This window comes from Festucalex cinctus, chromosome 6, assembly GCF_051991245.1.
Source record: "Festucalex cinctus isolate MCC-2025b chromosome 6, RoL_Fcin_1.0, whole genome shotgun sequence".
In the NCBI taxonomy this organism is placed as follows: domain Eukaryota; kingdom Metazoa; phylum Chordata; class Actinopteri; order Syngnathiformes; family Syngnathidae; genus Festucalex; species Festucalex cinctus.
In genome coordinates, this window is record NC_135416.1 from 17680354 (window position 1) to 17824532 (window position 144179).

The following is a 144179-nucleotide window of genomic DNA, read 5'->3' on the forward strand; positions in this document are numbered from 1 at the left end:
GTTCGTTAAAATAAGACCCCAATGAAATGGCCAAAAAAATGGCAACACGTTCCAAAATAAATCAAAATGGTGGACTTCCTGTTAGGTTTAGCATATGGTTCAAAAAGAGTTTTTTGTAGGTCATAGCCTGTTACATATGTGTACCAATTTTCGTAGCTCTAGATTAAACGTACCACCGGCAATGCTTCGTTAAGTAAGAATTTTTAAACTCTAAATTTGATGCGCCGCCGCCGTCATATAGTATATCAAAAACTTTTCATTTTTCACAATGATGTTGTCCCAGGTGTTGAGATGGTACATCCCAAGTTTGAAGTCAATCGGGTTTACCGTGTAGGAGAAGCGGGCAAAAGTATGACCCCTGTAAATGTGCAAAAATTGGCAAAAATTGGACATTTAAATACTCATACCTCACTTTCTGTCTACTTTAGGGTACACACTTCAAAGAGGTTTTTGTTCATTGGGATGTGCTACAGGTGCCACACAATTTTCATAGCCGTCGGACAATCGTAGCGGGACAGGGATCCGTTTAACCTATGTAGGTGGCGCTACAGAGCCATTTTTCTGTTATCATGTATGGCGACTTTAAAATATCAAATTTTTCGCCAGGCCCGATCTGCGTGTAAAGTTTGGTGAGTTTTCGTTCATGTTTAGTGCCTCAAAAATGTGGTTGTTTGCGGAAAAGAATAATAACAAAGAAAAAGAAGAAGAAGAATAACTAGAGCTGCGAGCAGCTATAAAGGGCCCTCGCAACCCGGGCCACGTTGGGGTATATGCAAGTCGGGGGACTTGCACGTTGGGGTACTGTTAAATAGACAAGGACCATGGAAAATAGAAATGCATTTGCCGTGCCTTGTGTGTAAAAAGGTGCAGTAAAAGGCCAAAAATGATGCACAATTCCCAAAATAAATTCAAAAGTGTGGACTTTCTGATGTGTGTGCAAAGTTTCATGAAAAGTCGCTCGTTTGATATTCAAAACCAGCATCTGTTCATTTGAAAACATTGCATGGCACAGAGATGGTGTGTGATCAAATAAAAAGCTTTTTGATGACTCTTAATGTGGTGTCGCTGTGCAACACATATGTATTCATGACATAGTGAAGTATTGTGACAGTTTTGTAGGGTCCAGCAAACAGTAAATGTGTGACAGTTATTCAAGAAAAAATGTAGCTTTGAAGCAGGCTAACCAATGACATCATCTAAAGGGGAAAAAAGCACATGAGCAAGCATAGGTATAAGTAGAGGAGAAAAAGAGATGAAAGAAGTGCGAGAGATGGAACAGGAGAGGAATGCAGCTGTTTATGTATAGCTGTTGTAACAGGACAGATTAAATAACACTTTAACCTGGGGTTAACAGCGCCCTAGGACAGATAAACTCTTTAGTGTAAAAGTTTTCTGGGACAGATGAATCCCTTGGGGTCAAAGAGTTTGGGTTAGCACATAGTCTGTCTTAGGATAATGTAACCTCCATGGATGAATTAGTCCTAGGACGCTTTGACCTGCGGGCTAAAACTTCAGGGGGGTTAACCTGTCCTGTTATATTGTGATCATCGTCTTCGTGCATGTCCTCAGTGGCTTCTTCTGTCTGTGTGGCAGCATTTGATACATCTGTAGAACAAAAAAGAATGAAGAATCATGTTAGATCTGTGAAGTTTGGTTGTCTTAGGTGTAGTTTACAGAACAGTCGTGTGCATATTTTTAGCATGGTAGTGTCTTAATACAAATGCATATTATGTAATGCACTGTATATGGATATTACAGACGTAATATTTGACGGTGATCTTATATTCATAGTTTTTGCCCGTTAATAAATAATATAGCTAGTAAGTAATAAGACACGCAAAAATGGTATAGTTGAATCATCTGGGTCAAAAAGCAATGTTTTAGGATTGTGTGATGAAATGATGAATAAAAGTAAGGATACGACAGGTACATAAATGGTTATGTAAGTGTAACGTGTTGGTGCAAAACGTTGTGGTCGTGTTGCATGTTACTCAATGGCTGTGTGTGTCAAAACGAGTTTATTTGAAAGAATATACAAATATATACACACGGACATATATATTTATACAGTATAACAGTACCGCATGTATTGGTTTTAAGGAAAGAGTTGAAAAGCAGTGTTCAGAAAAAAGCATAAGACGCACAAAGTACCATTTCACTACATGTAATAAGTTGTCAAGTAGACATGTGAATTAAGTGGTTAAGATAGTGGCTACTGTGCAAGTAAGCTTCAATTGTCTCTAAAAGGTTAGCATATGTGTTCTACATGATATCAATGGCTAGACGTGCTCGTGGAGAAACATTACAAACAGAAAAACACACTAAAGGTGCCTTTAACAAACCTGTTAATAAATGAGAACTTAATACATATATGTATGGCATACTGTATATGATTGAGAAAGTTGTCCTGTTTAGTTTATGTATTGTATACTTACGGAAAAAAGTTGGCAATCTTTGCGTATGGAGATGATTAGAGGGTCTTTATCAAAAGAGAATTTGCTTGGTGATTTGTTCATGTTCTGTAGAAAAGCAAAGGAGTAGAAATAAATACAGTATCATACTTCATAAACATACAAGAAATTTGTAGCTGTATTAACCATTGTTGGTATTTGAAGTGATAATTTAGGAATAGAAGTGTAGTGATTGCAGAATTTATAGAGTGCTTACCTTGTATGACTTTGTAGATGGAAATGTCTTTTGTTGAAAGAGCTCTTTGTTGTCTACTATATATGCAAGGACAAGCATAAGTAGGTGTGGTTATGAAGTACTTGACCATTGAAATAAAGCAGTGGTATCAAATGTATGGACCGTGGTTTGGCTCAGGCCTGCAAAGGGGTTTAATGTGGCACAAGAGATAATCTTGTAAGGTACAAAAAATAATAATAATATAATAGGTATGCCTCTGAGTTTTCACAAATCTAGGTCAAGTCAAGTCATCTTTAGTTATTTCGCGCTTGAATCATCCAATCGGAAATGCTCCATAAAAAATGTATAGAGGGTGCGATTTATTGCAAATTGCACAAGAAATCTCTAAAAATTCATGTTAATGACAAGTCTGATGTGTGTGCAAAGTTTCACGAGTTTTCACACATGTATAGATAAAAAAAAAACAAAGCAGCACTTTACTTGGCAACCAATGCATCGCTATAGCAGCAGCGTGCGACAAAATAAAAAACTTTCGATAAATTTGCATCTTAAACATCTTAAGATGAAACACACCAAGTTTGAACACGGTCGGATGAATTTTGTAGGAGGAGTTAAAATATGACCCCTAAAAAAGGCCACAAAAAAAGGCTACAAATCCCATCATAAATCAAAATGGCGGACTTCCTGTTTGGTTTAGCACATGGTTCCAAGAGACTTTTTTGTACATCGTGGGCTCTTATGTATGCCTCTAAATTATCATAGCGCTAGGTGAAACGTACAACCGGGAATGCTTCGTTAAAGAGGAGTTTTTTAGCTCAAAATGTGATGCCCGGCCCCTACGGGACTTCCTGTTGGGTTTAGCACATGGCACCAAGAGACTTTTTTGTACATCGTGGGCTGTTACATTTGTCTCCAAATTTTCGTAGCTCTAGCTGCTTCGTACAACTGGGAATGCTTCATTAAGAAGGAATTTTTTCCTTTGCAAACTGTGCATGCCACGGCAACAGCGTGCGACAAAATAAAAAGCTTTCAATAACTTTTCATCTTCAACATCTTAAGATGAATCACACCAAGTTTGGAGATGATCGGATAAACTCTGTAGGAGGAGTTCGTTAAAATAAGACCCCTATGAAATGGCCCAAAAAATGGCAACACGTTCCAAAGTAAATCAAAATGGCGGACTTCCTGTTCGGTTTAGCATATGGTTCAAAAAGAGTTTTTTGTACCTTGAGGGCTGTTACATATGTCTTCAAATATTGGTAACTCGAGGTGAAATGTACAGCCGGGAATGCTTCATTAAGTTAGAATTTTGAAACACAAAATTTGATGCCTCGCCTCTGGCGGACTTCCTGTTAGGTTTAGCATATGGCACCAACAGGCTTTTTTGTAGATCATAGTCTGTTACATATGTGTACCAATTTTCGTAGCTCTAGATTAAACGTACCACCGGCAATGCTTCGTTAAGTAAGAATTTTGAAACTGTAAATTTGATGCCCCGCCACCGTCATATAGTATGTCAAAAACTTTAGATTTTTTACCATGATGTTGTCCCAGGTGTTGAGATGGTACATCCCAAGTTTGAAGTCAATCGGGTTAACCGTGTAGGAGAAGCGGGCAAAAGTATGACCCCTGTAAATGTGCAAAAATGGGCCAAAATTGGACATTCAAATACTCATACCTCACTTCCTGTCTATTTTAGGGTACACATATCAAAGAGGTTTTTGTTCATCTGGATGTGCTACAGGTGCCACACAATTTTCGTAGCCATAGGACAATCGTAGCGGGACAGGGATCCGTTAAACCTATGTAGGTGGCGCTACAGAGCCATTTTTCTGTTATCATGTATGGCGACTTTAAAATATCAAATTTTTCGCCAGACCCGATCTGTGTGTAAAGTTTGGTGAGTTTTCGTTCATGTTTAGTGCCTCAAAAATGTGGTTGTTTGCGGAAAAGAATAATAACAAAGAAAAAGAAGAAGAAGAAGAAGAAGAATAACTAGAGCTGCGAGCAGCTATAAAGGGCCCTCGCAACCCGGGCCACGTTGGGGTATATGCAAGTCGGGGGACTTGCACGTTGGGGTACTGTTAAATAGACAAGGACCATGGAAAATAGAAATGCATTTGCCGTGCCTTGTGTGTAAAAAGGTGCAGTAAAAGGCCAAAAATGATGCACAATTCCCAAAATAAATTCAAAAGTGTGGACTTTCTGATGTGTGTGCAAAGTTTCATGAAAAGTCGCTCGTTTGATATTCAAAACCAGCATCTGTTCATTTGAAAACATTGCATGGCACAGAGATGGTGTGTGATCAAATAAAAAGCTTTTTGATGACTCTTAATGTGGTGTCGCTGTGCAACACATATGTATTCATGACATAGTGAAGTATTGTGACAGTTTTGTAGGGTCCAGCAAACAGTAAATGTGTGACAGTTATTCAAGAAAAAATGTAGCTTTGAAGCAGGCTAACCAATGACATCATCTAAAGGGGAAAAAAGCACATGAGCAAGCATAGGTATAAGTAGAGGAGAAAAAGAGATGAAAGAAGTGCGAGAGATGGAACAGGAGAGGAATGCAGCTGTTTATGTATAGCTGTTGTAACAGGACAGATTAAATAACACTTTAACCTGGGGTTAACAGCGCCCTAGGACAGATAAACTCTTTAGTGTAAAAGTTTTCTGGGACAGATGAATCCCTTGGGGTCAAAGAGTTTGGGTTAGCACATAGTCTGTCTTAGGATAATGTAACCTCCATGGATGAATTAGTCCTAGGACGCTTTGACCTGCGGGCTAAAACTTCAGGGGGGTTAACCTGTCCTGTTATATTGTGATCATCGTCTTCGTGCATGTCCTCAGTGGCTTCTTCTGTCTCTGTGGCAGCATTTGATACATCTGTAGAACAAAAAAGAATGAAGAATCATGTTAGATCTGTGAAGTTTGGTTGTCTTAGGTGTAGTTTACAGAACAGTCGTGTGCATATTTTTAGCATGGTAGTGTCTTAATACAAATGCATATTATGTAATGCACTGTATATGGATATTACAGACGTAATATTTGACGGTGATCTTATATTCATAGTTTTTGCCCGTTAATAAATAATATAGCTAGTAAGTAATAAGACACGCAAAAATGGTATAGTTGAATCATCTGGGTCAAAAAGCAATGTTTTAGGATTGTGTGATGAAATGATGAATAAAAGTAAGGATACGACAGGTACATAAATGGTTATGTAAGTGTAACGTGTTGGTGCAAAACGTTGTGGTCGTGTTGCATGTTACTCAATGGCTGTGTGTGTCAAAACGAGTTTATTTGAAAGAATATACAAATATATACACACGGACATATATATTTATACAGTATAACAGTACCGCATGTATTGGTTTTAAGGAAAGAGTTGAAAAGCAGTGTTCAGAAAAAAGCATAAGACGCACAAAGTACCATTTCACTACATGTAATAAGTTGTCAAGTAGACATGTGAATTAAGTGGTTAAGATAGTGGCTACTGTGCAAGTAAGCTTCAATTGTCTCTAAAAGGTTAGCATATGTGTTCTACATGATATCAATGGCTAGACGTGCTCGTGGAGAAACATTACAAACAGAAAAACACACTAAAGGTGCCTTTAACAAACCTGTTAATAAATGAGAACTTAATACATATATGTATGGCATACTGTATATGATTGAGAAAGTTGTCCTGTTTAGTTTATGTATTGTATACTTACGGAAAAAAGTTGGCAATCTTTGCGTATGGAGATGATTAGAGGGTCTTTATCAAAAGAGAATTTGCTTGGTGATTTGTTCATGTTCTGTAGAAAAGCAAAGGAGTAGAAATAAATACAGTATCATACTTCATAAACATACAAGAAATTTGTAGCTGTATTAACCATTGTTGGTATTTGAAGTGATAATTTAGGAATAGAAGTGTAGTGATTGCAGAATTTATAGAGTGCTTACCTTGTATGACTTTGTAGATGGAAATGTCTTTTGTTGAAAGAGCTCTTTGTTGTCTACTATATATGCAAGGACAAGCATAAGTAGGTGTGGTTATGAAGTACTTGACCATTGAAATAAAGCAGTGGTATCAAATGTATGGACCGTGGTTTGGCTCAGGCCTGCAAAGGGGTTTAATGTGGCACAAGAGATAATCTTGTAAGGTACAAAAAATAATAATAATATAATAGGTATGCCTCTGAGTTTTCACAAATCTAGGTCAAGTCAAGTCATCTTTAGTTATTTCGCGCTTGAATCATCCAATCGGAAATGCTCCATAAAAAATGTATAGAGGGTGCGATTTATTGCAAATTGCACAAGAAATCTCTAAAAATTCATGTTAATGACAAGTCTGATGTGTGTGCAAAGTTTCACGAGTTTTCACACATGTATAGATAAAAAAAAAACAAAGCAGCACTTTACTTGGCAACCAATGCATCGCTATAGCAGCAGCGTGCGACAAAATAAAAAACTTTCGATAAATTTGCATCTTAAACATCTTAAGATGAAACACACCAAGTTTGAACACGGTCGGATGAATTTTGTAGGAGGAGTTAAAATATGACCCCTAAAAAAGGCCACAAAAAAAGGCTACAAATCCCATCATAAATCAAAATGGCGGACTTCCTGTTTGGTTTAGCACATGGTTCCAAGAGACTTTTTTGTACATCGTGGGCTCTTATGTATGCCTCTAAATTATCATAGCGCTAGGTGAAACGTACAACCGGGAATGCTTCGTTAAAGAGGAGTTTTTTAGCTCAAAATGTGATGCCCGGCCCCTACGGGACTTCCTGTTGGGTTTAGCACATGGCACCAGGAGCCTTTTTTGTACATTGTGGGCTGTTACATTTGTCTCCAAATTTTCGTAGCTCTAGCTGCTTCGTACAACTGGGAATGCTTCATTAAGAAGGAATTTTTTCCTTTGCAAACTGTGCATGCCACGGCAACAGCGTGCGACAAAATAAAAAGCTTTCAATAACTTTTCATCTTCAACATCTTAAGATGAATCACACCAAGTTTGGAGATGATCGGATAAACTCTGTAGGAGGAGTTCGTTAAAATAAGACCCCTATGAAATGGCCCAAAAAATGGCAACACGTTCCAAAGTAAATCAAAATGGCGGACTTCCTGTTCGGTTTAGCATATGGTTCAAAAAGAGTTTTTTGTACCTTGAGGGCTGTTACATATGTCTTCAAATATTGGTAACTCTAGGTGAAATGTACAGCCGGGAATGCTTCATTAAGTTAGAATTTTGAAACACAAAATTTGATGCCTCGCCTCTGGCGGACTTCCTGTTAGGTTTAGCATATGGCACCAACAGGCTTTTTTGTAGATCATAGTCTGTTACATATGTGTACCAATTTTCGTAGCTCTAGATTAAACGTACCACCGGCAATGCTTCGTTAAGTAAGAATTTTGAAACTGTAAATTTGATGCCCCGCCACCGTCATATAGTATGTCAAAAACTTTAGATTTTTTACCATGATGTTGTCCCAGGTGTTGAGATGGTACAGCCCAAGTTTGAAGTCAATCGGGTTAACCGTGTAGGAGAAGCGGGCAAAAGTATGACCCCTGTAAATGTGCAAAAATGGGCCAAAATTGGACATTCAAATACTCATACCTCACTTCCTGTCTATTTTAGGGTACACATATCAAAGAGGTTTTTGTTCATCTGGATGTGCTACAGGTGCCACACAATTTTCGTAGCCATAGGACAATCGTAGCGGGACAGGGATCCGTTAAACCTATGTAGGTGGCGCTACAGAGCCATTTTTCTGTTATCATGTATGGCGACTTTAAAATATCAAATTTTTCGCCAGACCCGATCTGCGTGTAAAGTTTGGTGAGTTTTCGTTCATGTTTAGTGCCTCAAAAATGTGGTTGTTTGCGGAAAAGAATAATAACAAAGAAAAAGAAGAAGAAGAAGAATAATAACTAGAGCTGCGAGCAGCTATAAAGGGCCCTCGCAACTCGTGCCACGTTGGGGTATTTGCACGTCGGGGTACTGGCACGTTAGGGTACTGTTTCATAAGAAACTGTCTAAATTGTAATTGTTTTTGCCATGCTTTGTGGTTTTGTTCACATTGCTATTAAATACTTTGTCTAGGTATTTGGCTGATAGGTATGCCTCCCAATATTCACACATCTAGCTGAATCATATAAAAAACATTTTTCTTTTCAAACAATGCATCGCTACAGCGAAGGCGTGCGACAAAATAAAAAATGTCAATAACTTTTCATCTTAAATATCTTAAGATGAAAAGCGCCAAAGAATATATGACGCCTATAAAAGGCCCCAAAAATGGCATCAAATACCAAAGTTAATCAAAATGTCAGACTTCCTGTTTGGTTTAGCATATGGCTTTAGAAACTTTTTTGTAAGTCTTAGGCTGATAGGTATCCAAATTTTTTCACATCTAGCTGAATCATACATTTCCAAAAGCTTCATAAAAATTTTTGAGATGGCGCTATTGAGCCATTTATTGAAAATTAAATAAATTTAAATAAATTAAAAATAAAATGTTCATTTTTTATGGCAAGTTTGATGTGTGTGCAAAGTTTCATGAGTTTTCGCATGTTTAGACAAAAAAAAAAAAAAAAAGCAGCATTTTACTTGGCAAACAATGCACCGCTATGGCAACGGCGTGCGACAAAATAAAACACTTTCGATAACTTTGCATCTTAAACATCTTAAGATGAAGCACACCAAGTTTGAAGACAGTCGGATAAATTTTGTAGGAGTTCGTTAAAGTATGACCCCTAATAAAGTCCACAAAAAATGGCTACAAATCCCAACGTAAATCAAAATGGCGGACTTCCTGTTTGGTTTAGCAGATGGTTCCAAGAGACTTTTTTGTACATCGTGGGCTCTTATGTATGCCTCTAAATTATCATAGTGCTAGGTGAAACGTACAACCGGGAATGCTTCGTTAAAGAGGAGTTTTTTAGCTCAAAATGTGATGCCCGGCCCCTACGGTACTTCCTGTTGGGTTTAGCACATGGCACCAAGAGACTTTTTTGTACATCGTGGGCTGTTATATTTGTCTCCAAATTTTCGTAGCTCTAGCTGCTTCGTACAACTGGGAATGCTTCATTAAGAAGGAATTTTTTCCTTTGCAAACTGTGCATGCCACGGCAACAGCGTGCGACAAAATAAAAAGCTTTCAATAACTTTTCATCTTCAACATCTTAAGATGAATCACACCAAGTTTGGAGATGATCGGATAAACTCTGTAGGAGGAGTTCGTTAAAATAAGACCCCTATGAAATGGCCCAAAAAATGGCAACACGTTCCAAAGTAAATCAAAATGGCGGACTTCCTGTTCGGTTTAGCATATGGTTCAAAAAGAGTTTTTTGTACCTTGAGGGCTGTTACATATGTCTTCAAATTTTGGTAACTCTCTGTGAAATGTACAGCCGGGAATGCTTCATTAAGTTAGAATTTTGAAACACAATATTTGATGCCTCGCCTCGGGCGGACTTCCTGTTAGGTTTAGCATATGGCACCAACAGGCTTTTTTGTAGATCATAGTCTGTTACATATGTGTACCAATTTTCGTAGCTCTAGATTAAACGTACCACCGGCAATGCTTCGTTAAGTAAGAATTTTGAAACTGTAAATTTGATGCCCCGCCACCGTCATATAGTATGTCAAAAACTTTAGATTTTTTACCATGATGTTGTCCCAGGTGTTGAGATGGTACAGCCCAAGTTTGAAGTCAATCGGGTTAACCGTGTAGGAGAAGCGGGCAAAAGTATGACCTCTGTAAAAGTGTAAAAATTGGCAAAAATTGGACATTTAAATACTCATACCTCACTTCCTGTCTATTTTAGGGTACACATATCAAAGAGGTTTTTGTTCATCTGGATGTGCTACAGGTGCCACACAATTTTCATAGCCATAGGACAATCGTAGCGGGACAGGGATCCGTTAAACCTATGTAGGTGGCGCTACAGAGCCATTTTTCTGTTATCATGTATGGCGACTTTAAAATATCAAATTTTTCGCCAGGCCCGATCTGCGTGTAAAGTTTGGTGAGTTTTCGTTCATGTTTAGTGCCTCACAAATGTGGTTGTTTGCGGAAAAGAATAATAACAAAGAAAAAGAAGAAGAAGTAGAAGAACTAGAGCTGCGAGCAGCTATAAAGATCCCTCGCAACCCGGGCCACGTTGGGGTATTTGCACGTCGGGGTACTGGCATGTTGGGGTACTGTCAAATAGGAAACCATCTAAATTGTAAACGTTTTTGCCATGCTTTGTGTTTTTAAAGTTTCATGGAAAGGCCAAAAACGATGCACAATTAACAAAATAAAATCAAAATGGATTGGCACATGGCTATATAGAATACTTTTTGAATATATTCGGCATGCCTGCCAAAATTCACACATCTAGCTGAATCATATAATCGGAAAGACTTCATAAAAATGTCTAGAGGGCGCTATTGAGCCATTTATTACAAATTGCACAACAAATCTCTAAATAAAATATTCATGTTCCAGACAGGTCTGGTGTGTGTGCAAAGTTTTGTGAGTTTTCACCCATATTTAGACTCTCAAAAAAGCATTTTTCTTCACAAACAATGCATGGCTACAGCAAAGGCGTGTGACAAAATAAAAAAATTCAATAACTTTTCATCTTAAATATCTTAAGATGAAACACGCCAAAGAATGAAGACGATCTGATAAGTTCTGTTGAAAATATGACCCCTATAAAAGGCCCCAAAATATGGCTACAAATACCAAAGTAAATCAAAATTGCAGACTTCCTTTTTGATTCAGCATATGGCTTTAGGAACCTTTTTGTAAGTCTTAGGCTGATAGGTATCCCAATTTTTACAAATCTAGCTGAATCATAAAACACAAAACATTTGCAAAAGCTTCATAAGAATGTCTAGAGGGCGCTATTGAACCATTTATTGCAAATTGAATAAGAAATCTCTAAAATATTCATGCTGATGACAAGCCTGATGTGTGTGTAAAGTTTCATGAGTTTTTGCACATGTTTAGACCAAAACAAAAAAGCAGCATTTTACTTGGCAAACAATGCATCGCCATGACAACGGCGTGCGACAAAATAAATAACTTTCGATAACTTTGCATCTTAAACATCTTAAGATGAAGCACACCAAGTTTAAAGACAGTCGGATAAATTTTGTAGGAGGAGTTCGTTAAAATATGACCCCTAAAAAAGGCCACAAAAAATGGCTACAAATCCCAACGTAAATCAAAATGGTGGACTTCCTGATTGGTTTAGCATATGGCTCCAAGAGACTTTTTTGTACATCCTGAGCTCTTATGTTTGCCTGCAAATTATCATAGCTTTAGGTGAAACGTACAACCGGGAATGCTTTGTCTGTTTAATCAAAACGCAAAATATGGTGTGCAATTCCAATGCATTGCTATGGCAACAGCGTGTGACAAAATAAAAAACTTTCGATTACTTTGCATCTTAAACATCTTAAGATGAAACATACCAAGTTTGAAGACAGTCGGATAAATTTTGTAGGAGGGGTTCGTTAAAATATGACCCCTGAAAAAGGCCACAAAAAATGGCAACAAATCCCATCATAAATCAAAATGGCGGACTTCCTGTTTGGTTTAGCACATGGTTCCAAGAGACTTTTTTGTACATCGTGGGCTCTTATGTATGCCTGCAAATTATCATAGCGCTAGGTGAAACGTACAACCGGGAATGCTTCGTTAAAGAGGAATTTTTTAGCTCAAAATGTGATGCCCGGCCCCTGGGGGACTTCCTGTTGCGTTTAGCACATGGCACCAAGAGACATTTTTGTACATCCTGGGCTGTTACATATGTCTACAATTTTTCGTCGCTCTAGCTGCTTCGTACAACTGGGAATGCTTCATTAAGAAGGATTTTTTTCCTTTGCAAAAAGTGCATGCCACGATAACAGCGTGTGACGAAATAAAAAACTTTCAATAACTTTTCATTTTCAACATCTTAAGATGAATCACACCAAGTTTGAAGATGATCGGATAAACTCTGTAGGAGCAGTTTGTTAAAATATGACTCCTATGAAATGGCCAAAAAAAAATGGCAACACATTCCAAAGTAAATCAAAATGGCGGACGTCCTGTTAGGTTTAGCATATGGTTCAAAAAGAGTTTTTTGTACCTCGAGGGCTGTTATATACCTCTACAAATTTTGGTAACTCTAGGTGAAACGTACAGCCGGGTATGCTTTGTTAAAGAGGAGTTTTTTAGCTCAAAATGTGATGCCCGGCCCCTGGGGGACTTCCTGTTGGGTTTAGCACAGGGCACCAAGAGACTTTTTTGTACATCTTGGGCTGTTACATATGTCTACAAATTTTCGTAGCTCTAGCTGCTTCGTACAACTGGCAATGCTTCTTTAAGGATACTTTTTTTCCTTTGCAAACAGTGCATGCCATGACAACAGCGTGCGACGAAATACAAAGCTTTCAATAACTTTTCATCTTCAACATCTTAAGATGAATCACACCAAGTTTGAAGATGATCGGATAAACACTGTAGGAGGAGTTCGTTAAAATAAGACCCCAATGAAATGGCCAAAAAAATGGCAACACGTTCCAAAATAAATCAAAATGGTGGACTTCCTGTTAGGTTTAGCATATGGTTCAAAAAGAGTTTTTTGTAGGTCATAGTCTGTTACATATGTGTACCAATTTTCGTAGCTCTAGATTAAACGTACAACCGGCAATGCCTCGTGAAGTAAGAATTTTTAAACTCTAAATTTGATGCGCCGCCGCTGTCATATAGTATATCAAAAACTTTTCATTTTTCACAATGATGTTGTCCCAGGTGTTGAGATGGTACATCCCAAGTTTGAAGTCAATCGGGTTAACCGTGTAGGAGAAGCGGGCAAAAGTATGACCCCTGTAAATATGCAAAACTGGGCCAAAATTGGACATTTAAATACTCATACCTCACTTTCTGTCTATTTTAGGGTACACACTTCAAAGAGGTTTTTGTTCATTGGGATGTGCTACAGGTGCCACACAATTTTCATAGCCGTCGGACAATCGTAGCAGGACAGGGATCCGTTTAACCTATGTAGGGGGCGCTAAGGAGCCATTTTTCTGTTATCATGTATGGCGACTTTAAAATATCAAATTTTTCGCCAGGCCTGATGTGCGTGTAAAGTTTGGTGAGTTTTCGGTCACGTTTAGTGTCTCAAAAATGCGATTGTTTGCGGAGAAGAATAATAATAAGAATAATAATAAGAAGAATTCCTACAAAAACAATAGGGCCTCGCAGCGGCACCGCCGCCGCCGCTGCTCGGGCCCTAATAAGAATTCCTTCAGGAACAATAGGGACCTCGCAGCGGTCGCTGCTCGGGCCCTAATAATAAGAATTCCTTCAGGAACAATAGGGACCTCGCAGCGGTCGCTGCTCGGGCCCTAATAATAAGAATTCCTTCAGGAACAATAGGGACCTCGCAGCGGTCGCTGCTCGGGCCCTAATAAGAATAATAATAATAAGAAGAATTCCTACAAAAACAATAGGGCCTCGCAGCGGCACCGCCGCCGCCGCTGCTCGGGCCCTAATAAGAAGAATTCCTACAAAAACAATAGGGCCTCGCAGCGGCACCGCCGCCGCCGCTGCTCGGGCCCTAATAATAATAAGAATTCCTACAAAAACAATAGGGCCTCGCAGCGGCACCGCCGCCGCCGCTGCTCGGGCCCTAATAATAAGAAGAATTCCTACAAAAACAATAGGGCCTCGCAGCGGCACCGCCGCCGCCGCTGCTCGGGCCCTAATAAGAATTCCTTCAGGAACAATAGGGACCTCGCAGCGGTCGCTGCTCGGGCCCTAATAATAAGAATTCCTTCAGGAACAATAGGGACCTCGCAGCGGTCGCTGCTCGGGCCCTAATAAGAATTCCTTGAAAAACAATAGGGACCTCGCAGCGGTCGCTGCTCGGGCCCTAATAATGTACAAAGCAATCCCCAATGTTGGTTTTTGCCACACTGTCAAATATGTGGCGATTACAGATTTAACTTTTTAAAACGTCATCACATTTCTACAGAATATATTAACCATAATTGTAGATATAAGCAGCACAGTTCTTGAGTGGTTAGCGCATCTGCCTCAGAGTTTCTGAGGTTAGGGTTTTGAATCTGGGCTCCAGCCTTCATGTGTGAGTTTATATATCCGTCCTGTGCTTGTGTGAGTTTATTCTGGGAACTCTGGCTTCCTCCCACATTTGAAAAACAGAACGTTATCTTAATTGAATAAATGTCTGAAGTTGTGAATGTGAGTGTGAATGCTTGTTTCTCAATATGTGCCCAGCAATTGGCAGCTCATCCGTGACAGAAAATGGATGGATGGTTGGATAAAATGTACTTTTTTTTGGCATTTTGGCTCAGTCTTATGTTCAATAAGCTATTATTTAGCAGTGAAAGCTAATATATTTTCCATTGGCGTACAGTACCTTATTCACCCATCCACCTAACGGCCCAATAAGCCATTCATCATTTGACACTTCACCACTTGAAAAATTGAATTTTCTAGCTACCCTGTCAGTCATTCTTACAGTGACTCAAACTACGGTGTAAATACGTTTACTAAAGGTTGTATTGATATAAATATTTAAAAACAAAACTGTTATTAAAGATTAAACACACATGTACTGAACTGAAATGTTAAATACAATTAAACTACTCAGTGATTCTTAGTGAACAAAAGCACAAGGCTGCTGGTCGCATTTTTACGACATTTTGAATATCACCGTGCTAGGCCATTTACTATTGCGCTACTTTATGAGTAACTGATTTGCAGGTGAGATCTGATTGAATAGTGTTGAACAAAGTGGTTCGATCAAACCCCAGCGGTTCGGTGAGTCATTCTCAGGGTTTCGGCGGAGGTCAAGACACACAACCGACTCATATCATGATGACGATAAATGATGATACCCCCTGCTTGGCCATCATTGGCTGCACGTGATCACACTACATTGTTTGGCCTATCTGTGCTGCAGGGAATTTCGTATACTCATTAGTCGACTTTTGACTGTTGTGATGGTATGTGGTGTGATTTCTTTATCATTGTAATCCCTTCATACTATGTCGAGCAAAAAAAAGAAAGTGGTCGCCGACGTACATGTGCGATATGAATTCACATGTACACTATAATGGAACGTATACGGCGTTCCACAGAGGTCAATTCTGGGGCCTTGCTGTTTTCATTGTAGCTGCTGCCCCTGGGTTCTATCTTAAAAAAATAAAATAAAATAAAAACTAAAAACAGTGGTGGTTGTTTTAAAGTTCTCTATAAATATAGACTTTGATGAAAGTCTGCGTTCAACTGCATGATTTACAATGTCAAGTTGAGCAATGCTTGTCCAAAACAATTAGTAATCTAGCAAAACTAAAGCAAACACTTTTAACTACAAGGGAAATACAAGAACAAAATAATTTTGAATTCAAGGTGAAGAAAGCCAGATTCAATGAAAAGGCTACTTGCCCTGTACATTTTTTTCCACCAGTGAACCCTATATTACCATAATTTCTGGAGTATTTTTTCCCCATGTTTTGAACTTTCGGCTTTTAACGTGCCACAGTTTATTTATGACTGGTGTTCAGGGTAAATAAACGTTTTTGAAAAATCCATCCATGTGACCTTTTTCTTTGCAAATATTTCATGTTAAAACATGGAGATCTGCGGCTAATAATACAACATAGCTAATACATGTGCAAAATTCTTTTTATGGCTAAAAATAGCTGTTGCGGCTTTTTAACTCATTTGCTCCCAATAACGTGTAAATACGTTTTTTTTTTTATGTTGTAAGTGTCCCAAAGATGTATTTATACGGTTTTTTTGTTTTTTTCAAGTGTTCCCTTGCTATAACACAGTTCACTTTCCGTGGTCTCACTGTATCGCAGATTTTTTTTGGTGCAATTTTGGATGCTACTTTTTTTTTTAATACAGTAATGTACCTATTATTTTATAAAATCTATGAAGGTTTGAACATTAATAATGTTTAAACAAGAGAGAAATGTGAGAATATGTAAATGAGCATATGTAAATGACATAATGTATACAATAAAATGGAAATGATGAGAAAAGAGCCTTAAAACATTTATTATAAATGTAAAACATAAAACTAACTACTTCGCGGATTTCATTTATTGCTGGCATTTCTTGCAACCTAACCAGCGGAAAACGAGGGAACACTGTAATTGTCAAAAACACTTGAATGCATCACAGTTGGAAATAGCTGTGGACTGAAGCTGATGGTTTACTTCTGTTTTCTTTACAAAATGATAAGGATATCTCTCTCGCTCTCATTTTCCAATCATTTCTCCACTCGCTGCTGTAAAATATCTTCCTAAAATTATGTCAAAAAAGTGAGAGAAAATGAAGGGATGTTTACGATGGCAGGTGCTATATTTGAAGAATTGAGTGTGTGCCTGTTGCTGGGGTACAGGTGTTAGAATAGTGTCAGAGTAAACAGTCTCAATCTGATACCGGCTGATTGGCCAATTAGGGCGTGTTTCCCTGTGACACGCAGCAGTCAATTTACGCTCCGTTTTTCACCGCCTCTCACAATCGCTCTTTTGCTTCGCTCATCCTTAAGTGCTTCCGTCTTTACCACTATCCAATCTGTCTCTTCCAGTATCTTGTCTCCTTTTTCTTCCTCCCTTTTAATGTGTTCTCTCTCATCCCTTGTCCACATCCAACCTTCATTCACCCCACCCCCAGAACCTTTAACCTCGACTTGCCACAGCATTATGAGGTGTTTACATGTGACCCATTTAAACTGTAAACTGTGTTGTTGCACAAGCATCATGAATAATGAATATGATTAATATTGATACTATAGCATTAGGCTATCTGCGATGGATTGTGTGCACAGCTGAACAAAGACAGGCACAGTTGGTCACATTAAACTAGCAATTAAATTTAATAGTAAGTAGAAGCTTATATGTTGTCATTAAATACAAGTATAGCTTAAAGCACTTCCTTAAACACTTAAATGCAGCAATATAGACACAATTAATTATACCAATGCTAACTCAAAGGACAAATTATCCAGAGCCAAGTGGTTCTTTCCTCCCTCGTGATGAAGGCTTTGGAAATCATCACATCTACAGAACCATTGATATACACTCTTCAGTTTGCTTACCATAAAGACGTGAACAGTGATAAAATACTGTCTAACATAAGCACAGTAGACAAGCAACCCCACAGCTAGGCTGCTATTTGCGGACCTCGCTTCTGCTTTCAATGTGCTACAGCACAACTGGCAGAGAAACATAACTTTTTCACCTCAATTATCAGCTCATACAGCGCTGGGGATCATAGACGTTCTGATGAACGGATCACAGAAAATTTGCCAACCTAACCTTCACCTGTACTGGCTCCCTCCACGGTTTCGTCCTCACCTCACCACCGCTCTTCATCTTCGACAACAATACCAGCAGTACCACCCATCGAGACGTGTCATCTGGTCAAGTATTCGGATGACACACTTCTCCTGTCAATGCACGCAGATCAGTGCTTCTTGGGTTTGTGGAGTGTTGTGATAACTCCCACATGGATTTAAATGTTAGGAAACCATAGGGTGGTGGTGTTGCTGATGGTGAATTTCTTCAATAAGTTGAGGTAACTGGTTGGATCAGATGGCCACACAATACAAATGGAAGCTGAGGTTAGTGGATTTAAGTACATCATCTACAAGTGCATTTAACTCTTTGACTGCCAAAGACGTTTCATGATGATTAGTAAAATTCCAATGAATGGAATGCGATCTTTCATTGAGTAGCCACACTGTATATGTAATAAAGGCAAACAATATTCTTTTTGCCTTGAAAGATGAGTTAAAATGCTCAAAAGCGGCTGGCACTGTGGATTTTTTTGTTTTGTTTTTATAACGCCTGGCAGTCAAAGAGTTAAATAGGTAAAAATTTTAAATATCATACTTCATTTATTTCTAGTGTTGTTCCGATACCGATAGTGGTATCGGCAGAGGCGCCGATACTGCATTAAAACAGTGGTATCGGTATCGGTGAGTACTCACAAGTAACATGCCGATACCATGCTAATATAGGATTTTGAATGCATCTTGTGTTTTGCTTGTGCACGTCATTCACTGATATGTGACATGCTTACTGCATGCTGATCTAAGATATCCTATTGGTCCTTGAATGCTCCGAACCAATGGCAGGACAGCTTTTTCATGTTGAGGAAAAAAAACCTTAGGTATCGGTATGGTATTGGTATCGGCCGATACTGGGTATCGGAATCGGTATCGGGGGCCAAAAAACGGTATCGGAAAAACACTATTTATTTCAGTTTAAAAATAAATCATACATATTCAAAACCTTCCTCTTGTGTTAAGTCTGGTTTATACTTGTGCGTTTGCTCTTGCGTTAATGACCGGCATACATCACGTGATGTATTAATGAGAAGTGTGCCGTAGCTCGTGGCTGGGTGCTGCGCACACGTCTCCAATTCTTGTATGCCGTAGATGGCGGGTCGTAACATCGCTCGTGATTGGCCCGTTTGATTTTTCTAACCCTGGATAGTTTCTGTGAAGGCAACTGTGTTTGTTAGCGAAGACGGCATATATCCACTTCCCGCCCGGGAGACCACGTTTGTGTGTGATTGTATGGATGTGTGTGTATAACGAGAGGAAAACAAAAAAAAAATAAAACAAACAGTGTTCGCTAAGCACGGGGCTGTTGTTTTGGCGAGTTACAGCCGACAGTAACCATTGCAAATTAGCATTGAATAATTGCCATGGAAATTATTGACAGAAAGAACACCTCTCCAAAACCTGACGTCTTATTTTGCAACAGAAAAATGAATTTTGAAATGTTGTTCGCCATTTTTAAAATGCTGATTCCATGAAGTATCGTGAAGGTGTTTAATTTGTGTGGATTATTCCACACCTAACTTTTCATTTGTGTGCACGTTTTAACAGTTGTAAGCTCGATTAGATGCTGTTGCTGTGTCCAACTGTTTGTGCTTGCATTGATTGAATCATGACCTTAGAATTTCATCTAACATGGGATCAAAAATGCAACCTGATGATTCCTTGCAAAATTCTCTCCAAGGCTGGTAAATTTCACCCTTGCCTCTGTTGAAACCTGAGACTGGAACCTGTGGAGGACTAGCGGTAGCCACCTATAAAAAGACAGGCTTCATGCTAGTCTTGCCCTTTTGCTTCTTTTTCTAAGGCTTAAAGGATCACAGGGCTGTGCCGACAAAGGCACTCTGAAACCGAAACAAAACGAGACCTCGCCAGCCAGCATATCGACTCCCGAAGGATTGTCTCACGATCCGAGCCATGAGGTCTCTGCACATCCTGATGAACACTCTATCCCTTCTGAACCTTGTCTTCAACGAACTGGCTTGCTGAACCTCCAAACCAGGAACATCTCTCCACGTCTTGGGCCAAACTCAGACTCAGTAAGTGAAACTTTGTAAACATTAACCAGATTGTACAAGTTGGTGCATCCAATTGGGTTAAGCAATTAGATTAAATTTGTTATGATGTATTACTGTGTTTGGGTTTTTGGAACATTGTCTGATCTGCTTAAAAAACAAATCAATCAATCAATCAATCAGTCAATCAATGTAACGAGGTTATCATCTGTTATCCTGATGAAATGATCAAAAATAGATGTGGCGCTGCGCAGGCTCAGCTCAAAATTAATTTAAATATTTAACTTAAGTCTCCTTCAATTAATGAGTCAATTTATTATTAATTTAATAATTGAAAATTTTTAATTTAATAATTAATTGAACCGATTTACCCTACAACATGTATAAATGACCTGTGACGGTGCCTACTCATTAATATTGCTTTCACAAATTTTAGCAATGTGCGCAAACCAGGCACATAAAAAAAGTAAGCACAAATGGTAGAATTATGGACATCAATGCTTAGTTGTGTCCACTTTCGACCATATCTGTCAGTCTCTGGTGTCTTTTGATACTTAGGCACAAAGGGCTGCCACGCACAGGGCTGCATATTGGAGAAAGTGGAGCAGTGATGCATTTGATTCATCAGCAGTACACAATCCTCCAAAATTTTACACTTCCACATATGCCAGTGGAATGTGCACTGCCTGACATAGAGGCTCACAGGTGTTCAAACATACAAAAAGAAACACAATTATCTGACATGCACAGCCTTGTTGTACGCGCATTGACACACACATACAGTGTATCTGCATCTTTGTTGCCACTGGAACGATTGTCTCCCCTCTGTGTTTTGAGTACTTTGATAGTGTTCCCAAGCCTGGATTCATCTGACCTGCTTTGATGCCGGTGTCTAGTTTTACTGTCATCTCCCTTCTCTCCATCACTCTTGGAATATCAAGACGAAAACAACAAATGCTGCTTGGAACAACAGACACCTTATTTTCCTTTTTTTGCCCCTCACATTAGTCTCTGGTCTACGTGCCAAACAATTATAATTCTATTTTCTTAAATGTTAAACTTACAAATGTATAGCTTTTAGAATTATGAAGATGAACAATGACTGTTTCTTTCCTGCTTCTTCTATTCCTAAATAAATAAACAGCAAATAATGGCTTATTATGCCATCCCTATTTGTTTTCTTATTGATAATGGAAGCAAAATCTAGTGACTGAATATATAATAGAGTGAAAAATTACTGGGAAAAAAATAAATATAATTCTAAGATCACTTATTTATGACAACAAGGATGGCTTTATCCAACAATACGTCATGTCAGGTCATGTTTTAGATCACGTGTCGCGATCCGGTCCTCAGGGGCCAGAGCACTGCATGTTTTCTCAGCTTCTCTACTCCAAAGCACCTGATTCAAGGATCAGGATAATTATCAGGCTCCTGCAGAGCTTGCTGATGATTAAATATGAATCAGCTGTGTTGAGAATGGGAGGCCTCGAAAACCTGTAGGGCTGCGACCCTCGAGGGATTCAGTTTGACACCACTGTTGAAGGGAACAAACATTTCAAATTTCTGAATGAAATTGAAGAGAGGAGGTAAAGCCATCTTGGACTGCTTACTTGTAATTGGCTGATAAGATTTTCAGAGATTTTAGTGTTTTTTTTTCCTCCCCAATTTATAATTATACATAGTTTGCATGTGCTCTTCTGCCTCCTTGTTGTCCTTGGGTGTTTCTGTGTGTCTACAGTACATACTGTACATGTATGTTCTGGTTCATCAGAGTAACATTTTCTCATTTCAACCGTCATTCCCCAATTAGTTCTAGAAAGTGATGAGCTGTGAAAGAAAGCAACGTGGATGGAATTCAACATGCAATACAGCAAGATGATTAATAGAGTAATAGCTACATATGAGAGTTTACCAGAAACTGGGCCAAAAAGAGCAAGAAACTATTATTAAGGAAGTCTATACAGTGCGTGTTTTACACAGAATGTATTTTAACACAAATGTTACTGTGGTTCCTCACTGTTTTCACTCATTTGATTGAAGTTAGTTCAGAAATATATTTGGAAAAGCTAACCCTTGATGGGCATCATGGTAGTCTCTCAACACATTACATGAATATTAACACATTTTTTTTTTAGTTCCTCTTTTGGCTCTTTTACAAATGATCATTTTATGTTGCTTAAGCTTTTTACCAATAATGCCATATCGGAGCCTCATTATGTTGTTGTAATGCACCAGAGGTATCTGTCGTCTCAAGTGGCAGGATGTGGTAGCCATTTTGCATTGTAAAATCGATGGTGTTATTTCTCAGGTATGCATGAGTTTGTGAATTTATGTGCTTTTATCTGTATTTAAGTGTGAAGGGCAGGCAACATGTATATTATGCAACTCACTTGGTTGCTATAAAATTGTTTGTGTCTTTATCACTATGCAAAAGTGTATTTCAGTGGGCCACACATATTAACATATTATTTGTCATTGGGAGTTTTCATATTGGTCATTTTATTTCATACATGAGCTTTCTGGATGTTTTTAATGTTTATTTGAGCTTTGCTGGTTTCATGGCAGCTGTACGGCCATGCAGCACAGGGACGCTTGAATAGTCATTGCAAATAGTACAAACCCCAATTCCAAATTCCAGTGAAGTAGGGATATTGTGTAATATTAATAAAAACATAATTCAGAGATTTGCAAATCCTTTTCAATTTGCATTGATAAATTAAAACGCTGAATGAATGTCACAGACGATAATAACACTTTGATTAATAGACGACTATGAACTGCTCATATGTGTGGTGAACGTAAGTGCGTCCTGCAATTAAATATGCAGGATGCACATCGGCAAGTGTTATAGGAGACACATCCAGAGGCCCTGCATGTGTGTGTGTGTGTATCTCTCTCTCTCTCTCTCTCTCTCTCTCTCTCTCTCTCTCTCTCTCTCTCTCTCTCTCTCAGTCTCACAGTCTCACAGTCTCACACACAGAACACACACACACACACAGACACACACACAGTTGGCGCTTTCAGCGATAATAACTCAGCTGAAGTCTTGGCTCTCTTTATGAAAAGAATCTGGCTGCAGGATTCCAATCACATCGGGGGATTTTTAGAAAGATTAGAGCCACAATAGTTTTAATTGTGACCCGGAGCTTCGGGTTAATGACACTGATGCATGCCAATGGCAGTTTGTCATAAACTGGTTTGCAGCGTGTGATGTAATCAGATAGTATGGTCTGCATTTTTCTGCCCCTTGGAGCAAATACCGTATATTGTGAAGCATTAATATACATTTTTACCTCCATGAAGAAAAAGAGAAAGATAATTGGTGTATTTCCCCTTTAGCAACTAGAACAGATTCACCATTTTTCAACAGCTTTTTGGACCATTTTTTATGGGAACAGCTGCCCATTCATCCAGCATTTGTTGAGGTCAGAGGTTACTGGTATTGGAAGACAAGGCATGGCTCACAGTATCTCTTCTAGTTAATCCCAAAGTTGTGTGATGGGGTTGAGGTCACTGCTCTCAAGTTCTTCCACAGCAAAGTCATTCGATTATGTCAGTATGGAACATGCTTGGTGCACCAGGCCTTTCTGAAAATTTGCTAGAAGCATAGAATTGACTAAAATGCCATTATTTTGAAAACCACATCAGCAGTAAGTGCTTCTTTTTGTTGGGAGAAAAGTGTAGTACTTCCATCATCATTTGGGCAAATGAGAGGCTGAGCGCTCCCCGGTGCATCTTGAAATTTGGTAACAGAAAGTAGACTGCATTCGGCATAAAAAAAAAAAAAAAAAAAAAAAAGGGCACATCTCAGTCAATTTTAGCATCTTTGTGAATTTGGTAGACATGATATGTCTACGTACTGCTACAACCCTGGCACATCTCGCAATTTGGTGACAAAAAGTCGACTTGTTTTTAGACTGGCAAAAGCATGACTAAATGGTGGCGCAGGTGGTGTAATGCAATTTAGTGGATTTGATTAAGGCGTATACGCAGACAGATTTGGCACTGCGCAGACATGTGTGGCGGATATCATAGTATTTCATTCATAAATATTGAAAACATCATATGGTTCACTCCCTCTGAATCACCGTAAAAATCAATTCATTGAATAAATTAATATCATTATCATCTTAGAAATATTTTAATAACCATGATCGTGCGTAACAACTGAGGTAGAGTGTGGGGTCACACATAGAAGCACGATCAGGAGTGCAAGGTGGTCTCCAATTGCTCACGTTAAATGTGCGGCCGCCTACATGATCCACAAGGGGAGCTCATGCAGTACCTGCATAAACACACTTTACATGCACCGATCTCATCCCTCGGATCCCAGCGAGTTAATTTGCTTCTGCAATGTCGAGAATGTGTGCGCGGCCACCGCCCTGGTTTTAATGGGTATGAGTGGAGCCGCTTTGATTGGCGGAGACTCAGCTGTGATCCATCCCACAACGGTGCACAATGTCGCAATCGCCCCCTTAAGCCCAATTCTACCCGTGCAAAGACTAAGGGAAATAAGAAGAGAAAGAAAACTCCACATATGTGCAGTTAGACCGCAAGTTTTATGCTAAACTTGCACTCGGCACTGAAATAGGGCCCTTGCTTTTCAAATTTTGCAAAGAGAAAAATGTAGTTAGAAACATACAGTAAATAGCCAGTAAAAAATGTATTATAATGATCATTACAGTACTGAGTGTAGTATTCTCCAAATCAAATGTAAAAGACGAAGTAATTTTCTGCCACAGGAAATCTGATCAATTTGGGTTGTACTGCTTCTCTCATTGTCATCCCATGAACAAGGACACGGTGTACTGTCGGCTACAATACTTGCCCAAATTTCATCCGTGATGATTGTTCTTGGTTTTCCTTGGCCTCTTCCTCATCCCTGCAGTCCTTTTCTAACCGCCTCTTATACAACCTCCTCAGCCTCTCTGAATGTTTCTTTTTAATTGAAGATGGAAGCACATGTGCCACCTGAGCACCCTGAACTGGATTTTATCCTGCCCAATTGGTTTGCTCACATCATTCAATACAGAATTCATGTGTTCAATTTTGAGTTGTTTTGTGTAAAAGATGATAGTAAGTAGTTACTGTTTTGCAACCTTGTTTCAGAAGAAAATAAAAAACTTTCTCTCAATCCTTTCAAGAGCCACCTTCTTTTTTCTTTTCTTTTTTTCCCCTAAAAAAAGCTACCTTCTCTTTTAACCTAAAACCATACTTAACCATGATCCTCTGTGCAGAGAAGAAGCTTGACTTGCAGGTTTGTTTAGATTTTAGAGTGTTTTATTAAGAGATATAAGTGAAGCTGAAATTTTTCCTCCTTGTGGCTATTTTAAACTGGGACCAGAACTAATCCTTGACAAGATAATGTGAGTATTGTATACATTAAGAGCTCTTTGCGAGCACAAGCAATGAAGGGCTAAAATTCCTGATGACTTTTCACCCCGTATGGCGATCTTGTTCCACGTTCATGAATAACATTATCACTCCCCGCCTTGATAATATTCAGTTTCAATTTTTTAAAAATGTAACATCCATTTTGTATGTCAACATACAGTATAATGAAATGTTCAATAATAAGATGACAATTATGTACAACAATGTATAGTTTATTTTTTTTAATGTGTCATGGGCATGGGGCCGAAATTTTATATTTTTTCTATGCTATTGGTCAGTCCACATGTGTGGGAGTTATTTTTGCAAATTATTGACTTATCTAACGTGTTAAAAATAGTTTGCTCTCTTTGACGATGCAATGTCAACGGTTGATCAAACCTTCCATTATTTTTTAGGGTTCCTGAAAAGTGTCAATTTTGGAAATATGATTTTTTGGCACAACACCAGTGATATGTTACCATCTTCACTAAGAGTGTTCTCTGAACTACCGTTATGTATATTTAATTAGAATAACAAGAAGTTATGTGTGTTTGTGAGCGAGGGGTACTTCAGTGGGTGGAGGATTAGCGAGGGTAAATGAGGCCAAGACTTCAGAGTCGACCAAGCACAAGGTCATAAAGCATTATTTTCTATATTTGGTGTGAGGATTTCAGGTCCTGTGATGCGGTACAGACACTCAGGGCAGATGAAAAAAATGGTTCCACTCAGTTTGGTAAACAGTTGGTCATAACTAACACTGAACACCGAGGTCACTGCATCATCGCACTTGGTAGATGGTGGATGTTTTACCGATTTTTTTTTTTTTTTTTTTTTCATTTTAGCGTGCATCGGGTCACTTTGCACAAAGCCAGTGGTTATCAGACTGGCAATTTATCATCAGCATGCACAATTTTAGTCATGTTTTTAGTGAGATAAATTCCTTGTTTGTAAAATGAGTAACCACACTGTGCCAGCACACGATCCCAGGAAATACCCACTTGTTTATTTTCGCAAGAAAAAGAAGGTAAATTGCTGTGTTTAAAAGGGTTCCATGAGACTGCACGATGAGGAGGGGAAGGAAATAGAGGAGAGACAGGGAGTGAGACAAGGCAGACATTTGTACGCCTAATAGCATCTTGGCTGTAATGAGCAAAGTTGGTGCACACTTTCTGAGGATGATCATGATTATTGTCAAAGAAGGGAAGAAATAATAACCCACATCAGGCTATAAATACAGAATGGAATGTGACGAGGTGCTCATGTCAGTTCCAATAATGATTACCACACAAGACAAGATCAATAAACAGCCATGTATCCGTCACAAATTGACTATGGTGATATATATATATATATATATATATATATATATATATATATATATATATATATATACATGATGATGTAAAACAGACTGGTAGTGACTTAGTCACATGGATAGGCAGATTCATCCTTTAAATGACCTGGTAAGATACGTTAATGTGACAGGATCATTATGTTCTGGACTGAAGGCATTAGTAATTATAGTAGAAAAAAAATGTGCTATTGACTCACATGTATATTCATAAAGATTGTAGACGGTAGACAGCAGTTTTTGAAACTGAAAACCTCTCAGTGGGTGGCTAATTGTTTGTAAATCAACACAATGAGTTAAATTCCTATCCTAAATCTTTATGCTGTTACTGCTCTTGCCAGAAGATGGCAGTAATGTCTTTCCTCACAGAGCAAGTTGAGTGGCTCCAGATTCATGAAACATTTTGGCATCAAAATCTAAAGGTCTGAGTCACAGGCGCATATTTCATAATGTGTGCTTCAAACATAATGTTTTTTTTCTACCCAATTTTCTTGTGCTTCTGTTCTCTATTTCACCTATGTCACTCAAAACAGTCATTACATTCGCCATCTATTGAGCTAAAATTATAGGACTATAATTAAAATTTGTCACATCTAAGGTTGTGTCTGTGTGCTGAAGATGTTTCATTTTTATTTCAAAGGTTATGTCAGTTCCAATAATGATTACCACACAAGACAAGATCAATAAACAGCCATGACCTGGTAAGATACGTTAATGTGACAGGATCATTATGTTCTGGACTGAAGGCATTAGTAATTATAGTAGAAAAAAAATGTGCTATTGACTCACATGTATATTCATAAAGATTGTAGACGGTAGACAGCAGTTTTTGAAACTGAAAACCTCTCAGTGGGTGGCTGGGTGGGTGAACAAGACAATACTGTGCAAAATGTGATTCTGGGGTAGACGGGCAAATGTTTAAAAACTCACCATAGCAACAACACACAGTAGTGGAGAGAAATCACATAACACAAGATCAAACACGGTGACACAGACTTTATATTTATTATATTCAATTGTTGGAAGATACATGCTAACAAATGTATTATTTCTGATGGTTTGCACTTAAAGTCATTAGCCCTAATCCAGTTTTGTAATCTTTCTTTCATGCTGTTATATTAATGTCACCATGACGTCTTGGCCTCTGTACCAGATAAACTGAAGTGGGTGACACAAATGAAAATGGGTTAAATCCTGTAACACTCTTCAAATGTTAAGCCTTGCTCTCAGCATAATTGCATACACTTTGTCAAGATTTGTTAATTTGCTGTTAGTGGTGAGGGGGACTTGCCAAGCCAGTACTTTGTATCAACAAGCCATTTTAGTGCTGATATTGTCATTTAAAATGATTACAATGACAATGACCTCCATCCAAAAGCTGCTTTATGAATGTGGACCTGTGTGGAGCTTTAAAAGCCGTAGAAGAACTATTGGAGAGTTAATCTCATAAAGCCAACAGATTACTGAAAATTCTTTGAGAGTCAAGGCAGTGGGCCATTAGCCCAAAGTGCCTCATTGGGCTCGATATTTCTTTCCAAATATATTTCTTTTTAATCTCGATGATGTTCCAATTCTTTCTTGGCGTTCTACTTATATTCAATATACATAATGGCTCCACAGATATACACTATATACTGTCGGCCATGTGTGTGTGCGTGTTGGCCTCGTTTCGCCTGCCTGTGCATGTTGCAGCCTACGTGAGAGCAAGACCCTCGGATAAACAGGAAGGAATATTTCATTATCAAATGTCTCTCTCGGTCTGCTCGTGGTTACACAAGCTAAAGCAGGCTTTATGAACCCTTGTCACACTGCTCCTTTCCATTTCACTCAGATTACATGTGGAAGCTGGGGATGGCACACAGGCACTGCGTTGGATGCAAGAGAGGAACGAATATGATAAGGGGAGAACTGAAGACTGACTATGAGCGGGTGGGGCGTTACATGTATTAAATCCTGTTCTCTTCCACTGATGTCAGAGGCAGATGCCTATTTGACATTTCGCCCACTAGCCGAGCAGTTAGGTGTACAAAACAGAACGACGACACACACCGATGTAGCCCTTGGTGACTAGCTGTATCGATTAGAGTAGGAAGTTACACAGTTATTTCTGCAGGTCTGTCACCAACATCTGTCCCCGTATGGCTGTCGGAGATTACAACCAGCGGGAAGCAAAGTATAAGAACATTATAAACAATATCATCAAACACACACCGAGAGGAACATTCAACATTCGCTTATTTTTATTCTTGTTTATTTGTGCCACTTCTACCTGTTCACGGTCACGGATGAGTAGTAAATACATTTTTATTTACACAACACTTTTCACAGAGACGAGTTACAAAGTGACTCACATAGATAAAATGCAGTCATAAAAATTGTACATTCACAATCACAACATTTTAGTTACTAAAAATCACGTAAATCAAGTTAGAATAACACCAATCAAAGCAATCAAGCACCACTGAAATGTGTTTGTCAATGTTTTGGAAAAATGCCCACTGACTCTGCGAAAGAAAGTGAATTCCACATTTTTGGGGACTGCAAGGCTCTAGCACAGGGATTGGCAATTGACGGCCCACGGCCACACTGTCAGTCAGTGAAAAAAAATAAAAAATAAAAAAAAAACGAACAAAACAATCTTTCAAAACAAAAGAAAGAAAAAAAAAATCTGTGAATATGCAAATTTGTGGGCGCTGGAGTGTAAATATTTATTGACATTGTCGTTTTAAATTGTAATCTCACCATTCACCACTAGATGGCAGACATGACGTTACTGTTTATACTGCGCTATACTGCAAAATGAATAGCCTTAATTTCAATGTATGTTGTTTAAATAATTCTAATTCATAAATAATTTTAGTAATTTTAATAAGGTACATCTTTTTTCTTCACTTTGTAAATGTCTAGTTGTTCTTTCGTTCATGTTTTTTGATTGTGTGTAGCAAATTGAGGGGCTGCTGGCGCCTATCTCAGCTGGCTCTGGGCAGTAGGCGGGGGACACCCTGGACTGGTTGCCAACCAATCGCAGGGCACACAGAGACGAACAACCATCCACACTCACACGCACACCTAGGGACAATTCGGAGCGCCCAATTAACCTGCCATGCATGTCTTTGGAATGTGGGAGGAGACCGGAGTACCCGGAGAAGACCCACGCGGGCACGGGGAGAACATGCAAACTCCACCCAGGAAGGTCCGAGCCTGGACTCGAACCGGAGACTATATATATATATATATATATATATATATATATATATATATATATATATATATATATATATATATATATATATATATATATATATACATATATATATATACATATACATACACATATATATATATATATATATATATACATATACATACACATATATATATATATATATATATATATATACATATACATACACACATATATATATATATATATACATATATATACATATACATACACATATATATATATATATACATATATATACATATACATACACATATATATATATATATACATATATATACATATACATACACATATATATATATATACATATATATACATATACATACACATATATATACATATATATACACATATATATACATATATATACATATACATACACATATATATACATATACATACACATATACATATACATACACATATATATATATATATATATATATATATATATATATATATATATATATATATATATATATATATATATATATATACATATACATACATACATATACATACATACATATACATACATACATATACATACATATATATATATATATATATATATATATATATACATACATATATATATATATATATACATATATATGCATATATATACATATATACATATGATTATTATGTTGGTTTTTTGGAGTGGGGGTGGGGTGGGAGGGGCACACAGTGAGTTCTTGCACTTAATATTGATTTGCTGTTCCGAAGTTTATACCATCCTTGATTGAGAAAAATGAAAAATGAAATATAGATACACATATTTGCATGAATTGTGTCCATATCTAAAAGGTATTTTTTGTCATACATCTGCTTATAAAGTAAGTGTTCTTATGTGGCCCCCAAAGTAGCACTGATGAAAACATTAAGGTATCCATTCCTGCTCTAGCACCTTTGCTTTTTAATCCCTCAACGGACAGTAAGTAAAAGGCAGTCAGCAGTGACCTAACAGGACAATAAAATGAAACCAAATCCATCAAGTATGGATGACCATTGAGGAATCAATGACTTTTAGAATTTTGGAATGAATCCCAAAATAAACAGGGAACTGAGACAAGAGTGGGCAAGCACAAGAGAGTGGGAGTGATATGGCTGAATCGATGAATGGACTGGACCTAGACAAAAACCTAGCAGGCATTCTGAACAAATTGGATTTGGTCCAATTAAACTATATTTGAGAAAGGTGGCACGTGTATTATAACGGGTAAAACATAAGCAAGAATAACCATTCCTATTTGTTAAACTAGGGAACACATTTTTACAAAGTACTGTACAGTAATACTAAATAATTTCAACACCAAACTGTCAGGGTCAGTAATAAATAGTATACAATCCTTCAGTTTCTGCCGTTTGATTGAAGCGAGTTGCGAGCCATGCAGCCCATTAATTGCAGTCAGGAAATCATATAGTACACTTCTCTTCTTCTCTCTATCTATTAGGGTTAAAAGACAAACCAAGCTGAAGGTCATGTGCATACAAGTGGTGAGAGATACCTTACAATTTGGACACATACTGAATTTATACTTTCACATCTATGGACTATTTAGAGTCTTCAGTTAAACTAACTAATGCTGCTTTTGACAGTGGGAAGAAAGTGGAGTACGGAGAGTAAACCGACGAAAAACAAAATATACACAGAGAGGTCTGAGCTGAGATTTGATACCCAGAACCACCTTCAGTCTGTGATGCAGACCTGCTAACCACCTCTTCCACTGTGTACCGAGGCAAGAGTGTCAAACTCAATAGCACAGCATGCCAAAACTCAAACCACAATGGATTATGGGTTTAACAGAACAAGCATTTACTGAACAGATTAAAACTAAATGTTTTTATTAACATAAATATGATTTAAAAACTGACAGGATACATTGTGTTTCCAAAATGAATTAACTTAAACTTGATATGATTTATCCTGTGCATTTTTTTTAAAGTACCGTATTTTCCGCACTTTAAGGCGCACTTAAAATCCTTCAATTTTTTCAAAAGCTGACCATGCGCCTTACAATCCAGTGCGCCTTATATATGGATCAATATTGAGCCGCAACAGGTCTCGCTGTCAAGACGCTATCGGTGACCCTGCACGATCGGTGACGCGCATGCGCGGAAGATCCCGCCATCTTGGATCACTGGCTAATACTAATACTTGACCTCAGAGAAAATAATAAAACAGCTGTTTATTCATTTTGGGAGTGAATGGAGTTGTCAGAAAGCTGGTTTGTAATCTATTAATACAGTACACATTCAAAAACTGAATATGCTGCAAAAAGAGAAAATGTGACAAAAACTGGTGCTTTTCAGTACGGAAATCAAAATTTTACATTTTCTTTGCCCTTATGCCACTTTGTCAGTGTGAATGCTTGACATCTTTACTTTGATTCACAGAATGGATTGCAGGTGTTCATCAGTGAGGCAACTCATATGTGATGTTTTGTTAATTTTGACTGCAGAGAACAGCTGCTTCTTCCGATTTGTGATACCCACGTAACAGCGTTGGAGCCACATTTTAGAGCTACAGAATGTATGCGGGTTTGAAGTGTGTGTGTCAATGGCGCTTCACATCACGCCATAAAAAAAGCATTATTATTATTATTATTATTATTATTATTATTATTATTATTATTTATTTTTTAGAAAGATTTAACTCTACATTCGAACTGCATCAATATTTTCATGTTTGTTGAAAATAGGCCACTCGATTTAGTTCACCAACTTCAAACATTGCTGGCCATCTATTTCCGACCTCTGTAATGGCTTCTGAAGAATTGCTTGTCATCTGTAATGAAAAGATACCTGACCTCTTCAAGATAGCAATTTTCCTTGATCACTACTGCCTCATTCTTTTTCTTTACCTCACTAAAGAGAGCAACTTTTTCCACTTCTCGTCTTTCATAGGTTTTGCCTGTTGCCTGATTTTTTTTTTCTTCACCTGTGCATTTCCATATGCGAATGGGCTTGTGTCAATCACAACACAATCATAATAAGTAGGAGGTGTGTCACATAATTTTTTTTGCATTTGATAGCATGTGCTATACACATTGCGTTGCTTGGCAACCTGGTGAGGTTTCACTTGCTTTGAATCACCTCCTAATCATTCCGTTATGTGCATATTTTTATTAAATTGCTTGGTATTTGATTTATTAAAACGTGAATGGAAAAAAAACCCCGTTTTTCTTTACAGTATGCTTAAAGAAGCATTGTGGAGCCTCTGCAGCCTCTGTGTAAATTCCTGCATGGTGCCACTCCACCCCTTCCCACTCAAGAAACTGTGGCATGTTCGGGGCAGACGCTCCACACTGAAGGGAAGATACAAGCTTATAGACGCAATCTTTGTTAAAAAGTCAGGGCTCTTTGTACTCATCTGGACATTAGTGGAGCATGCATAAGCTAGAAAAAGCTTTAATATTACATTTTTAAACTGCACAATGCACCTTTAATTTTACATTTAGTCTGACTTATTTTGCAAATGATCTTAGTGGAAATTATGTCTCAAGAACACTCAACGATCCTGACATTAGGGCCACCTGAATCACGCCTCTTTGATGGTTGTGCAAAAATTTCCAGGTTACAAATGGTGAGTGTGTCAGAAGCCTAGAATCGGTGACAAAGGGCAGGACCAAGACCAGGACAAAAACCACACTGCTCCTCCCGAATCTGAGATTTGACTTCCTGACGGACGCCTTGCCTTCTCTGTCTGCTTCCTTATGACGATGGAAATGAAAAGGTCTTCCAAGTATTCTCATTCACAATGTCTTGAGTCGAGGTCAACAGCACACCATCCCCCACTATACACAGTGTTGATGGTGCACTGCACTGCTTCTCCCCCCCAAGACGCTGGATAGTAGACCCAGAATTTCCTCAAAGCCGTCCAGAAGCTGTTCTCCATAACTTCCCTGAACTCCTCACGCCTGAGTTTTTTTTTTATTAGTAACCACCAAAGCTGAATTCTGCTTGTCCAGCCAGTACCTATCACCAGAGCCCCGAGTCCTACAGGCCAAAAAGGCCCAATAGAACTGCTTCAGCTTGACTGCATCCCTTACTGCTGGTGTCCACCAACAAGTTTGAGCATTGCCGCACCACTGGCACCAAGCACCTTGCGGCCACAGTTCTGGTCGGACAGCTCATCGATGGTGGCACGGAACAATGTCCATTCAGACTCAGTGTCCCGTGTCCCCTGAAGTTCTGCCGGATACAGATTTAAAACAGTTCAATTGTAAAGCGCTTTGGGTACAATATGGTGTAGTTAAAGCGCTATATAAAAAGCAGTCCAGTCCAGTAATTTCATAATAATTCATAAAACTGAGTTAAAAATTTAAAAAGATGTACTGTAAAAAACGAGCGTGATATTGACTTGTGTTGAGGTCATTTTTCTGCCACTAGATAATAATAATAATAATAATAATAATAAGAAGAATTTATTTAATTGATCAGCGCCTTTCAAGACACCCAAGAACACTTTACAGGGCAAACAAAACTAAGACACTTAAAAACAAAACCAAAGACAACTACAAAAACAAGAGGGACCTTGCAGCAGTAGCTGCTAAAAATTGGGCATAATTATTTATTTATTTATTTTAAAGGCATAAAATCAACGTAATAGGAATGGCAAACTGGCAGGAAACATTTAGGTGGGGTAGGCAATCCAGAATAGGTGAATTTTGAGTTTTGATTTGAAGGTGGAGGGAGAGTCACAGTTTCTGAAGTCCAGGGGCAGCGTGTTCCAGAGCTGGGGGGCAGAGCGACTGAACTCTACCCCCCATGGTGCTGAGGTGATCTGGGGGCACGGACAGATGAATGGAGGAAGAGGATCTGAGCGAATGAGTGGGAATGGTCACTTGCAGGAGATCAGACAGGTAGGGAGGGGCAAGGTTGTGGATGGCCATGTAAGTAAATAAGAGAAGTTTATAGCTGATGTGATATTTCACAAGGAGCCATTGGAGGTGCTGGAGGACAGGGGTAATGCGGCAGTAAGCGGGGGTCCGTGTAATGATGCGGGTGGCTAAGTTTCGGACCAGTTGGATCTTATTGAGAGTCGTTTGATGGAGGCCAAAAGGAGGGAATTGTAATAATCCAAACGGAAGGGAGGAACGAGGCTGTGTACAAGAATGGTGGTGGTGTGGGGGGTGAGGGAGGGGCGGAGTCCGTTGATGTTATGGAGGTGGAAGTGTTGATGTGCGAATGAAAAGAGAGTGAGCTGCTGAGGATGACACCCAGACTCTTTACCTGAGGAGACTGGTAGACGTGTATGGTCAGGAAGAACTGTTGACTTTGGAGAGGTTGGATTTGGTGCCAAGAAGGACGACTTCAGTTTTATTGCAGTATAGTTTGAGGAAGTTTGTGGTAAACCAGCTTCTTAATTCAGACAGGCAAGAGGTGACGGAAAGGAGTGGGAGTGTGGAGTTGGGTTTGCAAGAGATGTAGAGCTGGGTGTCTTCCGCAAAGCAGAGGAAGTGGACAATGTATTTGGGGAAGACGTTGCCATGGGGCAGGTGATAAATGATGAAAAGGAGGGGCCCAAGGACAGAACCCTGTGGCACACCTATGGTGACTGGGGAAGGTTTTGAAGAAAAGGTTTTGAGTTGGACAAACTGGGTGCGGCCATTTTCACTGAAGCAAACCCTTCACTCCCGGCTGTTTTACTGGATTTTGACTGATTTTGTAAGGCCCCCAAAATATTGTATTATAATGCTATAAAAACATGGATCCTACCAAAAGAAAGATTAGAGTCTCTCCTTTCAGGAAAAAAAATATTTCTATCTGTTTCCGTTTTGCAACAATTAGTGTCAGAATATTGCTAACTTTCAACAGTATTCACAAAACTGTTTAAAACTGTGGGGAAAACAGCTTGTTCCAACATGGCCCTGGTTGATCTCTTATACTCTGTTGTCACCTGCTGGCCGTTTTTGTAATAATTACCATTGTTTCAACCCTTCTCTTCAGTTCAGAGGCTGCATCAAAGCCTTCTGTATGCTGTAAAAAAAAAAACAGTGTCTTTGGGACACGTGATATTTAAAATAGAACATATTTATACATTTTTGGGAGCAGATGAGTTAAGGTGGTATGACGGGGCGGAAACCAGACTGGAAAAGCTTGTAGAGTGAGTGGAGAGATAGATGGCATAGTTGCACTTGTAAGACATTGGTGACAACTCGGTATGTTTTTTTTTTTCATATTAAGAGCTATCTAATCTTGAAAATGAAGTAACTTGTGAAATTATGCATTTTTAAAATTGCAAAATACAACTTGACCCCAGTCTTCTCAAATATATGCATTACTATTACATTTATTACTGCGAAATTCTGTTGTGGTCGTGTCGTGTGTTGCGACTGGAATTTCCCCAGTACAGGCTTTCCACACGTTTAAAACATTAGTGGTCTTAAAGGAACTTCAAATTAACGCACTAATTTTGACACCCATATTCAAAAACTCTGAGCCTTGTTGGTTAACATATGTATACATTGTAATACACCACCAGTAGCTGATGAAACATCATGCTTCATGTTTCATGGGAATGAAGTAATCGGTGTACTCAAGAATGCATTACAAGATTTACGGTAATGATAGGATTATGAATGGCTGCGTACAAAAAAAGAGGGAAAGACTGAACAAAAAGGGAAATGCATACACAAGGCTAGTGAAGTGTGACGGATTAGAGAATAAAAGCAGGCTGTCGTCCGTTAGCTTGCTGTCTTTTAAAAGATGGCCCTCATCAGAGGTGGTGAAGAGATTAACACTAACTCACACATTAAGTGACCGCTGATCAATAATTGCTCTGAAGTGAACTATCGATTGAACTTTGTATACTGTGTGCATCCACATTGCACCAGTAAGTTATTACGCGTGTACATTAAGTGTATTTCATCACAGTAGAGTGCGTTTGTGGCCTCACATTTTCAAGTTAAAGAGTTAAATGCCGGAGTGGAGTGCCAGTGACAGAAATACACTGATGTGGGAGGAAAATTTATCACTAGCCTCCCTCCTTCTCTTCACTCTCCCCTCACTCTTGCTCATCTCAGGCACCCTGATGGGCCAAGGTCATCCAATTACCCTTCAATGACCAAGACACGCCACACCACACACACAAAGGCCGGCCTATATTAGCTCATGTGTGTCTGAGTGCAGGGCAGTGGACAGCAGCCTGGCAAGCTAGATTCATGGTGAATATGTCAGCCATCAGGCCGGGCCTTTCAAACAATGCTTCACAATGTGCTTGACAGCCCTGAAAAACAGCCTGGTGCTTGGAAACTGCCAGCCCATCATCTCCACTCCCTCATCTGGGCTCTCTCCGACTCTCTCTCTCGCTCTATTTGTGCACTTATCGCTCGGCATCACTCTCTCCATATCTCATGTTCACTCCTAATTCACCCTCAAGCTCACGTTTTTCTGTCACACACATGCTCTCTACAAGTCTTTATTTCCATTCTCTCCATCCACAATACTGACCGGCCTCTCTCTTTTCGTACTTTGACAATGCTGACCAATTTCATTTTTCAATAGATTTTCTGTATACATGCACATGCATATGCTGTGAATGAACACCAAATAACCAGATGCCCCTTATTAGGAGCAGGTCACACACTATTTTAGTACATAACAGGCACTGACAGAGACATATATTGCACACACACCCGCACGCACTTATGTACATTATGGTATTATCTGGACGGCTGGTGATATATCTTGGTGGGACACCAGGCCATAAAACTGCAGGGATGCAGTGCAGTCCCCTTCTATTCGGCAGAGTGCCTTTCCCGCACCTCCTTTTTCTTCTCTCTCTCCTGCTAGTCACATGCAATAACAGACAGTCCTGATTCACAGCATTCAATTTACACAGGCTCATAAGAACAAGTGATGGGCTCTTGGAGATTGGAGGACTATAGGTATAGGGTTGTGTGTGTGTGCAATCAAGAGGCAAAAAAGTGCTGATAGAGAAAAATGAAAGTGCCCCCAATATGTTAATTTTTATACTTATTATAATCACTCAGAGGATTTTCAAGTCACATGCCATATGTTTTTGTTGCAGGAACCATATCACACACATGCAGGTATACAGAGATAGATTTCAGTGGAAAGTGATGCACAGTTGAGTGAACTTTGCGCTAAGGTAGGGCTAGTGCCTTGCTCAAGTGCATCTTGGGCATCAGGTCGGACTAGGAGAATAGTATCTCTTGTTATCAATTTAATTTTTTAACACATTCACTGCCATAGACGGCTTTAGACGTCAAAGATTCATTTTTTTCCTGCACACGCAATAAAACAAAAAGCTTTTTCGTTATGCATCAACTTGGTATTAAAGCAACAACAGTAAATTGCAGCGTTTACTACACAGTTAAAAAAAAAAATCAACTTTTGTGTAGTCTCCAAGAATATTCAAAACTTGCGGACATCCAACTTTAACACATTCACTGCCTTAGACGGTTTTAGACGTCAAAGATTTTTTATTTTTTTTTGTCCTGGACTGGCAGTGAATGAGTTAATGACTCAAGCCTTGATTTTCCAGTACTTGCAGACCATATTGGTATGAACATATTAGTATTTGCATAGTAGCAGCATTCCCTGTTTATTTAAATGATTGGACCTAGGAAGTATTTCTGTTCATATTCATTCATTAGTTGTGTTGTCTCACTCCATGGTTGCATGCTTGGGCTTCTTTGAGTTAGCCATTTTGTGTATTGTGGGTTCATGGTTTGATGTGTCAACAGGGGGGTTGAAAACAATACAGAGAACAGATCGACCCCAATCCCATTCCCCATATGAATATGTATTATTCCAAAAGCCCTGATCCATATCTACATGCTGTAACTTTCAACATTAAATCCTGATCTCTTTTCCTCTCTTTGCACAACCCAATACAAAGTTAGATAATCTTTGACAGAAGAACATATCTACTGTACATCTGAGAATTATTTTAGAAATTATTTCACCTTTTAACTAAACACTTTCTTTCTATGCTGTAAAAAAACATTTACTTTAGATCAAGGTCAAACGTGTTCAGCATCACATTTGATTAATTAAAAGGATAGAAGCATAAAAAAATGAGTCATGGTTTTACTGTAGCGATCCCTATTGCTAAGCATATAAACAGGTACCAGCAGAATAAAACTGGCTTCTTAGTAAACTTAGCAAAATCACATCTCTAGACACTTTTTATATGATATTGCTCCCCTGCCTATGGGCATTATGATGATGTGCATGGTGGGAGGTGTGAAAAAAAATTGCCTTGCTTTTAGAACATAGCCCACTTGAATTCATAAACATCTACTTAAATGACCACCTACTTAGAATTTTGAATGAAGTGAGCTGTGATTCGGACATTTTATTGAAATGTTTGCATTGAACACAAACGTTCTATAAGATTGGAATCACAGAAGTTCTGGATAGGTGTATATGGTACCCATTTTTTATTTTCTAATAATCAATATGTATCTCGGCTTAATAAAAGTGTTTATTTATTGGGAGAAGTTAGTACAAGTTATTATGATCGGGACCATTCAACGGGTCATGTGCATTGCCACATGACCTGCAGAATGACCGTGGCCATTTGCTGGGTTAGCGTACAATAAGGATGGATGCACTGGTGAGTCAAGCTGACATTTGTGCATGCTCATAACACATGATCTGCATTGTGCACGCATCATCCCTATTGTCCCTCAGGCTGACAGCGATGTGGCACACCAGAGTGCAATGAGGAGATATTTAACATTCACACTCCAGCCTGAGTGTGAGTTTCAAATGGTCACTGACACCCAGTGTTGGTGATTCATATTCACAAGTACATTTGTACAGCAAAGGTAAAGGTCTCTGACACGTGCTCGATCATTGAGATTCATTAGGTGCATGGTGCTGAAGCCATAGACATGTCAATAGATGGACATAGGAGGAAGTGAGGCACCAGGAGAGACAGAGCGGAGATTAGGCTGTCTTCACTGTCATCTCTTATTTGAAGAGGGATACCCATGGGAACTCAGACCTCTGAGTTGCAAATGGACAGGACACACACACACACACACACACACCCCTACAAGTCCGCACACTGTGGTGGTGGTAACGTTAGTTGAGACACTGGCCGTGTCCGAATATGCACCCTACTCCCTATATAGTGCCCTACTGAGGGGTCATTCCATTTTGTAGTGGTGTCCGAATGTCTAGGGCAGGGGTGTCCAAACTTTTTCATTTGAGGGCCACATACAGAAAATCCGAAGGACACAAGGGCCACATCATGTTATGAAGAGAGATTGTGTTTAGTCCATTATTTGTGCTTTTGCATATTTAAAAAAATGCTACTGTATATAAAACAATCTATTTGTAATATGGCAGTAGGGTTATTATAGTTTTGGAATTTTTCATTTTAGTTAGTTTTTATTAGTTGTCAGGGTGGTTCTGTTAGTTTTTATTAGTTTAGTTCTTTAAAAAAAAAAGCTTAGTTTAGTTTACTTTGTTAGTTTCAGTTTATTTATTTATTTATTTTAAATATGTATTACTTGTGCGCAATATTTAAAAAACACCGTGGGATCAATGTCATCTTTTGGTGCTTTTCTATTCACTTCTGTGTGACATACTTTCAAACGTCATTATTACGGTTGATACCAAAATAAATCTACTAAAAATCACATTTCAAATCATCCCCAAAAGCTCATGCATTCAATTAATGACCAAAGACTAAACGAAGGACATGTTTGCTATAATTGTAGTTTGAGTTAGTTTTGTAAACATAAAATGTAGTTTCAGTTAGTTTTTGTTTTTTTAAAAAGCTTTTTCATTTTTTTTTTATTTTGGTAACAATTTTTTAATTTTTTTAATTTAGTTTTTTCTTTAGTTTTAGTGAACTAAAATAACCTTTTAATGGCACCTGTTTTTTGATACCCTCCCTTCTTACTTTGACCATCTCCAAACATTTTTCTTTTGTTTATTTGATTTGAACTGTGTCAAATGCCATTTTTTTAGCATATGTCGCGGGCCACTGAAAAATGGGCCCCGGGCCGTAGTTTGCACACCACTGGTCTAGGGAATGAAAATGTAGGGCACTCAAAGTTACCCACAATGCACTCTGAAAAGTAGTGAACATCGATGTTCACACAATTGGGTTGATACACCACAATGCATTGCAAGTATGAAAGAAAACATGGCGTGAGTGACAGCGCATGAGTTTTAGTTGAAAATATTTACAACAAAGGAACTAAAGTACAGTTTTAAAACATTTTCATTCACAATAAATAGTCTGAGATTTACACGCCAGTGTGTCGTAAGAGTTACGGCAGCCACGTGATATGTGACGTAGAGAAAGTAGTGAGCTGGCAGTCTGACTGGTGGGTCGGAAGTTTGGAACACAATAGTAGGCCATGGAGCCATTTTGGGTCTATCGCGGACAGGGAACAAAAATAAAAGTGTGTCTTTTGATAATATAATTCTTTTCAACTCAGTGCTGCAAATTGTGAATGACAGACCAATCCTCATGTGGCAGTGACAATACAGTGCTATTCTATTCCACTCTATAAATTCAGACTGTTAAAACTGTTACGGTTGCAGTGATCTGCAGTCTTCATTTCCGAAAAAGAAGACAAATCTGTCTCTTTCCTATAAAGAAGAGATCAGTGCCAAGATATACATTTTTGTGCGTTGTCAAGTTCATCCTCAGTTTCTTAATAAGGTGTGCCGAAAGGTAGCCTAGCAAGCCACACCCACTTTCTTTCAGTAGGTTTGGACAGGCTTCCATTGACTGCTGTTCGGCCTGGTTCAAAGCAAATCATGCAATCAAATTTGTTTATTTGCTGCGACGTATCCTTCTTGAGAAACGTCACACTTTGGTGGCAGAAGTTATCCTCATATAACATTCAAAATGGTGCATGGGAGAAACAATACTTCCCACGATCCCCATCACTCATTACTGTACCGCACGATCAGTGGGGGTGCTGTATTAAAATTCTATTTAGGATGATAAATGCTAATAATCAGTTCAATGAATAGATTTCTACAATGATTCAGAGGGATTGTTCCACACTGTTGTCAAATTTGACAGCGTAGAATTAAGTTGTGCTTGCACAATTATTGAGATGCGCCTACTTTTACGCTAAGCGCACATGCGGCAGTCTACGAAAATAGTGGCCAAAGAGTCATGAAAACCTGAGCAACTGACAGCACCGAAAGCATGTACTTCAAATGATGACGTGTTTACGTCATTATTATATGACTGGATGACTAATGCCGCTTAATCGCCGTCGCAAGAAGTGAAGCCAAGGGCGGCCATCTCACATTGCCACTCGCTAAGGCCGCCTAACTTGAATGCATGGATTTCTCTGTGGGACTTTCACGTTATTTTCTGCATCTACAGCAAAATGCCACCATGTATGACATGCGGTTGCATTAACACATTTTGACCGGAAGCGCATTACCGTGTTTATGCCATTAGAGCCGGGAGCGCTCTAGTGCTCTTCCACCTTTACACCCGGGAAAGCGGATACGTCCTTTTGTTTTATTTTGACAAATTATCGGTTTCTTAGATGTTGAAATGCATCAGAATATACATGCGAGGGTGACGTGGGCCTCGTAGCATGTCCTGATATTTTATTAGAGCATTTATGGCTGACGCAGATTCACGGGAGTTATGAAATAAATGACTTGAACCAGTGTCACCAGTATTAATACGTTGGTAGACAATGAGGATGTTGAACGTTTTTATGCCTTTGTAACTGAATAGAGGAGAAATAATTACCACTCGATTCTCAAGGTTATTACAACTGGGCTCCAGTGTTGAAGGTAAATACACCCACCCGCAGATATGACACAGTTTGTAAATACTGAAGGTTTATAATAATAATAGTTTGTGTGAATGCCACAGGTGTAAGCTCTGAAATGTTTTTGGAATGAGACCTGAGATATCAAATTATTTAGTAGGTACTGACAATATTGTTGAATTTCCACGGAAACTTCAGGTTTTCGGGGGTGGTTCTAAAGTCACCCATAGTTTTTAGTTTAGAGGCATGTTTTGGCAGGCGCTTTAACCCTCAATGGGTTAATAAGACTGGGAATAGCGCCATATTTGTGTGCCAAGCGTGGCAAGTACACTAGGTCAAAATATTTAGGAAGCACTCACAAGTCGCTTTTCTAATGACACGCCTGCTCTTTGCTGATTGGTTCTTTCCACTACTTGTTTGGTCAGCTTTGCCCCACCTCAGAAATGTGCTTGATTGCGACTGTGACCAGACCAGACCAGCGATCAGTCCAGGGTAGCTGAAAGGCACTTTAAACATAAGTAATTCTATTTGAAAATATGTCATATGTTTTCAAAGGGTACTGATTAAAAATACATGTTTTTTATTGTTCCCATCTTCTGTAAAAGTGGGTTGTTACCAACAGTAGGAAAATATGAGTCCCAGGGTGACAACCGTTGAGAATCAATGGTCTGCACAATGCATACATACCCCGATACAAAATATTTTCAGCTGTCTTATGAGGCTATTGAGCTGCTCATCCCAGCAAACTGTCCTTGCATCATTTCCTGCATTAATGTGTACAGATAGAAAATATTTTACACACATCTCAGTGATCTTGTTAATAACAGAAGATGGTTCTAGACGAGTGATTCCAAATGGAATAGAACTTAACAAGATTAGACGAACACGTGATTCAACAATGTGGTGTTGCAATGTTTATGTTCAAAACAAACTTAATGTGTCAAAAATATGGTCTGCGGTCCACAATTGGCCCACCAATGGGTTCAATTGGGCCAAAGTAACGCGGTGATTGATTGGTTGGCATGTTCAAATAAGGTTTGGGTTATTTGATGACTCAATACTCCCCCTCTCAGACAGTGAAAATAAATATGGTGGATGTATTACAAACGCTACTACGTAAATTATTGAATGACAAGGTGAGTTTGAGGAGCACTAGTCAAAGTTAGTTAGCTAATTAGACTATGCTAATGTTACTTGTTGTCCTTCATAGTGCACATAAAAGATCAAAACATTAACTGCCTAGTAGGGAAGAGCAGCATTTACTGAACCCTTTTAAGGTAGATACGTTTTTTGGACAAACTGATGTATGTGTATATTTTCTGGGATCTTGTGCCTCCCTACAAACGCATAACAGTTTTGATGATATAGATTGTCAAAATAAGTTGTCTTGTGGCACAACGTACCTACCCTATGCATGGAGTAAGTTGAGAACAGGACCGGGCAAAGTTGTGCCTTCTCCCTTTTTTCCCTTCCTATTCCCAAGCCTTCCCTCCTTACATCTGTCAAACTTTCCTCTACATCACCCTTCCTTTTTCTTTCTCGCCCACTCTCCATACTCCTTCCTTTCATCTACTCATCCTTTCTCTCCACCAATTTCACAACTTCCTCCTTTACATTCAGTTAGTCCAGGTTGCAGAAAGATACAAAGAGACTTTCCCTCTCTCACATCCTTGGCTGCTTGTTCAAGGGCATCAATAGGGGCTGAACCCTTGTGCATTTTGCTCACATACACACTAGGCATAATGTTCAGGTCAATTCCCATTATTTATGCCCTTATGTGACATAGGATTTTTTTTTTTTTTGTCTATGTCAAGAGCACAATTATGATTGTTTTTCTCCAAATCTGACCCAGACAACCTTGTATGTGGATAGATATCCGATGCAATTGCAGTTTTGTACGCTTAGGTCGTGCTCGTCCATCCTACAGTATATGTCATCAAAAGCAGACAAACATTACAATTGTTCGACAAAACCCAAAAAGATATGGTGGCGAAAGGAGCACAAAACATCAGCTGTAAAAATATGAAATGTTAAATATATGGGGTGGCTAATCAGTTCAAGCACAAAATTCTTGAAAATCTACAAATCTGTCAGAAGGAAGGGCTACATTTACTTCCATGCACTCTGTCACATGACCTTTTGTTTTGTGCAAAAGCGTGTGAAGTATAGCATATACATAGCATAGTCACAACATTTTAAAATGTTTTGTTCATGGACCTAGTGCACTCCTGCTGGACAGTCGATGTAGTGTGACAAAACACAATGATACAAACTCTGTTGGAGGTTACTTTTACATTATTCCAATAAAATAGATGGGGCTCGACTCGCCCCTGACCATATGGCTCGACTTACCCCGTGGTCACCATATTGAATTTATTAAACCCCCAAGGCTAATATTGTGCACTTTTATGCTAACTATAATACTCACTTTTGTTGCCCATAGAGTAGATATCCCAATTGAAGTATAAAACAAATTTAAAACTATATGTGCTTTGGCATTTACACAACCATCATGAACATTACTTACTACTTAACCCCTTCAGATCTGCTGGGCATTTTTAGTTAATTAATTAATCAATTAATTAATTAATGTATTTATTTATTTTATTTATTTATTCATTCATTCTTTCTGATTTTGATTCTTTTCCCTCATACAAACAACATGGATTTTTTTAATTTTATTTTTTATTTTTTCGCGGCGGTTATCTCATGTTTTTTTTTTTTGCTATAGTGGACGCCGGGATAATATGGCTGTAATGTGTTGTAAACTTATACCAAGCTTATTTGTAACATTTTCAATATGAAATGAACATCATGCAAATCAACTTGTGATTGTGATTGGTTAGCTAGGATCCAAATATGAACCAGAAGTGTTGACATCATTCAAATTCGGAGTTTTATTGGTTTAGACACGTAAATGTGTCATGTCAACTGTAATAATCTATAGGTGTGAAGGGGTTTTCAGTCACATATTGAGCATGTTCAATCTAAAGTATCAAAAAATATTGCCATCATTAGCAAGGCCAAGGACAGGTTAGATCATAAATCACTCCACACACTACACTGTTCCCTAGATTTCCCATATTTACAATATTGTGCTGAGGTTTGGGGAAACAACATCATTGATCATTTAACAAAAAAAGGAGACGTAAGAACCATCCAGCTAATATGGAACACACTAATTCATTTTTTAAATTAAAAAATAAAAAAAATAAAAAAAATGTTGTAAAACCATATAAATGTATGAGTATGAGTGAGGAATTCAAAAAATTTCCAAACATGAATCATTTCAAGATGGGATGTAAATATTGGATATAGGGAAGGGTGAATGGATGTACAGTGTGAATTTATAAAATTATGTATATAGATAAAAACATGGGTATGAGGTGCGGACACAAGTGTATGTGCAAAGTTTATATGTGATGTGTTCTGAATATTTCTTTTGGGTATGTACAGTATGTATAAATGTATTTTGGTCTGCACATTTGAATATTTATGTTTGCTAATGTGCAGCTAGGGCTAGGATTTAAATACGTTTGATTTCTTCCTTCTTCTTTTCGGACTACCAATACCTTTGGAATATTTATATTGTAGATTTTTTTAATACATTTTTTTATACCTGCATTTTCAAAATAAACTTCAAATAAATAAACTTCGCTAAGTGGATTTTTTTTTTTTGGACATACTTGATGTCGAACCACTCCATGAGGCTTTTACCTTCACAGATTCAGTAACATGCTCCATTAAGAGAGAGAGAAAAATGGTTTCTTTGAAACAGGGATGGATGGATGGATGGACGGACGGACGGACGGACATACTTTTAAATAAAATGTAGACCATGAAATTGGGTTAGTATAAGTTTACGGCTTGTTGGTTATGATGTGTTTGATCTACTTGCAATCATTTTATTATTTTAAAAATGTTTTGCCTTAATTATGGCATTGTTAAATTTTCTTTTTTTTTTTTTTTTTTATTTTATTTTTTTTTTTTTTTGCCCTATGTGTATATTTACAAAGTGTATAGTGCAAGCTAGTGAAGTGAGTAAGAGGAGCGACCAGCGGGGCCTCACCCAACCCAACCCGGCGGGTGTAGGTGGCACGCCCGCCCCCCAGCACCCCCACCCCCACCCGCCCCCCACCTCATCCACCCGGCACCACAATGGGCGGACAGCCAGCGCAGCAGGGCTACCGGACAGCCCACCGGCCACCGGAGCCCGCCCGGTGCGCCAGGAGTTATACCGGAGTGGGGCAGGCCCCAAACCCTCGCCCGGCCCCCGGAGCCCGACACCCGTTGCCCAACGCCCGGGCCGGGGAGGGAGCCCCAGGCCCAGGGAGAGGGAGGGGGAGGGGCCGCAGGGCAGACAGGGAAGGGGGGGGGGGGGGGGGGGGAGCGGGGAGAAGACGACAAGAATGCGAAAGGGCGGCTGCAGGGCAGGAGGCGGGTGGGGGGAGGAGGAGGGAGGGCGACAAGGGAAAAGGGACCGGGAGGCAGAGGAGGATGGGCGGGAGGAGGCGAGGAGGGAGAGGCGACGGGGGGGAGGAAGGGGGAGGGGAGAGGGAACCACGGGGCACACCGGAGGCCCACCCACCCCGAACCGCGCCGCCGGGCACGGAGCAGCGGACCGCGCCGGGACGGCACCGCCCCGGGCACCAGGGGAAGCACCCCAACACCGCACCCCACAGGGGGCCCAGGGAGCGGCCAAGACGCAACCGCCACCGAGCAGACAACCGGGGGGGGGGGGGGGGGTTGGGGGGGTTTGGGGGCAGAACCACCCCCGCCCGACCACAGGGGACGGCGTCAAGAAAGTTGACTAATTAGCATGCAGTAACACCAAGTGTTGATGCTTAGTGCCCACTAGAAATAAATCTTAAGGAGTTAGTGAGTAAAGTGTCGTACAGTGTGGTATGCTCGAGCCCACTAGCAGCAACTAGGTTCCTGACTATATAAAAATAAAAACAATCAGATACAAAATACCAAATACAGAAGCAGCGAAAACAGAAGTTGTAACGATGTGGTGGCTCTCGTTAACAGGCATAATCTTGGCAGGATTAAGTTGCCAAATTGAGATTAAAATATTCTATGTACATAGACCATATTTGTTTAAATCTTGATACTTGATTTTTATTTAAGGCAGAGATTTTTTCCATTGAGATATAATTTATTAGTAAGTTTAACCAGTGGTCGATATTTAGAGATTGTTTATTTTTCCAATTGACAAGGATTATTTTTTTAGCAATAGTAAGGGCTATAAATATAGATTGAGATTGTTTACATGGTAGCTCAGTTATTGTTAAGTCACCTAGTAAACACAATCTTGGAGATACAGGAAGCCTACAGTTTAATATATCAGCGAGCTTTTCCAAGATTTTAGTCCAGAAATGCAGCACTGGAGTACATGACCATAAAGCATGAAGATAAGTATCGGCAGTGTTTTGTGAGCACTGGAGACAAATGTCGGAGTCAGAGAGTCCCATTTTTTTCATCATATATTGTGTAATATATGTTCTATGAAGTATCTTATATTGGATAAGTTGCAAATTTGTCTGTTTGGTCATTTTAAATACATTTTCACAGATTTGGGTCCAAAAGTCTGGTTCCGGAACTATAGACAAGTCTTTTTCCCATTTTAAAGTCGGTAAATACGTTTTATTTGTGTATAAAAATAACTTATATATTTTTGATATTTTCTTTATTGTTGTTGGAGAAAGCTTTATAATATCTTTAGCTAAGACAGGCAGTTGGAGCGTATCCTGAAGTGTTGGGATTTGTTTCTTAACCATATTTTTAACTTGCAGATAATGTAAGAAATTTCCCTTTTTTATTTCATATTTCTGGACCAAGTTTGTATACGATATAAACTTATTATCTGAGAAAAGATGATGAAGGTGTGTAATTCCTTTCTGCTCCCATAGGCTTAAATGGAACGACTGATTATTAAGTTGAAAGTCGGGGTTATGCCAAATGGGAGAGAGCCCACAGGGCGCCAATTGGGAGTTTGTAATTTCTAATGCCTTCCACCAGGCAGTCAGGGTGGCGGCTATCATTGGGTTTTTAAAACAATTATGTCGTCTTATTGATTTTGTAATAAAGAGTAAATCTGACAGTCTAAGATTATTACAATCCTTCTGCTCCAATTCCAACCAACAGTTAGTATCTCTATTGGGTTGTGTCCATAGCACAAGATATTGTAGTTGATTAGCTAAATAATAGTACATAAAGTTTGGTGCCTCTAAACCTCCTTTAGATTTACTTTCCTGAAGAGTAGATAGACTAATTTTGGCTTTTTTTTTATTCCAATAGAATTTTATGATAGCAGAGTCCAGCGATTGGAACCAGTTAGACGTAGGTTTAAATGGAATCATTGAAAATAAATAATTAATCTTTGGTAAAACTTTCATTTTTATAGTAGCTATCCGTCCTATTAAAGAGATCGGAAGATTATTCCAGCGCTCCAGGTCACTACGGATACTATCCAATAATGGTGAAAAATTTAAAGAAGTTAATTCAGTTAACTTAGGTGAAATTTTAACACCTAAGTATTTTAAATTACCTGTAGGAAAGGAGTAGTGTGGATCCTGACTTGTAGGATTCCATGAATTTTCTGTAATAGGTAATAATGTTGATTTTGTCCAGTTAATAGAGTAATCTGATAAGTGAGAGAATTTAGTTATTAATTTAAATGCTTCCCCTAGCGAGATAGCAGGTTCTTCTAAATAGAGTAATATATCATCGGCATATAGATTAATTTTATGTTCTATTGTCCCGGAGTGGATTCCTTGGATCCGTCCATCCTGACGTATAGCTAATGCAAGCGGCTCAATAAATATAGCAAATAATAAAGGAGAAATTGGGCACCCTTGTCTTGTTCCCCTTTGTAAAGTAAAACTCTGTGATGTAATCTCATTAGTAGTAACTGTAGCTTTAGGAGAATCATATAATATTGAGACCCATTGAATGAATGACTCCCCGAAGCCGAATTTATTTAAGACAGCAAAGAGGAAGGACCAGTTAACTTTATCGAATGCTTTTTCTGCATCCAGCGAAATAACAACTGCCTTTTTATCATACCGCTGTGACATACTAATCAAGTTAAAGAGTCTCCTAATATTATTAGTAGAATGACGACCTTTAATAAAACCTGTTTGATCACTATGAATAATTGTCGAGATTACCGTCTCTAATCGAGATGCCAAGGCCTTAGCGATAATTTTAATATCGGTATTAATTAGTGATATCGGTCGGTAACTTGACGGGAGGGTAGGGTCTTTTTCTGGCTTTAATAAAAGTTTAATTGCTGCTATATTCATATCTTGACGTATATCACCTTTACTTTTAATTTCAGTTACTACTCTTAGAAATAATGGAGCAAACATTAACCAGAAATGTTTAAAAAATATAGCCGGAAAGCCGTCTGGACCAGGTGCTCTGCCATTAGGCATACTGTCTAAAGCACGATACAACTCATCTATAGTAAGCGGGGTATCGAGAATATCTTTATGTTCAATAGATAACTGAGGTATATTTAAGCTGTTTAGGAATTCCTCAATATATTCAGGGTTAGGTCTATTAATTTCTGTGTATAGATTTCGATAATAGTTATAAAAAATATGGTTAATTTCTTCTGGTGATTGTGTGCATTCACCATTTATATCTTTAATAGCCGTTATAAGAGATTTTTCCCGATTCCGTTGAAGTTGATTTGCCAGGAATTTACCTGATTTATTATTATGTTCAAAATTATTATATCTCAACTGTTGTATTATAAACTCTGTCTTTTTAGATAACATGTTATCTAACTGTATTTTTATATTCTGTAGGCATTGTTAAATTTTCTAAACTCGCCCTGTGGAGCAATTAGTGGGATGGTCGCTGTGGCATGTTGTGGCTGATGTGGTAATGAGCAATAACATCGGCTACTAATTCAAGTGCGTGACTCATGAGAATGAATATTGTGGGAAAACGTCCAAACTCTTCTTTGGCCACTTACTTACAGGGCAGTGAGAGAAATATGTCACACTTAGTTGTCAAATATTTATTTATTTTGAGTTATTTTGTTTCAAGGTCGAGCTCGATTTAAAAAAAAATAAAAAAAAATGAAGAAACTCCGCTGCAAACAGATGGAACATTATTTTTCTTTTACCTGATAGTGGGTGAGTTACACTTTCAATAGTAATATTTTTTAAACTTATTTTCCAACATTGACCAGTCTGTGTTAGCCTGATTCTGTTTATATAAAACATATTCATTGCACTAAACCTGAATGTTGCTGGTGTGTTAGTTGATCACCTCCGGCAACACAGCAAGCTGAAAATCACAGGATCACCACAATAACTAAAGACACTGCAGAGAGGTTCATCAGAAGAGACCGATCGTAATTCAAGTGAGAGAGCGAGCATGTGTGATCCTTGGCTGAAGGTCGTCCAGCTGTCATTTCTTCTCAGCTCGCATGGGTCTGTGATTTCCACCTTAACAGCTGCCCTACATCCATTGATGGCCTTTACCTTCTTCCTTTTTAGCTCTGCCATTTTTTTTTTTTAAACTCTTATGGTAATCAGGAGGGCCCTACTGTGCACCGTTAATCTCTCCCTCCCTCTCACCCATCCTGACCATTTCACCTGATCCCATAAGCTCCGTTTTCACTTGATCTTTCCCCAACGGCTACACTTTAATGATCATTCTCTTTGCGGTTTCTGCTCCCAGTGCCTTCTTTTTTTAGACTTCGTTTTCTCTTCGAACCCTCATCTAATTTGTTACGCAATGGAAATTAGGTTCTCAATTCTCACTGCATGCTGGTCTTTTTTTCCTTTCCCCTTGTTTGTTCCACTCACCCTGGGTTCACACCCTCTACTGTGACACATTTGAATATTTTTTGGTCACATGCTAAAGAGGAGGAGGCTGGGGTTGGCAGCAGAGTGCGAGGGGCCCGCATTGATTTAAAGCTAAAGCTGTCTGTTTTTTTAGTGAGCTATGAAAGTGACGATGGGCAAAGCATTATAAATAAACAGCTGGAGGACAGTTGGAGTAATGTATAGTGGGGGCCAAACCTCATGTAATGTGGACATTTTTTTGAGTATTTTTTTCCCCTCCGCTATCCATTCCATACCCCTAAAAACTCACTTCATAAACATGTTGCAGAACATCCCTGACCAGATGTATGACAAAAATGCCATTTTAAACAAGGACAAAAGAATCTAATTTAATACTATTGTATATTTCTCCTGCATGTCATCCGAAATCCCATAATCATTAGGCTGGCTCACTGACCTGTGAGAACACAGTGCAACATAGGGCAGTGAAGTTCATACCCGGTGCATCATGGGTAAGCTACACCATCCGTCACAACAGCAGCTTGCCCAATTAAGCCACCATACACGTTTGTAACACTAAGCAGCATCATCAAGTGTTTCCATGTTTTTGGAGGACAACAATTTAGTAACTCCTAATGCATTTCAAACGAACTGTCGACTGTTCATGTGGAGAGAAAAAATAAAAAATACACTGTTTACTTTTGAGATAAGTGTTATAGTGGTGACTTAGGTTGAAATCTTTCATGGCTGATAATGTCTCTGAGCAAACAAGGCTTGTGTTTACATTTAGTGTACAAAAAATATGCTTCCTATTTTACCTGAAGGACATTCTTTACTTAATTTGGTCCTGGCTTCTAGCAGGAGCCACTCTCACTTCTCTGATTCAAAAGTATATGTGGTGTCTGAGGAGCTCTTGAGCAATTCTTGCCATGTAGTTGTGAACAAAAAAAAACTGCTCAACTGAGACAAACTTTTCTTAGTGGAAGATTATTTGTTCCCCATTCACTTAAACAAACCAGAACACCTTTTTGCCTGTTATACAAGACCTGACAGAAGCGCAATGTTTGTGTGTACTATTTTTACCACCTCTGACAGCATGTGGTTAATGTTGTTTTCATCTTGTGTGAGGTCTTGGAGACGTCCACCTATATGGAAAACTAACACATGGACGTTTCACGTTTTTCTTTGATTGAGAAGGAAAATATTTCCTCAAAAAAAAAAGTCTTAAATAGCACACAATATATTATTGATGCTTCCTTCCATTGTCATAAAGGTTAGTATAAATAATCTATGATCATCTACAAATCAAATGAGTGAAGGAAAGGAAAAAACTGTATGCGTGACCTTTCCTCTAATCAACAATTTCTCGCTGTCTGCATTCATTTTCACTCACCCATTTTTGTTGCATCCTCCACTGACCTCAGTTGAAAAACCAGAACGCCACCGAAGACTCCCTTAACGTCCATTTACCTACTCAAAAACACATTTTGTGAAGATTCGTGTTGATCTATGGAATTAGACAAAAAGTCAGGAAAACCTGCTGGAGCATGAACCTAGCAGGCAGCCAGATACGTTTGCCTCTGAGACTAATGAGCACCATTTCTGTTGTTTTTCAGGAATGTATTGATGTGGACTTTTTTTCATTTCGTTATTCTTTGTGAAGCTACCATTGTTTTGACTTTTGGTGTGGACGTCAGAAACTGTCAGTTGGGTTTTCATCGGCTGTTTTATTATCTAATTTGGTTTGTTTTTCACCTGATCTGATTCAAGTTCATATCTGATCAATGCTTTTGTGTCTCTCAAGAAAAACAAGTCAAGTCAAGTCCAATCATCTTTATTTATATTGAGCTTTCAAACAGACAAGCAACTACAAAGCATGTTAAAGTATATGTTTTGAGCGTGGTCGTATTTATTGGAGGACTGTCTCTATAGAACATATACTGTAGTTCAGGGGTGTCAAACTCGTATTAGCTCAGGGGCCGCACGGAGGAAAATATATTACTAAGTGGGCCGAATCGGTAAGAGAATGGTATATAACTTAAAAAAATTGCCGTTAATTATACACAGATTTTTTTTAGATTTTTGGGCGAGTCCTAAATTACGGAGCTCATCTGTAATCTGTTCTTTAAAGGGATATTTTACTTATTTAGCCATTTTTGGCAGTCAAATAATATTTAGCCTATAATAAATTTGATATTTTCATTATTTTTCACGTACAATTAGTACCTTTAAAAACACATTTTGCAACATGCTGTCGACTGAAAATGACAACACAAGGGCTCAGGTAACCAATCACAGCTCAGCTTGTGAATGACCAAACCTAGAAAACAGCTGAGCTGTGATTGGTTACCTGAGCCCTTGTGACGTCATTTTCAGTCGACAGAAAGTTGAAAAATGTGTTTTTAAAGGTACTAATTGTACGTGAAAAATAATTAAAGTATCAATTTTAGACAAAATATCAACTTTTTATTGCTATAATGGGATAAATAACTGAAGTATCCCTTTAAAAAAAAAAAAAAACATGAATGCAAATGAAATGCGGCAACACTTTGCCTGTATGAGTTACGGACGTGTTAAAGCTACCTGTTTTGCATATATATTGTTCCCAGAATGCATTGTGTGGCGCTGTTAGTAAAATTAATCCTTGTCATATGTATTTGTGTTACCAGTAATTGAATTTGTGTCATATTTAGCACGTTTATGTTGGTCTATGATTTAAAAAAAAATAAAAAAAAATTACTTCCAGGCGATTCTGTGTACAAGTTACTCATCCGAGGACCGCTTACAAAATGAAATTACAAATTTATATATTTTATATATTTGATTGTGGCTGGCTGATTAATTGGTCCGACATTACGATGTTTTTTTTTTTTTTTAACTTTACAAAGTCGTCTCGCGGGCCGGATTAAATCCCTTTGCGGGCCTGATCCGGCCCGCGGGCCGTATATTTGATCCCCTTGCTGTATGTCAATTGACACTTAAGAGTATGTTTGTTTGAACATTCATGTACCAAAATCTCACAAAATTACTAAATGAACACAAGAATCTCATGATGAATGATGTTTTATAGTATTCAATTAAATTTATGTCAAATATTTGTGAAAGGATTGATCCACTGGGCAAAATGATGTATGTGGGTATCATGTGTTGAGGCCAAGGCTTTAGGTTGGGACCCATGTAATTCATAACAGCCACATGAGCTATGTTGCAATGTGTGTGTCTGCGTGTGCGCGCAAGAATATTTGTGTGATCCATAACACGGCACCCGCTCAGCTATGAGGGAACTCATTAGACTCCTGTCTTCTTGCCTGCTGGTTGGAAAAATACCTGGCATCTGGGAGTTTATATTCCCTCTACTTTACAACTCTTTCTCTCTTTGGCTTTATTGCTTCCACACTCAGTGCCACAAAAACTAACAACAATCACCAATCAATCGCATACACCCACCTAGCGTTCCTTCCCCTAACTATCATTTGTCTGCTCATTCTCCTACACTACACATTGTATCTCATATTCAGTCACCATATGTTCATGCCATAGCAATAGCATAGCGTGCTATAGTTTTTGTTTTTTTTCCTTTCCAAAAACCGTGCAGCCCTAATACGTACATTGTTGCTACCATTAAAAGACAGAAAGTACTTGCCAGATATTGTAGGCCTCTTCACAAACAACCTTGCTGACTAGTTTTCCTCACATAGTTTTTTTTTTTTTTTAAAGGGACATTCAAAATGTTATGCCATATTTTTGCGTCTTGATGACTGTTTGTACTGTGTTCCATAGTATATTGCATCTACTGCTTTGGGAATCATTTTGTTCCCTTCTCCTGAGAAACACCTTTTAATAATGTGCAATGTTTCTTCTGATTCTTTAGGATATATCTATGGACCATGACTTTTGAAGCGTTCAATCAAGAGAAGCACTCATTATTATTATTATTATTATTATTATTATTATTATTATTATTATTATCAGTAGTAGTAGTGGTCGCTGCTGCTGCTGTAGTAGTAATAGTAGTATTAATACCTCAGTTTGTTCTTCAATATTCATCCAGTTTATAGTACACGAAAATTGTTCTGAAATAATTTAGGTCCCTTTAAATGTAAAGTGAGGACTTGTTTATACTAGGGGAAACCCTTCACTATGGACTTCACAAGCCCAAGGAGACCATGGCATATCTACACAGGAAAGCCGCATCTGAGATTTTAAACCCAGAACCTCAAAACTGTGAGGCAGACATTCTAACTCTATATTAACTAGGGTTGTCAAAGTTAAAGCGTTAATAGATTAATTAATCACAGAAAAATGTTGCATTAATCACGTATTAATCGCATAATAATCGCACTTTTTAAACACATTTTTTTCGAGTGCACTCGAGCCTTGAACGTAACGGCGGATGGTTACATTGAAGGTTGTGCAGGTCAGTGATGAGGTCAATGCACGGCATTTCCTACGCCTGTTGTTCCAAAATGAGCGGGGTGACTCCAGTTGGTGTGCTCGGTGGTAAATTTTGCTTTAAAAAACACCCGGACGGGACTTTAGATAAAACAAAAGTAATTTGTGTTTAATTAATAAATAATTGCTGAATTGCACTCAATTGATATGATGCTGTTATGTTTTGAGCAATACAAGCATGCATGCAATTGCGTACATGCATTTAATCAATGTTTGCAAATGACATTCACGTAATAAAATGCTTAATGTGAAAATATTACGGTATTTTGTATTTATTTTATATTATGCGAATATGCAAGTAATTTAGCATGATTAATCCTGATTAATCAAACTTAAAAAGCGTGATTAATCAGATTAAAAATTGTAATCGTTTGACAGCACTAATATTAACCCAACGTGCTGCCCCAAGAGACCAACTCAACCAAAAATTCAATGCACCAAAATAAAAAAATAAATAAAAAAAAGCAAAAAAATAAAAAAAAAACATATGCTGCATCTTACAAAGTAAACAATCTATGAAGTCAGACCTACAAGTTTCATAGACTTTGTGATCATATTCCCTACTATTCTTAAATTATACGACAAAAGTGGCTGAAAAGAGCAATTAGTGGAGATATGTACCGCATTTTCCGCACTACAAGGCGCACCGCATTATAAGGCACACCTTCAATGAATGACATATTTTAAAACTTTTTCCATATATAAGGCGCTACAGTAGAGGCTGGGGTTATACTATGCATCCATTAGATGGTGCTGCGCTAAAGGGAATGTCAACAAAACAGTCAGATAGGTCAGTCAAACTTTATTAGTAGATTACAAACCAGCTTTCTGACAACTCCATTCACTCCCAAAATGAATAAACAGCTGTTTTATTATTTTCGCTGAGGTAAAGTATTAGTATTAGCTAGCGATCCAAGATGGCGGGATCTTCTGCGCATGCGCGTCACCGATCGTGCAGGGTCACCGATAGCGTCTTGACAGCGAGACCTGTTGCGGCTCAATATTGATCCATATATAAGGCGCACTGGATTATAAGGCGCATGGTCAGCTTTTGACAAGAATGAAGGCTTTTAGATGGGCCTTATAGTGCAGAAAATACAGTACTTAATATCAAGTAAGCAATAAATAGTTCAGTTACATACTTTGTTATTTAGATACATATGCTGCAAGACGGGCGGCACGGTAGTCGAGTGGTTAGCACATCCGCTTCCCAGTTCTGAGGTCTCCGGTTCGAGTCCAGGCTCGGACCTTCCTGGGTGGAGTTTGCATGTTCTCCCCGTGCCCGCGTGGGTCTTCTCCGGGTACTCCGGTCTCCTCCCACATTCCAAAGACATGCATGGCAGGTTAATTGGGCGCTCCGAATTGTCCCTAGGTGTGCGTGTGAGTGTGGATGGTTGTTCATCTCTGTGTGCCCTGCGATTGGTTGGCAACCAGTCCAGGGTGTCCCCCGCCTACTGCCCAGAGCCAGCTGAGATAGGCGCCAGCAGCCCCCGCGACCCTTGTGAGGAATAAGCGGTCAAGAAAATGGATGGATGGATGGATGGATGCTGCAAGACATTTGATAAATTGGATGGGAGAATATATCAGCAAACTTCAGCATGAGAATGTGACCCTCTCTTCAAAATAAATTAGCCTCCTTGAGCCAAGAGTCACTTAACCTTCAGTATTTATTTCAGTTATTGTGGAAATCAAATAAATAATAAATCCTTTGAGTTAAAGGCAAAAATTTAGAATGGAACACATTCCTTTTCTTCAGGATGGAATAGAAATTCATTTATTATGTGAATAAACCACGAGAGCGCTGTCTCAATCGTGTTATTGAACTTAACACTGCGTTTTGTAGACAAAAATATGTCATAATGTCACAAATTCTAGCTATTTCCATTTTAACAAGTTTTATTTTTTCTTAAATGTAGTATGTCAGCAAATGCACATGACTCTCCAACAAGAGTCTAATAAGCGATTCAGAAAATGGATGGAGGAAATAAGACTGAATTACATTCAGCTATTATGTATGTACAGAATGCTCATCAGTCGTTTTTACTATTAGAACTATTCACCGGTATATTGAATACTGCATGGGTGTTAAAATGTTGACATGCAATCAGTGGATTAAAGAGAAATGCATTATGGGAAAACAGTGAAGCAAAGGAGACACTTTGTGCTAATGGCCAACTGACTTTACTTTCAATAATCAAGGTTTTATGAGATTTATCATTCAATAATACTTCCTCAGCTTTTAACAACTCCTCACAGGGTCACATTTATTAAACAGCTTTCACAGACAGTTGTCGTTTCACAGTTATCACTTCAATAGACAATAAAAGCTAGATTAAAACAGACATTCACTTCGAGTTAATTAAATATGATAATTAAAAGGAATATACAGTATATACCCATCCATCCATTTTTTGAACCTCTTCTCCCTATTCGGTTGTGGGCATGATGGAGCCTCTCCAGCTATATTCCAACTTCATATGCGTGTGTTTTACCTAAGATGAATTCTCGCGGTATTTGTGAATTCCCAAACTCCGGAAAATACATTTTGCGCTGAGCCCGTTGAATTCCACCAATCTGAAACACTGATGGTTCGGATCAGTCACAGAGCAACATTGTGATTGAGGCGGGATATGCAGCTGTGATGAAACCAGAACGCCCTGACGTGGGAGGAAACAAACCAACCTAACATGGATGAATGGACGCTGCAATTAATTATGGGGTCCCAAATTGTGGTTGCTTCAACAAGCTAATGTTCACTAGAACATTCGGGGAATGAAAAGTTTTAATAGAGGTTACAAAATGTTTGACATATTTGAAATGTATTACATTAAACAAGATCAGAAGTGATGACAGATGGATGCATCACAAATAAATATGGACCCATATGGAGCAGTGAGCCACACAAACAGCATAGTAAGTAGCAACCAAAGTTAGCAAACTTACCATTCTAATTGGAGAATTAGATGTAAAACTTGAAACAAATAGCGATGCCAGCGTAGAGCTTATTTGACTGCCACAGATGAACAACTTTTGAATGCATGTCCACTCCACGAGACCATCAGCAGTAGCTGAATGTTATGTCAGCTGACGGCGGGAGGGTGAATTTCTCCGTGAGCACTAAAAATCAACACCCTACCTTCACCCAATCAAAGAGAAGCAACTGCACATGTCAAACTTTTAATGAGAGTCTATGGGAAAATATCTTTGCAACCAAACCAGAAGTTGCATCATAAAATGCAACAACAGATATAAATCAAACATTTTTAGTCATCATTTACTGTATCACTTATCTAAAATAGGTATCAACATATTAGTAAATAATTTTATTGTAATAATTCTTTTTAGGGCGGCACGGTAGTCGAGTGGTTAGCACGTCCGCTTCCCAGTTCTGAGGTCTCCGGTTCGAGTCCAGGCTCGGACCTTCCTGGGTGGAGTTTGCATGTTCTCCCCGTGCCCGTGTGGGTCTTCTCCGGGTACTCCGGTCTCCTCCCACATTCCAAAGACATGCATGGCAGGTTAATTGGGCGCTCCAAATTGTCCCTAGGTGTGCGTGTGAGTGTGGATGGTTGTTCGTCTCCGTGTGCCCTGCGATTGGTTGGCAACCAGTCCAGGGTGTCCCCCGCCTACTGCCCAGAGCCAGCTGAGATAGGCGCCAGCAGCCCCCGCGACCCTTGTGAGGAATAAGCGGTCAAGAAAATGGATGGATGGATGGATAATTCTTTTTAATTTCCTCTATTTAATATTCATGGTGACTCAGCTGAACAGTAGGGTCAGATTACATTCGTGTACAATACCTTGGCAGACACAAACAAGAAGTCGTGGGTCAAAAACATGTCGGTGTTGGTTATGTCGGACAATCATGTTTGTCATCCCCAGCTGGTTCCAGTTGTAGCGTATGTGATCAGAACGGAATCCAAAGATTATGGTTTCAAATTTTGCCTGACCCTCCACTCTGTAAAATCATCAAAGGCAGTGGGGGTTAAAATTATGTTAGCAATATAATAAATAAAACGTCTAAGAACATTTATTTGTCCAACATTAGAGAAATGTATACAAGAAAAGAAAATTTAAAAGTACATTGTGCAAAATGGAAACCTGAAATATTTGCATTTGTTTTTTGTGTGAACTGTCATTTCAACCTATGTTGACGTACGCCAGTATTGTTAATGGCTTATAATAACACACAATAGTCACAATTTCAAAATTCATGTCATCTTTTAACATTTTTGCAATAATCATGGTCGGTTGTCGGTGGGCTTCTCTACCACCAGGCTTAGCAAGTTTCCTGGAGGAAACCCTCACTCCGTGTGCAGTGTTATAAGGCACATTTACACAGTAAAACACCAAAACCTCAAAGCAGCTTTGACAGTGCAATTTAATTTAATTTTCAAGTTTCGAATCTGATTGAACATTCTGCATAGTATATCTTAAAGGTGTATTTAAGGATCTTCGCGAAAAGTAGAAGCCAAATGTCCGTTTGTCACTTAAAAAAAAAATAAAAAATAAAAAATGTGCACGCGGAAGACGATTCTACCAGCTCTCCCGCTTGTCCGGGTGAAATGCCTACACTGTAAAAATAGAGGGATATTTACTTGAAAAAGCCTAATAAAGTTTGGTGCATTCAGAAATTGTAAGTACATTTTACAAGGAGTTTAGGAACTTGACTAGGGATGGGTACCTTGCACATTTGAACCGGTACTGTTCCAATTCTCGGTATTTCACAATTACTTTTTAATGTATAAAACGTGACAAACAACAAAAATATCATATTTAAACAAATGAGCCACAAAGGAATTGTAAAAATAAGGTATATCATTTTAAAATTACCAAAGTATAATTAATACACATTAATATTGCAAAAAAAAATGTGAAGCAAAGTTGTGTGCAACACTAGGAATGAAGTTGAACACTAACAGTAAATATATAAATTAATAATTGATGTTACCTTTGTTTCTTGTGCAGTTGTTTTTCAAGAATGTAAAGCTTGCCTCATGATGAGAAAAAAAAACAGTTGAAAGAGGACATGACGTGAAGAAAGAGAATAATTGGGTTCATATTAATCATTTGAATGTAGGCCTACCCGAAGTGTCTGTAATGCTCGCTACATTTTGGCCACAAGCTTTTGTTCCAAATTACAATGTATATTTACCATAAAGGTAAAGTAATGTACCTTCCAGCATGATTCAATTCGGTGGGGGAAAAAGACCTCTCTCGTTCGTCGTCGGTGTAGTGCATCCGTGAAAGGCGGGTGACGGCACGACACACCCACACTCCCCGTACAGTGAGTGAAGACAGCGCTGGCACCCCCCTCTTGCCGTGAACTGATTGAACGTGTTGAACCGTGGACATTGATTGCCATCCTGCACCCGGTGCGCAGGCTCTCATACTTCATAAACTGTATTTTCTTTGGCTTGGCGCCGCAAAAATATCGCTCCATTCCAAACCAGGAAAAAGAAATGTATAATTAGCTAGCAAACACTCACACAAACAAACATGGTCTCCCCGGCGGGGAGGCGAACCCACACAAACCAGCACCGAAGGCAAGTGACAGTTCCACTCCTCCAACGGGAAACCAAGGAAATGTATTACTAGCGGGTGAAAACCAGCCAGAGTGGGTGACGTCAGTACGCTGGACGTACAATGTTGCGTTCAAGTGCGCCATGGAAAATTGTCAACTCTTCAACTCCTGCACAGTCACAACTTAGAATGACATGCTTCAGAACCGAAACAAGGCACCGTTTGGTTTTACGTGAATCGGTGCTCGGAAGTACCGACCCAAATCAGTCCATACTACTAAAAGTACCGTCTTCGGCCCCCATGCCCAAACTTGACTAGATTTTTTTAAATTAAGCTCGGGAACATGCAAGCTCACCTTCATCAGTCTCTGCAGCCGGCCCCGCCTCATAGACGGATGTCTATGAAGCCCTTAGTCTTGCTGCTCTTAGTCATTGTTAAAGTATGCTGTGAGATCGGTGGAGCTACAAAACACTCAAAGTGTGCATGTGCAGCTAGGAACGAGCACGCACAACGTCGTTATGGCAGATTGATTGACGGGCTCGAGAACCAATCGTTAAGATGATCCACCCGGAAGACACAGCGACAAAAGTTCATTGAATACACTTTTAAAATTGCCCCATTTCCCCAAAACAGATCCTTGAAGAAATTACATATGGAGAGGAATCAATCTAGTCCCCCTAAAAAGAGAACTCATAAACATTAGAGTCAGTGCAGTGATCGAATAAAAGCCAATTGCTGTTTTAGGGGCTCGGGTGTAGGTACAGTTTGTCATAACACGGTGCCAAATGTTTGTTTGGGTGTTATGAGTGGTGTTGCCTCATTAGATTTTAATGGTGGTTTCAGTGTTAAGCTTGGGCTCAGGGATAGCTGTCACCTACGAAGGTAATTTCACACAATGATGGATTGACGGAAAGCACTGTTTACGCTCCTCACCGCATTGCCTCGGGTGTGTGGGGATGAGGTGGCACCTGAAAGTGTGACTATCCGCCTGTTTTCTGTATTTGACAGTGAAGATGCGTGCACTGATGTGGATCAGTGTGTAGGTGAAGGCACTCTGCCAGGCATTTCTATCAACAGTTTCATTCTTATCTTCGCAGCCTCACATAAACAGAGCTGCACATCAGTATGCAAGAAGGAATCTTTGCAGTTGAAAAAAAAAAAAAAAACGGAACAGCTAGGAAAGAGGCAAGATTTGTGTGCATGCTCAAGCATAAGTGTTTGTTTGCATTTTAAAGTACTGGCTTAGCGAGCAGGCTGTCACCTTCTGTGGCATATGGTGCATGCAGGTGATGAGCCAGACTCCAGCACCGGGCGTTCTCCTGTATGATTGTGCAAGTGTGCGTCTCCCTCTTTTTAACTCAGTTGACCATCTGTGCCTCTTTCTTCAAAGAGTCCCTTGTGCTCCGCGCTGTTGACAAATTAATTATTTAACGACTTTTCCAATTGTTTCATCCTCTGTGGTGGGACAGTCACAAACTTCAGGAAACAATCAGTCAGAATCCATCTTCCCTCCGGACCAATTTCCCTGCTCACCTCATTCTTGACATATTGTAACACTCATTTACCACTATTGTCCACTCTTCTAATGCCCCATTCTTTTAACTGTAATGACTGAATGCTTAATTTTGTGCCTTTCTTCACCCCCACTTTAAGGCCTATCATTCTCGTTACGGCCAAATAAAGTCAATTGTCCTCCTAAGCCCAATGGCAGGTAGTGAAGCCACTTGAGGATTCTAACAGGGTTGATTAAGTGCTGACAATATAATTACAGTGAGTGTGCAAGCCCAATCAATATTTTGCTTCCTGAATAGGACACATTTGCCAATGTGGGTCACCAGTTTACTTCAAAACACATTAGTGATTGAGGAATGAGTGGGAAAATATATGGAGAACTTTTCTACTATTGTTGAATGTATGGCAATCAAAGTTCAATATTAATGATTTGCATCTTATTTTTTTTTAAATTTAATTAATTACTTTTCTAGTTTCCCTCCACTTATACAAATAATATAAAAGTTCTTAAAAAGTGCAAATTAATAATAATAATAATAATAATAATAATAATAATAATAATAATTCATCCAACCATCCATTTTCTTGATCGCTTATTCCTCACAAGGTTGCCAGCCAATCGCAGGGCACACAGAGACGAACAACCACACCTAGGGACAATTAAGCTGCCATGCATGTCTTTGGGATGTGGGAAGAGACCGGAGTACCCGGAGAGGACCCACGCAGGCACGGGGAGAACATGCAAACTCCACCCAGGAAGGCCGGAGCCTGGACTCGAACCCGAGTCCTCAGAACTGGGAGGAGGACTTGCCAAACACACATTCACCATGCCGCCATAATAATAATAATAATAATAATAATAATAATAATAATAATATAGCCAATGCAGCTGAATGCACAAAATAGCAATAAGTGAGTTTTACATAGTTTTTCCCAATTACAACATTGGTAATTGTCTAGTTAGTGCAAAAAGAAAAAAAAAACAAAAAAAAAAACTATCTAATGTGCCAGCATTTGACTATTCAATTATTGCAGGTTGAAGAGGTATTGCACAGTGTAAACGTTCAAGTGCATAAGGTGATGCATTTGAAGAGCAACTTATTTATATGTGAAAGTCCATAGTGATGATTCTCCAGATGTGAGTGGTGGATGACGCACTGTGAGGCCTTGAATCCAAATTGTTGCTTCATCATAAAAAGGATTTTGCAGTGTTATGTGCAGGTTCAAATGAAGTCAAGTTCCAATTGATTTGTCAGTTATCTGTTATTTACATATACTTGCAAGAAAAGGTCTTTGAACACATTGGAATGGATTTATGTATAAATTGGTCATTAAATGTCAGTTGAAAATCAATTAGTCTGAACAATACTATAGAAAAACACAGATTTTTTTAAACTATTACCACACAAACAACTAAGTTGTGTGCAAGATTTATAAGGATCCTCTTTCATTTTTATTGGCCAATTAGGTTAAAGCACACAAGGAATTTGTCTGCGGTAGTTGGAGCCATTGCAGGAAACAAGCTTCTCCAGCCAAATATCCATTTAGGACATAAACACGAAAGTTCAGAGTCATTGCACAATATTAAGTGCCCGGCAGTATACAGATCAATTATGAAAATGATGCAGAGTTATGGATCTATAACAACCATAGTAGTAATGGCACTATAGAGATATGCAAAATTGGCAATGTGTCACTATGAAATTATGAGTCAACTGTAACAATTTGCCAAAAAATATCTTTACAATTTTTTTTTGTTTGACCATTTATGACTCAAACATATTCAAATTAGTAGATTAACACCGTAGCTGTGCACAATGTAAGTCTTGTAAACTTCTCACCCATAGTTTTCAGACTAGATTCGGGTTTGACTTTCCCGCCCTCTGTCTGTGGATATGACATCATGTGCGTTCCATTCAGGCTAAAGGTCAGCTATTTTCCTCGGTTACGATAGCCTATTGTAGCAACAGTGCTCGCGGATGGTGAACGGAACGCTACTATGCTGAGAGCATTCACGGCCATATCAAACTTTTCTTACCTCTGTAAACATAGCTAATTTGTATACGCTAACCTGCCTTTTCATCTGCGTGCTCGGGGTGTAAGGGGACTGACCAGCTATTACTATTCGTCGTTCCTTGCCATGTGAACTGTGCATGGCAGCCGACGATATTCGCCAATGAATATTTCACGAAACTCATGAAATTCCCAATGGTGTCTGGTTGTCTCTTTCACTATCCATCTCTGCCATGCATTAACCAGTATATGCTTGTGATGCAGCCCCCTTGTGCCTTGTGCTCGGCCTCCCTTATGTTCATGCCCGCCTACCTCCAGTGTACCTCCAACGGTACCGGTAAGGCCTGGGGCTTAGCTGTAGCAAGCCCAAAGAGGTGCTATTCACCCGGCCTGCTTTTAATCGAGGTTCCCCACTCTGGAGCTGTTTCAAGTTCTCCCTGTGGCCCCCACTCCAATTGGCCCGGGAAGGTGCCTCACTCCCAGCTCAAAACTTCTTGACTCTCATAACCGGCTTCAGTCTCGTAACCGGCTGCTTACTGTGCAAGCAGGCCAGCATTGCCAGATGCTGTGTCAAATATTCCCAACTATGTAAACTGTTAACTTCACTGTACATCCGGGAGATTAGCAGGAGAAATGACTGAACGGAAGCCACGCAGGAGATAGGGTTGAAAATTGGGAGTCTTCCGCACAAATTGGCAGTGTTGTCAAGTATGGACTCTGTACTGAATCTTCAGTAATAAAGTTGTGCTCGAACGAGTGCGCACAGCGCGCATGTGAACACGGGAGTGTGCAGTTTCATTTTTCAGCCACACGTGGCAGTAGTGATTCAAAATTATTTTTTTCCCATAGGGCTTCACGACAGGCTTCTTCAGTCCTGATCCTCGAGAGCCGTAGTCCTGCAGATTCCAGATGTTCCCCTCCTCCAACACATCTGATTCATACAATCAGCTCAGACGGAAACATCTACAACCTGCAGGACTCTGGCCCTCGAGGACCAGGAGTGATAAAGCCTGGTTGAAGAGGTTACTGTTCAGGGGAAAGAAGCTATTGGAATATCTGATGGTTTTAGTGTGCATCGTTTGATCCTTCTTCTGTGGCAGGCTGCGCCTCCTGTGCAATTCTCTGCTGGGCCTTTCTCAGGATGGGGTTGATGTTGGTCTAGGCCCGCACGGTTGACACGTCAATAAGGCAGTTTGAATGTCTAGCAACTGTCCAAAGGACAATTCCTGAAGCCCAGTATGATCTCTACGATATTGAGCGGCTTCAGATCCAGGTTGTGTTGGTTGTACCAGGGCACCAGTCGTTCCACTTCCTTTTCGATATGAAGGCTCATTGACGTTAATTAATGAAGCCAATGACTGCAGTGTCCTCTGCAAACTTCAGGGGTTTGACCGCTGGGTGAGTTGAGATCTGGTCGGTTTAAAGAGAGAAGAGGACACATCTTTGGGGGGTCCTCGGTGCTGATGGTTCGTGAAGATGATGTGGTTTTCCTCAGCCTCTCTTGCTGTGTCCTGCTTATCAGGAAGCTATTAATCCGTTGGTAGGTGGCAGGAAAGATGAACTTGGAGGAAAGGAGTTCAGGATGATGGTGTTTATATGGCGTTATATTCACACATTCATATAGGTACCGTTGTGTTTAACTCATTCATCAATTCCGTGACCAAGATCATAATTCATTTTGTTATTTCATCAAATTTGCATTCCCCATTTAAACGAATAGAATACCGTTAATCTATTACAGCCTACCAAAAAATGTAAACTTTTTTTCTCATCTTTTTAACGTGTATGATAAAATATGAACATAAAAACCTAGTAAAAGGTTATAAAACAGAAGTTGTCCTTCCACAACTCAAGCCTTTTACGGGCTGAAAAAAAGCAAATGCCACAGGATCTCTGTAAAAAATAAAAAATAAAAAATGCTGGTTGATCATATGGCCCTGTGAATTATGCCCCTCACATCAAAAAATATGATTAACATGACTTTGACTTCATAATTCGACTGTCTTGCTTTATTCAGCCTTGGCAACACCAGACTCTTCCTCTGATGGCTCTGGCATTTTGTCTCAGGGTCGAACTCAAAGATCTATGACTCATAACTCATGACGACCCAGCCTGGTATATCTGTCTCATCATCACTCACTCTGCTCATTGCTTGATGACCTGACACAGAGGATATGCATATGAAAGTATGTGAGAGAGAAAAAAAAATAAATAAATCAGCGGTCACACTTATATACTTCAGGGCGATTATATTGTAAGGGAAAACTCTTATTTAGTAGATTAAGTTTGAAATTTTCTGTGACACCAGTCCTGGAACTTGTTAGTTACAACTCATGTATTTCCTAAAGATCCAAAATGCATCATCCTTTCAAGTTGAAAGGCTTCTTTGTAGCTAGATATTCAATGAAAAATGAAGTAATAGCAGATTGGTCAGCATTTGATACTTCATCCCACATCCTAAAAAGGTGTTAATTGAAAACTCCAAATTTTCCTATGGTGTGAATGGTTCTTTTTTTTTTTTATTTGTGTCTTGGAATTGGCTGGCAGCCTATCCAGGGTGTAGCCTGCTTCTTGACCAAAGTCATCTAGGATTGGTTCCAGCTCACCCGTGGCCTTTATGGAGACAAGCAGAGAAGAAAATGGATTGATGGATAATGTAATGGGTGTCTCAGATTTTCTGAACTAACATTACTTCAGCTGTCATTTTAGCGTGTTTTTTGCTGAATCTCAGTTTGTCGTCAAGATACAACCTTATCAATACTACCATTATTTACTTAATTAAAAGGGCTATGGCTGATACTGGAACTTAATACGCAATGATGCAACACTTGGAAAACTCCTGATGATGAAGGGAATTGGGGGAGGAGAATAAGTGAGAAACACTCCTTCCTCACTGCTATCCTTCTCCTTTGTCAGTCCACTGGGAAGAGAAGCTTAAGTACTTTGGAGCTGCAGTGTCTGTCTTTCACACATCAAACGATTTGTTTTATCCGGTTCATATTCTCCCCTTCCGACCCTGTGCAGCCTGATAAGGCTTTGATGATGAAACGCAGAGGACATCCATTGCATTATCTGAATTGGCATTCACGTAGGTGTGTTTGCGTATGAGTGTTTTGTATGTGTTTTAACGCTTCAACAACGTGATTTCAGGCAAGGTCCTTTTCTGACAGCAATGCCAATAGACCTAATTCTCACCACCTGTGCCTTTTCAAGAAGCTGTGTCATCCTTCGCTGCCCTCTTTTTCTCTGTCTGCTTTCATCTTTCACAGTCCTCTCATCTCTCAACCTTGCTGGAGTTAGTGCAACCAAATGAATAAGATAATTAAGCAGAGAGGATTTCTTAACCACCTCTAACAAGTTGTTGCTGAGTTATTTTGAAGCAAAGAATTCAAAGAAAGAATAAGGAGTCTGTCTCTGATGTCTTACTAAAAAAAAAAATAAAAAAAAATAAAAAATGGGTGATGGTGTAGATTGCTCAAGCTCATCTCATTAACTCTTTGGCGTTTAAGGAATGGTAAATATTCAAAAGCTGCAGTTTGATGTCTGGCATGAAAAGGGAAACAGGCTATCTAATATCTATCTATCTATCTATCTATCTATCTATCTAAAAACACTGAGGGGTATATTCACTAAGAATGCACTGCGTCTGGTAATAGCGTAAAATATTGCAATATTACAAATTATTGGTGCGATCGTTTAAAAAAAAATATATATTCAGAGGTTGGCGTGGGCATGCAGTATGCATTTGACACGTAAATAATGATCCTAAAATGCCTCCCCGCCATTGCCAATCAGCCCGAGTTACGTTGCGGCAGGTTTATACATAACATAATGTTGTTTGCGTCACGCAAACTGCGCTGGTGATAGTGAATTAGACGCTGCATATCAATGAGTCTCATTTGCATTGGGGTGAGCATATTTTGCATCAAATGTATGCCAATTACCTAATTTACATACACGCAAATAACACTGGCGCACCATGGCACAATCTGGTTGGCAGCGCACTTAGTGACGGATTTCCCCATCTGCGCGTGTTTAGTTAATTAGACGCTCTCGGATTGCTCCATTTTTACCGGTTAGCGCCGTGCAAAGGTGATGCAAAGCTTTAATGAATAAGCCCCTAATTTTTTTTTTATTATTATTTTTTTTATTTCCATACATTTATTAAGAAACATGACTATCTCAAACTGACAGTGCAGGTACCGAATACAAACATATCTTCATTGTGTTTCTGTGTTGTTATTAATTCATTTCAAATGAATTATCCAAGTTCATTAATTCTCCTTGTACACGTAAAGCTACTAAACACAGAAAGTTCAATTTCAAATTGCTATACCGCCACCTGTTGACAAAAAAATGAAACTGCATACACCCTTCTTCACGTACACAATACACTCATGATGTCACATCCGCATACAGAGAGTGGGAAATTCAAACACAAGTCCAGTCTGGAGTACTCATTGTGAACAGCGAAGGTGTTAATCTACTAATTAGATGTTTCCAGTCATAAATGGTCAAATAAAAAGGCTATTCTAAACATATTTTGGGCCAAATTGTTACAGAGAGCAGCTTTAAGACAGCCGTATAAGTGTCAGATTGATGGATACCTCGGACTCACAATTCCTGATTCAGTGCAAAGTTTTGACTCATTAACCTGGGCGAATCAAAAAACGACCAGCTGTTGTCTGTTGATACTTTAATTGCTCTCTTAATCTCTTAACTTGAAAACCCATTACAACACAGACATATTAAATGCCTTACTAATTTACTAATTTCTCGACAGTCATGCCATGTCAGGTCAATGGGTTAGGGTTAGGTCAATGGTTTTAGAGAGTTGCTGTTCTTCGAAAAAAGGCCAAATGTTATGAAGTAAATGTGAGTGACTTGTCCTGTATTACAAAATGATTTGTTCATGACATAACCACAACTGTTATTTTGAATAACAACTCAGAGTCAGCATTCCTCAATTAATGGAACACAAACAATTCATTTTTATGATCGCCCCGATCGCATTGTTTGTCACAATGCGTTAAAAATTTGTGTAATATTAATTAGTTAAGACCTGCTCCAAAGCATAAGGTCACAATCAATTCAGACTTATCCTTGGGGATAGTTTTTAATCCAGCCAAGGAAATGATGTCCCACGCCTGGCGTTTGAAATACAAGATCATATGTCTCAAAGCAATCGCTGTATAAAACACTACATCATGGCCATGAGTCAGACTCTAACTAAACCTGCATGGCCTGGAGCTGCTACATGTATCACTGCAGTGGGCTGGAAATATCCCACCCCTATACCCTTGCCACACTTGTACTTTGCTATGACAAAGAGCCAGTGTTGTCGACGTGCACAAACTCACAAAATGTCTGTGGCTGGTCACATCTTGGTATTGTACTTCACCTCCTCCCTACAGCATATTGTCCCATCACCATTCCTGCCAAAAACTCATGATCAAATGTACTTGCTTAGATTAGTTCCCTCGTGCCTCTGCGACAATTCCAATCAGCACCTCCTCTCTTCCACCTGTTATGCTCTCTATCACCATTTCTCTGTCAATCTGTCTCTCACACTCAAGTTACAATGGGTGATAGGGTAAACATGTATTTTTCCTATAACACATTATAATATTCAGAATTCTAATCCATGTGAAAATAGCAAAAAAAGAAGGGCAGTGAATTGAAAAGACTTTTTCCTCATTTTGATTGATTTATTCCATGTCAGAGACTGCACAGTGATAGATGGTCAAATTGAACAGCCTCAACATCATTTCTGACCATGCAAAATCCATTTCATTTAGCAAATCTATAAAACAACAACAACACACTGTCATACTACAGTCCTTGACAGTGAATCATTTAATATACTTACAATATATATAATATACTACAATACATTTATTATTTGCCATTTTGAGAATCCTCAATACCACTTAGTGGCAGATCTCATAATTTAGCCATTTCCCACTAAAATGCATTTTAAGCCCATCCACAGTTAACCGTAGGCATGTATATGATTAGATATCACGTCTGGCACAATGGCAATGCAATTTCTTATGAAATATGAGTTATTTTGGTGGCTACTTTTCTAACCCGGAAGTAAGATGCCTGGTTCACTAAAATTCCTCCCCTCTGTGTGGCTGCCGTGCTCCGTTCATGGTGTCATCTGAAAGCCAGCTTCTGCGCGCACCGCCCACAAAACCCCGGAGTTTTGGAGTCAGGAGAACACCGGACGCTGACCCTAGCCCTGGCATCCAGGAAGCTGGGAGGCCGAAAGCAAGCACGGTGATGCAGGCGAGATGCCGCGCGATTATGGAGCGGGCCTCCCCGCCGGCGGCACACTTCTCATGCTCTCGGCGAGAGGCGACCGCGAGACCATATTACCAGTACCAGCTGGTAATATGGCATTTAAATAGTTAAGCTATGGGTGATTTGTGATGGAAAGTAATGAAGTATTTACTTAAAAGTAGCGGCCGTGGGGCGAGCTCAAAATATGGTAACCAGCTGTCTGGGTGAGTTTGTTTATTTGTAAATGTTATTTAAAAATGGATGTATAAGTCCTTGAGTGCATACAATGGTAGTGATAGACTGATATGTTTTTGTTTTTTTATCAGAGCCCATGCCGATACCGATTATTAGTCATCAAGGAGGCCGATAACCGATATTTCAAGCTGATATTCATTTGCAGTAAAAGAGAAAATAATAGCGTAAAAATAAAAATAAAAAAAATTACCTTTTACTTTTAATTCTAAACATATAAATAATAGACAGCTTTGTTTAATTTAAAAAAACAAAAAACAAAACAAAACAAAAAAAAAACAGAAATTGTAGGGAACTTCCAGGGTCATCTGCATGTGTTAAATTCAAAATTAAGCAAGTAAATAAATCAATTAATAGTTTTCTACTGTAAATAAAGTTTTCCAATATTTCAACATAATTTCTACATTTTTTTTTTAATTATTATTTTTTTATACATTAAAAAATGTTGGGACTTGCCAATGTTTGCATTGAATAAATAAATTGTTTTCTAAAGTTTTCTACTGTAAATAAAGTTTTCCAAAATTTCAACATAATTTCTATTTTTTTTTCATTATTATTATTTTTTTTATAAATTAAATATTGTTTGGACTTCCCAGTGTCAGCAGTAACAAATGTATGCAAAATTAAATCTAATCTTGGGTTTTCGTCAGGATTTAAAAGATCTTCGCAGACAGTGAAAATTTGTCTGAATATGATTGAAATGTCTTTACAACAAGTAAAAACTGTCTGTGAGCATCTTACAAATCCTGATGAAAACATTAAATTTGCTACATTCACAAGCATTTACTGCTCGGTGAGATTCCAGCTAATGTAGAATGCAAGGTGCTGCCATAGGGGGAAACTTAAAAAAATAATAAGACACCACTTTGCTTACTCCAAATAATAATTTGTCCAATTTTTGTGTTTCCAGTTTGTAGCAACAGTTTTGTGTGGAAGAACTTGTATTTGCTGCATTGAACCCTGACATCTACTCAGTCAAAAAGTATAATATTTCCCTCTGCCTCTAGTTCTGCATGTAGGATTATGTAACAATATTTTGTTTTGTTTTGTGTTTATCAGTAGACTGTAAAATAGTAATCTAATTCAACTAAAATACAGCAAATGCTTGTACCTGTGGGGGTTGGCACATGCACACACTGCTTATGTTAATAGATGATTAGAGTATTCCATTGTTATTAGGACCTGCTTGACAGATTTTTTTTGTTTTTTTTTGGTAGCGGCAGGTACAGTAAGAGGACAGTATAATTCTCAGAGCACTTAAAGTTATTTGTGCAGAACAGATGCAGTGAGGATTTCACCAGATGCTGACCTTGCATGGTCAACCTAAATCTTCATGAATCTCAAGACCATAATCTGCCCTACCACCTTGCAAAGGACCTTTAAACTCCTACAAGCATTTAAATGATAATTAATGGTTAAGCCGGCAATTGTAACAGTATCCCACAAGGATGAGAACCTCGTCTGAGCTGGGCTCCTTGAAAAGACAAAATAACAGTCCACCCTAAAGCTGACCGACAGACTACTTTGAGGCTCCATGAATAGCAACTAGCCAAGGATAAAGCTGAGGCCCCACTCAAGTAGGTGTCAGGAAGTCAAGTGGGTTTGGTGTTATCTCTGCGTACTTTCAGCTGTCCATTAGCATAGCTTTTCAGTCGGCACGGTGCATGGCCCACAATGGGAATAGAAAGGAAAAAGCCAATCTCCCTCTCTTACTTTCCTCTTTATGTCTTCCACTCTTCAGACCTTCTCTCTCCTTGCTCCCTTACTCTTCACTAATCCGCTAAATCCCAGGAGGGGCAAGAAGTTGTTGAGTTCTGAAGTGGCTTTTTGTCTTCCGGTTTTGTGATGGGAAATTGGAAGTCCACCAGCTGCTGATCATTTCAATTTGTGTGAGTGGACTATGAGTTTGTGGTTGTATAGATTGATGCATATTCAGCAGATATGAAATATTATGTCATGGAAGGTTAGATTTTCAAGCGGAACTTGAAATTAGCAAGAATTAGGTATTAGGTAATACATGAAATTTTCCTTTTATAAAAGTTCCAAAGAAGACCGACGGCAAAATAAATCACCTGAGAAAATAGTCTTTGTAGAGAAGTGCTTGGATTTTTTATTTTTTTTCAAGAAATCTGTAAATTAGGTTTTATTCATTTTATGAATAGGCAATTCCCACTTGGTTCTCTGAGGAAGATACCCTTTCACAGAATCCGAAGCAATGTAATTATGATTTAATGACTACTTAAAATTAGAACATATTGAATTGATTTACATACTGTATGATAGACAGTGATTAATCTCCCACTAATCATGTTCCTTTTTTTGGCAAAAAAAGTACTTCAACATGACAGCATCACCAATGAATACATCTTTAATTGGTTGCACACAGGCTGTGCTGCAAATTTACAAGCATGCACGCTGCAGTTCACTCCTGTGGGCAAAGAGACAAGCCATCAACATGACCAGGACTAGGCAACGCTGGTCCTCGAGAGCCGCTGTCCTGTGTGTTTTAGATGTCTCCCTCCTCCAACACAGGTGATTCAAATGATCAAATCAACAAGTTATGGGGAAGCCTGATAATGATCTTTACCTGTGTTGAAGGAGGGACTGCATGACTTGCAGGACTGCTCTCCAGGACCATGTGTTGCCTATCCCTGAACATGACTGACTTTATGAGATGTGTTGGGATCGTGTGTGCTTATATTTTTTCATTGGCACAACAGTGCAAGTGAATGTTATATTTGTGTATAATTTGACCAAGTAGAAGAATGTAAATACTGAACAATAGGAGGACCAAGGAAGAACTCCTGTGGACCTCTGCAGGTGACATTGCAATACTCACTGTGCGTCCTGTCTATGAGATCAGGGGCGTTGTTTATAAAACTGTGTGAAAACCTATGCAGAAAGTTACATAGAACGAAACTCAAAACTGAGATTTATTAAAAACCATGCATAGACACGCAATTTCCCTTTATAAATGCCACATGATCCCAACCAGTGTGCACAGCAGATTCCATGCCGTTCCCCTCCCCAATTCCGCCTATTTCACCCCATATTTGGCAATGGAAATGAACTAATCTGCATATTTATAAGCAGCACGTGTTGGAAAAAAACAAATCAAAACAATTTGGATGGTCAATGAAAGGCAAGAAAGAAGGCTAACTTCACCACGATTCACACAATAACTCTATCTAGAGTTATTGTGTGAATGATATCAAACATGATTGTAAAAAAAGATGTACATTGAAACCCTAATAAAGAAGTTCAAGTGTCTTTTATTATGAAGTTATGGAAAAGCAATGCTCAACCTTGAATGTATGTACTCATCAGTGGGAGACAAATCAAGACTTGTCACATAATCTATGTGTGCAGTAAACTGATTTTTATTTATTTTTTTCATTCAAACCATATATCATTGGAACTATATTTGTGTTTGCATCTCTTCTGCGAAGTATTAAATCAGGTTTGTCGCCTTCAATGTATTAATCCAATGCTTATGAAATGCCTTTGAAAATTGTCATCTTAATAAGAATCTGCACCTTTGTAACAATAACATCAGGTATTTGACTGCTTCACAGTCACTGGCCACGGGTTGGATCGATCGACTTCATGTTCCATTCAAGATGTAGCTGAAATTGCTGTAAAATCTAGACCTTTAATTTGTACGACATTTGCAATAAATCTTCACTGCAATAACTGTGTAATACTGCCTTCATTGGCGTAGCATTTCACTTTGGTATGCTATTGATTGAGTCTTTGTCCACCATACATGTTCATCACGTTGTTAACAGCACCAAAGTTTTTGTCATGTTTTGGTTTTGTGGGGGGTGGGATTTTGTTTTCTTTTGGTGTTTTTGGTTGTTTGTCATGTGTTCCTTGTCTCTTCCCTTGTCCCGTTATGTCAAACCACGTCCACCTGAGTGTGTCTTCCCTTCCCAGTGTATCCACCAATCAGCTTCCCTTGCCACTTGTGTCTTGCCCAGCTGTGTCTAGTCATTGTCAATTAGCCTGTGTGTATTTAGTCACCTGTTTTCCGTTCGGTTCTTGTGGAGTCATTGTGCCTGTTCATGTTCATGTCCCTGTTTTCCATGCCATGCCTTGTGTTTGTTTTTGATCTTGTTAATTTTTTCCATAGTCCCTTGTTTACATTTTTTGTTAATTAAATCCCCTTTTTTACTTGCATCCCTGCCTTGCACTGTTTTTGTTGCCCCCTGCATTTGGGTCCTGCCTCCAACACCGCCACATCGTGACAGTTTTGCCCTTTTCACTGATTTACTCATTAGCTTTTTGACATCTTGCTTTACAGTGTGTTTCACTTTCGCTATTTCATATTGATTCTTCACCTTCACGTTCTTCTTTGGCCCTGATGTATCCTCAATAGCATCATAGATCCATGGTCGATTTCAACATTGGATGTCTTCTTGCAGTAATTATGAAGAAATTTGCAGAAGCCATAATGGGATCTGATGACTGCAAGTGCTCACAAATCACTTTGCCATTGAACCAAGGCTGGATTTAAGAAAAGGTTGTGAGCCATAGTGCATCACTCTAAACAGATTCAGTTGGCTTTTACAATATTATAGAAAGATTCTCCTCAGTCCGAATTCCACTTACAATATATGTGCATTGACTCACCTATTAGTTCGCCTTGTGCTTTCCCGCTCTTACCTCAAAATCTTCTATTCCACACCATTCTTTCTCCCTGTTCATGTCCCTCACAAGTCGATGCCTTGACCTTTTTAGCAGCTGCTTAAACAGATTAGCTGTTATTAGAAACTATACTGCTGATGACTCTTTCATGAGGTGGGACCTTTGCCTCATGGGCAGGGTGATGTTGGGGGGAAAGTGGAGATAAGTTTGATGTAGATAGTAAAGCCAGTTTTGGGGGGGGGGCAAGGCATTTTAGGGAGGAGCACCATTTTCTGCAGTGAATTAAGAAATTGGCAAAGGACAGAAGGTGGTGTAAAGTAACTGGATTGTTAAAGACAAAAAAAGGTAATCTAAAGTCTTAGATAAACGAGGGGGAAAGAAACTGGAAGGGTTCAAGAAAATATGGAATACAATATTGTGATTTATTTCAGAGGAACAACAGTTTTATCAGTGAAGGCTGGCTCACTGAATTTTCCCTTGTCATCCTGAAAAGCATAATCTAAATGTGGCTCCTCATCACAGGCTGACATTTGTGATAATTGTGCTGAAAGTGAACTGACAGTCTGATTTATCTGCCAAAACCAGCAGACTTGCATAGTGGCGGTCTATTGATCATATAACATGTGCACCTTTTCGCATGGTACACGTTATCGTACAAACACCATTCCAATTAAGTTGGTTTGTATTTTGTGCGCAGTATATTTTATTGTGTTGTATTGCTATTCGATTTTGCCTAACAAGAAAATCAAGAAAATTATTTTCTCTCAAACCCGATTTTCCGATAACGATTATGATTTCTTTATAAAATAAAAATGAAAAAAGTATTTTGAATGTTTTGAAGAAAGTGCATATACCATTTGAAACATAATAAAGTCAGGTGAGGTAGGTCGGCAGCCAGGCTCAGTGTGATGTGCTACAGTCACATTTCTTTCTGGTTTTACTTAAACATAAATCCATGATTAGAGAAAATCTGGCATTAATAATAATATCCAAGGTGTTAATCACCTGATCTAAACAAACAGAAATATGCATCCCAAATACAAGTGAAGTGAAGGTAACAAACAGAATGATCCTCTGGCATGATGAGCACCTCATCTTTACAAAAGACATCAGGTCGCTCTGTTCTTCATAAAACAGAAATGAATAAATAAAGCGCAAAGTTGCAAACCGTTAACTTGTGTAAAATGAATAACCTACAGTTAGTCAAGTCAGTCTATAACCCGTCCAATCAGTCTCCCGGCAAGTTCAGATAGACAGGCTTCACGTTTCCTGAGAGGAACACAAGTGCGTCTTGTTGAAACGATAACATTTCCACACTACAGATCTTTGCCCGATTTATTAAAAGCGTTTAGATACTACGATTTACTTTTTTTTTTGTCGTTTTCTCTCGACATAAAGCTCCGTTCCTCCGCTCTCAGAATCTGACACGGTTCAGGAGTTATGGTGATTTGAAAAACATGCATTATTACCTGTCTCGTGCATCACTCTCCTCTGACAAACCGCTTCCCACTCCTCCACACGTGGCAATCTGCCAGGTGCCGTAACGTATTTGGTATCGACGTAAAGCTCCGCTTCTCTGCTATCAGAAGCCGTGGAATTACGTTGCTAGTGCAAACAGTTCAGAAGTTAACTGTTTGGATACCAGTAAGACAACCAGACGCCCGACAGCCAGCCATGTCATGTCAAGATGCACAATATATATAGGTACAGACTACAAACATTTTGCATTTCCACCGTGGATGAAATATTGCCGTCATAATTTTGCGAAGCTCACAGCGATTGCTCATTCATTTTGAATCCAGAGCTCAAATGGAACACACCATCAGTCTCATTCATTTTGGCCACGTTTCAGAGCCAACGGCTAGCAGTCCTCACTCCACCGGGCAGCTGGAGGTCTCTAAAGCCGCCATACCCAAAGCTGGAGCCGTGACCGTGGACCGGGCGAGCTCCGAGGGAGGCTGCGTGCTGCAGCTGGCTGGAGCCCAGTGTTGTGCAGTCAGCCGGGACCAGCAATTTTTTTTTAACTACAATCATTAAAGTTAGTACATATTAAATTGTAAATATAGTTAAGCATTGTTGTAAAGCACTATTATGTTTATTGAATATACTGTGTTTTTATGACTTTGCGAACCACCCCGGCCTCACAACCCGGAAATGGGCGTGTGTAACTGTCGCTCCGTGATCCGTTTCTTCTTCGGTACAATAAAGTACAAAAAATAAATAAATAATAATAAAAAAAAAAAAAGTAGTTTCTCCTTCGGTTGTTGCTTCAGGTCTTTCCTGTACACTGCTGTTTATATAGCGCCTCCATAATGGTACAACACAGCAACTGCAGTTAAAATATGTTGCTGAGCTAAATAAACAAAGCTGGAGCGCTGCGGCTGTGTTGAGGGATATCAGACGCTCAGGCTGGAGGCGGCGAGCAATTTAGGCGGAGGTGGCCGCCTCCATTTTTTTTTTTCATTTCTTTTCCTGAATAGGGATGGAACGATTTCCAAACATCACAATACGATATTATCACGATATGAAGGTCGCGATAGGATAATTATCACAATATTGTGGAGTGGTTGGCGATACAAAAAAAAAAAAAAAAAAAAAAAAAAAGGCACAATATTGTAACAAGAAATGAGCTGCTAATGCAAGCCCACATTGAGTTCCTCCACATAATGGCTCGGTTCACAAGTATATTGTGTGCCCCTTCATCTGACCATTAGCGTGCATTTTAAACATCTAAGAGCCAAAACATGCCTTGTGAAAATACAACTGCACTAAAAAACTAGCCACCAGAGGGTGCTAGAACTTCACAAATAGAAATCAACCTGACTTTTTTAACAGATGTGCTGCTTTTAACATGATGACGACTGAATTGTGGCAGTTTTATCACGATATTGCCGTTATCGTTCCATCCCTAGTACTGAGCGGGAATTGGACCTGCACCATCTGCGTGAAAGGCAGCAGCATGTACCAATACATTAATGCTGCGTTCTCACCAAAAGCGAGGGATGGCGATTCGGCGGTGCGTTTGCATTGTAGTCAATGGAGTTCGCGCACAATGGAACGAAAGTGCGTGGGGCGGCGCGGAGGACACGTTCCGTGCGCTGGGACGCGGTGCGCAGCAGCGAAAAGCCGCACAGTTGTGACGAAAAGCCGCACATTCGCATATTCGGCAATGTTCAAAAAATTTAACTTTTTTCGCTTTTCGTCTCGCGGCAGCCAATCGGCTTCGAGTACAGGCTACGTCACACACAGCGTCCTCTCTATTGTCACCGCGACCGCAACAACACGCCAGCCGTGACAGAATGGTGAGCGAAGAAGTAGCATTCAAGTGCTGGTAAGTCTGTTTACTTGCTAATGAACTGTACCGCAATGTTTATCATCCATGTCGAAGCTATTTTTAGCACAAAAGATATCACGTACCTCTAAAAAGGAAAAAATAGTGCCACGGCTGTTTCGTCCCAGGAAAGAAGTGAAAGTAGTTGGTGGTGCTCACTTTTTGTTGACTCGCTAAAGTGCTCCACTTCCTTGTTCACCAAGGGACACGCCTCCTCCGCTCCGGTGCGCACGAAAGCGCGAATGAGCAGCAATCGTTCCAAAAACACTCTACGCGGTGAAACGCTCGCGAAGGAAACGTTCCAGTTCGCCTTTTCGGATTTGGTGAGAACGTAGAATAACAGTGTCTTTATAACTACTATCAAACTGAGTTTTAGAATGTAATGTGTTTGTAATTTACGTTTGAGTACCATTGGTTGATGTTTTAATCAGTATTGTGTTGAGGATTTTAGTAGTTGACATTGTAAAATAAGTAAGGTTGGATTGCACCTCTTGTTTTACCTAATCCCCCCCCAAGAACTGAACTGTTTTTTTCTATTAGTCTCTTGATGAGAGAAGCCTTCGTAGCACAGGTAGATGATGCTCTTCACAGTAGTTGTGTCATTTGTTTGCACAGTTTCCATTGTGTTAACTGGTGCTTGAAAGCAAGATAGGCTTCATTCAATTAAAAGAAGAATAAAAAATGAGTGGGTCTTTTAGGTTAATAGAGTAAGCACTGTTGTACGATCAAAGACAGAATTCTGAAGGTGAAATGTTCATGAGAGGATCAGCAAAGTAATTAACTAAACTTTAATATTTATTTTCCCTTTTCAAACCAAAATCCAATTTCAGGCTTTGCAACACCCCATGATAGGTCAATCACAGAGTGCATTAGCCATTATTATCAAACATCTTTTAATTTTTTGGCCCAGTTAAACTCCTCTAACCGCCTCTGCTCCAACACAATGCACAAAAACTTCCATTTCAATAAATTGGGCAAAAGAAACAGATATATAGTACAATGTTTGCATGGAGTTTTCATTCTTCGAGCATTGCTTTTATTTGTTCAGTCTAACCTATTACAAAAGCCCTTGTTTTCCTTGTCAACTTTCCTCCACATATAACCACTGGCTCCTGACCCAGCACCATTTATTCATCCGACACAGTCCAAATGGAAAAAGAAAACACAAGGTCACATTTCATCAATTGATGTTGTGCGCCCAAGTATATTTCCCCCTTAAAACACCATGACATGTTTGTTGCGGGGCATTTTTCCCTCTTATGGTGCAATAGCTTGTCGATCTGTGCGTAGGTAAAGGGGGATCTGTGTAGAGAAGAATAAAGTATGTATTTGTGCACCTGCCTGATACCATGTTGTTCACTCGTGTGATCGAGTAAATTGAAGCAGCGAGGAGTTTGGGCCATCAATGGATCAATCTATTGATTTACAGTGTTGGGTATGAGCTCTGTCAGAAGGTGTATGTCATTGTTTTATGGACTGCATTTATATTATTTTTTTCCCATATTGAACATATCTCTTCCCACTGGATGCAATTAACATTCTCTGACATTCAAATGAACACTTTTTATCATCCTCTCTGACTTCATAATCAGTGAGGCTTAAAAAAGCAATAAGATTTCCCATCTGTGAAAAGATTCCTCAAAAGACTAAAGCTCTGAAATGTCAGGTTTATGGTTTGACAATTTAATGGTAAACACGGCTGTTATCTCAAAAGATTTGAATTTGAAGGTTTATTTTTTTTCTTTCCTCACCTGCTTCAGTTTCCAATGACAGGCACATTCCACGGATAGTGCGTGACAGGATCAGGGCTTACTAGAAAGTCAAAACTGTACAATTATCTAATATTTAAACACTAAAGTCAAATCTTGTCTCATTGGTGAAATGTGCCGTGTCCCCTCTTTCTTTTTTTTTTTTTTTCAAATTATCCCCAAGTAGTGGATTTAAGCGCAGATTAGAATTAGCATGTAAACAATGGCGACAGCAAATCACAAAGAAGCCCCGGTCATTAATGTGACAGGGCTCCTGCCAGAGGGGGCACAATGGCAGGGTTCACCCGCTCACTCTGACAACTGTAAAAGGTATCACACACATTGTTATAATGAGGGCCAGACTGGCAGTCCACCGTGTCCTTCACTGCACATATGGAGGGAGGAATCAAACAAACACACATACGGACAAATGAATGGCTGCTCTATATAGCACACAGGTGGGAATCATTTTAAATGTAATCAGTTTTGAAGGCTGGATCAATGAAAGTTCACTAAAAAGTTTGCAAAGAACATGTATTGTTGGGATTAGTAATAAATACAAAGTAACATATTTTTGTATGTAAGAACAAATTATATATGCTAATCCTCTTATATTTGCAGCATTCCAATTTGTGAAATGTTTTGTGGTACTCATTGCTAACAATTAAAGTGACTTTGATTAACTGAGGACACATTGAATTTCATCTATGATTTATGTGGCATTTAAGCTAGGTTTCCACTGCAGGAAAATGCGACCCAAATCAGATTGTTTTGCCCATATGTGACCTGTATCTGATTTTATTTTTTATGACAGTCTGAATGGCTCATTTCTGATGTTTCCCGCTGAAATGTAAAATCCGACCTGGGTCACTCTCATATGTGGTCCTCGATCCGATACGTATCCAAATTTTTTGCAATGCAAACTCCATCTGAACTGCTAACTCACATGCATCCGACCTATACGTCATCAAAATCCGAATATGCGCTCTGCGTGTGGGGGAGAATGCTCCAGCAACTACTGCACTGTCAGTCGTCTGTGAAACTGCAAAGTTAACAGTGTTGACTTGATAATTGACTTGAAATGAGTCCCACTTAAAACTTGAAGCATAAAGTGGACATCTGTGGTCATTATAGTCATTCAGTCACACAGACGGTTCATTTATTGCAGTAGTGTCCAAACTAAGGCCCGGGGGGCAGTTGCGGCCCACCGCCCATTTTTGAGCGGCCTTCAGCATATCGCTGTCGTCGGGCCAAAACCTTAAACCTCGAAAATCATGACTTTTCCAAAATGGTATGCTGGTTTAACTAACATTGCACCATCAAAGAGCACAAGAAATTTTGAACACTTTAGATTGGTCAATAATTTGTAGGTTTAGTATTAGGAGGAGGGTTGCGATTAGGGCTGGGAATCTTTGATTGTCTCACAATTCGATTCGATTACGATTTTTGGGTCTACGATCCGATTCAGAATCGATTTTCGATTCTCGATTCAAACGCTTTTCGATTGAAAATGATTTGATTGACAAATGATTTCTGCTTCAATTTACAGATATGCACAACATTGTCATGATCTACTCCAGTCTGCTTTGCAAGACAAAATGACAAATAGAGACATTAAAGTGTCTTTTTTTGTTTGTTTAAATATTTATTAATTTTGTATTGAAGTGCCCTTTTACACAAAAACAGCATGTGGGCTACAACTGCCTTTCCCCTTCTTCTTCATTTCTAATTTAAATGAAATTGATTTTTGGACATTAATATCGATTCGATTCGATTAGTAAATGAGAATCTCGATTCTTTTATGAATCGATTTTTTGGCATACCCCTAGTTGTGATACCGGCACCTGAGAGCAACTAATAGTAATAAATTTGATTTATAGAGCTTTTCTAGACATGCAAAGAAATTATTTACAACTAAAACTAAACAACATTGTTCTTTATGTTGTGAATTATTGATATATCAGTTCAGGATTAAAAAATTCAGTTTCGTAAGTGTTTTCCTCCACTTTCTGCTGTGTCACGGTCTGATTTGCGAACATATCACATTAATAATTTTCAAGTAAACACTGCTTTCAAAATTATCTTATTACACATTATTCTAGCTTTCGTTCTGAATGTGGAAAATAACAGGGGCGGATCTATTCTAGTGGGATATAAAGAACGGTGAGCCACCCCAAAATAATGACAAATCCAAAACGGTTAGCCTTATCACCTTTAACAGGTGATGAATATATATATATATATACATAATTGCTTGATTGATTGGTTTTAAAATCAAACAAAGTGGCCCTTGCATCCTTAGATTTTTCTGTATGTGGCCCTTGAAGGAAAAAGTTTGGACACCCCTGATTTATTGCGTGCGGCAACGACATGACAGCATCATTAATAGACGTTTCCATTAAATGAGATCGAAAAGCTGAGCTTCATTTCCCTAAAATATATCGACCTCCTCCCGCATCGCTCCTCTGTAGATGTGAGATGATAAAAATATAAGTCTCTATACACACTTTGACCCTCTTCTGTGAATACTGTGTTTTGTGAGGAACTTTTTCTTTTCTGCGCATGGGGGTCATGCGGGTGGTGGCATATGGCACAAAAACTCAATTGTCCATTGGTGTGAAGGTGAAATGTGAATTGTTGAGCATACATGCATAAAAGATGGATGGGTGGATGGATGGAGTATATAGCTTGTTCAGTGGCCATTTATGAATTTGCCCAAATATCTTTTACATGCTGCACAATCTCAATGCAACGTTAAGTGGGAAAACCATTTTGACATTGTTCGTCTTCACTTCTTAATTTGGAAGTATACAGGAATGGATGTGAAATAACAAAACTGAGACAGATTGCTGCCCTGAAGTTGGTAAAATAGACCTCGATAAGTTGTGCGATGGGCCACCATTTGGTGATGCCTACTGTAAAGCTTTAATTGGATGTGAATATGTTTGGTTATGATGTGTTAAATATCGGGGGTGTCTATTTTCACATGTTGTGTGGTATAAAGTTTGGTATAACTTGGTGTTATAGTGTGGAGGTGTACTGCTTGATATAAGAATAAATTAAATTGAGGTACGGGAGAGGAGAGTCCAGCTAGCTGAACCTCGGAGTCAACAGTTGCAATGCATTTTTTTGTAATGGTAGCCCAGCACTATAAAAGGTTTGTTCAACCACTGTCAGTCCACATGTGCTTTCTGGACTTGGAACAGACTTTTGCACAATATCCCTTGCGGCGTTCTGTGGGGGGTGCTTCAGGAGTATGGGGTCCCTTCAGGCCCTGTACAATCAGAGTAGGAACACGATTCATATGTAAGATAAAGCGCGGCCTGCCAACAGTTCTGCTCTCAACCCATCTGAGCACTTGTGGGATCAACTTGAATATGCTATTCATGTCATTCGCATCATTCATTACCGCAAATAACAGTCAATAGCAACAGAGAATATGTTTGGCATAGGCAGTGAATATTTAACATAATTTATGTATTTATCAAATGTATAGTACAAAGAATTCCGCTTAGTAAAATGAATATCTCATTTCAGGCCTCTGATGTCTTGCCTTGTTAGATATCTAGCTCATTTTTGTGATATCGGTATATTTATTGTGATGTGCACTTCTGAGTCGATTGGAGTGCCGTGCTCCAAAACCAATTTAGATGTTTCATGCCATGCAATAAAACATCGCCGAGTGAGCTCACAAACTCTCAGTCTCAAGGCAGATAATAAAACCACAAGGTCAGCAAGCCAGCTTCATACTTGACACCATAAGTATTTGTCAATGGTCTTTCATTTACACGCTGATGAAAACAGAGAGGGGCTTTTGATGTTAACTGCCACTTTTCAGGTCATGCAGTCAATCCACTGGCTAGGTTAAAGCCAAGACTTCCTCTTATGCACCACTTTTGCCTCACATTTCTTTGCCATTCAGCTTTATGTTTAATATATCACTCATATATATCTATATAGTGTTCTGCTTGACTTATCATCTCCCCCTTGGTTTCACAGAGAGCTCACTTTTAGCCGTAGTAGTAGAAGTACACTTTGATGTGAGCTGACAAAGTGGTTTGTGCCTCTGCTGAATAATTTAATCATATTAACTAGTTAACCATGCCACCACTGTGACACTCAGTTTCTGTAGTTTTGTTCATTATCTTTTTGTCAAAAGTCATCTAGCCTTAGGACTGAACTGAAGCAGAGAGCAGAGTCTTTTTCATAGGTCCTGCTCCTTAGTGTACTCTATTGATTAGCCTCCACTGGCAGTAGGACAGTAGGAGGTGAATTTTGGGACACTTTACATTGGAAAGGCAGAAAATGCTAGTAAGAAAAAATGCTTACAATCATTTCTCAAGGAAAATAATAACAACAACAACAACAACAACAACAACAGCAGCAGCAATAATAACAACAACAACAACAACAATAATAATCCAAAGTCAAGGAGCATTTCAAGCAAAATTCCGAAGTTTTTGGAGTTGGAGCACGTGTTATTTTCATATATGTTGTGTTAGTGCGCACTACAGCCTGCAAACCCCCAGTCTCACATTCACAAAAAATAAATAAATAAATTGTTATTATTATTATTAATAATAATAATAATAATAATAATAATAATAATAATAAACTGGTCACCTTTAATCTAAGTAGCGCAAGACCTGCATGACGGGAAGTTGTCAGTGGATAGCAGTCACTTGCACGTAGCGATCACAGCTGTTAAAGTTGTTTTTTGGGGGGTTTTTCTCTCGTCAATTCTCATTCAAAGCTTCAAAGGGAATCTGCAGCGCCATTTTTAAGTTGTGTGCATACATGCGAGCTAGAATAGCGATGTTATTGCAAAAATGTCTTTACAAATTACGTCCCTGACTCCGCCTCCCAGTGTCAGGCCTCCACGGTAATGCAGTGATTTCTTTCTCTTTTTTTTTTTTCAAACTATACTGTAGCCGTTTTGTATCTGCTTTATTTTCTTGTTTTGTTCATGTTAAGGTGAGTCATGGCTCGTCGTGCACATTGGCATGCGAGTGTGTGTTGGTGAGAGAGGAGCAGAAAGAGCGATGCGACGTCTACTGTATGACAACAAGAAAACGTGATTTGAGGTTCCTTACTGGAGGCTTGAAAAGGTGAGGGTTCGCGATGTTGACGCTGAACTGGTCGAGGGCAAAAGGTTAGGAAGATATTGCGTCAAAAAGGTGCCGTATAGATGTTTAGTAGTACCAAGGGGTTGTGAACAAGTTCTGCTTTCATCCCAACATGATCTGTAATGTCACATGTTACAAATGCCTATATATAAAAACTATATATAGCCGGGACTTTTTTCATCTTTGTCGTGGAATCACACAAAAGTGCTGACCAGCTGTTTATCAACAATTCCCGTCGATGACGATTCTCACCTTTTGCCGCATGCTTCCGCATATTCGGCCATTGCTTTATGTTGTCAAGCACATAATACACACACAATACAATACAACAATACAAGCGCAAAAACACACGTAATGAGCAGGACCGTCTTTACTCACCCCGATTGATGGACGAAAATGCGTTTCAGTCGGTGTTCAGTCAGTGTATTTGTCCAAGGCCTTGCGTCATTGTGCACTTGCCAAAAAGATGGGCGTCGTCATCGATGGGAAGTGACGATTAATGTAAACGCCCAGCTCTATTCATCAGGCTCTGAGGAAGGCTCGAGGCTTGAAACTGTTAGCGACAGAAGACAAAAATATATCTATCATCTATCATATGACTCTGTGGATAATATTTCAATCTTTGAGCATGGATATCCGGGGGAGCATCTAATACGTGAGCACTAAAGAAAATCAGCTTTTGAGGGGTGATTTTGGCAGCAGGCATATATTTGAGTGCATGTTGTTCTCGAGAAAATAGGGTATCCTATCCAACTGAACCATAATGCCAGACAATTTACAACAACAAATATCACAAAGCGTTTATCAGAAATGCTAGACAGATAGATTAAAAAAAAAAAAAAAAAAAAAAAAAAAAAAAAAAAAGAGGACAATTCACTTCAAAATGAAAAATTAAATAGGTGTAGACATAGGCATCAATAACCATTTGGCGAAATAATCAGTCATTATTACTTTCTCTTTTTTTCTTCCCTTGCCTTACTGAACAAAATCTTTTCCTGAAACTTTTCCCATATTAAGATTTCCAGTCACAGGGTAACCAGAAGCAACCCTGAAGGCATGGTTGGCTTGTATCTACTCTACCCGGCAACGTCTCCTCAATTGAAAAATGCTTCATCCGTGTCATATTACCCAGTTAACCACACAGTGAACATCTTCATTCATGTTAAAATGTGTTTTGTATTGCTGCCCCTGGCATTTTGTATTAGATTATTTCCTGCTTGGAGATTGTTGATCTTTCACTTTTGGTGTCCAAGAATTACAACCTCACACAAAGGCCCGATTTCATTTTTGGCAGGTTTTGGGCAGCTTTTGTCAGTGAGTTTATTTATGTACAAACATCTCTGTTTGGATGATTGTTGAGGATGTGATTATTGATGGCTCTGTGGTTTGTCTGCGCGTGATTGCTTCTGCTTGGGCTGGTTAGTGTTTGGAATTATTTGCGCTCCTCAAACGTGTGTTTATTTTTGCCATCATTTCAATTTCGTTGGACCAATCACTGTGATAACAGTCCAATCGTCTCATCACCATATATCAGCTGTGTCATCATCCCTTATCATCTATGGCTGTCAAGCTAATTGTAACTCTATCACTCAACACTTTGTTGTTAATTACATTTCATGTTAATTAAATTATTCTGTTGTGAGAAAATAAAATAATAAATAACCCAGCTGTTGTCCACACTTTAGTTTTGGCCTTTAGTGCACATTTGACTAAATCGACTTCTGCAGCCAAATTGAGACAATTTTTACGTCTGGTATTTTATTGTATGGAATGATGCTACTATTATTTTTGTATGTCATCCTGCATTAGGGTACAAATCCTTTCGCGATCCTCTGTTATGCTGATTTGTGCATATGTATCTAACAAATCTAATCATCAGTTTCAGCAAGTCAACAGAAATCATTAGAGACACTTTTTCCTCTTAAATCTTACTATGCTACTTCATAAATGACAGGAATACGCTGAGACATAGCATTAGTGTGGAATTTTAGGATTAGCCAGGATTTAAGTAATCCTCCCAGAGAAGGAGGGATTTAGGAGGGATAGCACAGCACAGGTTAAAAAGTAGGAGTCGGATAAGGAGACCAGAAAACCCTGTGCACGGGGGAAAGGTAAGAAAATATTATCTGTTAATATTGCAAGAGCATTTGGGATAAAAGCGGTTTGGCCGAGAAGGACAGAGGAAAACAGTCAGTATTGTTTTAATCCTGTCAGTGGGACCCTTCTAATCCCTTGTTGTGAACATCACAGAGACACTTTGGTGTTTTTGTTAGCAAGGGTAATCCCTGCTTTTGCGGCCCTTAAATCCAGGGTGGTACATCATAGATACAGTTTTACGTCCAATATATTTCTGAAACTAAAGGATGCAAGGACATACAGTAAGCAATTACTTACTGATGTGTCACAGCCTATTTTAATAGTGATGGACACCAGGAAGAACACCAATCCATTTATTACACTGGTGTCAAACTCGAGGCCCGAGGGCCAGTGATGGCCCGCTACATCAACGCATTTGGCCCACAAAAGTAAATCAAGCATGTCAACTTCCATGAAACTTACTAAAATGTGTACCAAAAATTCTAATTGTCATATGTAAAAAACCATTTTTAAAGTAACCATTCATTTGTTGTATACTCAACTCAACTCAACTTTATTTATATAGCGCCTTCAAACAGCCTGAGCTGCCACAAAGCAATAGTATGAGAAGGTGATGAAACATTTCTATGGTGTCAAGGGCACGTCCCTCCGAGGGAAACTGTAACTACGATGTGGTCCACAACAAAAATAAGTTTGACACCCCTGATTTATTAGATGGAGCCTATCCCAATTGACTTGGGTCAAAATGTGGGTTCACCCAGGAATGATCACCAGTCAATCATAGCTGATACAGCAAAAGACACTCAAAATCTTAACCTAACATAGAGTACATGTTTTGGGACTGTGGCAAAGCATATGGATTTACATCTGGAGTATTTACAGTATTTTCTTGGGGTGTTAAAAAAAATCGATTCGGCAATATATCACGATACTACATTGCGCAATTCTCGAATCGATTCAATAGGCGTCTGAATCTTTTTTTAAACTTCCATTTTTAATGGAAAAATATTCAACAAAACGTCTTACTTCGGGTTAGGGTTCACACCTTGAGCATGGAAGAATGTTATATGAACGGAACATTAAGCCTTAATATTTTATTTTAATGCTGTTCAAACATGAAACAGATTACAACCTGTATAAGACTGAAGTTTCAGATAAATAAATAATACATTTTCATACAAATCTTACACTCTACAAGTTGACTGATTAGTATTTTCTAAATTTGAATGAAAAAAAAATCGCAACAATCGACTTATAAATTCGGATCGGGATTAATCGGTATCGAATCGAATCATGACCTGTGAATCGTGATACAAATTGAATCGTCAGGTACTAGGCAATTCACACCCCTAGTATTTTCTTTATCCTGAGTCAAGACACAAATAAAGCCAGTCACTTTTTGTTTTCAGCGATGCTTGGCAAAATTATGGTGAATACTTTTCCCTAGTCATAGCTCCACATATTCTATCATGAGAGTAAAGACAAGTTGTACATTCACATTGCAAGATTGTCAATAAAATAAAATAAAAATACATCATATACGTCAATATAAGATCTCATTGTTTCTTTGTGTGATCAAGGCAATGCACAAAAGACACGTTTAATGAGACCAATATTCTATTTTTCCTTCTCTTGAGGATATTCTAACATCGCTTTGCCTGGCGGCTTAAAGTTATGATGTCAGTGGGTCATAGTGGTTTATAGGATTTAGCCCCTGGAGGAAGTCGGAGGCTCTTTAAATCCAAGACAAAATGGCCTCTAAACTTAATTGAGGTTGCAACTATGTGCAATAACACTGATTGTTGTTATCATAAAGCCACAGAGGCATTGCATGCTTCTGTGTTGTTGATATTAACCATAAAAGCCACAATATTTGTGTGAATCCAATTGAGCTCACTAAGAAAAAAAAACGAAAAAAAAAACAGTGGAATGGTGTACAACAGGGTACACTTATCCGATAATTTGAACTTTATAGGGGGGGGAAAAAAAGGCTCTCTAAAATTGGCTGGCAGCCTCTTGCCTAAAGTCAGCTGGGATAGGTTCCAAGTTACTCACCCGTGACGATAAACCGTATAGATAATGGATGTTTTTGTTTATGTGATTATATTGCAGTTATTATGAATAAATTAAAAACCCCACACAGATAATATAAATTAACCAGTAATATAAATGAGAATGGAAACATTTCCAGCATGACTTGCCACAAATAACATACAAAATAATCACATTTTGTTTTGGGGGGCAGAAATTAAGTTATGCATATTTGAATGATTAATTTTGTCAGTTTTAATGTAAAATATATGATTTATACATAAGGTAAAATAAAGTGTTTCCAAATGTCATCAAGATGAGTAGCAAAAGCAGGATTTGCAGTTTGAAAGTCTTATGTCAACTACCGGTATACTTTCAAAACCAAAGCAGTGATTTGTGTGCAAAGCTTTCTCTCCTTTACCACAGCTAGCGAATGAGACAATCTGTTACTTGTTTGTTGCAAGATGTTTGCCAGGAAAAAAACAAACAAAAAGAAAAACAAAACGTGATTCTTAAAGCCCCAGTGTGTAGCTCACGACCGCCATCTATCGGTCAAACAAGATAATGCAATGATTTTAAGCACACGAACTACGGCGTCCCAGAGAGACCCTACTTCAACAGCCTACCACCAATTTCACCGGAACAGAACGCAAACAACTTCTGGTATTCCCTCGAGTGATGACGTAAGTGAATTGCATTTGTTAGACATACTGTACAGATCCCTAATAATTGTGATTTAGTCATTTAATTTCAGAATTAATATTTTTGTCGGCATTGTTTGGAAATACTGTACGTCAGCTAATGATAATGGCTATCTATGTTCATATTTGTTAGTGTAACTAAACCATGCAACAGAGAACACACAGTTATGTTATACGTTTTATAGACATGTGGACCATCTCAAAGGGGGCGAGAGAGACGACGAGGAAGAGAACGCGGTGCCTCGTAACGTACAATTATGTCATCATGGAAAAATAATTCCATTCGAGCATGCATGTGAATGGCTCAAAACATACCTTTGCTTGGAATATGTGGTATTTAGATTACATAGTTTGCTGATATGTTTAGTATATCGTGCAAAAATAATGGTGTTAACTGAACGACACATCTGCAACTCAGACTCGTAACCCCCCCGTGTCTTGTTGCTACTAACCACTCAGAAAAGTGCTGCTTACAAAAACATTTGAAACCCTTTACTCAGATATCGATTTGTCACCATGTTGAACAATTTTACCTAATAAATATCACTAAGCAACTTAATTAGTTTTGATTGAAGATACAACAGCTTCCTTGTACTTCGATGTGCAGGAATTTACATGGCTTTCACAAATAGTCTTGCTCATGTAATAATGTACTTCATTGGCTCAGTGACTTTCAGTTCATTGTTTGGTACCTCATCTGACATACAATTGTTACCTTCTTGCAGAGACTCGTACAGGAAATGACCATGGAGGAACATGAAGATATCCAAGTCCAGCTGATAGACTGACACCAAGAAATACTTTTTGACACATCAGCACCACCATGATTTCCTGTACCTGGATCCCACATCAGCACCACCATGATTTCCTGTACCTGGATCCCACATCAGCACCACCATGATTTCCTGTACCTGGATCCCAGACTGCAGCACCTTGGTGGACTTGTAGCAAATAAGTGACACTTTCCCAGATCCTTGAGGACAATACAAAGGTTTTTTACCTGGCATATAATTAGTCCATGTCTGACACTTGTTGTTGTAGTTTGTATAACTTGTATATTGTTGTTGTGTGTTAATTTGTACATTTTGAATAACTAAAAAAATACTATTTCCTTTGGCGTCAACATGCAGTGTTCATTCGACACCTAACCTAACACTATTTTACATGACCAGAAATGTAAAACATCAAAAGCCTGGAGAATTATTATAAATGCTTGCAATGACAAGGAATTCTTCATTGGCCAATGAATGTAAGGTACAGTACATGAAAATGAATGAATAAAATAAAGTAAAATAAAAGTCTACATGAAATGAACATATTAACTAAAAAAAAAAAAAAATGCTGTTAGAATATAATGAGCTACATGAATTGCAGTTGTTCCAGAATTTTACCAATACGCTGTGCATTTCAAAATATGGAAAATAGACATACAGGTTTGGGCCAAAAGTAGTGTTACAGAGCAGGTATGTGTTGTACACAGCTAAAATATCTGATTAACTCAATACCATGATGGTTTTTTTTGTGTGTGTGTGTGTGTGTGTGTGCTGACATTGCCCCCCATTAACATTGCAACATTCCTCAAACTCTCCCGAACACAGTATGATCTGTAACACTACTTTTCGCCTACTCTATGATGTTATTGGGGCAAAATTAAGGAAGGCTTGTCCATTGATTGTGTGAACAGACTGCAGTAAAAATGAAGTCACTTCAATGTTTGCTGGTTTTATTAAGTTTGACATGCTCCTTGACTGCACAAGTACATGTTATGGAGTGAGGGCATGTTCCCACCAACGATGATATCATATTCTTCAAAGGCTTGCTGAGGAAAGTGAGGGAGGAGTCACTCCATGGCTTCAGACACCTGGTCAGCAGGTCCTGTGTAAAACAAGTGGTGCTTGTACATGTGACCATTCCGTATTGCTTCACACAAAAAGTTCATGTAGTGTGCAATGCCGTCCATATGTAAATGACATACCAAGACGTCGGCTGACTTCAGTTTGTTGCAGCTCAGATATGGTAGGTGGAGATACTGGTGGTACAACACCGAAGCCTTCTGGGGTCCTCCATTCAAGTGTCCTCATTCGGGGCATTCCAATATGGCTGCTGACTCTCCCCTTGATATTTTTTTTTCTTGCAGGTCGGTGATGTATTTAAACGGTGCATGAATGCTTGTATACATCAGAATATGGTTCTGGAACCCCTCAAGTTTGGCTGTTGATCTAGTGTGACACAAACAAAAACACAATTATAAAATAAAATAGAATAATTGATGATACTACTATATGTCACCAACTTTCCAACAAAGCCCCCAAAATAGAGGTAAGATCTTTAGTTTTTGGGCCCAAAACATTGTATTAGCTAGATAAAAGTAACTTGACTGCATACTGCATAGAATATGCAAAGGCTGCTTGCTTGTCGAATTTCCGTGGAAAACGTGGCAGCCTGTAAATTCTTGTGCACCCAATTACACAATGGACCAGTACACACTTGAGTGAGAGAGTTCAGACTCTAGCAGTGCTTACGGTACAGCCAGCATTTAAGTCCAGAAAGTTATTCCTTGCCGAAAATTAATTTCGAGAACCCTATTTTCACCAACCACAACGAAAATAATTTTCAACTCCTCCACTAATACAGTATGCTTTAGATTCTCTATTGAAGTTATGGGCAAATATACCTCCGAAATCACAGTTACATTACATTACACAATAACTTGCGCATTTACTCTAAATATAACGTGCCAGCGGGAATCTTTTTTTTTTTTCAAAGCAAGTAGCTACATAACGAAATCGTTCGAGTGGTGCGGAGTTGCTAATCAACAGATACAGTGATCGTAAAACAAAGGTACGAACATCGTATTAATTAGTACGGAGTATACTTTTTCTCTCGCTCTCAAAACGTAAACACAAATGTACTCTTACTTACCGGTCAAGTAGAAAGCAGTCGAAGGCACCGGCACGTCCCAAACCTAGTCTGTTCCTCATTTCTCTCCATCTGGCAAATGCGGCTACAATATAAACTCTTGTTTTGTCGCGCTGAAATAAAATAAATTCCCAAAGTAAGTGTGATGCTTGATAATGCTCTCTTCGGGGACCGGAAACTCTTCTTCTTCGTGGACATGCGGTCGCCATACAAACCGGAAGTGCGTTCCAAAAACGCGTTAAGAAATGGAGCGCTGAAATTTGTCTTTGACGGCACCCGTAGCAGAAAGATGGCGGCGAAACATGGCAGACACTAGCAGGCGAGGCGCGGACATGTAAGATAATTTGCGATTTCTAGACTAACCGTTATATTTTAAAAAAGTACGTTTATGCGATACAACATATCTTTTTACATACTACTAACACAAACAATTGTTTTTTTTTTCCGAATGATTTATTATTTCACCACTAGATGCCACTGTATAATACTGAGTGTACCTTTAAGATTAGGGAAGGTGTCCATATGCAGTCCCTATCCCCAATGATGGATGACATTGCAAGTTTCTCATTCCCTCGTGACATTGATTGGAAAACAGCTTCAGGCAACCCCAGGGCTGTTGTTCTTTTGTTTTCTTCCGTTTCTGTTGATTTGATGGTGAATGTGCATGTGCTTGTGACCTGATCGCCTTCTCAAACGGTTTCACTTTTATTAGCAGCTGATAGCTCTCAACGTTTAATGTATGTGTTAATGTATTTACCTTGTAATACTTTTCCCTATGGGGTATTAGTGTACATATTTTTCGAAATCAGCTGTACATATCAAACACCTGAGTGACTGCGTAAATGATAATGAGCCCATTAAATGATCACTAACTTTCTGAAATAAATAACGTGGGTTTCATGAAGGGAAAAAGACAGGCTGGATGAGCCCAAGGAGAGAAATAATGTCAGAGGAGCAAAACAGCACATAAAATGACTGCCGGATGTTTACACCGTGTGAAAGCAATATTTGATAAACTATAAAGGATATACGTTTGTTGGAACCAAGGTGAACTTCCCCGTCTCTATCCGGCCTTCTGACATTATCTGTCTGTTTTATAGAGGTTTGCTGAATGACTGACTGTTTCAACTGCAGTCACAGACATACAAAAGACACATATAGCTTACTTCTTGAATTAACATTATTAGAAACACTTAGATATTTATTGAGGTCCAATACATTTCAAATGAATCACGAAGTACAGTTTTTTTTCCCCTTCTATTTAAACAGAGTGTTAATGTGCCAACTTTGCATGCTACAGTGATTTACATTTTTTTAATATATAACGATAGGAAATGTAATTAATTCCTATATGGGCAGCACATTGGCCTAGTGGTCTCCATCACTGTTGAGAATGCCCAGGTTCAAATCCTTCCTGTAGAGTTCATACATTCCGGCTTCGGTGTGTTTAGTTTACATGACACAAAAAAAAAAATATATATATTTTTTTTTTAAGAGAGAGCTCAGAATTGTTCATTCGGCAGTCTTACCGATTCAACATCTAATCATCATTGCGCTTTTTTTTTCTTTTGTGCATAGGTGCACATTTGTGTGCGTGCGTGTGCGTGCGTGCGAATTTGTGTAAATTTGTACTCATTAGTTCACCTAAAACCTAATCAAAATCCCATTACCCTTCACCTTAACCGGATACTTAAGAGTCTCGTCAGAGTCATGAATTTCAGAAGGTCAGGAGACCAGAGGAAAGGTCAAAGAAAAGAAAGATGAATCAAAGTAAAATCCAGCACCAACTTAACACCACCTGCCACCCACATGGGTACAAAACCAGAATCTTACATCAACCCCAGAAACCTCTAAATTCCAACAGATTAAGGAGATCTCAGGAGACCAGAGGAAAAACTAAAGAGAGGAAGGAGGGAAGGATAGATGAAGCAAAGTGAGGTCCACAGACACCAGCATCCACTGATTCAACGAGCAGGGGTGTAAATGAGCCATAGGTGTAAATGAGAGTGCAAATAGTTGTTGGTGACTAGTTCAGGGTGCATGTTGCTTTTGGACCAAAGTCAGCTGAGACTGAGGCTCCATTTAGCCACGATCTGAGCACAAGCAGAGTAGACAAAGGAGGGATGGATGGATGAATGGATGGGTAATTCCAAGATTGTCTATGTTATTTGAAGTATTGATTTAGTTTGAAAAAAATAAATATATATATATATATATATACATCAGTCTTCCACGGGATGTTTTCTATTCATCGTATCAGCGACTTTGAAAAGTCTGTGAAATTGCCGCACAGCATAACAAGGGGGACGTCTCAAACAATGCGCCTCATCTATCTGAGAGCTTTCCATACTCTTTGTGCACTCACAAAAGCACACACATTGCGCCTAGATCTCAGGAGAGAGGCAGGAAAAGCATTTGAGAGCTGTCTCCATTCACTTTCATCTCTCATCTCTTTTTAATACCGCCTCCTTTCTGGAGTTTTCTCCTTCCACCCTCGCTCCCTCACCTGTTATTTAACCAGCCTGCAGTGTGTGAAATATATTACCAATCACTGAATGGGTTGAGCTGGAGTTTGAAAGCAAAATCTAATTGTTTGCCTTCAGTCTATGTGCAGGTATTACATCATGGTGGGCCCATTCTCTTGCATTGTCTCCTTTGGTGTGTTGCAGGCTGCCTCATATCCATTAAAACAACCCCACCACCGCTTTTCTTTTTAGTTGGGTGTCATGGTTCACTGAGCACTGTCATGTTTGTATGTATACATTCAGTTTGAGATGTGTCCATCTTTAGGGGAGGCATAAATGTGAGTGTTTGTCTGTTGCTGCGTGGCTATCAGCTGCTTCCACCACTCAGCCACTTTTAGAATTTTCCGCTATTCACCTGATAATCCAACTGAATTCTTACAAAGGTACTGCTTCAGTAAACATCTTAAAAGGTGATGAAGGTTAGGGTTACATGGCTGTAGCTAAAATGTCACATTTGAAAATATATAAGATGTCAAATAGAATAGCATGGAATAGAATATTGTCGTGTGTAGTGCACAACAAAATTGGAATGCGAGAAGTGAAACGGGTAGTGTGCAAATGAAACTAAAATGTGGATAATGAAGTAGAAGCAATCTGAAAAATAATTGTGACTAAAATTACATGCACAAAGCTGGGGTGGGATTCGTGGGAATACTTGAAATTGTGATGATAATATTGCACATGCATGTCATTCATATTGGACCTTATTCTCATAGGTAAGAGGGAAACGGTGCACTGTTGCATTTTTTTTTTTTTTTTTGGGCTGAGCGGATTCTCCCATGTCATTTACACAACTTAATGGGAGATATGCACACATAATGGTTTTGTACTTTTTATCATTTTGATTTTTAATTATTTACATGATAATGTGACCCGCCTGGTCTGTGGTGAAAAGAAGGGTTGGACACAGCTGATCTATAGAATGGCAAGGCACCCCCTTCTTTATTGATGAAGACCCAAATATGCGTTCAGTCATAAGCACAGTATTTTGATGTTATTTTGAAAATACTTGTATTGACAGCATTTAATTTTGAATAATAAATAAACATACTGTAAAAGTGTTTGGCAGAGCAGGGTGCACATTCTGACTAGCCGACATCATATACAGTAAACTAGGTAAGGTATTCTTATATTTAAAGTTTGCTATATATTTTTTAATGGACTTCAATGACTTTCACAAGTTTCAGCAAAACCCCTCGCTCCATGAGTTACAGCCAGCCTCAAAATTCAATATATCACACAAATTTATTGGTTTCACACGGTGGGTGTGTCAGACATATGGACGGGTGAATGAAAGCTGGGAAAAAAAAAAAAAAAAAAAAAAAAAAAAAGTGTGCAGGCCCACACACGTTAAAAAGAATAATTATATATCCATTTTTTTTTTTTTGAGCTGTTGAGTTTAGTGATGGCTCTGGGAAAGAAGCTGTCTGACTCCGTTTATGCGGCTTTTATGTAAGCTGTAGCGCCAGCCAGAATGCAGCAGTTCAAAGAGGTGGTCGGTGGTGGGAATTGTCCTTGATACGTTTGCTGCTCTGCTGAAATTGCGAGAGTTGGCAACGTCCTCTAAGCTGGGCAAAGAGCAGCTCCTGATCTTCTGGGCCATGTTTATTACTCTCTGCGGTGTAGTCCTGTTAGCTGTTGTGTATTCGGCGAACCACACCAGTATTTGTCTTGACAGTAAATATAAAAGTAATAATAAGATAGGTGCTTAAGTTTTTATTATGGCTGTACTTTGTAGAACTGCACTACATCATTCTGAAAGTTTGTGTCAGGCGGTAAGCCGCTTTCAACATCAGAAACAAATATACCCACATTCTTTTCTCTTTTGAACTGCCCTTGTGTTTTATATAACACACATTTTTTAAACAAAATTGGCAGGTAGTCCAAGCATTACAATACAAAAAGGGTGCTTTCTTGGTAAAACCAAGACATTTTACTCCACTGATGTTTCTTGAGATTGGATAAACACCCACCTTCATTGCTTTTTCTTTCTAGTGTCCATTGTTGAAGTAGGCCTTAACCCTAGCTATGATGTTGTTGTTCTGTTATTATGCCTAAATAGACTCCATGCTGGGACAATTGGCTGAAGTTCAGCGTGAGTATAAATGACCGAAAAGGCCTTCTAATAAGTGTACATAATGACCTGCGTGCTCATGAGCTCGCCTGTTAGTATTTGCCCGCATGTGTTCGCCTGTGTTTTTATGTGTGCATTTATCTGTGCGTATGGGTGTGCTTGATAATGATGTCCATGAATTATGCATGCGGTGCGATGCTTTTCATTCAATTTCTGCTCTTATAACCCCCAAACAACATTACAGAGGCGGGTCTCTGGGCATTTGGCTGTAAATAAACTGTGAACTAATAGACTTGAGACAACTCTGGGCAACACCAGTCTAAAAAGCACTCACTGGGGAGAGAGCATAACAAATTGCCTGGAGGCAGAGCTGTTTTCAGGTCAGCTCCTGTACATTACTTTTGACTGACAGGGACACCAGTGAGGTTGAAAACTGATGTGAAATCAGCATTAGCGGGTGTGTTTTGTTGTTGTTGTTGTTGTTGTTGTTGTTGTTTAAAGATGGGAAAATTAATAAGCTAACAAAACCGAAAATATTTTCCATTAAATGTTATGACATATTTACTTAAAAGTACAATACAAAATAGCATAACTTAACATATAACTAGGGATGGGCGAGTACCGATACCAGGTATCGGTATCGGGCCGATACCAGCCTTTTTTCAAGTACTCGAGTACTCGTGACGCAAACGAGTACAAAGCACGGATAGCAGAGGGGGGAGACGTTAAGTGAGTCTCCTTGCCTGTAACTGGCGCTAGCTTGCAGCAGTTTTTCACCAAAACTTCACCGGTTTCGAAATACTTCAAAATTGTGAATCTTAAACTAAAAGAGCATTTTTGTGTTTTATTTTGAACGTTAAGACTATTGAAGAGTGACTGTTGTTTTTTGGTCAAAATTAAAGGAAATATATTTGTTTAAAAATATCTTTTAGTGATTTTTTTTATTTGTCAAAATGTAGTACTGGTATCATCAGTTGGTATCGGTATCGGTGAGTACTGAGGGTCTGAGTATCAGTATCGGTCTGAAAAAAGTGGTATCGAACATCCCTACATATAACATAACATTAACATAACGTTGTCACCCTTTTAAAATAATTGCTCGTCATAGTTTTTTTGAAAAAAAAAAAAAAAAGCCTAAATCATCTCCCCAGGATTTGCGTTTCCTGAAAAATCTGAAATAATGACTTGGGCAAATATTTAAGAAGGTGACAATGTAACATAAATCATAACATATAACATATACAACATGACACATAAAATAGCACATAACATAAATCCAAGATGGATCCAAGATGGTGTAGCGGATGGTAGTCTTGGTCGCATGTTTGAAGTTTGGTTTTATATTTTTCGTTCATCTTTGTTGACCATGGCTGAGCAAAATTCAGAACTGAATTGAGAATTCAACATCTCAATTAAATTCTTCAATTTGAATTGAGGTGGTAAACAGGAAGCAGAATTGCAATTCAAATGTGAATTTCATGAAATTCATGATGCAAAATTAAAGTGTATTTAACGATGCAGCCTATATACAAAATGACTATACAAATATATTGCAAGTACTTTATTTACAGAGATATAATGAATTATGAAGTGTAGTAATTGTGTGTTTTTTTTTTAATTAACATTAATTTTTAATTAACAAAGAAAAAAAAAAAAACATAACATGAGGGATGAGAAGGCCATTGGGAATTTCTGACAATTGCCATCAATTAATACTAATTGTCGCATGTCGGCCAATTCACTTTCAAATTCAAACAACTGAAGTGAATTCTGAATGTTGCCCAGCCTTGTTGGATATCCGACACCACTTAGAATACTTAAACAAGGAAAGACTTGCGTAGGAAGTCGACTCTGGACCTTTTTTCACCAACTTTCATATCCATTAATTGGATGAACAGCACATGCCAGTAATGCAGACGGTGCAGGGGGGAAGCGTGCCAGGGTGCTGGTTAAGCTTTGACAGCGAGGATTTTGAACTCTGCTTTCATTGATCCATCTCATAAATGTATGCTCTCTGCCCAACAAAATGGACAAGCTTCTCCTCCTCACATGGAACAACAAGTACTTCGCCCAGTCTGCTACTCTTTGCTTGAGTGAAACTTGGCTCAATGAACACATCCCTGATGCCGCGCTACAACTTCCTGGTTTCCAGTGGAGATCACGGAGCGCTTAGTGAAAACCGAATGCAGTGGAATATGCTTCTACATGAACAAAGATTGATGTACAATATGGATGTTGCAGAGGTTTTGAACTGCAATTCATACTACTCACTGCACACCCACGCCATAGCCCCGCTGCCAAACCCCCAATCTCGAGGCAGAAGTCATTGACAGAACTTTTTCAGCATGTGGATGAAAGTTTTGGCAACTTATGGGGAAAATTGTTTTGTTACTGTTGTATTATGTCTTGAAAAAAATGTGTAAAAATATTGGAAAATGAGCATTTTCACTTAACGCTATGTTTTTGCACCCAAGCATTACAAAAAAAAAATGCTTCTCAAAATTAGAAAGGAGTTCCTCAAATGAAGTTAATTTGTTTTTTTTCTCTTCTCTATTCAATTTGTCTCTGTTTTTATTGTCCATCCAGAAATATTATCATTTTACATAATACTTTTTGCGTGGCGTCCTGTTTCATTCTCTCTGTTTCGGCTACTCTTACCTTCCAAAAAAATGTCCAAAAGCGCAAGAACAGCTTCCAGGGAGGAGGTTTTTCGACCCACTAAACAATAAGCACTCACGGGAATATTTTCCTAATCAACAAAGGTTTCTATTCAAAAAACATCTCCGCGGTTGACTTCAAAACAAAAAAGCAAATTAAAACTTGTTAAATTATTGACTTAAAGTTTTAGTGGTTAACAAACTATTTCTCTCCTCACTCCTTCAACACAACAAAAAAGGAAACCCAGCAGCCTATCCAGCTGTCTTAAATCTTTAATCAGCATGCTGGCTGGAGGAGAAGGAAGAGGAGGAGTCAGGAAGGCCAGAAAATAATTCAGATAAATAATAATTATCACAAGGTCAAAAGAAGGAATACATATAGGCTCCAACACTCTCCTTGCACTGTTTTTAAAATGTGCTAAATAAATAACAAACCCAGTCATTGATGAGCAAACCTGCCCCTCAAATCAAATTATTTCCAGTATTGGATGTGGATAGATGTTCATCTTTCAGACTCTCTGTTTGCCAAGTGCTGGAATTTCCGGGGTGACCAGGTATGTTGCCTCATGTGACTGCCCAATGTCAATTACAGTATCAGTGTCCTTGCCCTCTTTCATCACTTGCTGTTTGTGACTGCACCATTGCTCAGAGCACTGTTGCACCTCTTTCTGTCCATCGCTCTTCTCTCACTCACTCCCTGTCTGCTTTGTTGTTCACCATTGGCCTCAAGCTACGTAATTGTTTGGGGCCTGGAATGAACAGTTCTGTTACACTGAATGTGTGTAAGCCTGAGCATGTGCATTGACTGTTTGGTGCATATACACATGATTGGAGGGCAGTTTACAAAATGTTGCTGATTCATCATTTGTCATTCGTCTGCACGCTGGGCCTCCATCATCATTCCGTCATTTTATTTTAAGCACACTATCATCATCACTTCATCAACACTATTTTAGGACGGTCAGACAAAGGTGAGCATTCAGTCAGTCCGTCATTCTTCAACAAAGTGATGGACTGAGAGGTCTGTCAGTTTGTGATGATTACATTGATAGAGGAAAACCCAATTTGGTCAATGGTTGCTTCAAGTCATATAAATTGTGTCTAAATTTTTTTCACAGTGTCTTATAGTGTTTAATTTGCTCTTTGAACAATAAAGTGTTTTACCAACCTGTTCAGAATTGGAATGACTTGAGAAAAAAAAATAGAAGTAATCTGTTGAGCATTACTATAAAAAGGGAAGCATTTCAAACCAATATCAAACTTCACTTCCACACATAGGACCCCAAAAAGCAAATAAACAAGAACTGGTGATAAGAGCGGAAATTGAAAGTTTGACAATCATTTTCAAGAACCTTGAAAAACAACATTCAGATGCTCGTCATTCATTTTTCTTCATTCATTTTAGGACGCCTAATTGATGTCTAATGGCAAGAACGGTATGCTGCCTCATTTCCAGGGAGAAGATTGCAGTCAAATATTGAATGACATTCCTTTGAGGGAATGGAAAAAAAAAAAAAAGACCCATTGAAGTCATGATCTATTTTGACTTAGTTGTGGTTGAAATAGCAAGGTTAATGTTTGTGTTTGTCAAATAGAGATTTTTTTCTCATAGTTTAGGGCAATTCTGCAGGAAATGCATGCACATGCTCTGAAGTGACAGTAATAAAATCGGGAGTGTCCTTGACTTTAGGCACTGACTGTGAGCTCTTTGTCAAATCAGGTTCGCTGGAAGACTACTTGGCTGCTTTGTGTCAAGTTGTTTCTACTTTATATTGTGTGGAAAGGTCATTCAAGAACCATTTTACTTCTAATTACAGCAAATCTGTCTGTCTGACCGACCGACCGACCGTCCATCCATCCATCCATCCATCCATCCATCCATCCATCCATCCATCCATCCATAATAGAACTAAGTTAGCAAAATAATAATAATTTAAAAAAAAAAGTGAAAACAAATATCATCTATTAGCATGATCAAAGGAACATTTTGAATAACTGCTTGAATGGCAAACAATATCTGAGTCAGTGAACACTGTCAGAAAGAAATAATCCATACTGGTTTTGAAGTACTCAAAATAAATGAATAAATAAATAAATAAATAAAATATTGTGGCTGGAGGAGGGGCTCTTGTGAAACTTGTGATTAAAAAAAAAGAAAAATCTGAAACTTGATTAAAAAAAAAATGACGTCAGTGACTTGAGAGAGAAATAGCAGTATATAGTAAGGAATTGAATTTGGTTGCATATGTGGGAAGAGACATGTAGAGGTGGTTTGCGTGTGCGTGTGTGCGAGGAGTAGCAAGCAGTTAGGCAGGCTGACATGAGATTTACAGTACACAGCAATAAGTCACGCCATTCCAATAAACAGCAAAGACCAGTTTAAGTGACAGTGTCGTCGTCGTAGTTGTATTTTTTCATTGTATTAATTCGCAACTCATACTTTGTGTATGTATGGCATCGCCAGTTTATACTGTACGCCATCGTTACCACAGCAACCCATAGAGTGAGGTCAGTTCAGGGCATTGATGTGTGAATGCAACAAATATGATCAAATTGCTCAATTTTAACGAACGTTTTCATCAACAAATCAGATTCTCTTTTTTGATGAGTTCTGTTGGGCATCCACTATGATTTTAATGCTTCATTCTCACTCACACTGTAAGAGCGAACCATCTGCGACAGAAAGTCAACATGCTCACACTATATATGGACCAATTGAGAGACACTTTCAAAACAAGCTAAGAAGGCTGGACTTGGAACGCTAATTCTACAAATAATCTCAATAATGTGCTTCTCTTACATGTGAAAAATGTAAATAAATAAATACATAAATAGATTTAGATTATTATTATTATTATTTTTTCCCTAAACATTGCGACATTTGTAGAATGAGTCACCTACTTCGCCGAGTTGCAGTGTGGGTAAAAGACTCGGAGATTGGCAAACACAATCATAATTGCTTCCACTGTATTAAATCACTAATAGGACGGACAAAATTACTGACCCACCCAAAATTCCTCTGAAGGTCATACGACAGGAGCTGCCAATCATCATTTGGATGCCCCAGCACACCACAAGACTAACAGTTTCAAATTGGTCCCCGTTTATTGTCAGCTGAGTCAGAATCTGGTATATGATATTCTCAGTTGCACTTTAGTCTTGTTAGTATCATTATCATACAATTTGTGGGTCTTACTTGATTATTTTTCATTATACTATTTAATTTCTTAACTGCTGCTGTGTACATTATAACATAATTGATTTAATCCAACACAATTCAATAAACATTTTCATTTTGTCTAGATTGAATGATAAACTAATAATGACAGTGATCTGTTTAAATGTTAATTGTGTCCTCTGAGTTGTGATGCTCTTAAACTTGATTTTCCCATTGATAAAATGGGAGAAAAACAACTCGACAAATCCAGAATGTTCTTGTGAATTCAGACACATTGTGTGTGCTGACTGCAGGTGCACGTAAGTGGTGAAGGTTTTATTTGTTTTACATTTTGGGAGCCATGCAGAACAACTGTGTGATTGTTATGTGGGTCGATGTCTAACAAATAACTTATGCGAGGGTTTTGTACATCACCAAATAATTCCCAATCCCCTGATGTTGAATGCAGTTTGCAATTGCAATAACTACCATTATCTTATATAATGTATGTAGAAAAACCCCTTCAACAATTTGAATGTGGATAAAATGGCATTTAAATGATCCATCAGCTGAAGATAATGTCTGCTGTCTATGTGGGTGTGGAGGTGTCTGTGTGGCAGTGCTATTGCCTGTGCTTTGTGTGGGATACGCTAACGGCAAACTGCTTGTCTTCTATCTTTATGGCTATTATTTTTGCAACAGTTGAGAAAAGTTTCTACGGGTGGGAAGAGAAACAATTGAGAGACTGTTACACACTAGGAAAAGCAAGATACTGACATAAACACCTTACAAATAAGTTATTTCTGTGTTTTGAAGGGGACACGGAAAATTGACTTCATATTGTCTGTATACAAATAGCATTCTTGGGAATGCTTGCCTCTACCCATCAAGTGTGAAATTATACAACCACGTAAATCCTATGTCATCTCCCTATGGAATGAAACGCGTCTGTCAGTGATCCCTGTCTGCTTCCGCCCAATTTGCATACAGTAACAAACAGACCAGTTTCTCAACCAGTGACCTGGCAGTGAGGTTGGTTGAAGTTCTCAAGCAAAAGACTGAACTTCAAGCGGCAACCAAAGTGCTACCATGTCAAAACAAAAAGGTAAGAAGAGCTGCAGTGTTAGCACACTTCTTTAACTGTTAGTATTAACATTTAGTCACAGTCTTTTACACCATCTACATTTATTAGATATATAGGTGTCAGTCGATTAAAAATTTTAATCGGAATTAATTGCATGACTTCAATAATTAACTGATGATTAATCGCACATTAATCGCACATTTTATACCTCAATTAATATCCAAATTTTCAATAAAATTTATTTTTTTCCCCTAATTTAAATATGTTTATTTTTTTTGTTATTGATACAGTAATTTCATAACAATTTAATAAAATAAAATACAATTTAAAATATGTACTGTATGGTAAAAAACAAAACAAAAAACAAGTGTGACTGCTTTGTGTTGATCATTTTTCTTTCACTACAACATGGCATACTTGCATTTGTCAGACAATGGTGACAGCTCAGTGCATTTTTCTTTTCATATTAAGAGCTGACTAATTTTTAACATGAAGCAACTTGTGAAATTATGCACAGTTTTAAAACTGTAAAATACAACCTAGTACCCAGAAATATATGCATTGTTATTTAATTAATAAATAATAAAATAAATAAATTGTGTTAGTGTATTCCTTTGCGGAACGCTGAATGCTTTTATTTTGTTAAGTTCAATAGGATGCTCACTGTAAAATGATGTTTCTTTACTGCTTGCGAACCAGAAACGATCTATGTGTACTTTTCATATTAAGAGCACCTTAATTTTAAACAAGAAGTAACTTGTCATATTCTACAAATTTTAAAATTGTAAGATTGACCTTGACGCCAGTCCCCACAAATATATGCAGTATAATTTAATTTATTACTGCTGAATTGTGTTATAGTGACTCCTTTTCACAACGCCGTACGCTTTTATTTTGTTAAGTTCCCGGATGCACCGTGATGCCCCTCTCAAGCGAACACATTGATAGTACTTTCACTTCCACCCAACGGTGCTTTACTGCAACGAAAGAGAAGACGATGTTGGACTTTCTTGGAGTTGCTGAATAAAATACAGTACACCTCACATCAAAAGATCAAGTGGCTTGGAGTCACACCTAGTGACAAAACGACATCCATTCGGCTCTTGGCTCTCACATGGGGTTGAGAGAGGATACATACCTCTTGGAGAGCTGTGCTGCTGTGCTAATCGCTAACACTGGTGCTACCGAGTGCGTTCTGTCAAAGCAGGGGACTGGTGGAAGTGCTCCACTGTCCAAACGGCTCCTCCACTCGAACATTCTGCCCCTTAAATATTGTGCATTGTAGCTCCAGTGCAGTACAGTGCATTTCTATTGGGTAATTTTGACGTGGACGTTTCTGCTGCTTCGCGACTGGAATTCTCTTATAGGCTTTCCAAATAAGGAAGCGGTCGTTAATCGAGCGTTAAAAAATGTAGTGCCGTTAAAGGCACTTTTAGTTAACGAGATAATAACGCGATAATTTTGACACCCATAATTTGATATATTCACAAAAATGTCTAATTATTTAATATTTTGTGCACTAATGTGTAAAAATGGGTGCATCCATTTTTGTGCAGATGCAAGCCTCTTTTAAGCGTGTTTGGGAATTTGGCAGACCACGCTGTGCCATGCTAGGCATTCCAGCGGACCAAGTTTTCTTTAACACTTCTCCGGCAGACCTGACAACTCGGTGGCTGAAAGTAGACACATTTCACGCCTACTGAAAGCAGGTCTAGTTGTGGTGCAGGTGTTGTAACACGGTTTTGATAAATTTGATGAAGGTGCAGGCAGGCCGATTCTGTGCTCCAGGCACACGTGTGGACGATGTCATCACATTATATTTTTAAAATTACCCCAACTAGCCACTGCTAGCTTTTGGGGCCCAGGAGTGTCAGACACAAACGATTGGGGTGAAAGGCAATCACCAAGAGCCCACTTCATAGCGGTAGTCTGTGATCCCCATCAACTTAACATCATCCTTAAATGGAGATCTTGATCTTCTTGCATATCACTATTAAACATACTTTACACATGTCGATCTCCTGAATGGACTACAGCCTTGTAGACCTTTCGTCTCTTCTGTGCTGAATTTGAACAGAATGAGGGGAGCCACTTCCGCTGCCCTGGAGATTTATCAGCTGTGCTAGTCTACCTGCGCGCATCTGCGAAAATACCAAAAAGAAAGTGTACCCAGAGGTATACTGATAGATTGGTTTTAGTGTGTAATTAGTCAAAGGTGAAGAATGCCAAAGAATGGACACCATTGGATAATCTAGACCAGCCTTCCCCAACCCTGGTCTTTGAGGACCGGTTTTACATCTTTCTATCGTCCAACACACCCGATTCATATTATCAGCTCATCAGCAAACTCTGCAGAAGCCTGATAATATGATACTTAGAATCCTTACAACGATCTTTAGAGATCAGGTGTGTTGGAGGACGGTAACATCTATAACTGCAGGACTCCGGCCCTCGAGGACCAGGATTGGGGAAGCGTGATCTAGACTGTTCTCATAAACACCCCCATAAAACCTGCTTAGGGCATTGTGCGTCATTTCTGTTTAGAGGATAGCTTTATTCTCTGTTATGGCTCGGGGTGGGTGGGGGGAGGGGGGATAAGTTTAGTACTAAAAATTATTTGGGTTGACCTCTGATTGTGTATCAAGTACTTGTGAAAACAACTCCCAGGCACGTACTTGCACTACACGGCAGTGTGAAAGTCAGTGACTTAAGGAAAGCAGAAGTAAAAACAACTGCAGAAGAAGCACTTCTTTTACACCATTTTATTGTGCTACTTTTATTTTGGCTATATCTTATATTTTGGGCCATTTATTTGTTTTGTCAGAGATACTTCTGTCACCCGTGTCACCAATTCGACACATCCAGTGGCAACACTGACTCCATTTGACCAATCCAACAGAACCAGGCAGCCTCACGATAGCACGCAAAGCCTCCACGCTCTGCTCAAATAAAAGCAATGTTTTTGTTTTAAGTGATTCATTTAACATGGCAGAAACAATGGAGTCATCACCTCAGCTGTTGGGTGTCCATGAGGCATCCAAAGTAAATGCCCAAGCCACCTCATCTCCCTCCTCTAATGTGAAATAGCAGAGGATCTAATCCCCCCAAGGTCTCAGATAACAACCAATCAGAACTCAGCTTCAGAAAATAGGGGAGCTGTGATTGGTCATGACCAGAGGAATGACTGTGATGTCATCTTCAGTCAACAGCAAGTGGCAAAATGGCCGCCCCCTGAGATGGATAAAAATGGCTGGATTTCGCACAAATGTAATATTAATCAGAATGTCAAGTTTAGACTAGTGAGGTCACATACAATATAATATTGTCAAGAAACGTTTAAGATTGACTTCACCTTTAAACCCTTATCTCATTGAGGGGTGTACATTTGCGCAGGTAGCGAATGTCGATTTCTCGGCAGGGTTCTTCAAGGTCGCAAACATTTGCCAACAGTTTTAATGTTTTACTTGTCATAAGGAATTTTTGAACATGTATGATGGATGGTGGTTTTCTGTGTCTGACAGCATGTCACACTTTTACTTCTTTCGATTCCTTTTTAATTCTACATGTGCACCATACAAGGACAATGCTTCTTCTTCTTTTTTTTTTTAACAACTATAATGAAAGCTCATATTGACAACAAAAGAAATTATGATCGCCTGATTATCGGCACAGCAGCTGCCCGATTGTCTGGGGCCGCTCATCCATTATAAAGCTCAGACTAATATGTATTTCTCAGCTAATGGTGTGATGGTGCCGCAGTGCTTTGAAATGAAAGGAACTTTGACCCAGATCTCTGAAATTAGAAATCCATATTTCATTTCTCAGGCAAGAACCCTTGTTTCCCAAAGACCGGCGGCAGGCACTATTTCAGTGTTCAGGCCAGCTTGTGCTAATATCTTTTTTACGTGGTTGAAAACTCTGGATGGATGGATGGATGGATGGATGGATGGACTGACGGATAGTGAGATAGAATGATAGTGAAAGACTCACAATTCTAGTGTGTTCTGAAATTTCTTAAAAGGTTCATGGTGATAATAGATCGGTCGAATATATAATATGGCCTTATAACATGACCCTTGCATTAATCACCTCAAAATGTTATTGGATAACTGTATTCATTTTTTGAAGAACAATTATGCTTGACTTATTTGTCTAACACAATGGTTCCCAACCTTCTTTGGCTTGCGTACCCCCAAACATTTTTGTTTGACCATGAGTTACACCCTCACTCATGTATCTAGATGGTTCTCCAAACGAAGAACTTACTTAACACAACTGATTATGAAAATAATTTTATTTTGTTTCCTTAATTTAAATGTTTAGTTCTTAGCCATTCTTTTTACTTCAGAAATAACACCAAAAATATTACAGTACAGTAATAACTAGGGATGTTCGATACCACTTTTTTCCAGACCGATACTGATACCGATACTCATGACCCTCAGTACTCACCGATACCGATACCAACTGCTGATACCAGTAGTACATTTTGACAAATAAAAAAAAATCACTAAAAGATATTAAACAAATATATTTCCTTTAATTTTGATTAAAAAATAAATAAATAAATAAAAAAAATAAAAAAATAAAATAAAAAACAGCACAGTCACTCTTGAATAGACTTAACGCTCAAAATAAAACACAAAAATGCTCTTTTAGTTTAAGATTCACAATTTTGAAGTATGTCCAAACCGGAGGACTCACTTAATGTCTTCCCCCTCTGCCATCGATCGCTTGTGCTCGTCTGCGTCACGAGTACTCGAGTACTTGAAAAAAGGCTGGTATCGGCCCGATACCTGGTATCGGTTCTCGCCCATCCCTAGTAATAACTATACCACAAAAAAAAACTACTAATCAGAATAAAGAACAGTTGTCTATGTTATGTATACAGTAAGTGTTACCACCAAAAAATAAAAAAATAAAAAAAACGAAAACCTGTAGCTCCTTTAAATGCCCTTCAAACAGACATTTAAACTTTAAAAATCAAGAAACAAAGCACTTGAGAATGATATATTACAGCATTAAAAAAAGCTTTAAAAAACAAAAATAACACGTTTAGGTAATTAGAAACCTTCCCCACCTAATTGAACACCATCTATTTCTTACACCCTGTCACGATGTGGGGTGTTGAAGGCAGGACCCAAATGCAGGAGGCAACCAAAAAACAGGGCAAGGCAGGGATGCAGGTAAAAAAGGGGATTTAATTAACAAAAACTATAAACAAGGTACTATGAAAAAATTAACAAGATCAAAAAACAAACACAAGGCATGGCATGGCATGGAACACAGGGACAACAACAGGCACAACAGATACTATGACTCCACAAGAACCGAACGGAAAACAGGGGACTAAATACACACAGGCTAATGACAATGACTAGACACAGCTGGGCAAGACACAAGTGGCAGGGGAAGCTGATTGGTGGATACACTGGGAAGGGAAGAAACACTCAGGTGGATGTGGTTTGACATAACGGGACAGGGGAAGAAACAAGGAACACATGACAAACGACCAAAAGACAACAAAAACCCACCCCCACCAAACCAAAACATGACACACCCCCTACACTCGGTTTACGCCCTTACACGTGTTTTCTTTCCCCTCGCTTCAACTATCATTGTGGGGGTATTTTGGTGGGCCAATTAAGATTTGGTTTTAGAGTTCAGGTTTGAAATGGATTTTTGTTGGGGTTAGGATTAGGCAATCAGTTGTGATAGTTAAGTTTAGGGTATGGGGCTAGGAAATGCATTATATCAATGAGATGTCCCCAGTACAAAGATACAAAGACAAAAGTGTATGCACGTGTGTGCGTTTCTAGGTAACTTAGTGTGAAAGCGTAGCAGCACGTGCTTCACATTTAATGAGTGAAACCTTAAGTGAAATTAGTGAAATCTGCAAAAAGCAGCCCATAATCAGAGAAGGAACATCACAACATTTCATGAATAGCCACATCCAGCCATTTTTTATTTACTACGCTTTTCTTGAAACGGCACATCAAAGCTTGTGAAAAAACAAAGAAGTATTTAATTCGGTTTTCATTTATTGCTGATGTTAAAACTCGGGTTGATCTGCCCTGGATTTAAATAGCTGACCTTTTGATTGCCATGATGACATTTACCTGCTTATTCACACATAAAGCACTATACAAATTAAATGAAGGTCAGAGGTTTATGTCAGCTGTAGGCGAATGATGAACCATGTTTCATATGTCAGCTCATGTGCCTTTTTCACTTCAGTGCTATGACCGGATTAATTGACCATCACCTAACATAACCATGACACATTAGAAACGTCTCCCCTTCTGACACACATTTACGCTTTCAGTCAGAGACTTGGGAAAGGCGGCACAAAAATATTTAGTTTAGTTTTTGGACTCTTTAGCGCCACTGATGCACCAATATTTACAGTAAATGATGAATCATTATTACAAATGTTATGGCTTGTTTTTATTTTATATAATGTAATTTTAATATTTATTTTTTTTTAATAATAAGAAAAAGCCTTATTTTACAAGTTACAAAATAATAATAATAATAATAATAATAATAATAATAATAATAATAATAATAATAATAAGAAGAAGAAATGTATATTCACAATGTCACACATCACCCTAACCATATCCCTGCAGCATGTAGGATATTTTTAAGTTTGATAAAAGTCAGATGACTAATGTTCTGTAAACTATGCACAATTGTTGTCCCTACACAGTCTTTCAATCCAATATTTATTTTACTCAGCCACTCTCACCGCTGAGAGTACAACATCATCAAGCAACAGGCATCAACTTCTGCCAGTTCAAGTGGGACAACAAACAAGCAGCACGAGATCACAAAAGAAAGATACTCAGCAGCAGACGACAAAACATCAAAACATTATAACAACATAACGGATGTAGTGCTATATTATTAATCCAAAGACACACTCTGGCTCAGCACGGTTGACAAATCCCGTAACAAAAATCATATTCGTACGCTTGACCCCGCCACTGCACTCTTCTTTTACAAGACGGACATTCCAAAGCTTTACGTGAGGCGAAAAGAAGCAGTAGAAAGGGAATTTTTGTCATAATTATGGATATGAGCTTATACAGCGAGAAATACCTATCTCTGTGTTATTTGCATAACTGTTGATCACTATTACAGTACCACACTACTGGACACTTGACAGTGCTTGAGAATTCTCTGCACCATTTGCTCAACTGTTGTATCAGAATTACCACACGAGTGGTCACTTGCTTGACAAACTGCATCATTTGCACAGTTGTACTGTCATTACTACTGGTCGTAACCTGGCAATAGTATTACGTATCCATCTGGTACCTCTCCACAGTTATTTCGGCAAGGCGGGACATTCTGTACAATAATTCGAGCTGATTGGACAATGCGACATTCTAAACGTTTGTTTTAACCAATCACGGCGGTGAAAGTTTCGTGTTCGTTCTTGTCGAAGGGGGGAAAAGCACAAACATCTTACCAGCTAGAAATGCACAAAGCGCCTCTCGCTGTTCAAAATTCAACAAGGAAACAGTGAGTAAATCTACGAGAACAGAATTCATTTCAGCGCCCATTCGTCCATGTTAGGTTTGCTTGTTAGCACCTGTGTCGGCTTCCTGGTTTCGTCACAGTTGCATATCCCGCCCCCAAACACAATGTCGCTCTGTGATTGGTCCGAACCGGAATGGCGCTTATCTGCGGGAGTAGTACCGGATGTATTCTCCGGAGATTGTGAACTCACAAATACCACGAGAATTCATCTTGCGAGAGCAAGGTTATACTGCTCCCCTTATAATGTTCAATGACGCTCTTTAATCATGTGTGTGTCCTATATTTGGTTATTGTGGCTTATTTGCTGTTTATATTAGCAAGTCTGGTGTAGTTTAGCTACATTTGTCATTGTAGGGTTGTCACTGTAGCATGCTCCATTTTGCAAGCAGCTTGCTCAATACTGAGTATGTTTGTGTCATACTGTTAAGATATGTATCTGAGCGAGCGAGCGAGCGCGAGAGAGAGAGAGAGAGAGAGAGAGAGAGAGAGACAGAGAGAGACAGAGAGAGAAACTGTCATGACTGGGTCACGCCAGGGTTAAGTTTGGGTCTTGCAAGGGTCATGTTTGGGTCATGACCGTGAGGTCAAGTGTCTGTTTTGAACTGATGTTTTGAACTGATGTAATTGGCATCTAGTTTCAACTGGTTTTAAGCTTTCTGATGTCATGAGCTATGAGATGTCAAGAATCTTTAATCTCTTTTTCTGGTCAACAGCCAATCAGATAATTCCATGTCAGTCCTGTTACCCACATGTCTAGCCACAGGTTAGTCACCGTCTATTTAAGCCAAACCGAGAAGTGGGTTTGTCAGATTATTAACTCTGTGCCTCGGTTCCTCTGTGCATCTCCACAGCCCAAGGGGGCTTGGTGTCTCGTGATTCTCGATGCATTTTCAGTTTCTTATCTCTTCAACTTTGTTCTACGCCTCTTGATGTTATGCGAATAAAGAGTTCAATCTTATTTGTGTCTGCGCTTTTGGGATCCAACCTCAGAATGTAACAGAAACATTGACAAAGAGGGACTTTGGGCATTAAATGGAAAAGGGGCATGTGCTCCAGTAGCCGACCCAAAGACCGTCACCTCTCTTTCCTGCCTCCCATCATATACCAGCATGCAAGAGTGGACAAAGAAAAAGTATCACAGAGTGTTAGTTCATCTTGGCTATCATCAAATACAATTGAATTTTGTATTTTGTTTTTAACAAGGGCTTTGGAGTTTGAAAACTTACATTGAAGAAGGAAAAAAAAAGCTATTTTATTTAAATTCAGTTCTAAGCTTCAACCGATAAGTTATTTCTTGCCACAGCCTTAAATGTGCATATAAAAATATTTCTCCAAAATATTCAACTTGAATTGAATGAATGGGTGACTTTTAGGCCAAAATCATTTTGAAAACTAATGTTGACATGGTCCTTTCAGCTTTGCTTTTCCACTCTATTCCTTTTTGCACAGTAGAGGAAAAGGTCATGGAAATTTGCTATCATTCAATACGCATTTGCGATCAATTTGATACTTTGAGGAATTTTGGTGATGGTTCAGGGTATTCCAGAAGCATATCTTTTTATTTTTATTTATTTATTTATTTTTTTACATTACCTCTTTTGACATCCCTCTCAAGTGACCGTGACTTAAGCTGGGCAACACATTTGCAGGGATTACCATCACACCACTACAGGATACTCTACCTTCACACAAAACAAGTTCACGCAAAATGTGCATAAAAATATATCTTCATACAAAGAGATTCATTCTCCAAGCAAGAACCACAGATGTAATCGAACAAATATGTACACATGCATGTTTGGCGAACACACATTTGCATACGGTCGTGTGCGCAAACAAGCGCAAGATGTCTTGTTCTTTTTTCGATAATCCCTCAGGCCTAGTTTGGAGGAGAAAAGCATAAAGCAAGAGGTGTCTTTATGTTTCACAACATCCCAGAGACTGCTGCTCTCTCTGGAGAAGCTGGCGTTTCATGAAATAATTGAGCACATCACAGTATGCGTAACCAAGCAAGGGCTCATCTCGAGCATAGAGAGTGGGGGAGTAGATGAGTGCGGATTCATTCAATTAAGTTTTATTACATTTGTATGGATATATGTGATTTAATGTGGATTATGCCTGACTGCCTTGTAATGAAAGGATTTCAATGCTTGATCTTCTCTTTGAATATACATCTGAACGCACACAGTCCTGCTGACACCCCAGCATTCTTATTGGGTTCCATGACTGTTACGGCAGTAATATCAAGCATCCTTGACTCCATACAATGCGTGTTTCTCTCCTATTAACGCAATGCTACCGGGTGTGTTTACTGTGTTTTTCTTTGATTTCACTGTGGCTCACTGAGCTATCATTTGAACACAGCCTGAAAAAAAATCAGGCATAATCTACTGTGTGAGTACATTTGCATATTTAATTAGTGACAAAATAAATAACTGAGTATGTATCACTTTCATACAGTGATGAACACCACCTCAAGTGTCAGTAATTCCATTTCACATGTATGCTCAGAGAGAGAGAGAGAGAGAGAGAGAGAGACAGACATTGAACACACGCAACAAACATTAAACGGCATCACCCCCCACCCCAAAAAAAACCTCAATTTCTTCTGAAAAAAAACAAAAAAACAAAGCAAAACAAAAAAAACCTTCTACAAAAGCAAGGCATGTATAGGGGAAGAGACATTCTTCCACTCACTTAAGTCATTTATTTATTTTTGAACAGCCAGCCTTCAATAAAAGCCAAAACTAGAGATAGACTGATGGGGTTTTTTTTTCCCCCTTTAGGGCTGATACCAATTAAGTAGTCAAGGATGCTGATAACAGATATTTGGAGCCGTTATTCACTTAAAAGGGAAATATTGGAGTAAAAAAAAAATAAAAAAAATAAAAATAATAATAATAATAATAATAATACAAATGCGAACTCTTAACTCTGCCAAAATGTTTTTAACCATGTTTATTTAACAGCTTTTTCAATTGCACAAATGCACTTTAATAAAAGTTGAATGTACTGTTACCTTTCACTTGTCACCATCTTTATTACTAACTTGTACATATATCTGAACAAATTCAAGCTATATGCTAATGATGGTTATATAAGAATAGCTGCTTGCTTGTCAGCCCCTTGAAAAATATGTGCCTAATTCATAAAAAAAAAAAAAAAAGAAAATTGATAAAATTGGCTACATCCTTAGTTGAACAGATAGTTTATTATTTAATGTATATATAATTACACCCCTGAAATGGAAATGAAATTAATACGTAATCAGAATGTGGTTCCGTTTTTGGGGTTTTCTGTAGAAAAAAGCGTCGAAAAAAGACTTTGGGCAATTATTTAAGGAGGCTGACGATCCAATCCGATTAGTCGACTAATCGCGACTACTGTGGGTGATTAGTCGAGTAGCAAAATAGTCGTTTGTGGCAGCCCTACTGTTCAGGTTGTCCTCATACAAACACCTGTATTTCCAGGTGGAGACTTTTATTGGCACTGATGAATGTAGCACTTTGCATGACACGTTGCCTTTTATAACTCTCCAAAGACGTTGGCGCATGGAGTAGGAACGACGACTAGCTTTTCAGAACAGTTTAAAATGCAAACAGTGCATAGTGGACTCATTAGTTACCAGCTTTGAAGTCAATTTATTTGAGGTGGGTTACATTGTCCCTGTGCAGTTCAGTCATTTTCCGACCTCCTAAATAAAATAAGGAATTTTGAAATGACTGTTGAAATTGTGCCGAAATCATTACCATGTCTGTTTCATTGGTGATTTTGCTATTGATATGTGCTGTTCTTAATTCAAAAGCACCGGCTTTTAGAGCCTTGCTGACTCAATTTTCATTTACACGAGCCAACACATCAACAAAGACACACATTGGACCTTGTCCTTGCTTGTGTCAAATTAAAAAATTGTGGTCAATTCCGATCATATAGCAGCACTGTTTGAAATCGTCTTCTTCTCGTGAGCGGAACCTTCTGAGTTTTAATCCTCACACAAACACAAAGGAACTCAAATCCTGTTTCCACTCTTGTTTTCGACCATACTGGACTCTGTGGCTCCATTTAAAATTGTGGAGTCTTAAATTCAACCTGTGTCTTGGTTTAATGGGAAAAAAAACACGCAACTAAACAGTTGTGCCGCAGAGGCGGGAAAAAAACAACCTCTGTTTCTTATCCAATTTTTATGGACTGTTGGCACTGATACCAAAACACCACTAAAGTGATCAAAAGAGAAAACATCCATCTATCCATTATCCGCAGAGCCTGTCAAACCTTATTTAGGCTAACTGTCACAACACAAGTGTTTTCTTTAAAACTATTCTCATTTCAACCAACACATTCGACCCCTCTGACCCTGGCCCTGGTTCGGCTATGTTAAATTCATTTGACTTAGTTTCCTTGAAGTTTTGCTTGGCCGGGTTAAGCTCTCTGGCTCGCCTTGTGACTCTGTCTCACCTCATTTTTTAAAAGGAAGGCCTACCGAGTATAGGTCAGTTGGTTCTGTCTTGAGGCTATGAAAGCCTGTTTTTCACAAGTTTCCAAATTGCTAAAATACTAAGCACCATTCTGTGAAATAAATTCTTACTGGCCTCATCTCATTCTTCAAATCAAACTCTCCTTTTCCAAACACTGTCCAAGGACTTTGACTCAATTTGCAAAACTGATCAGCTCTTTTTGCAAAACCTCAAAAAAATGCTCAAGTATTAAACATTTTTCACACTGTAATACATTTGTGTTGCAAAATTGTACACTTTGGCAGTAAAACGTTAACACTATTCCAACACAGCTGCCATCTGTTAACACATAACAGCTAACATTTTAACACAGACCTTTCCAATCATGCAAGCAGACAAATTGTGCAGGATAAAACCCAGTTCAGAGTGCACAAGTGGCACTTGCATCCATCTACAATTAACGGAAACATACAAAGAGGAAGAGGAGTTTGTATGAGAGGAAGGGAGAGAGGAAGACCAAGTATAATCATCACTGATGAAATTGAGGCAACTATTGTTAACCATGTCCTTCTTCATACCGTGACAAATATGCTGGACAATCTGAATTTGAGCCGATTCTCTGTGGCCACCATCATCAGGACATTAACGGGGTTTTGTTTGTTTGTTTGTTTGTACACCACAGGTCTCAAACTCCAGTCCTCGAGGGCCGCAGTCCTGCATGTTTTAGAGGTTTCCCTCCATCTCAACTCTCTGGAGCCATATGGTCTTCATGAATCATCAGGGCTAACTTTGTATTTGTAACTAATGCTCGTCTCTATTATTGCTGTTGGCCATAGCATTTTCATATATACCCATGTTCAGCATTTTGGTTTTTATTTATTCACATGGATTGTCAGTTTCGCGTGTGTGTATATATAAATATAACTAACTTGTTTTTCCGTGTGTCCAAGCCAGCTATTGATACTGGATTGTTCAAGGAATTACAGTTTCCTCTATTCTAATTTTACATTGATTCTTTTATCATTGTAGTAGTAATAATAAATATGCTTATGAATTGTTTACAGCACTGTACAGTGTTCCCTTGTTTTCCGCTGGGGTTAGGTTCCAAAAAATACCCGCAATAAATGAAATCCGCGAAGTAGTTAGCTTTATGTTTTACAACTCTTAGAAATGTTTTAAGGCTCAAAAATCCCCGACCGCACAATTTAAACACTTTTCTCATTGAGGCATTTACATGTTCTCCCATTTCTCTCTTGTTCAAACATTGATAATGTTCAAAACTTCGTAATTTTTTATAAAATGGGTATATTACTGTAAAAAAATATGCAAAATTGCACTTAAAAAAAAATCCGCGATACAGCGAGACCGCGAAAAGTGAACCGCGTTATAGCGATGGAAGACTGTATTCAACAATCTTTGATTTAAAATGATCACATGTATCTTAACTGTCATGGCACAATGGAACATTCTGTACATCACATTCATGACAAAGTGAATCGGATTAACAGTGGTATCAAAGATGACCACATAGCTTTTACTAGAAAAGCTCCCAGTTTGTATGTTTGTTAGTTTGATTTTAAATTCAGTAAGAGAAGCAGTGAAAAAATATACTCCCACTCTATTCTCAATCAAAGTCCAATTAACTGTGAGAGGAAATCTGGAATGTTATTATTTGTATTTTATTTACTTTTTTTTTTTTTTTTTTTTTTTATGTTTTCGACAAGTGACTCTCTTTACAATTACTTCAAGTGCCTGGAATGACATTATTGAACTATGTGCATCCTGAGAAAGGTTACGTTTAACAATATCACACATTTTAAAGGAGGCATTTTATACACTTTTACAAATTAAACCAACTTCACATCATCCGCCTGTGGAGCTCAGTTCCTTTTAAATGCACTTTGAATGTGTCAATCTCCTGCATGGTGTCCAGCGAGGCAGTTCATACTTCCACAAAATAGACTGTCGGCCTCTCCTGTGCTGAATTTAAGGGAATGAGACTGCACTTTGTGCTAGACTTGAGTTGGGTTAAAAAAAAAAAAATGGACCCCTTGTCTTTGCAGCGTATTCAACTGAATATAGGTTGAAAAATATTTGAAAATCATTGCTTTCTGTTTTTATGTACATTTTACACAATGTCCCAACTTAATAGGAATTGGGCTCTGAATATCGACAAAACTTCATCAACCAGAAGTGAAAAACGGAACCCATCTGGAGTTTGGTGTGAACTGTGATTTTATTATGCCCAATGCAAAACTGTAGGCAGAAGTTGGATTGTGAATCAGATCTAGTAAAAAAGGGAATTATTCAGAGGTACCCCCAAGTGTCATCCCCTTCACACTACCCTATTTACCTCAATTGAAGTGATTTGTCTCCCACTGATTGTATTTACACCACCTCCTTTTGTCCAATTATCGAATGGTTTTTCTCTCCACTGACTGATGATATGCAGCTTAGACTGTACTTCAGGCCAGGACACATGCAGTATCTTGGCAAAGATCTTGGCATGCCTCACCAATTTCTTAAACAGGATAATGGCGTACTTCCATTTAAATGATGGTTCCAAGCAGCCTTTTCTTTTTTTTTTAATACAGCATTAGTATCAAAAGCACACCGGCATTAGCACTGTCACGTCAAAGGACTAGAGAACATTGCCAAATCATACAAGATTGTACTTGAAGAGGCTTGTGATTGTTAATGTGTGCATATTATAGCCTTTGGAACACCGGTAATACATAGTGCTATTCCCTCCTCTATTAATCATTGGCATTAAAGTATATATATATATTTTTTATATCACAATCTTTAAAAAGATCTATCTGCTATTAAGACTACATTGAGACCAGCAGAAGTGCTGCTTTCATTCTCTTCTTTGAATTAGATTTACAGCAGTGATCTTTGACTGTGGATGATGTGTTTCCAGAAGACAATTTCAAATACAAGAAAATATCTGATGTTACATCTGAAACCCACACTTTTGAACAATATATTTCATGAGGCGACATAATCATGATGCTTGTAGTTTTAATACATTTGTGGGTAAAATGTGTTTGATGTTTTTTCAAAAGCCGATCTATTATTTATTTGTGCATACGCATGAGGTGAGTAGGCCTAGGTTCTAAATTTGTTCACAAAATACACACAAATCCAAGTCCAAAGATATTGATGAATCTCAGATTTATGCGTACACAACACGGTTAGTGAATGAGGCCCCCTGTGAGCAGGCATGTTGTCAAGGAGAAGCAGCCGCAAATTATCCTGCCACAACGCTCGCCTCGTTGCGTACTGAATGAAGCAAACCCTGCAGGATCTCTTTTTTTTTAATTCTCATTTGTATAAATACCACAGTAGCTGTTCGTGTAGTTCACATTATAAGGGGAAACTTGTATTTTGTTATCTTTATTTACATAAACAGTATGTACATTATATAACTTCTATTTAGAGTGTTTAACCAATATGCATTTTTGTTAAAAGGCCTTTACCCACTGCACTTAGTTTTCTTGATGTTCACAGCAGGGCAAGCATTCTAGTGGAAGCTTGCCCATATTTGGAAGTGGTTGCTGAGCAGCCTAACAGGAAAGCATGGATGCTTTTCCAGCCAGTTGATCTACTGCTGAAATGCTACATTTGAGGAAGGTGGTAATTCGGACTTTACCAACCTCCGGCCAGGAAAAGTACACAGGAAAGCCACTGTGAACTGGGAGGTCCGAGTTGCTAAGGTGGGGGGGGGGGGGCATTTCACCGACCGGCTTCAATCTGACCTCACCTCACAAAAATGTTCTAAAGATAAGAAATTCCTTTTTTTATACAGATAAAATTATAAAGGTTTTCTGGAGGTCAAAATGTGTTGTGCTAACTAAACCAGAACAACAAACAATTGATCAAAATCAGACATCTTTGTTGTTTACATTTGCCTCAAACATGTTGAGGGTGGAACTGGGACAATCTGAGTGCAACAAAAAAAATATATGTGACCCGCTCCGGCAAAAGGGTCCGCATGTCGGCAGGATCAATCTAGAGATATAGACGATATTAGACAGTTGGACTTTAATTGCCTATTTTGAGATTTTTCCACAAATAGCCTCCTTGAGGTCTCGTTTCATTTCCAAGCAGCACAAATGTCAAAATTGTAATAGTGTAACTAAGTGTAAGAAAATAAGCAATTATTGGACAGTATGCCTCAAAACTAGGTGGAGTGTTATTTTATTTTTTTTGCCTAGCTGCTAGCTAGCGACGCTTCTTGCGTAAATGTTTAATAACAACCCGAATTTCCCAGCCTCAAACATAATTCACGAATGATTTATATAAATGTGAGGATAAGCGGATCTGCTAATAGATGGATGGATGGACGTAGCAACCAAAAAAATAAAAAGTCTGAATACACCATTCAGCACGAAAGTGAACAGAACAGTCAGCCTACCTTGAGCAGAAGCCATGTTGTTATCGGCCCGAATAACTGACAAACTGACAGAGATATTTTCCAGGATACCTTTCTTTATGAATCGATTTCTACTTTTAATTCAAATTACTACATTCACACACTTGACTAAACCATGTCGAACTCGAGCGAGGGATGCAGCCGCGATACCCCCTGGCTACTCTGCTGCTTCACTCAGACCAAGTCAGAAATTAAAATTTGTGACATGCGCCAGAGCCTTGTATGTAATGTATACACTAATGTAATCATGTATTGTAAATACTAATGTAATGTTTTGATCGCTTGTCAATGTTGTCTCTTTCATCTGACGCCGGACATGCATGCCGCTTCTTCGATGCGTCAAAAATGAAGTCTGCAAATATCACTACATATTTTCACTTTATGCTCTTTTAAATGGGATGACATAAAAACATAAAAATGAGCTATGAAATATGAAACTTGAAGATGAAAAATGGTCATCTCGAAAGAGTCACAATGACACCCCGCCCCAAAATACAAACAGGCTATATTAATTTGTAAATACAATAGTTTAGTGTTCCTTGGGGTGGGGGGTGGTGGAACAAAACATAACAAACGAACAAACAAACAAAAACGTTTTAATTTTCTTAATGCGACCAAAAGCATTTGAGACATCACATCCATGATAAGCTATCAATAAAGCACTTTTCACAGGCCGCATCAAATGGCAAATAATCTTTTAATTGACACTAAATTATTCAATCAAATTGCCCACGGTGGTAATATGACCTAATTTACGTGAGAAAATACCACAAGGAGCAACAATAAAATAACCAACTTTGGCTGATGCCTCAGAAGATGAATTGTAAGCCGAATGTGATCTTCAAAGTTGAGGCTGATTTCATCTCTTGAGAGGTCAAACTTCCAAATCATTTAAAGGGTTCAAATCTTCGACCTTGCTTGCTATTGGAATTGACTTTCCATTGATATTTTAACAGTTCCTGAAAATTTCAGGTTCATATCTTTTTCCTAAGGTACTGGTTGCTATGGACATTTGAAAGATGCAAGTACCAAAAATTTAAAGCCCTTTTTCTCAAAATTAGGGATTTCAACCTTCCAACATTAAAACTGCTGTTACCTTATTAATTGTTTAGGTATATCCATATATTATATATAATTTAAAAGGGAATTAAGGGCAGGATTTGAATATATCAATGATTTTTTTGGGCACATGAGGACCCTTTTGCCACATATACATATCATTGATATGTATATATTTCTGATATGATTTCTGATATGTGGCGGCACGGTGGCTGAATGGTTAGCATGTTCGCCTCCCAGTGCTGGGGATGCAAGATCGAGTCTTCTCCGGGTATTCTGGTCTCCTCCCACATTCCAAAGAAATGCATAGCAGCTTAATTAGGTGGTCTGAATTGTCCCTAGGTGTGCTTGTGAGTGTGAATGGTTGTTCGTCTCTGTATGACCTGCGATTGGCTGGCAACAAGGTCAGAGTGTACCCCGCCTACTGCCTGAAGCCATCTGGGATAGGCTCCAGCAACCGCACGACCCTTGTGAGGAGTAAGCTGTTGGGAAAATTTCTGGTATGATATCAGACTTTCCATCTTCCTCGAACACAGCATTAGAGCTCTGAAATCACCCCAACCCGCCAACCCATTCCTATTGGATGTCAGAGCTGAACATTTTTCAACTTGTGTCTTGGTGCCATGATGGCAATGAATGGGTTCATCGACGGTGCACTGTGACCTGCTAAGTGCAGTGTGAAAAGATTTTTATTCTAAATAAATGCTTCAAAGTTATGTGTCATGCTTCATTGCAGTAGTCCATCTGTGCAATTGATGGATAAGCAAGGCCACACAGTATGTTGTTTTTATATCAGTGGAACATCCATTACCGGTGAATGTGTTTATTGATATTAGCTGGTGTCATAGTGAAGAAAAGTGAATATTCCAGAAATAATAAAGACTGAGCAAACATTGTGGGGCAGGTCAGCTCAGGAAAGACAAGAACAGAGTAAGGCATGCTTAAGTCTGTTTTCATACTTTTAATGAAAGTGAAAATAATACTTGATGGGTTTTCTTTGAGCCTGGTACATAAGCTGTTCACGTTTTCACGTTGGACAATACCAAGTATTGTAAACTGTTTATCTTATTTGTTCAACAGAAAATCTTTGTAAAAACGTGAGACTTCAAAATCTCAATGTCTATGTAAAAAAATAAATAAATAAAAAATAAATTAAATTTTAAAAAAAAGGAGAAAAGTTGTGATGTTGACAACGGAGTGGAAAAGTGAACTTACCGGCAGCATATCACGCAAGCCGTCAGGGCGACCCACATTTACACAATTTGGAAAGGACAACAGTGAGGAAAGAAGAGGAAATATGTATGCACCTGAGGTTGCTGGGAAGTCAGCATGGAATAGGGGTTAACACATTTGGCTCACAGTCAGTAAATCTCTGATGGAATATTCACCGTGTGGGATCGGAAAATAAACATTTGGAATATAACTTAAATCACATAACACCCTCACAACTTTAACGGCTTGTGAAAAATAAATGTAACTGAAATGTAAATCATGCATCTAACAATGGATTTGAGCAATTACCCTTTCTCAAATTGGAGTTTTGTCGCCTGGATGACACCGGTTCCCTATCTGGTTGGAAATACGATGGTTCTTTTAAATGAACAATTTTCAGAATAATAATGAAAAAAAATCTGAATCTTCACACCTCAAACTCTCCCCGAGATGTAATTACTTTATGCATTGGATATTGCATTTAGTTTTTATATTTCACACTCTCCGCCTGCCATCTCTCTTCTTACCCCAGTCTGCTCCTCTGCATGTGTGCCATTTTCATTTTCACTCCAAATGGCAAATCTTTGCAATAAATTAGATATTGGCATAGATGTCCAATGCTTTTCATACTACAATGAAGAACCCTTGAGTTGGGGGGGTGAAATACTAGTTTCTCCTGTCTTTCTTGGCTTGGCGTTTTAACTCACAAATATTGTGTCTTTATCCTCTTTCAGTTCTTGTTGAAACGCCCAAGTCTTCCATCCCCAAGACCACTCATCCTCACGCATTCTGCTTCACTTTCCGCATGCATTAAATCAAATGGAATACATTAAAATGGCATGCACAGCAGACAATAGCTTTTATGATTGCCTGTCATGTTCAGCCTGGTTGTGCTGCAAGGCCCCATAAAATGCCATTTGAATCACCTCATTTGATCCTTCGATCCTTAGTACACAACAGGAAAAAAAAAAAAAAAAAAAAAAAAAAAGAGAAGGGGAGCAAGATTAGAGGGAGATATCAAGCGGAAACGTGGTAGTTTGAGCATGGAAGGGTAGAGGAGAAAATGTGTAAAATGGAGAGCTTGTGTCATGGAAAAGATCAAGCCAGAGTGAAAAGAGAAAAAAACAGATCACAGTCAGAAAAAAAAGCAAAATTAAATTAAAATTAAAAATAGTCATAGAGAAGCACCTAGAAGTTAAACTTAGTGTGAAAATGGGGAATGAGGGTTAAATAGGTAACAGCGGGGGAGGAAAGAATGACACGATTAAGAATGAAATGTGGCGAAAACAGTCTGAGTGGAAAGACAGGCAGAGCGGAGAAAAGACAACGTGACAAAAATGTGGAAAATGATACTCGTGAGAGAGCCACGATAGGGACAAATAAGAGGCTTTCACACAGACTTAAGATGCGTACAGGAATTCCAGGGACTATTAATAAGAGGGGAGGCTGCTTATACAATGCAATGTGGCATAAAAATGGCATTCATTTTAAAATGTGGTGTTGTGTAATGTGGCATGACAAGTCTGTAAAGCACCAAAAATCTTATGTCGTTTAATGTGACAATGTGGACATCATCTTCGACGGGAACTGATGAAAGTGCCCACGTCTGTTAATTTCAATAATATGCAAAAAAATAAAATATAGGTTTTATCACATGATTACATATTACATTATTACATTACATATTATTATTATGTTTTATTACATATTACACACTTGTTTTTTTTTTAATATATAATCTAGGGCAGTGCAATCAAAATTCAGTTTCTATTATTATACTCCACAATTACAAAATCAGCATAATCATAAAAAGGATTATTAATAATAATAATTTGAGTCGTTTAAATTTATAAATTTGCACCTTTTTTAAATTTTAAAATAATTTAATAAATGTTGCTTCATCCAAAATATACTTGCATAATTATAGCGTTTCAAATAATTTTATTTGTTTTTTACGTTAAAACATTTTCTTGTTTTGTACCAAAAAAAAAATTGTCCTACTGCACTCCAACACTCCAAGTTTTTGCCAATATTATAAATTCTGGTTGGTCCAAAAGAAACTTACATAATCATTGTGTTTCTATTATTATTATTTTTAATTACTCTTCATATTTTTAAATGCTTAAACATTTTCTTGTTTTGTACCAAAAAAAGAGAGTTCCGCCCACTACTTCCACTTCTTTCCTGGAACTTTACAGCTGTGGCTCTATTTTCTCCAGCAGCGCCTCTTTTGAGGTACGTGACAGCACTTTCGCTTTTTTACTGGCAATCCGGCAGCCGGCAATTGTGCTAAAAATAGCTTTGGCATGGATGATAAACACTGCTGCTACCTCGGTACAGTTCAACAGCTAGTAAATACACTTACCAGCAATTTTATGCTACTTGCTTGCTCACCATTAGGTCGGCTGGCCGTGTTGTCGCGCTCGAAGGTGGCAACAGACAGGACGCTGTGTGTGACATAGCCTGTACTTGAAGCCGATTGACTACCGCAAGTTGAAAAGTTCAAATATTTAAACTTTGTCAAATATGCGAGTGTGCGGATTTTCATCACAGATGTGCTGATTTCGCTGCGCTGCACCGCGTCCCAGCGCTTCAAACGCACCGCCCCACGCACTTTCGTTCCGGTCCACATCAAGTCCATTGACGACAATGCAAACGCGCCGCTGAAACGCCTTCCGCCGCTTTTGGTGTGAATGCAGCGTAAGAGTGCAATAAGGTGACTCTACTCGACTTGAGCTGACTCTGAAATAACCTGTGACGTGACTTAATTTGACTGGCCTAAAACAAAATTGAACTTGTAACTTGAAGGTTACGACTTGTGACGTTTTTGCTCACCTACCTTAAATTGCATATGAACTCAATTGACATAAATGCACTGGCACCTACAAGAGCTCATGTCTTCTGGGAAGGCTTTTTACAAAGTTGAGGTGCGTATTTATATGAAGTTTTGACTATTCTTCCAGAGGCACGTGTGAGGTCACAGAACTGTTGTTGGATGATAAGGCCTGGCTCTAATTCATCCCAAAGGTGTTCTCTCGGGTTGAGGTTAGAACTCGACGCAGACCAGTCAAGTTCATCAACACTAAACACTCATGCACTTATTTACAATTTTAATTGACTGTAATGGCCACACACGCTGTTGGATAAACGATGTGGCATGCTGAACGTAAGCTTGATCTATTTGCTTTGCTAATTGGAAAATGTCCATCTCCCTGAAGTGTCTGGCGTGTGTTGATGTTTATTGAGGGACTGATAAAACACAGCAGAGCGATAACAATTGCAGGTACCACAGAGAGATGGGAGGGCAAAGTGTAAGAGGAGCACCTTGGGGGTGTTTACCAGTGAGAAGGAATATGAAAAATCAATGAGTGCATAATGAGCTTCATTTAGAAAGTTGTCAGACACTAGCAGAGGGCTTTTTAGCATGCTGGATCCAGTGTGAAACAGACACTGTTTACTCGACACAAGCACACAAGGTTACTCCATTGTTAGAAAACAACGTCCAGTGCTAAGATTGAATCCTTCTTACATTCAAAATACTGTCTTGGTCAAGGTGGTGGTGTGTCTGTCAATTTGTTTGTCATGTCATTGCAAAGCATATTTTAAAATGAATACATATATGGCTTCTATACATTTGCATTTGTGCACATAATCCTCAATAATGATTGGGTTTGCACATCCCCCAAAAACGTCCTTGATGTGTACCTACACACATTTCCCACAGAGTCTTTCAAAAGGTTAGATATGTTTCCTGTAGCACCCCTCCACCATTTTTGCTTCCCTTCCTCCCGACGGTAATATAAGCAGTGGAAAGACCAGAAGGTGCAAAGAGGTGCAAAAACCATCTACCGTGTTTCCATATGGCCTTCCTTCCGCTGAGATGGACTCACGTTAGCACATGCTGGACAGACACATGCTTGCCAGTATTTGTCAGGTAAAGTTTCCAAATATGCAGCACCTGCAGCAGCTTCCATTCTCAGAAGTATAAAATTTATGAGCCACTGTAGCTTGACTTCAACTTAAAGGATTGTGTGATTTATGGTATACAGTACAGGCTTGCTATAACTCAGTTTTATATATGCTTGTAAGCTTGCCATATTTTGATATTCCCATACTCATATCAGAGTCACTGTCATCTGACTGCAAATGTAAGTGGCCCAGGGCTATTTCAAGTTAGCAAAGAATATTGCATCTCCTGCCTCACAAAACAAAACTGACTAAAATCAATTGATTAATCGATTATTACATTAATTGATAACTATTTTAACACTCAATAATTGTTTGGAGCCACTTAAAATGGCCAAATTCTCTGATTTCAGCTTCTTAACAGTACATTTTCAATCATTTCTGTAGTTCTTCATGAAAGCAGACTGATTTATCCATCCATCCATCCATTTTCTTGGCTGCTTATTCCTCACAAGGGTCGCGGGGGCTGCTGGCGCCTATCTCAGCTGGCTCTGGGCAGTAGGCGGGGGACACCCTGGACTGGTTGCCAGCCAATCGCAGGGCACACAGAGACGAACAACCACTCACACTCACAAGCACACCTAGGGACAATTAGGAGCGCCCAATTAACCTGCCTTGCATGTCTTTGGAATGTGGGAGGAGACCGGAGTACCCGGAGAAGACCCGCGCGGGCACGGGGAGAACATGCAAACTCCACCCAGGAAGGCCGGAGCCTGGACTCGAACCGGAGTCCTCAGAACTGGGAGGCGGCCGTGCTAACCACTTGATCACCGTGACGCCCATTATTATTATTATTATTATTATTATTATTATTATTATTATTATTAAAACATTTTCTAACATCATTTTCTACTATAGAAAGCAATGACCGAACTGGTAACTGAATCGGCTTCAAAACTGTTGGTGAGTACAACATCAATCCCCTTTTTATCCATCACTAAACAATACGAATTAAGCACCAATCATTGGTTAATAAACAGTCATCGTGGGGGAACATGCTTTCGTAATACACTTCAAAGCAAAATAATGTATCAGATTATTAACCAATTATAAAATGTACTATTTGCATTTAACTTGATCAAAGATGTAAGAAAATCCAGTAATGTAATAATCTCACCAGTCCTGATTGATATTATAATAAAATTTTTACCAAAAAGGTAATACCTTATTACATTATTGTAACATACAATATATATTATATTATATGTCAGAAGTCTTTGTGGCAAAGCGGTTCTAATCATGTTAGTGGAACTTACTTTGATTAACTCTCTGCAAATTTGGTTTCACACTAAATAAATCAACACTATCAAATAACTCCCACACTGATCTCCACTTAGACTGTTCTAAAAATACACTTTGGGGGTTGGAATCAACTCTGAAACATTTAACACCAGCATTTTAACACTCTTACTTTTGTTGTGACTGTATACAACAGTCTGACATTCTCAAGACACAAAATGATGAACTTTGGACTGAAAATTAACATATTACATTATGAGCCAAGTTATTTTAAAGAAAAAAAAATAGCCCCCTGAAAATAATAAGTCCCCAATAATGTGATAAGCTATTTTGGTACATTATCGATAATCATATTATTGCAATATCAGTCTGGATTTTTTTTATTACATTATTGAGTTTTATTTTATTTTTTATCTGGTTTAGCGCAAATTTTTACATTTTCAGGAAATTCTTACATTATTAGGTGCTACACTCCCTTAACTCATTTGCTCCCAATAACGTGTAAATACGTTTTTTTTAATGTTGTAAGTGTCCCAAAGATGTATTTATACGTTTTTATGCTAGAGCATACAGAAGGCTTTGATGCAGCCTCTCAACTGCAAAGAACGGTTGCAGAAATGGTAGTTATTACACAAACGGCCAGCAGGTGGCTGCAGGGCAAAGGAAGAAGATCAAACAGAAGTACAAAGAAAAATTTCAGTTTTCATTTGTGTTGAAATCTGTTGTCATTCCATCGATGGTGCTATAGAGAGGAGTCATTAAGTGCTTTGTCATCAGAAACCTGCTGATCACTTTCAAAAAATAAATAAAAAAATAAATAAATCAGCATTACCCAGTTAAGCATCGCGTAAGGTCTTAGTTCGATAACACTACTAAATACATCTGATAATGGCAATGGTTTTGACCATCATACTGAACATTTGCCATTTTGAGCCAATGTCGACTTTGTGGTTTGCCATTCTCCTCAGTCTGATGCTTGCCAGGTACCTCCTTGAGCACCCAGAAATAGGAACGCAAGTATCTTTCATCTTGTCACCACAAGGACTGGTTGGCGAGTGCGGGTTTGCATTTTGGCCAGTTGGCACACGTGTTAGAGAGGCCATTTCTCAGCTTGAAGTTGAAGACGACTAACGGTATCTTGCTGGCTGACTAATGTGGCATCACATCTGGCGGTTGCAGTCAGTCCTTATTCGGCTGTGACTGGACTCCTTTACAAACGGTTAACATTGTTGCAAGTGGTGCTTATATTGTTGTTGTTTTTATTTATATAACATTGTACTTCTTCCATAGCAGGATTTCAATTTAAAGAACCAAATGAAAGTTCACCTCTGTCCTTGTTTTGGCTCTTGCAGTGGAAAGTGGTTTTATTTTTATTTGGGATAATGTCATGGACCTATTCACCAACACAATTTATTTCTGTGTTTTGTTTTGGTTTTTTTCATAATTTTATCATTCTCTTTAATAAAGAATTTATAGACCCACCAAATAAGTCTGTTTATAATTTGATGTACTACTGATGTGAACCTGTTTTTTGTTTCTGTTTTTGATTAGCTCATGAGAATTTATCTCAAATTACTTATTTGATAACTGTGCAATAATTTTAGCTTTCCAAATGCATTAGCTCTGAATTTTCTGGCTCTGTGATCCTGTGCAGAATGTTTTTGCATTTAGTTAATTGTTTTAATTTATTTATTTTTTCTAATGTGTCAATAGATTGAAATAACAATTTCTGGTCATTTCCAACTTTTTAGTTGCGGTAAGGAATGTTGTGCATATTTTTGTTCATTATTGGGACACTGCAGGGAGTTGCTACTCCCATAAGGGAGATTACTACCTTGTGTGGTTGAATTGTTTGTTTTTGTTAGCTATCATCAAGTGAAGTCCCTTCTTCTGGTATTACTTACAGCCTGAAAAGAGCGTGTAAGTGATACCCTTTAGAGGCTGAGGAAATGACTTAGTTTTTCTTTCATTAACCAAGGGTATAAGCATTTTCGTCCACGTGTAAATCCACAATTGAATACAACATAGTTTCAGTCTTTGCATGCGTTTTCAGCCATTATCTTCAAGCATGTACAGTACAATGTACAGAATTTAGAAACATCTATAAATTCACTTAACACTGTCTTTCAACAGCATGTGGGTCCGTTTTAGAGATGAAAGTAGATGCCTCTGGGGAAAATGTTCCCCTCAGGCCTTATCCCAGTTGGTCAATGCAGAATTCTCCATAGCAACGGCGACAATCTCTCTTTGCTCCTCTTTCCCTTGCATAAAAATTCAGATGAGACTATTTGCAGGCAGGTCCAGTTCAACCAAATGTGAGCATTTCGCGATAAGTCAGGTTTAAACATTTCTACAGATGTAGCACCTCTAGTTAAGAGTCTTGCTGATAGCATTTTGTACCAACTGCAAGCTTTTATTAAGCATTGATAGACTAGAAAGCAACATGTTGTAATAGTCAAGGTGAACTGTATAAAATGCATAAACTGTGGTTTTCTGCATCACTCAGGGATAGACGGCCAGATTTTGAAGAAAAAAAAAAATAAAACCAGTTTTAGTAATGTTCCTTATGTGAAGTTGAAAGGAGAGCGTTGCATCACATATAACGCACAGATTTTTATTTTTATTATTTTTTTTGCTGGTTGCTGTGACTAATTGTACTTTTATCAAAGCACAGATATTTATCACTAAGTACTGTGCCTGTGACAAGCAGGACCAATAAACAACTTCTTAGTTTTTCACGGTTTAACAGGTCATCCATATTGTATGCCTGTGGTTTATGGCAATTGCGTTACTTGGTTCTCAAGACACATATCGTTGAGTAGGGATGTAACGATGCATCGGAAATCGATTTAATATCGATGTAAACAGCTTAAAATATGCATCCATGAAAAAAAAAAAATAGAAGCATCAATTCACAACGCTGTGTTAACTGTTATGCCTTGCACAGTTTTTCATCGTTTCTAGCCGGACCCTTTTAGGGGACGGACACGTTTTGCGGATATCCAGTATTGTTTGGCGGGTCTTTGTAGACGCCAGTAAACACTTGGTTAGATCTTTGTAAGTAATAAATTTAATATTTTAAGTTTTGTCAGTGTCTCCGCGCCAATTTAGCGTCTGGCCGCTGTATCAGATGAATTACACTAGTGAAATACGTGTCGCTGATGTAGTGTCTTATTACTCCAGTAGAGTGTCTCATTGTTACGCTTGTTGACCAGACATCTATTTATCCATCCATCCATTTTCTTGACCCCTCATATTCCTCACAAGGGTTGCGGGGGTGCTGGAGCCTATCTCAGCTGGCTTTGGGCAGTAGGCGGGGGACACCCTGGACTGGTTGCCAGTCAATCGCAGGGCACACAGAGACGAACAACCATCCACACTCACAAGCACACCTCGGGACAATTCGGAGCGCCCAATTAACCTGCCATGCATGTCTTTGGAATGTGGGAGGAGACCGGAGTACCCGGAGAAGACCCACGCAGGCACGGGGAGAACATGCAAACTCCACCCAGGAAGGCCGGACCCTGGACTCGAACCCAATCTATATAGTATTTGTCAATTGATTTTATTTTATTTAATTTATCTCAAACAAACACATCAATAAAATAAAAATATAACAGGTAAGGGAAAAAAGCACAATATGTTAAGATTCAAGTTTGAGAAGGAGCAGAAAGAAGCAAAATTGATCAAGTTAGCCCCCTTCACATAATTTAAAATCAGGACGCATAAAGACATACACAATTATTTCAATATATTTTAGAAGATTAAAATAACCTTGGGAGGAAAAATAGCAAGAGGAATCAACATGAATCCTTAACAAAGCTTCCAGAGCTTCAGTCTTCATACTATCAGTCTCGCTAACCTTAACCACAAAGCACTGATAAGGTAAAAATGTAGTTGAACAGGCAAAATTATTACCGGCAGTTCATTTTGGAGTTGTTGTTTTTTTGTTTTTTGTTTTTTTTTAAATAAAGTTACAAAAAGTTGATGTTTGTAACAAGGACAAATGCAAAATTAAATAAAAACATCTTTTGGTTATCAAATGAGTAATTTTGTAAAATAAAATTAAAATCTAATCAAATCGAACATAAGGAACTGAAAATTGAATTGAATCAGGCTCGAGTGAATCATTCCATCCCAATAGTTGAGTTTCGTCAGCATAAGACTGAAAGCTGTTGTCTTGATATCGCAGAGAGTGCCAATCTCTCTGCGGGGCTCAGCAGGTAGCATTTCAGTACTGTCACATCGCCATGAATTACAATCTCCATTTAACTGGGTGCTCTTGTCTTGGTTCCCAAACAGCCGACAACAAAAGCCAGGACCTGCTTATCTTTCCTTCATTCCTAATATGCATATAATAATAATTACAAGTAATCTGCGGCACTCTTGATTCCTTGGAAATATTCTGTCCTTGACCTGAACAAGACCTTTTTCTGCACAATCGAGCAGAGCTCATTGTCTGATAGCTCTTTTGGCCAGAGTGCAGGATCATCTTCAAGTGGGGAACACTGATTAACGTGACTGTTAAACTGCTGAGTGAGTGATGAAATCTTACAATCCAACTCTTCATCATTCTCAGAGCGAGACTGGTGTTCCCATGGGTCCATTACAGTCTCCTTCTGAGAATTGACGCATAAAACGGTTTTAATCTTCATCCAGTAAGAAAATGCAACTAAAAGCAATTCCTGGAGAACTGTGCTGTACTTTACCCAAATTTAGACAAAAGCTGAGAGTGTAATTTAGGAAATTTTGTCCTGCTTTTGTATTCTTTTTGTGACATGAAGTTGCTAATTACGTATCTGCTATTTTTGGGTTGTTGTTTTTTTTACCACGAAATATTTTGAATATGAGAATATGATCAACTGAAAGTGTGAATTTGAGAAAAATTGTCCTAAATTCCTTCATGACAATCAAGCATGAACCTTAATCAACAGTTCATATACTTTACCATTAAAACTGATTTAATGTCTCCATATTCGTGATGAATTGCGAAAAAGCCGCCTATGAAAAATGGACAGCTGATCTGCATGGTGTAATTCCAGCTATTGCTTTTTAATATTATGTTGTTAATCCTGCTATTAATAAGAAGTGCCCCTTCAGTGCTCTGCATGAAAATGTGTTCCAAGTTTCTGTCAGGTGAAGGATACAAAAATACGTCTTTATGCTTCTTACAAATGTTTTTTAACCTCTCTGGCGCAGTTTTCTCCCGCCCTATGTTTATTTGTGGGATAAAATGGAAAAAAAAGAAGAAGAAAGATCAATTTTATTCTTTGGCTCTAACTTGAGCACTGTGGCCTTGTATAAAGTGAAACGTGAATGCAAGGTTGACACGAGAGTTTGGCTTCTACAAGACTTGAATACTTTTGTGGAGGGGTCATGGAAGGATTTTATATGCCGTGTGGCTCAACAAATTGAATCGAAGTTCAATGCTGTTCTTGGTTGCGTTTGGCTGTCTTAGTAAATCTGTAGCAATATCTTGGTGTTAAGTTTGTTTGGTTAATGAAGCATAATTCTAAAAATAAATATCAAATCTGCTCACATGTAGCACGGAGATGGTAAACAAAAGGGGTGGAGAAAACCGAAGGGAGGTGTCAAGAAGATTACATATTTTGACGGACAGGCATTTTATCATGTGAATTAAGACTGAAACTAGAGATTGACTAATGTGTAATATCAATCATTAGCAGTCATGCAGTCCGATAACCAATATTTGGAGCTGATAGACATTTTCAATAAAAGGGAAAATAGCATATAAAATGTTGATCTGTGTGCGCTCTGGGACACAGTTGCTTTCTTTTTTATGACTGTTTTTCCTATATACCCGTATAAAATGTTGATCTGTGTGAAAAAAAATAATGTCACAATAACTGAAATGTTAAACTTTCACTTATCTTTGTTTTAATTTAAAACAAAAACAAAAGGTGAAGAGTTCTCAGGATCAGCACTCAGCACCATCTCTTATGTTAATTATGTATATATGCGTACGTCCCATCCATCCATCCATTTTCTATACCACTTGTCCCCATTAGAGTCACGGGTGAACTGGAACCTATCCCAGCTGACTTTGGGTGGGGAATTTCCTGGGCCGGTCACCAGCCAATTGCGGTATGCAGGCATCCCATTAGATATAAACAGAAGTGCTTTTGGCTACCATGTCTCAATTTCCCTGGTGTCTTTTTAAGTGCTGCAGTGTTATTTTTACATTGCTATGTGTCAAGGCTGAGATGGATAGGTTGCTCTGTGACTGTTAAAAGTAATGGTTGCAGGTCCCTCAGTGATTTGTCTCACCAAATGTTAGGGATGTATATAGTGGAACAGGAGGTATAAAACTGAGAATACATTGATGTGTGTGATGGGCATACTGTATGCAAAAAAAACAAAACAAAAAACTGTGCAGATGGATACAGCCAAGTATTTATTTACTTATATGCAGTGCATATTGCCATGCTGAATGATGGCAATACATTACACAAAATAATAATAAACTAGAGCTCTGAGGAGCTTTACAGTGCCCTCGCAATCCTGGCCATGTGGCTGCTGTTCGGGCCCTAAAAAATGTTGAATCCTGAATAATAATATGATTCAAAGTGATGATGTTCAGATTAGATTGAGTTAAGAGCAGGCATTGTCAGGAATTTGGTCCATAATCTTCTAAAAGTCGGAAGAGTGTGAAAAAATTGTATCTAGTAAAATTGGTTGCAGTCGATTTGATATGGAAAGAGAAACTGAAATATTTACTCGAGAATATTGCTGACTGAAGGGTGGCTTAGTAAGGCAAACAAGGTTGACGGACAGCCTAGGAGCAAAATTCAAACACCAAGAGTGAGGACATTTACTCACCCAATTTTGACTTGCGTGCATCACACAGACTACTGAAAACCTTAATAGTGATATAACTGTTTTAAACATAACATTTGGTCTCCAAGGTTGTTGACATTTTTTTTTCTTTTTTTTCTCAAAGCAATGAGGGTCAGCTCAGTCATTGACATGGTTGATGGTAAGTCTTCACTCTTGATGGTTGTTTACACGGTGCTGACAAAACAGGGCGCACAACACTGAGCTCCCATTAAAAAGTCCAACTTGTCAGCAAGTGTTCAACAAGACATACTTGGACATCAAACAGCAACAATCTAGACACTTGATACCGTCCGTAACTGCATATCAATACTGTACCCTGAGAAATGGCAATCTATTGTGATATGGATAGCGACTGTACTTTCTTACACCCCTCAAGTAATTGACCTACCTCTTATTTCCTTACAGTAAAGTTAACAAAATGGTTGATTTGCATCAATAAAGGCTAATGCAGGTATTTCAATTGAGATATTTTCAAGTGTGTACTCATACAGTTATGAAATTCCATCCTTTGAAATGACGGCTTTCAGTTATTAAGCATGAACGGAGCATCAGTCAAGAGACTAATACCCTCGAGATTCCTTTTAATCCACATCAACTCCAATTACCTGTACAATATAAAGAAGAAAAATGCTTTTAAGTTGCCCACAAGATTGACTGAATGTCAAAGCCATTATTACCTTTTTGCATGAAAACTAAAAGGACCTTTAGCATCAAGAAGGTCCATTTTTCACTAAAAAATTTCACTATGTATTTTTGGCTCAGGAAAATGAAACTGGTGTTCATTTTCAATCATAACCAGCCATTTTGGCGTGAAATGCAAATACAGTCAAACCTCGGTTTTCGAACATAATCCGTTCCAGAAGGCTGTTCCAAAAGCGAATTGTTCGAAATCCGAAACAATTTTTTCCATTATAATTAATGTAATAATTTTAATCCGTTCCAAGTCTAAAAAAAACTTTTTCCAAGTTTTTTTTTTTTTTAAACTATTTTACACCATAAACTGCACTGTATACTGTTTAGCATAAATAGAAAAGGGTAGAAATAGACACTGTTTTATTTTAATAGAAGACATCCTAAAATGATGAAAAAAACAAAAACAAAATGCACTTACAGTATTTCTTCAATCTTCATGCATATGTTCATTGTTTGCAGTTTTTGGTTCAAGTTGTTTGTGTCTGTAGGTGTGGGTGTGTGTGTGAGTGTGAGCGAGTGTGTGGTTTCCTAAAGAAAGACAGAAAATAGGCCAATAAGTAAATGTATAAACGTAAAATGAGACGTAAAATTTGCGAATTTTCTGGGCGAAAACCGATTTGGTCGAGAACAGAAGCGTTCTAAAACCGAGGTTTGACTGTAAGTAATTACCCCTGGAATGCCACTTTTTCACCAACTTTCACCAACGGACAACTGCCTGTCTTAGCTAAAGATATTATAAAGCTTTCTCCAACAACAATAAAGAAAATATCAAAAATATATAAGTTATTTTTATACACAAATAAAACGTATTTACCGACTTTAAAATGGGAAAAAGACTTGTCTATAGTTCCGGAACCAGACTTTTGGACCCAAATCTGTGAAAATGTATTTAAAATGACCAAACAGACAAATTTGCAACTTATCCAACATAAGATACTTCATAGAACATATATTACACAATATATGATGAAAAAAATGGGACTCTCTGACTCCGACATTTGTCTCCAGTGCTCACAAAACACTGCCGATACTTATCTTCATGCTTTATGGTCATGTACTCCAGTGCTGCATTTCTGGACTAAAATCTTGGAAAAGCTCGCTGATATATTAAACTGTAGGCTTCCTTTATCTCCAAGATTGTGTTTACTAGGTGACTTAACAATAACTGAGCTACCATGTAAACAATCTCAATCTATATTTATAGCCCTTACTATTGCTAAAAAAATAATCCTTGTCAATTGGAAAAATAAACAATCTCTAAATATCGACCACTGGTTAAACTTACTAATAAATTATATCTCAATGGAAAAAATCTCTGCCTTAAATAAAAATCAAGTATCAAGATTTAAACAAATATGGTCTATGTACATAGAATATTTTAATCTCAATTTGGCAACTTAATCCTGCCAAGATTCTGCCTGTTAACGAGAGCCACCACATCGTTACAACTTCTGTTTTCGCTGCTTCTGTATTTGGTATTTTGTATCTGATTGTTTTTATTTTTATATAGTCAGGAACCTAGTTGCTGCTAGTGGGCTCGAGCATACCACACTATACGACACTATACTCATTAACTCCTTAAGATTTATTTCTAGTGGGCACTAAGCATCAACACTTGGTGTTACTGCATGCTAATTAGTCAATTTTCTTGACGCCGTCCCCTGTGGTCGGGCGGGGGTGGTTCTGCCCCCCCCCCCCGTTGTCTGCTCGGTAGCGGTTGCGTCTTGGCCGCTCCCTGGGCCCCCTGTGGGGTGCGGTGTTGGGGTGCTTCCCCTGGTGCCCGGGGCGGTGCCGTCCCGGCGCGGTCCGCTGCTCCGTGCCCGGCGGCGCGGTTTGGGGTGGGTGGGCCTCCGGTGTGCCCCGTGGTTCCCTCTCCCCTCCCCCTTCCTCCCCCCCGTCGCCTCTCCCTCCTCGCCTCCTCCCGCCCATCCTCCTCTGCCTCCCGGTCCCTTTTCCCTTGTCGCCCTCCCTCCTCCTCCCCCCCGCCCCCTCCTGCCCTGCAGCCGCCCTTTCGCCTTCTTGTCGTCTTCTCCCCGCTTCCCCCCCCCCTTCCCTGTCTGCCCTGCGGCCCCTCCCCCTCCCTCTCCCTGGGCCTGGGGCTCCCTCCCCGGCCCGGGTGTCGGGCTCCGGGGGCCGGGCGGGGGTTTGAGGCCTGCCCCACTCCGGTAGAACTCCTGGCGCCCCGGGCGGGCTCCGGTGGCCGGTGGGCTGTCCGGTAGCCCTGCTGCGCTGGCTGTCCGCCCATTGTGGTGCCGGGTGGATGAGGTGGGGGGCGGGTGGGGGGTGGGGGGGTGCTGGGGGGCGGGCGTGCCACCTACACCCGCCGGGTTGGGTGAGGCCCCGCTGGTCGCTCCTCTTACTCACTTGACTAGCTTTGCACTATACACTTTGGAAATATACACATAGGGCACACAACACATTTCTTGGTGGGGTGGGGAAGGGTGGAAACACCGTCTTCACCCTTCAACTCCCCTCCAATTTTAATGCACTTCACGTCCAAGGTGAGGGGTGAGTTGGGGCGGGGAGCCATCAGAGGGGATGGACTGCAGTGCCTGGCAGCGCTGTGGTCCCCCCCATTTGTATCCCTGCCCCACCACTTTGTCCCTCCATTCCCTTTTTTAATGCACCACACATATACATATTCATTTCTTTGGGGGGGATACGGGTGTGTCGGAGTAGGGGAAATTTTTTCCCTCTGCTCCGACTCACCTGCTCCCAATTTTAATGCACCACACGCACACACTTGTATATACACTGGGTGGGGCCACATTCACGGTGTAAGGGTAGAGCTCGCCAGTCGGCGAGCTGGCGGACTCAGTAACAGGGTTAGGTGTCACTAGTACTCTGGCGTGACGACCGGGGCCTCTCCCCACCGGGCTCGGTGTTCTGGTGTTCCGCCTTCTCCCCTGGTGCTTCCTCCTCTGCTTCCCCCTTCCCGCCGCTGCGCTACTCTCGCGCGGCTGGAGGTGGGGTGGGCACATCTTCCCTCTCTGCGCTGCTGCCCGGTGCCGGTTTCCGGGGGGGTTCGCGGGGGGCCGGGTTCGCGTGGGGGGGTTGGCGGCCATCGGGGGGGGGGCGGCTTGTTTGGGGCGGGGTGGAGGTATGGGTGGGTGGGGGGTTGGGTGTTGGGGGTCGGGGTGTGTTCGGGGGTTTGGGGGTCGGGGGTGGTGGGGCCTGGGTCGTGGTGGGTGGCGGGTTTGGGTGGGGTGCGGGGGGGTCGTGGGGGGATGGGGGCTGGGGACTGGTGGGGCGCTGTGGGGGCCCGCTGGGCCTCGTTCTGCGGCCTTGGGCTCGGGGGTGTGGGCCGGGGCTGGGGCGGGGGTGTTCCGGGCGTCTGGGTCGGCTCGCCGACCGGTGTCCGCTCGGGTGGCTTGGGGGTGGCCTTGGTGCTGCCGCGGCCTGGGGATTTTTTTTTGGGGGGGGGGGGGGGGAGTGCTCGCTTTGCTGGACCGCGGTTGACGGCTTCTTTCTTTGGTGGTGGTCCTTATGCATGCCAGATCCGTCGCACCAGCATCTACTGAAACTCAACAGAAGTAGCCTCTCCCTCCCACAGCCCCTTGAATCAGTTGGTGCTGGTGTCTGTGGTTCTCACTTTGCTCTATCTATCCTTCCCTCCTTCCTCTCTTTAGTTTTTCCTCTGGTCACTTGAGATCTTAATTTATTAGAAGTATGAGGTTTCTGGGGTTGGCATAAGACTCTGGTTTTGTAACCACGTAGGAGGGGTCTTGTTGGTGCTGGACTTCACTTTGATGGATTGGATGTACTGGCTTCTATGGATCTCTCTCTGCCTTATCGATCCTTCCCTCCTTCCTCTCTTTAGTTTTTCCTCTGGTCTCTTGAGATCTCGCCAAATTTGCTGAAATTTAGAGGCTTCCGGGGTTGGCGTAAGACTTTGATTTTGTAATCATGGGGAAGGCAGGAAGTGTTTGGTCGGTGCTGGATTTCACTTTGATTTTCCTTTCTTTTCTCTTTATTTCTTTTTTTTCTGACCTTTTCTCTGGTCTCCTGACCATTTAAACCCCACGACTCTGGCAAGATTCTGAAGTACCTGGTTAAGGCGAAGGGTAATGGGATATTTATAAGGTTTTAGGTGAATGAATGAGTATAAATTTATACGTATTTGCACGCACGCACGCACGCAAACGCACGCAAACGCACGCACACATACACACACACAAAAAAAAAAAAAAAAAAAAAAGAGCAATGATGACAAGACGTTGAATCGGTAAGACTACCGAATGAACAATTCTGAGCTCTTTAAAAAAAAAAAAAAAAAAAAAAAATTAAGCATGAACGGAGCATCAGTCAAGAGACTAATACCCTCGAGATTCCTTTTAATCCACATCAACTCCAATTACCTGTACAATATAAAGAAGAAAAATGCTTTTAAGTTGCCCACAAGATTGACTGAATGTCAAAGCCATTATTACCTTTTTGCATGAAAACTAAAAGGACCTTTAGCATCAAGAAGGTCCATTTTTCACTAAAAAATTTCACTATGTATTTTTGGCTCAGGAAAATGAAACTGGTGTTCATTTTCAATCATAACCAGCCATTTTGGCGTGAAATGCAAATACAGTCAAACCTCGGTTTTCGAACATAATCCGTTCCAGAAGGCTGTTCCAAAAGCGAATTGTTCGAAATCCGAAACAATTTTTTCCATTATAATTAATGTAATAATTTTAATTCAGTATTTCTTCAATCTTCATGCATATGTTCATTGTTTGCAGTTTTTGGTTCAAGTTGTTTGTGTCTGTAGGTGTGGGTGTGTGTGTGAGTGTGAGCGAGTGTGTGTGGTTTCCTAAAGAAAGACAGAAAATAGGCCAATAAGTAAATGTATAAACGTAAAATGAGACGTAAAATTTGCGAATTTTCTGGTCGAAAACCGATTTGGTCGAGAACAGAAGCGTTCTAAAACCGAGGTTTGACTGTAAGTAATTACCCCTGGAATGCCACTTTTTCACCAACTTTCACCAACGCCTTCTTTCTTGAGTTTCCAAACTGTTTTGTTCAAGTTGTTATATCATCATATAGTACATACATGCACTTTTATAAACTAACACAAGAGCACCCCGACTTTATTTTCAATCACCAAGTAAGATGCTAATAAACACACGTTTGTTGTTCTCGCTGATAAAATACTCTAGTAGTCAAAAACAGTGTTTCTTAACTCTGTTCCTTGGGTCCCGTTCTCCAGCCCGTTTTCCATATCTCCCTATTCCCAATGCAGCTGATTCTAATGACAACTAATCAGCAAGCTCTGGAGAAGCCTGATAACGATCCTCACCTGCGTTGGAATCAGGAGACATGAAAAACAGGCTGGATAGTGGGCCCCGGGGACCAAGGTTGAGAAACACTGGTCTAAAATATGGCAAACCAGCCAAAGCCGTCCTCATTATATACAAACATCTCTCAAAACAGCACTCGACGGTACAGTCTAACTCCAATTCCTCCGCTTTAGATTGGTTAATATTGTGTAAAAATAACAGAATTAAGTGGGGGTGACTAATAGTATAGATTTGTGTGATATATGGAAATGGAACAACGGCTCATCTTTTGCCTCTGCCATCGTAATTTTTAACCTTGATGTGGATGTTTTCGAAATATGTTTTAAAAAAAAAAACAAAAAAAAAAAACATAAGGTAGCAAGCCTACAATTACTACTGAGACTGGTTTGGGGGGATTATTTTCTGCAGACATCATTTTAAGTCCAGAACTACAAAATAAGTGCCAATGTTTGAACCATTAGAAAGGCCCTTGAAGCCAATCTCAGTCTTAGCTGTTACTAATGGTTCTCTCCAATGATTGTGTTTCTGTATAGCTAGAGTAGATTTCAAATTACAATATAACATCCAACTTGAAATGTTGTAGCTGGACTGTCTTAAAAATACTACTACTTCGACTACTTCTTTTTAACGGTCCTTGAATCCAGGCATATTGCTGTTTAATTTTGTTTGTTTTGTCCAGGGACAACACTCATGACCTCAAGACCTAAAGTTCAATTTCCTTTCTGGTGGAGAGCTACATGTTTTGTCAAATTCATGACTGCAGCTATTCATGTTGCTGCGTAGCCTGTAGGCAGTATATTATTTTGAAATGACTTGGTCAGAACCATCAAAAAGCCCAAAACGGGTCACAATACTGCCTACGGGTTAAATGTCCAACAGCCTTGCAGTACTGTGTATTCAATATCGCGAGGCTTAGTCAAACGTTTTATGATAATTGTCCTTGTACATGTGAGCACAACGTCTGAAAAGATATTGCATGAAACGAACAACACAGAGAGATCCTATAGACCCTTCCAGCTGATGTCACTGCTTAGCTCCCGCAGCGCCTCCTGGGCGTCAAACATCCCATAACAAATGAATGTAGAGAGCTTGATTTTCGGCGAGCGTTTTCGTTCAAAGGTGGGAAATATGTCAAGTGTCACAAAAAACCTCCCAAGTAGGACACTATACTGCGAATCATTGAAACCAGCCGTTTGGAGCAGATAGCTACAAAAAAAGTGGAGTTTGTTGGGGGCAAAGTGGAAACGGAAGCCAATCACTCACGTCGATCACTACTTTCATGGTGCAAATTGTCATTCATTAAATCGTTTGTGTCCGTTTGTGTTGTCTTGCTGTATATCGAAATCTTCACGCTATTCTAGCTTGCTAGCTGCTAACAAACAGACTGCACGTCGTTTACCACACATTCCTCAGCAGAAATCAAGCCCGAGTTAAAGTGTTAATTGTAATAATCGTGTTAAATCGTTAACTATTTGTTCAAAATTACTTGAATACTTATGCAAAAAAAGTATGATTGTTTCACTAAAGATAATTTGGCTCATTCATCACGTTATGACCAGCTGTATATGAAAAAGAGAAAAACTACCTGATATAAAATAATCTGAGCATATCCTCGTACTTTTTGTGGGTGCAAAGCAGTTGTGTCGTAGTTTCGCTCGTAGTTGCGCTAGCCATCGTGCTCGTCTTTCACTCCTCACTGTCTTCCGTCTGGTTTAGAATCGTTGCCGGCAGCCGAAAGAACGATCTCATCTC

At 39.0% G+C, this 144179-nt stretch overlaps 2 long non-coding RNA genes across 3 annotated transcripts; both read right to left on the reverse strand.

The window, feature by feature from the left end:
* Window positions 1-678: 678 nt before the first annotated feature.
* LOC144021247 (uncharacterized) lies at window positions 679-2915 on the reverse strand. Its single transcript, XR_013284082.1, has 3 exons — window positions 2668-2915; window positions 2436-2519; window positions 679-1605 (listed from the first exon to the last, which is right to left on the reverse strand). It is a non-coding gene; the product is annotated as an uncharacterized LOC144021247 (long non-coding RNA).
* Window positions 2916-4653: 1738 nt separating this feature from the next.
* Window positions 4654-94667, reverse strand: LOC144021281 (uncharacterized). Of its 2 annotated transcripts, XR_013284093.1 has the most exons (4): window positions 94179-94667; window positions 6594-6649; window positions 6362-6445; window positions 4654-5531 (listed from the first exon to the last, which is right to left on the reverse strand). It is a non-coding gene; the product is annotated as an uncharacterized LOC144021281 (long non-coding RNA). The 2 variants fall into 2 exon arrangements; XR_013284092.1 differs by lacking the exon at window positions 94179-94667 and having other exon boundaries at window positions 6594-6735.
* Between the last annotated feature and the right edge of the window lie 49512 nt (window positions 94668-144179).